At 32.7% G+C, this 129897-nt stretch overlaps 1 protein-coding gene and 3 long non-coding RNA genes across 5 annotated transcripts; 2 read left to right on the plus strand and 2 right to left on the minus strand.

Moving 5' to 3' along the window:
- Positions 1–13426: 13426 nt before the first annotated feature.
- On the minus strand, positions 13427–19966 carry LOC143045572 (uncharacterized). Its single transcript, XR_012968981.1, has 3 exons — positions 19713–19966; positions 17375–17446; positions 13427–13909 (listed from the first exon to the last, which is right to left on the minus strand). It is a non-coding gene; the product is annotated as an uncharacterized LOC143045572 (long non-coding RNA).
- Positions 19967–35108: 15142 nt separating this feature from the next.
- On the plus strand, positions 35109–44129 carry LOC143085135 (uncharacterized). The gene is made up of 5 exons (XR_012981253.1): positions 35109–35357; positions 36442–37006; positions 39167–39336; positions 40737–40954; positions 43583–44129. It is a non-coding gene; the product is annotated as an uncharacterized LOC143085135 (long non-coding RNA).
- A 5119-nt stretch (positions 44130–49248) lies between these two features.
- LOC143085119 (uncharacterized) lies at positions 49249–62601 on the plus strand. 2 transcript variants are annotated; one of them, XM_076261306.1, is made up of 6 exons: positions 49249–49334; positions 52948–53195; positions 54241–54805; positions 56215–56384; positions 58135–58352; positions 61213–62601. In XM_076261306.1, the coding sequence occupies exons 2-6, from the start codon at positions 52983–52985 to the stop codon at positions 61391–61393; spliced, it is 1347 nt and encodes a 448-aa protein (XP_076117421.1). In that variant the 5' UTR covers positions 49249–49334; positions 52948–52982; the 3' UTR covers positions 61394–62601. The 2 variants fall into 2 exon arrangements, with proteins under 2 accessions (XP_076117421.1, XP_076117427.1); XM_076261312.1 differs by having other exon boundaries at positions 58135–58237.
- A 5173-nt stretch (positions 62602–67774) lies between these two features.
- LOC143085142 (uncharacterized) lies at positions 67775–88408 on the minus strand. The gene is made up of 4 exons (XR_012981254.1): positions 88282–88408; positions 70942–71116; positions 68418–68630; positions 67775–67878 (listed from the first exon to the last, which is right to left on the minus strand). It is a non-coding gene; the product is annotated as an uncharacterized LOC143085142 (long non-coding RNA).
- Between the last annotated feature and the right edge of the window lie 41489 nt (positions 88409–129897).

Here is a 129897-nt window from a genome sequence, read left to right on the forward strand (position 1 = left end):
CAAAAGCTTAAAATGTTCCCATATTTAAAAGTTAGAAAACAATTTTGTTAGAAGTTATTGATTGCAAAACGTTTGAATTAATGATTGTAGACATTATTATTTTGAACATACATCAGACCGTAAGGTTTCTTGTTTGAAATGTTTTACGTTTGTCATTTCAGGGCATTCTGACTATGTGATAAAGTTGTTAGTTTCTTTGTCATTTGGTCTCTTGTGGGGAGTTGTCTCAATAGAAATCATACCACATCTAATTTTAAAGAAATAGTTTATTGTCTTCGTGTAGTTATGCATGCTATAAATGGTACAACATTCTGAGACTTAACTAAATATCTTCTCAGAACAATTTAGAATTTAGAAATTAGGTACGTCTCTTTTTGTGACTAGATCCCCAAAACTCAAAACTCAAATGTAAAAGTTGGAAATTAAAAGCGGTTACCAGGAGACAGGAATCACAAGACATCGATTTTTAGCTCAAGAATCTTTCCATTTAAAACACATAATTACCTGGGATCGACTATGTTTGGGTCTAAAGTTCTGTGCACAGAGATTAGATCAGATACGTATAGATTCATACGGTGTTTCTTTATACCTTCGTCGTATATCTTTTTATCCTTTGGTGATAACAATGTTAAATTTATTCTGACTCCATTCCCCATCTCACCTGAAACAATACAGGAAACATATGATCTCAATGTAAACATTTCAATGATCAATCTATGTTGTTGTTCAATAAGGTCATTAAAGTGTAAAAGAATTTATCATTTTAACGAAAAATCTATTATTAATCAATATTCTATAAGCATTTAAGCAGCATATACGCAGCATACAAGCAGCACCCAAATACAATTAAAGTTCCAAATATGTACTGGCTTTCAAAGCTGCACAAAACTCCTTACAAATATAGATTTCTTCAAGCTATTGTTCCACTACTAAACTATCTATTCTTCTTACTTATACACTTGGTGCAACAACAAAAATTGTAAAAAATTGTCCAAATAAATCCTTTGAAAATAGCGAAATCAACTACTTTTGGAGTGTCAAAAATGCGTTCGAATTTATTGATACATTGCATGGCGATATTGGTGATTTCGAATCTGTTGAAAGTTTAGATTTTTTTACCCTATATACCACTTTGCCTTATACATGTTATAATCTTATTAAGAAAACAGTCGGAATGCGAATTTATATGTTCACACTTTTTTAATTAATTTTTTTTAGTAACAACAAACAACAAACAACTATGTCAGTTGAATCTGCTTTATTTCTATAACTACCCTTGCATTTTTATTAGATAACATTTTTGTTCGCTTTGGAGATTCCGTATATCGTCAGGTAATCGGAATTTCCGTGGGGAATAACTGTGCACCACTTATTACAGACTTATTTCTGTAGTGTTTGAGTTACAATTATGACTAAAATCCGCAAAGACAAAGCGAAACAACATCTGACTCAATAATTTAATAACACTTTAAGATATCAAGACGATTTATTGGCTCCCAATAATAACGACTTTAGTATGTACACTTAAGAGATTTATCCTGCCGAACTGACTTTAAATAAAGCTAATACTAACAATTAACAAAGATGCCCTTTCCTGGATCTTGATATCTATATCTTAAACGGGTAGCTTAAAATCAAAATTTATATGATAAAGGAGATGATTTTTTTTATTTTCTATTGTTAATTATTCATTTGTAGATGGTGACGTTACCTTGTCTCGATCTTATGGTGTTTATATATCTCAACTTGTTCGTGTTCGATTTGCCCGTGTATGTAACAACGTATTTGATTGCAAGAAAAGAAATCTTTGTATACTGAAACATTATTATACCAGGGATATCACACACTAGTCTACACTTTTACTAAATTTTATCATCGGTACAAGGAAATCATTCGTAAATATAATTCAACATGCAGACATCTCATACGTTGAGGTATTTTACATCCAATATTTTATGTATTTTATTTTACAAAGCACAAAAATGTCTTCACTTACCTCAAAAGCCAACGAAACCTTTAAACTTACTTATTCGGAAAGGATATAGTTACGATACTGGTGTCAAATGATTAAGGATTGCATATTTTGATATAAATATTGATTCACTCATATGGTCTTTGTGCAGGAAATAAACACATTTATTCTAAAACCAGTTGTTGGCATGATACGGGTTATGATTTTCTCATATATTTTATATTACCTCAATTTTAGTTTGTAACCCGGATTTGTTTTCTCTTAATCGATTTATGACTTTTGAACAGTGGTATACTACTGTTGCTATTATTTATGATGGTATGATACTAAACTCCTAATGGGGATATATTAAGGCATAATTATCCCAGTACAGGTGTGTTTTACTGGTTAAAAGAAAACCCTGTTTTTCTCAAACTAATCTTAATTAGTAGAAAATTTCTATTAATTTCTTAAATTGTTTTATCTCCTTAGGATATATGTATAAATACATATGCCAAATTATAATAAGTATAGACTTATTTAAGATATAAAGTTAAGAATTTCAGTGATTGTGTTGGCTCATGTAAACCTCAATTAATAGATAGTTATACAACTGTTGTATGTTCAAACACCTATAAGTACTTTTTTGTTTTAAAAAAACATCATGCCATACAAAAAGGTGTTATTAACCTCAATACAGGTAACGTTTTCAGATAAACAGGACTCAGACTTAAAAATTAGACAAAACTTTCTCGGTTTGATAAATCTGATAATCATGTTAGGATGTAAAAGTCTGTTTTTATGTATCTTTACTTTATTGAAGCCGTTGTCATGTTAGCTATAAAAAAAGTCTTTCAAACAGTTAAAATTAAACAAAGGAGATGTTATTCGGTCAAGTATGGTTCAGACTGAAACAAAATAGTTCTAGTAAAGGTCGAGAATTGTTAATTAGATATAGGAATATGTGGTATGAGAGCCAATGAGACAACTCTCAATCTAAATAACAATTTATAAAAGTAAACCATTATAGGTCAATGTACGGCCTTCAACACGGAGCCTTGGCTAACACCGAACAACAAGCTGTAAAGGGCCCCAAAATTACTAATGTAAACCCATTCAAACGGGAAAACCAACGTTTTTTTCTTTATAAAAAAACGAGAAAAGAAAAACAATTACATAAACAAACGACAACTTCTGTACATCTGATAAGACTGTGTCAGACTTATCGAGTTATAGTTCTGACTATTTTTAATGGCAAAGATAAGGGTCAATTAAGAACAAATCAGTACAGTTGAGTACGGTTAAGATTTGGGTCGATTAATATCGAGTAAAATTTAGACCAAATTCAGACTTGTTGAATGAAAATCAGTACAGTCGATAACAGATATATGCCATTTCAGACTATTACTTGTTTGTGGTTAAATTGCTACAAAGATTTCGTAAAATAAATTTACAATGAACTGCAATGACCGATTTGGAATGAAAGTATACTTAAGTTTCAAACCTTTTGCAGTTTTAAGGAGTTTAAAAGTCTTTAGATAAGGACTATTTAAGCAGACTGTTGAATTATAGATAGAGCAAGAGTTTCGTTTGATTGAAACTGGAATCGAACATAACAAGAAAATTCAAACGTTCTTTTATCTAGCACACAAACTTAGCATTCATTTTTGCACAGTATTGACACGTCTCTGTAATTCTATGCTTACCTAAGCCAATCTGTTTTTTATGTTGTTGTTAAAGCTTCATTCTGCCAAACAAATAATATATATATATATATATATTTTATGCTTAGTACAACTTGTACTAAGTATTTAATATTTTTCTCTCACTGTTTCGTACCTTTTCTTTATGCAGTTTAAAATAGGGGTTTTATATATTATATCAATATATTTGATTGCTTTGATACTTTTTGTTGCAGAGAAACAATGAGAAAGTGGAAAGACTTCTAAAGGTAAACACATGGGCTAAATTATACAAGAGGTGACATATTGAACTGTGTATCGACTAGATACTAAAATAATCAACATCAATACACCATTGTAGATAACAAGATTGACATTTTGTGTTTGCGCCAAACGCGTGTTTAGTCTACAAAAGACTTACCAGTGACGCGTTTATAAAAAAGAAGAGTTAAAACGGCAAAATAAATAACAAAGTGGAAGAGCATTGAGGACAAACAAATCCAAGAATTTTTGAAAAATACAGCTCAGGTAATCTATTTCTGAGGTAGAAAAGCCTATTTATTAAACAAGTTTAATTCAGAGATATGTTAACAGTTAATTTAAAATTATTACCGTATCAATGATAACTCATGTCAACACAGAAATACTGGCTACTGGGCTGGTGATACCCTTTGGAAATAAAACATTCCACCAGCAGTGGTATTTACCAAGTGGTTGTAAATAAACTCACCATATATACCAGGATTGAAATTTGGTATTTGCTACAGACGCGCGTTTCAACTTCTAATTTTCAACTTCTCTTTCATTTAAATAAATGAACAGCTAAATCAATACACCATAACAATTCATTTTAGGGAATTTAAACATTTTTCAAACAAAGACGACGACTTGGTTAGATGTTATATAACTTAATAGACATGCAACCTGGTCAATGAACAGTTATGATAAACCCGGCCGTTAAGGTAATGAAAGAACATTAATTCAACGTAAATATCTAAGTATATATATATACAAAATATATTCTCTTCGACCTTATTATCACTTTTATGGATCCGAAAATATTCATTACATTATTCAATACAAAAATGCTGTAAGAAAACCTTATAAAAGACCTCGATTGTCATCATTTCATGCAAGTGTCTCAATGAAAAATAAGTTTAACAAAAATAAGAAACTGCAAGGTTAATTAAGTGAAGGCAAGTCTAAAAAACTAAATCTGACAAAATCAAATGCTATTAATCGACAGAACACATGACAAAGAAATACCATATTTCTGACTTGTTATAGACATTTTCCATAACAAAATTGTAGATTAAACCTGGTTTTATAGCTAGCCAAACCTACAACGTATATGACATTTGTTTATAGTTACGTTATATTGACAATATCGGATGATTGACAAAGACAGACATAGTAGGTAAATATGACCATAAGACACAGCCGTTAAAACTGTGTAAACATACATCACAGGCATGCATCAAATAAAGGAGCAAACTTAAACTCTTTATAATAAAAGATAAGTAACTGTAATTTACAACTACACATTACGTCAAACGTCCATATACATGACGTATTCTGTGAAATCTATCCTTTGTTCAGCCAACAACAAAACAAAAGATGCACATAATTCATACCTGGTCCATATGGTCGTATCATCTCCTTGGGAACATGGTTGTCTATTGTCTTTCTTTTACGATAATCTAGCTGATTTCCTAATCCAGAAATGTTACTACTCCTCTCTATATTTATGTCTAATTGTTTGATGTGACATTTCTTGCTATCTACATACCTCTGTAACTGTAATATGTATACAGTTTGTACTAATGATAGCACAATTAGCCATACAAGGAAAAGTTTCCAAGTCAAATATTTATATGTCATGGCAATACCTAAACACATTTTCATTCTTATATATTGATACTTATTGTTTAAAATTAAGCAAAGTCATATATTCGTAATTCGAAAAACATGAATATTGACCTGTAACAGATTGAACTAGTTAAAACATTTATATTGATTCTATCAAAGTATTTGTACATAAAAAGATTGTATTTTTTTCATTTTTGTAATTTTTATATATAACTATGTATTTTGTCTTTGATAATATTGTAACACTCTGCGTACCTTACACATTGAAGTTACTTTAATGTTGGTAATAGGATGAACTTCAAACAGTATGACATAGAAGTGTAAAGGTCAAAAGAGTTTGCTTTACATTGGCATTTCTACTGGCCAAACAGTTACGGTAGAGGTCAACAGGGCTTGCTCTGCCTAATTTTGTTATTTACACTAATGTTTTGAGTTGAATGATATGTTATTTTTCTGAATTTTTCGTTTTGTCATAAAAAGTAGTCTCCAAGGATGTCTCGGGTGGCGGTCTCCCCAACTCAGGGACTTGGGGATCATGGCGGTATTTATTTTTGTAATTGTTGTCATTTATTCAGTTTTGTTTGATGACATAATTGTCCATCACTGTCAGTTATATAATGCTTTATGATATTCTGAATAAATGACCTTTTTCACAAATCTTGAGTTAGATATTCTGCAAATGAACTCGCATTCTTGGTTTCCATTTTCGTGTCTTTATTTGGACAAGAAGAAAAGTTTAGTTGACTAAAAGAGCTGTCTTTTCGATAGACGAATAAGGAGATTATTATCCTTGTATACTTGTGTGTTGGTTAAATTGTTGATATATTTTTACAGTATTTTCACCTTTATTTACTTCATGGTTTAATGCCATGGTCTAAACAGTCAGACCACATATATATTGCTTCTTCTTCCCTTCATGACAAGATCTCTATTTTAAAACTCATTAAAGTCATTCGAAGTAAACATTCACAACTAACTTTGCAGTTAGTATACTAAGTGATGTGAACAAAAATAAGAAGTAGTGAATGAAAGTTACTAGACTATTATCATTATTTGCAAAATTTAAATGTGTGATGGTGTAAAGTAGAACAAAGAAACTCTGAATTATATTTTGATTTGTCAATACATGTAGTAGGACAATCAAATTCAACATAAAGATTCTGGGTTGTGTTTGACAATAAGAACAGATATGGATATGGAATAGAGAGCAATAAACATGTACTATTATTTACCATTTGATGACTTTGACTTTGCACCTAGGACTATTATACTTACTGGATAACAGTCTCATAATATTTTTTGCTTTATGCCTTATTTCCTGTCTCCATGAGATGAAAGGAGACTTGCGGGATTATGATGTCAACGGCTAGTTAAATAACGGCATAAGTCCAAACGATTGTTGAAAACGTTTTTTCGTTAAGTATTAAACAAAATACAATTTGTCATTTAGAATGACACAAAACAGAGAGATTTTCATGTTGTCAAGTGATTTTTAAAAAGTGTTGTAATTTATAGCCACCAAGACCGCCTTGGTTATTTATTACCTCTTGTTTCCTCAATATAGTGAAGTTTTACTGAAGAAAAAAACAAGTACCTTTACTCAGTATCAAATTTATAATAATTGAAAGGACCCATCATAAGCTATATATATATATGTAGGACTCAGAACCGCGATGGTCACGCTGAGCTGAAATGGTTTGACGCTGAATGCGATGGTGGCATAGTGACGCTATCTTGTTGATAGTAACTCCGAGGTGCGATGGTGGTCACTCTGAAGTGCGATGGTTCATCGTTTTAAAAGACCCAATAAATTCAAAAGTATCATTTACCAACACCTTTAGAAGCACAACCATCCTTTTAAATATTTAGCAGTTCAACCTTTAGAAGTAGTTAATAAGCAGCCTGGTGAATCTCATTCAAAGTTTGTACGATCACGGAAAATAATTGAATTAAATAGACCACTTTCGAGTTCATCCGTCACCGGCAAAAACTCGTCAATTATACACGCCTTTATGACGTCATTTACCAGATAGAGGGGCTCGCCTGTATCCCTGCACTATTTACGTTCATCAAGCGTCTTAGTGATCGTCTTTGTGCAGGATAAACTAGAAATAATGGTTGCTCTGTAGGTACTTACTGACATTTCCCTAATGACAGCAGTGTTGATTGTCAATTTTGAGAATTCAATTTGCCGAATAATTCGTACAATATAGAATTATAGTTTTCCAACCACTCGCTCAACATTGGAAGGAAGTGACGACGCCCCCAAACGCACAAATGACGATGATAAAGGCGCGTATAATTGACGAGTTTTTTCCGGTGACGGATGAACTCGAAAGTGGTCTATTGGATTAAAAAATTACAGACAGTCTACCCTCTCGGTCTTAATGATAATATCATGGGAATTGGTAATATATCTGTAACACTCAGAAACGTGTCCTTCCCCCCAAACGTGTCCGATTCCCCCAAACATGTCTAGTTGAAAACTGCGCCAAAGCGTGTCATTTGTATAAACGCCCAAACGTGTCCATTTCTCAACTAGCCCCCAAACGTGTCCAATCCCAAAAACGTGTCCATATCAAGCGTTATTTGGTTATTGCTATTTCATTAACGTATACTAATTTTACCATTTCATTAAAAATATACATTAGCACGTTAGTACTTTTTCAAAACGGAAGAATTAAACTGGCTTAAAGTGGGGGCGTCATTTCGGCTATTTCGTTTGTAAATTGTAAGCAAACATGTTGAGTTAAACAGTACAGTTCACGGGTCAAAGTGTCCCTTTCTCTGCGCGTTAAAACTTTAATGTTCTCTCTAATTATGCATGAAATACTGACAACTGGACAATTCGCAATCAACAGTCTAAAGTTAATTTATTCAGTAGAACTGAAAAAAACATTAAATAAAACTGAGAATGGAAATGGGGAATGTGCCAAAGAGACAACAACCCGACCATAGAAAAAAAACAACAGCAGAAGGTCACCAACAGGTCTTCAATGTAGCGAAAAATTTCCCGCACCCGGAGGCGTCCTTCAGCTGGCCCCTAAACAAATATATACTAGTTCAGTGATAATGAACGCCAAACTTGTATGTTTTCTCTAATTTACATGAAATACTTGCAACTGGACAATATGCAATCAGCAGCCTAGAGTTTATCTTAACAAAAGAACAGTAAAAACATTAAAACATGTATGTTAAAATGTAAAAAAAAAAAAAAAAAAAAAAAAAAACAGGTAGTCTATGTTCTCTCTAAATAGAACTGCAAAAACATTAAAACTTGTATGTTCTCTCTAAATATGCATGACATACTTGCAACTGGACAATACGCGATCATCAGTTTAAAGTTTAGTGTAAAATTAATGTGTACAGTACAACTGTAAAAACATTAAAACTTGCAAAACTATTGTGCACTCTAAATATGCATAAAGTACTTGCAACTGGACAATACGTAATCAACATTCTTAAGTTTATTTATACACTACAAAATAAATTTGCATTTAAAACCGGCGTTGATCACATAACAGTAATATTCATAAAAAAAAAAGAATCTATAAAACTTATGCATGAAATATTTGGCACTGGACGTTATGTTTCTTATCGTGTGTCTTTAGTGATGGTGGAAACCTAAAATTTATTGAAAACCCGGATAACAAGTTTATAATTTGATGAGCTTTTGAAATACACACAAACTATTGACAAAAGTAAAAAAAAATACTGTAAAAACCCCGCCATGCAATATTCGGATAAATATAAAAGGCATCATCGGAGTTTATAATTACAAAATAGTTAACAAAGTTAACGATTAATTCAACTCCAGAACTATGTGTATGTTCGCTCTAAACGAATATGAAATACTTGCAACTGGACAATAAACAACTGCAGTCAAAGTTACTTAATAATAACAGATTAATTTTGCAATTAGTATAATCATTAAAAACCTACATCGAACTAACTTAATCTGATAAATGACATCTTCATCACGTGTGTCTCCCATCATAGAATTGCCGTAAATCAGCGATTTTATGTAAGAGATACATGTAAAAGCGCTAAAAGACGTGTAACGTTTTGGCGTTAAATATTGGACACGATTTGGCGAATAACAATTATCGGACACGTTTGGGGGTTATGAAATCGGACACGTTTGGGAAATATTGTACATTTCGGACACGTTTAGGGAGAAAAGACACGTTTGGGAGAATCGGACACGTTTGGGGGGAAGGACACGTTTGGGAGTGTTACATATCTAGAACCGATTCCGTTAACATTTTGGATATAGTTTCTAAAACTGTTCGTAAAAACCGTTCTCACGGTCGTAGAACAAATCGCAATCAAAGAAAATTTGGGACCAATCATACCAATATTTCAGACCTAATTTCTATTTCAAAAAACAACGGCAGACATTATCTGTTAACAAAACTCTGTTCATTACCGGTTAATAAGTTAAATAAAATTTTGGAGGATTGCAACACAATTTCATATAGCAGTCCTAAGTATGAAAGTGTTCAAATTATTATGGCATATTGTTATTCTAAACTATTTCCCAAAATTGATCGCCCTGAAGATCATAAAAAACATTTTATTTAAATAAATTATGTCAATATAGGTTTTGATTTTGTAAATATTGCCGGTATATTTAACGACCATTCTGTTAAAGAACAAATTCCTGGATATTTTGACAATACTGAGCTACCTTTTATTTGTTATATTTATAAGAAATCTACCCGGAAATTTGTGTTTAATTATAGTCAACTGTGTAAAGATGTTAATATCAATGAAAATACACCTACTTCATGTAATTGTAGTACCTCCGAATATATTTATGGACCCATTTCCCATGTTATAACAAGAGATCTTAACATCGTTCAAGACCGAGAGTTAAAATCATTCCTCAGTAAAGGACCTAAATATCGTCCCCCGTCAATTATTAATTGGAATGAGTGTCGTAATATCATCCACGACTCACTCCATACTTACTGTATGAAATGGATAAAACGGGAAAAAGCTGACAAAAAATCTTCCGAAGCTACACAAAACACCTTACACATATAGATTTATTTCGTGTTCAAGCCATTGTTCCACTTCTAAATTGTCTATTCTTCTTACCAGCACACTTGGTACAATTAAAAAACTGATAATAAATTGTTCAAATAAGGCCTTCGAAAATAGTGGAATTAATTACTTTTGGAGTGTCAAGAACTCGTTGGAAGTACTTGATAAATTGCATGCTTATATTGGTGATTTTGAATCTGTTCAAAGTTTTGATTTTTCTACCCTGTATACCACATTGCCTCAAATTCTCATTAAGAAAAAATTCACACACCTAATAAAATGGGCATTTAAAAAGTCTGAATGTGAATATATATGTTCAAACTCTTTTATGTCATGTTTTATAAGCAATAAACAAAAAAACTATGTCAATTGGACATGCTTTGATACTATATATGCCCTTGAATTTTTACTAGATAACATTTTTGCTCGCTTTGGGGATTCCGTATATCGTCAGATTATCGGAATTTCAATGGGGACTAACTGTGCACCACTTATTGCGGACCTGTTTTTGTATTGCTATGAGTTACAATTTATGACAAAAATAAGCAAAGACCCACCGAAACAACATCTGATAAACAAATTTAATAATACTTTTAGATATTTGGATGATATTTTGGCTCTCAATAATGACGACTACAGTATGTATATTAAAGAAATTTATCCTGTTGAACTTACTTTAAATAAAGCTAATATATACTAACAATGACCACTGCCCTTTCCTCGATCTTGATATCAATATCATTATCGGAAAGCTGAATACTAAAATTTATGATAAAAGAGATGATTTTCATTTCCTATCGTTAATTATCCATTTTTAGATGGTGACGTTCCCTTGTCACCATCTTACGGTGTTTATATATCTCAACTTGTACGATTCGCTCGTGTATGTAACAATGTTTTAGATTTTAACGAGAGAAATTTATGTATTACTGAAAAATTATTACACCAGGGTTTTCGATATCACAAACTAGTCAAAACATTTACTAAATTTTATCATCGGTATAAGGACATCATTCGTAAATATAGCTCAACATGCAGACTTCTTATACGTTCAGGTATTTCACATCCAATTTGTTATGGAAATATTCTTTATAAAGCACAAAGGTGTCAGTATTTACCTCAAAAACCAACAAAACCTTTGAATAGACTTATTAAGAAGGGATATAGTTACGATACTGTTGTCAGGTCATTAAAGATTGCATATTTTGGCGTTAATATTGATTCACTTATAGGGTCTTTGCATCGGAACTAAACACATTTATTCAAAAACCAGTTGTTGGCATGACACGGGTTATGATCTTCTCATATATGTTATAATGGTATGATACTAAACCTCTAACGGGAAGGATTGTGCCTAATGTTCATATGATGAAATCATAATCTTTCAGTCAGTTTAATTGAAGTCTGGAGCTGGCATGTCAGTTAACTGCTAGTAGTCTGTTGTTATTTATGTATAATTGTCATTTTGTTTATTTTCTTTGGTTACATCTTCTGACATCAGACTCGGCCTTCTCTTGAACTGAATTTTAATGTGCGTATTGTTATGCGTTTACTTTTCTACATTGGCTAGAGGTATAGGGGAGGGTTGAGATCCCACAAACATGTTTAACCCCGTCGCATTTTTGCGCCTGTCCCAAGTCAGGAGCCTCTGGATTTTGTTAGTCTTGTATTATTTTTAATTTTAGTTTCTTGTGTACAATTTGGAAATTAGTATGGCGTTCATTATCACTGAACTAGCATATATTTGTTTAGGGGCCAGCTGAAGGACGCCTCCGGGTGCGGGAATTTCTCGCTACATTGAAGACCTGTTGGTGATCTTCTGCTGTTGTTTTTTTCTATGGTCGGGTTGTTGTCTCTTTGGCATATTCCCCATTTCCATTCTCAATTTTATACAAACTACATTTTCAATGCTTTTCATTTGTCGATGTAGAAGACAATTTGTATGTAAAAAGCAGTTTCCAGTTGATTGGTAAGGGGGGCTTACAACATTTAATTACAACAGCAAACGGGGAGGATTGGTGGAAAGTTAACCTTCTGTAGCGATTTTTTTTAATCTACAAAAGGTTCCTTATTACGTATACGGTGGATCATGATATTCTTTAAATGCATACGGATTAGCAGACATACTCTCCGTATTATAATATTACGGTATTATAAAACGACGATCTTATAAGAGTCTACAAAAAAATCATGTAGAAAATCAAAGTAGACGATCTCTCATGATTAGTAGTTTAAACATATTTAATTATAGTGGATTGGAAAACAAGTTTTGCAACTTATATTAATCCCTTTCCACTTTGCGGGTGCGAGTGCTGCCTTGTAGAGGCATTAGCCTGCTCTTTTTCGAAATCATTAGTATGCAACTGTAATTAAGGACAGACATAGTAAATAATGAATGCAGATTTATAAACAGTTACTAACTATTAATAAAAGTTCATCTACATGTACTTCTCAAAATAATCTGTATAATTTTAAATTCGTAATCATACATTTGATAGACCATCGCACATCAGCGTACGGACCATCACACTTCGGCGTAGACCATATCACCTCAGCGTGACCATCGCACTTCAGCGTCCACATTGCACCTCCGAGTCCTACATATATATTATTTCGTTTATTAATTTAAAGAAGAACATTTAATATGTATAATATTCTCAAGTATTTTAATGTATAAATCTATATAAATAGGCACTGTAGACCTGTTGAACCAAATGTTTGTAATCATAGGACAAATCCTTTGCTACTGAGTATGAATGTTTAGCTGGCAAGAATATTTCGATGCTTTGTTTGTACGTGAGTTTTATTGAACCGTATAGAAAAACTTCGTCTGACAAGAATGGCATGATTCTGATGAAATAAGAAGTATAATAAGTAAATTCTAATTTTTATTTAGAACAAACAACACAGTTGACCAAAAGATTGTTACCATATGGAGGACAAGGTAATGAACCGCATTTTGCAGTTGTTGCATAAATCAAGTTTCCATTGTTGTTCCTCTCGCCACCTTGTAAATACTCTGGGTCGCTGTCAACACAAATATAAGATGATGCTTTATAGGGATAAGCATTCGAGCCCAATATACCATGATATTCAGTCTTCCAGCCGCTGTAACATGTCTGTCTACCGGGAATCATCACTGTTGTCGACGTATTTTGACTTCGGCAAAGGGAACACGGGACATCTTCATCCTGGGCACCCTTTTTGAAGATGTCACCATTTTCATATTCTGTGCCATACAGTAAACTTGATCCAGGTCCCGTTCTGTTACTAAGTTCAGGGTTATTTGGAAGACATAGATAATTTGCAGGTCCACCATAATGGCCTCCATTTTGAAATTCTTGTCCAGAAGCAAACCCTAAAATCACAATGAAAAGTTATTCGTAGTTTAATGATGAGTCTTATGTAGACAAAACGCGCGTCAGGCGTACTAAATTAGAATCCTGGTACCTTTGATAACTATTTACACCACTGGGTCGATGCCACTGCTGGTGGACGTTTCGTCCCCGAGGGTATCACCAGCCCAGTAATCAACACTTCGGTGTTAACATGAATATCAATAATGTGGTCATTTTAATAAATTTCCGGTTACAAAAGTTTGAATTCTTCGAAAAACTAAGGATTTTCTTATCCCAGTGTCAAGTATTAGCCGCTGTACATTTACTAAGTAACTAACGTCACTAACGTTACCTATTGTTTACGTTGCCTATTGTTTACGTTACGTTGCCTTGAACATAACTTGAATACAATTTGATATGAACACAACGCCTTTCATTACTAACCCTAAAGCGAAGTACTAACCACAAGAAACACGATACATGATATTGGTGCCGTGACCCATGGAGAAATTAAAAGCAATTCGTGGTGGTCACCGTAGTGCAGTTACAAGATTAATTAATAGAACAAAGGAAAGAATTTCGCAAGATAATATTGGACATGAAGAACTTTCGGCTGCCGCAGACAACCTTACAAAGAAGAGGAACCTGCTTGAATCTTTAGACTCACAGATCTTAGATGGAACCGAATTAGAAGACATGGAACAAGAAATTCTTGACGCGGACGATTATGCAATGAATATGGAAGTCGCCATTCGCCGATTCAAGGACATAGTTTCTGGAAACAAAACAACCCCATTTCAGCAAACGGTGAGTGAAACAACTTATGTTCCAATAGCCAATACACTTGATTCATCAAATTTTCCTTCAACAAGTATTGCAAATCATAATTCAAACCATTCAGAAAATGTATATACCGTAGATAATAGCTCCGTTTATACGAATGCAAACCCAACAACAGCAACAAACTTCTATCACAAACTACCTAAGCTTGATTTACCGAACTTTACGGGAGATATATTAACATGGCAGACATTTTGGGAATCGTTTGAGACAACCATTCATCACAATCCCTCTTTGACAAATATACAAAAGTTCAGCTATCTCAAATCTCAGGTTCACAGTGAAGCCGCACAATGCATATCCGGTTTATCTCTATCAAACGCCAACTATGAACACGCAATCATATTGTTAAAGGAGAGGTATGGACAGACACAAACCATTATAAACGCATACATGCAGAATCTACTTGAACTTACGCATCCGTCACTTACGCCGCACAGCATAAGAGTATTTTACGATAAAATGGAATCGTGCATAAGGGGATTAGAGTCGCTCGGACAATCGCAAGACACATTCGGATCACTTTTAGTACCAATCATATTTGGAAAGTTGCCCGACGAAATGAAAAAACTCATGACCAGAGAACACGGAAAACGGAATTGGGATATAAGGTATCTTAGAGAAGCAATCGGCAAAGAGATGTACGTACAGGAAACTGGTAATTCAGATAAATTAGACAGTTTCACACCCACAGCGTCATTTCACACAACAGTTGAACCCAAAATCACTACAAGACCTCAATATGTAATAAATCAGTTCAAACCCAAAACCTGTATTTATTGCAAACAATCGCATTCGTCAGTCGAATGTACCAGTGTTGTAGACAGAGAGAGCCGCTTAGCTATCATTGAACAGAAAAAAGTATGTTACAGTTGCTTTGGAAGTCATAAAGTTTCAGAATGCCGCTCGCGTTTTAGATGCAGAAAATGTGATAACAAGCACCACACTAGTCTTTGTGACAGTAATAAGAATCAAGAAAAGGAAAGCGTAAGTACAGCAAAATCTTTACCGCAAAATAACATAGTAAGTACAGTAGAGAGCGAAAATGATGCATTAGCATGTTACACGTCGACATTGAACATTAAACCAAGGACAGACGTTTTATTAAAGACAGCCATTTCACCAGTTTGGGTAGATGACAGGTCAGCTACCGCTAATATTCTTTTAGATGAAGGATCTCAGAAGTCGTTTATTAGCGAGGAATTAGCCGCTGAATTGCAATTAAAACCGAATGGAACCTCGACAGTTAGCCTAGCAGCATTTGGAGATGAAAACAGAAATATACGATATTTGGACATTGCCGTAATAGATTTACAAACTCAGAATGGGAAGAAAATACCAATGGAAGTATTTATTGTCCCTACTATCGCAGCCCCATGACACAATCGCATGCCATACAATGCTGCTAAACTGCCTTACCTCAGTGGACTTACATTAGCGCACCCTGTGAGCGACATGGATAAATTCAGGATTTCATTTTTAATAGGTTCGGATTACTACTGGGATATCGTAGAAGACACAGTTATCCGAGGACAAGGTCCGACCGCAGTAGAATCAAAACTCGGATACCTACTTTCTGGACCAATGAAAGACTCAGCTGGACCCACATCCTCATCTTTCATGTTACAACACAAGACAGAAGAAGTCGATTTGAAATGTTTTGGGAAAATCGAATCAATGGGAGAAGTATCTGACAATTCAATGAAATTTAACAAAGACTTTTTTGAGACGTATCATTCAAAAAGCAACACAATGAAGAACAATGGTAGGATTCACACATTTAGCAGGGAACCAGGAATAATGAAAATCCACGGAGACAGAGCACCGAGTAAAACTGAAGCCAAGCTAAAGATTCAAACATGGACTTAATACTTTCATGACAATATACTTACTGGTATCAAGTGCGCCGTAATTTTGATAATGATCATAGTGAATAGACAGTTTAAAAATTTCTATTTATTTACATGGACTTTAAATAGTTAATTATCATTTCACACTTTGTATGTTAATTTCTTTTTCATAATTTTAGATTAATTTTCACTTTTCGGCGCCCCCAGTGTCAAGTATTAGCCGCTGTACATTTACTAAGTAACTAACGTCACTAACGTTACCTATTGTTTACGTTGCCTATTGTTTACGTAACGTTGCCTTGAACATAACTTGAATACAATTTGATATGAACACAACGCCTTTCATTACTAACCCTAAAGCGAAGTACTAACCACAAGAAACACGATACACGATACCCAGGCATAGATTACCTTAGCCGTATTTGGCACAACTTTTTGGAATTTTGGATCCTCAATGCTCTTCAATTTTGTACTTGTTTGGCTTTATAAATATTTTGATATGAGCGTCACTGATGAGTCCTATGTAGAAGAAACCCGCGTCTGTCGTACTAAATTATAATCCTGGTACCTTTGATAACTATTTACACCACTAGGTCGATGCCACTGCTGGTGGACGTTTCGTCCCCGATGGTATCACCAGCCCAGTAGTCAACACTTCGGTGTTGACATGAATATCAATAATGTGGTCATTTTAATAAATTTCATGTTACAAAAGTACAAGTACCAAGGTTTAAACATTCCTGGTTTATTCGGGCATATAAAGTTTTAAAATCAATGCATTAGAATTAAAAGTACCTGTGTATACTAATTCAGTGTTTAAGGCAGAACACTGCTGTCTTCCCCATCTCACATATACAGATCCTTGATCTGAAAGAAACAGATCATCTTTCTGATATGACGATTAAATATCTGCATCTATATAATGTACTACTTATTCACAACGTAAGACAAGGGCAATTCCTTGATAGTTTTCTTTTTCAGTGTCATCTTCTTGTTGATGTATTTCGCAGTATTTTTTTATATAAAATTGAGAAGGGGAATGGGTAATGTGTCAAAGAGACAACAACACGACTAAAAAGCGGAAAACAGCCGAAGGCCACCGATGGGTCTGCAATACAGCGAGAATATCCCGCATCTGGAGGCCTGCTTCAGCTTGCCCATAAACAAAAATGTGTAATAATTGACGTCTTATTACACTCCGAAATATATATAAAAAAACTAAAATAAAGAATTATACAAGACTACAAAAGCCAGAAACTCCTCACTTGGGACAAGCGCAAAAATGCGGCGGGGTTTAACATATTTGTTTTAGATCTCAACCCTGTACCCTATACCTCTAGCCAATGTAGAAAAGAAAAAAAACCACACACGACAATACGCACAATAGAACTCATTTTAAAGAAGTCCGAGTCCCAATGTTAGAATATGCATCTAAAGAAATTACACAAATTGAAAAATGATACATAAATTAACAAAGAACTGCCAGCAGTTACTGACATGCCAATGCCAGACCTCAATTAAACTGATTGAAAGATAATGTCTTTATCATATGAATATCAAGCACAATCCCTCTTATTATGGGTTTAGTATCATACCATCATAAATATATGAGAAGATAAACCGACATAAGTTTTTTTGTCACTTCGGTTGTTTTTAATATAGAAATAAATGTATATATGGTAATGTGATTGTACCAATTTTGGAAAACGTCAGAGGACAGTGTTTGCTGATATCTTTATGACTTTGTACTTCAAGACATGTGATCGATCCAGAGTCTACTTCTCATGTTATAAGCTCACCTATTGCACATAACGTTACCATAAATTTTCCATATCAAATTCAGAAATAATAAATAATGATCTTGAGTTATGTTCTATAATTTCTAGGTACTGACATTGTTTATCATCTTACGTGTATAGTGTTGGTTAATTTGTCTAAAGTTTGTAAATTATTAACCTTTACTGTTTAGTTGATTTTTGAAAATGAAAATCGAATAAGGAAATAGAAACCGAATAAGGAAAAAGAAATCGAATGAGGAAATAGAAACCGAATAAGGAAATGAAAATCGAATAAAGAAACAAAACCGAATAAGGAAATCGAATAAGGAAAATGAAAGCGAATAAGGAAATGAAAATTGAACAAAGAAATAGAAACTGAATAAGGAAACGGAAAAAAAAATGAGGTGAAAAAAAAATTTGAGGTGAAAAAAAAATTGAAGAAAAATCTTTTGAGGAAAAAAAAAATTTGAGGGAGAAAATTTTTTTTTGGGAAAAACAAATTTTGAGGAAAATAAAAGAATTTATGTTTCAGTTTGGACTTGCAATATTTTTCAAAATTTGAATATCGAAAAAGGAAAAAGGAAACAATATGTGTCTGGCATTATCCCTTTGGCGGGGCGCGGTATTTATTCATCCAGCCATAATTATGTAATTGTGCTATTGTGATTTTTGTATTCTTGTCATTCATTTTGGCTTTGGCACTTTGTCCATATGCCATTTTATTTTATTTTTGTTGACATACTTGTTTCTTGTATAGTGATTAAGACAAGGATTTGTTTAGTAATACTATACAAATCCTTGATTAAGGTTATAACGAAATGTTGACTTGAAATTTTTTCCTATTATGTCTGTTTGTTTTAATCACACATTGTTGACAATATAATATGTAATAGAATTTCAGTTAGAGGTTAAGCTAGCAAAAAACAGGTTAATTCCACAATATTCTACACACGAAAATATCTGTACGAAAAAAGGAATATGACAGTTGTTTTCCATTCGTTTGATGTGTTCAGGCTTTTGCGGTTAGATAATGGACTTTCGTTCCGAAACTTCCTTGAAGTTGAATTGTTTCTTATTTTCGTCCGATAAATATTCACAACAGAATATGTTTTTAAAATCCAACCAGTATGCAAGGTGATATAATTGGTTGAAGCAATCGAAGTGATAATAAAGATTAGAATAAAATAACACGAAACCAGGATGCGCGAATTTAAAGAGTGTATGCATGTTATTTTTTACAGAAACAAGAGGGATTGATTAAAAAAATTATATGCAAGATATAAAGCCAAAGTTACTTAATCCTTTCATCGTGAAAAAATGTGTAATGTATAACATCTTATACGTATAATGTTTACCTTTCGTTACATGGGTAAGAGCCGTTTGCAACTGAGAGATAGTAGCCTTCATTTGAGCTTTTTCCTGTCCAAATTCTGCTTTCATCTCTTGTATGGATTTCTCTAAATTTGATAATCTGGAGCCAATAACATCAGGGTCGTTCAACAAAAGCCGCTTTGTCTTTTGAGTATTCACCAAGGAAACGATACACAGGGACAAAACAAAAACGTTTGCCATTGTATTTATTATCTTCAAATGAAATAGAAATAGTAATACATTGTACATGTAATGAGAAATTAACTTAAAGATAAGACAGACATGTAACGTTATCTATGATGTTGTCAAAAAGATTCGTGTGTACACGCTTGGTAATTAAGTTGTTTTATACATACACCAAAAGGGTTGACTGGATCACAGGCGTCAGATCGGAGTGAGGGTGCGGGGAGCAAGATGTCGAGTAGTAGTAGTGGTTGGACAACTATTTGTCGCACATGTTTGTCACTAACATATAATTGGCTCTATATCCCCCAACACTTTTGAGTCTGCGGCCACCACTCAGTGATAGCACCGACAACCAAAACTAAAAAGGTTATCTTTTTAAAATTGATTGATTTTATAATTTGATAAGTTGAGTTTTATGGTAATTATACAGAAAAATATACCGATGTCAAGCAGTTATGCAATATAGATTCATCTTCAGTCTTGTGAATGAAAAAGTACAGGGGCGTCACATTGGTCTAAGTTAAAGATTGTATTAGTTCAAACATTAGCCAAAGAAAATTTAGGTAAACTATAAAACATTTAGTTAACACATTGGAGTATAAAAAGGGACATGATCGTCTTTACCATAAGACCTTGGGTTGGTTTATAATTGTAAAGGTATGAGTTGAAAATAATCAATTCTTTAATAAATAATGTAAGCATACAGCAGAAGGCTAGCAACATCTATTTTTTCATAAAACTACTGGTATTTATACGTATAGTTTATGTAGTTTTACTTTGTTGCGACATATGCAAGTTCATTATGTACATGATGAATGGTGTTGTATTTATCGTTTATGAAAATTAAAGTTTCTATAGTATCTGTTTCTATTATCTTTCAATTGTCCCGTGCATATGTACTTTATCTTTTAAACAATTAAATAAAGAAGTGGTGATATGTAATTTCACATCTCTCTACAGTTCGTGTTAGAAGTCGTAATACGCTTACAAAAATTTATATCAGTAGTTATGATCATGCACCGATAAATGAAAAGTTGTCGGACATGGATAAAGTTATTGACGTTTTGAATCCCTATCTATTATTTTGTTTAATTCTAAAATAAAGTTCATTCGTGATATTTTATCCCATATTGATTCAAAGAGGAAAATTAAGGAACAGAAACAGAAAAACATCAGTGCCAAACGTAATGCAACTACTTAGGTCCCTTTGGCTCAAATTATGCCAATAGTATTGACGTTGAGTACGATGTTTATACTAGTGCGCGTAACACGATGTTCCCTATGATAGAAGGATTTTGACGGTGTGCCTAAGAAAGTTTCGAGCATTGAAGCTTATATTAGATGAGAGATTTTGTTTATTTGATTTCGGTTTTCTAGAGAGAAAAAATGTATAGGTTGTATTAATGAGATTTCAAGTAGTTATTGTTTTGTTTTTGAAAAGATGTTCATTTAGAGACATTTTTAGCCGTTCAGTTCCATGTTATAAAAGTATCATTAATCCAGCTGAATGCATATAGTTATTAAATAAGTTTCCAAATTTATACAGATATGTTATTTATATAAGTCAGATATTGAATTGACTATTAATTTCTTCTACATTTTGAAAAGATACAAAATACTCCTTATTTTTAAATGTTTTAGTTTTTTTTTAACGTTTCGCGATGATGCCTTCTTTGTCGCAAATTATCTAGGATAGTGAACTATTCGCGGGAGAATTAGTTTTTATATTTCCACATTTGTGGAATAATGCATGTCTTAAAGACTTTTGTTTGTATAATGTAGCAATGAGTTTTATCTATTTTTTATTTATATTTTGTAATAACAAATAAATCATTTTTCTTTTTCTTTTGTCGATTTAAAACCTGCAGCTAAACAACGATCCTTAATGACAAACAAAATATACTCTAAAACAATGATCCCGATATTTTGTTTTTAATCTTATTTGATCAATATTTGCTCTTCGGCAAAAAAAAATCTATTCTTATACGTGGGCTACATATAAAAAAGAAGATGTGGTAGATTGCAAATGAGACAACTGTTCACAAGAGACGAAAATGACACAGAAATTAACAACTATAGGTCACCGTACGGCCTTTAACAATGAGAAAAGCCCATACCGCATAGTCCGCTATAAAAGCCCCGAAATGACAATGTAAAACAATTCAAACGAGAAAACTAACGGCCTTATTTATATAAAAAAAAAAATGAACGAAAAACAAATGTGTAACACACAAACAAACGACAACCACTGAATTACAGGCTCCTGACTTGGGACAGGCACATACATACATAATGCGGAGGGGTTAAACATGTTAGCGGGATCCCAATCATCCCCCTAACCTAGGACAGTGGTATAACAGTACAACATAAGAACGAACTATAAAAATCAGTTGAAAAAGGCTTAACTCATCAGACGTTGCCGCGTACTTCTACATCCCAACTGTTGAACAAAAAGACACTAGGAACAGATCTGAGAGTACTCGCAGTTATCTGACAGCTAGTTACAAGGATCATTTCTAAATTTTGGAATGTAAATTCTAAATATACATGTATATTATAATTTATCTTTCATACTTTCATTTGTACAAAACGTTAAACAAATAACTATAACATAAAGTAAAACACAAGCATGACATCAATTACGTTTTTCTGACGTTTTGTCATAATAGAATAGAAAAAAAGTTAATACGATTATCACCAATTTCTATTTTCAATGATCCAGTCATGCTGCTTGATGTACAGCCTGTCATAGACTCAATTGTAAAAAAATGTACCGTTTTCCGGCCAATTGTACCAGAAGGCTATACTTTTTTTACTAAATTACAAGACAAAATGTTAACATTAAATTGCTATGGGAAACGTCATAATATCCAGTTTCAACAAACAAATAATAAGGTTTGTCTACACAGTCGTATAAATAATCATTCTCTAAGTTGTATGTTAGAAATGGACAAAAAGATTCAAGGTAAAATAACAAGCTATTTGGATTTAATATCCTCACTTTGCACTAGTGTTTCAACAAGTTAAACTTGTATAAATTTCGGATTATTCTTATTTGACGCTAGAATTGTTAAAATTGGTTTGGATATCAATCATTTGAGTCTAAAATTTCATCGAACTTTTTTTTTTTATTCAGGCGCCTTTCTTTAGATTTCAAGATAACACGCAATACGTACACTGGGATCCTATAGTTGCATTATATCATTGAGAATACAAGAACTTAAGTTAAGGGTCATTACTTCTAAGCAGCTCAATTTGTATTTTATTTCATATCAGTTCAGTTAAAATAATATATTTAATATCGTCAATCTAAAATTGTAAACAGTGTCAATTTCATTTGTCATAGAAAGTTCACGTCATGAATAAAAAAAACTTCACATGTGCGTTCCTTCAGGTCTGTCAAGTTACTTGAGAGTAATTGTGTCAAAAGGGTTATTCAAACATATATATTTAAGGAATGACTGTAATATTTTTTCTGTCTATGAAGAAATAACATAAAAAATGTGGTGCACACTGAATAACGCGCGTAGCGGGTTATTTAACAGTGTGCACCACATTTTTTATGTTATTTCGAATAGACAGAAAAAATATTACAGTCATTTCTTATAATTTAATTCTAAATTCCATTTTAAACCGTAGAAAACCATAAAAAACGTTGATGACGTCACGGTCACATGACTAAATTATGTCTATGGGCCCATAACAAAATAACGTCAGCCAATCAGAAGACGCGTTACATCCAAAATTAAATTATTCTTTTATATAACGTATCTAAAGATCAACTGACTTTTATATATATCATATAAAAATAAAATGTGTTATAATAACCAATTGGACAACTCTCTATAAGAAACAAAAAGACGTTAAAATTAACAATTATATAGACCACCATACGTAAATCTAGTACCGCAAAGTAAATTGTTAAAAGCACAGAAAAAACAAATGTAAAGCAATTCAAACGAGGAAAGTCACGGCTTGATTTATATACAGCAACATATAACAACAATTGATTAGAGGCTTCTGTCTTTGGGAGAGGCACATACAGAATATGTCGGTTTTAAACATATTTTATTGTGCCAAACCCTTCATCTGTCCTAAACTAGGAAAGTTGTGTAAATGTAACAGTTCGTAAGTTCATTAAAGAAATTGACATAAATATGAAAAGAAAAGATAAATGAAAAAACGAAAAAAAAAATATATATCAATAGATAGAACACATAGAAATGGGCAACACCGACACAGCAACAAAACGGGATGACCTAAGTTGGTCCGGAAAGGTAAGCACAACCTTAAGAATTAGTGGTATCCTGTCTTGTTATTCACGATAAGAACATTTCGGTAATGAGACTCATTCTGTCATTCCGATATATTACATCAAGGAATAGAGAAGGGGGTTGTAGTTACTACAATTGAAACATAACCTTGATCCATAGTGACACAGATATTTCATAATTTTTAACAATTCGTCCGTATACTTTTCGATTCTTCCACTTGGAACATTTGGTTCGGTAGCTTACTGCTGAGCAGCAATCCTCTATTAATGAAATCATCTTGCTCTTGAATGTTGTGAGAATTGACTCACGTTTTTTTGATACATTTCTATCCTCGTATATATCAGTATGTTCGGCAAGACAGAAAACTTGCAGTGTTATACTTTCTGTTTATTCAGTACTGTTTATTATTATACGAAAACGGTACATTTACTAATTCTATAAATTCAGTACTGATTTTGACATATATTTTGGGAGATATATTCTCCATATGAAGATGGTGCTGCAAAGCTGCTGCATAGAAATGGAAATTTTCACAACCAAATAAAGTACAAAGTTGAAGAGCATTGAGATCCAAAATTCCTAAAAGTGTTGCCAAATACAGCTAAGGTAATCTATGCCTGAGGTAGAAAAGCCTTAGTATTTCAAAAAATTCAAAATTTTGTAAACAGTTAATTTATAAATATAACAATATCAATGATAATTCATGTCAGCACAAAAAGTGCTGACTACTGGGCTTGTGATACCCTTGGGGAAATAAATCTCCACCAGCAGTGGCATCGACCCAGTGGTTGTAAGTAAACTCATCATAGATACCAGGACTAAATTTTATATATAGGCCATACGCTCATGTGTGAAGTATTCTTTGTATAAATAATGTCGACTAGAATTGGAACACAGTTGGTATCCATAGTATAAAATGCCGATTCTTTATTATATGCACGTTCTCAACCGTTACAAAGAAATTGTCAATAAGGCAAATACTTCAGAGAATATTTTGGACACATATTGGTGTTTTTTTTAACAAAGTATGCTTTATCCCTCCATAAAAGAAAATATGTGGATCTATGTTGAACGTGATTTTTTTTTAAAATGAAACGAAATATGACTACTAATTATATTAATAAATCATTCTTTCTATCTGACTTTTTTATAAAGTTAAATAAACCTCGAACGATTACACTAAGTGGGGTTTCTGCTAATGGTACCTTTTCACCTGTTTTTATCTCAAGCAGCTGTTTGTCATCCGGATGTGCATATTTTTAGTAAAAATAATATTTACATTTGCATTTTTTCTACAGAAAATTCTAATATGACGTACTTCTTTCGCTAAACCCATGCTCTAAATCCAATAAAATGTGTTTGCACATGCGTATATTGACTACTGCAGAATAATGAGTTTTATCAAATTGTCATGCATTTTATATATCATTAATTTAAAACTCTTAAATGATGCACATGTTGTTACTTATTCATTTATTATGACTGTAATGTGTTGCATTTGGAAATTGACATATTTGACCGAGATACGACAACCTTTCATGTTGGCTGTTCAAACTCCTCCCTCTGAAAAATCACATTGCCAGTCGTTTGCTTGTTTATCAACGAAAAAGGGAGGTTCATGGAAGAGCCTTTACAAACGGGCTACACCTATACACATCAGATATAGAAATAACCTTAATAGCCCTAATCAGAATCGAAATAATTGATGCAAGCTACTACTTTATTGTAGTTTTAACATGAGTAGGCATTATATTCGTGTTATCTTAGACCTCATTATCGCTCGGGCAAAAATAATCACGAATATAATGCCGTCCCATGTTAAAACTACAATAAAGCATGGCTTGCATCAATTATTTCTTAATTAAAACATGCTTGCATGATCAGAGTTGCTAGCAGTTGTACATTTTAACAATCTCATTCCGTATCGTAATTCCATTAACTTCCTCCACAAACAAATATATTTTCTAACAAAGCGATAATTGATTAACTATGCAAAATATGTGATTTCTGAAATACAGGTAAAACCTGGTCTTTACAAAACTTAATAAAAGATTATCAAATAACATCTCTATCTTTATCACGGATACTACTATTTGTTGTAAGTTAAATTTATAATTTTTAATTCTTTTACTATATATTTTATTAACCATTGTGCAATCAGAAGAACACTTTGTTAAAATTGGGTATTTCCTATTTCCTTTATCAGTTGTTTTATTTAAGACATGTTTTTATAGATGCTACTCTTATATAGGTTCTTTGTTTATATTTTTTTTCATATTTGTTGTTTTTCGTGCAATGTACCGTTCTTTGAGTTTAACCAATTGTAACATATTTCCACAATTTATTCTTTTTTTTTGTGCTTTTAAACCATCACGTTCACATCCACAAATAATGTTTAACCCGCCACATTCTTTAAATCCCTATCCCAAAATCCGGAGCCTGTATTTCAGTTTCATATGTTTGTCATTTTTCATGTCGTAATTTTCTCGTTTGAAATATCTAACAATTTGTCATGTCGGAAGGAACTTTGGTGGATAGTAATCTAATTGGCCCTCATACCACATCTCCTGATTTTGTATAAATTGTATAATGTCATATGAATGTTACATGTAAAATGAAATGAAAATATTGTTATTTATCATTTTAAAGTCCCAGTCCCACTAGACCACGATTGCGCCACGCTCACCGCGATCTAAAATAAAACAAAACCTTGAGAGATTTAATATATTTTATGTGAAAATGACATTGAGAATGATGGTCGTAGTATGAACGTTTTCAGGTCGTAAGAAGAGCGTGATGAGGACTACTTGGGCGTGCTAGAATCGTACTATGGTCTTAAACAGCGTGGTGGAAACGTGGTATAGTCGTAATGTAAGCATGTTAGGGTCGCGGTGATAACGTGAAGGTCTTAATAACATCGCTATGAGATCGTATACGTAGCACAGTTTCTCTGAATAGAATCACGCTTTCGCTACGCTCTCGCACCCATGATATAGCAACATTTGCGATCTTACCACGACCTTAGTGTGCTCTCACTACGCTTCTACTACGACCTGATTTCGCCATGACCACATCACGATTGTTTTAAACATGTTCAAAGTTGGCCTCGCTCATCACGATGTTGAAGACCTCAGCACACGACCGTGATACGACCTTACTGCGATCTACATGATCGCACTACGATCGTCAAATTTTACATGTTTTTTACAGATCGTAGTGCGATCGTGGCCAAGTGGGACTGCGGTATATTAACGACTCAAAAACTTTGTGAAACATTACCAAAATAGTTCAGTAGAATGTGGAGAGTCGTAGTGTAGTGTTTAGCGCATCGGATTTCTGACACAAAATTTCCTGATTCGATCACCGTTCCGGGGAGAAAATTTCTAGGACTGAAATTTCGTCTTTCCCTTGACACCATTTGCGAGTATGGTGATTGTCCTTCGGAAGGGGACAATAAATGTTAAGAGAGAGTGGGCAAAATATCATTTAACAATTTCAATAATATTATTATAAAGTGGTATTGTTCACACACACACATGACCCCCTTAAAATTTGGAACAAAATGTGAATTAAAAGGTTATTATTTAAAAGCTTGTAGAGTTGTATTGGAGATATCTTAACGGTATTAAACTGTTTTGTTTATACTCTAATATCATTTAATTATATTTATAGAAAACTTATTAAAGAAAAAGGGAGAAAAAAGAAATGTACTAGTCGTACAAATTGACTAGGAATATTAAATAATGGCATCAACAAGGAGATGTGGTATAATTGTCAATGAGAAAATATCTACTAAAGTTCAATTGAAGTGGATTTCGGCAGCTAAAGGCATCCGTACGGCCTTCAACAACGAGAAACAACCCATACCGTATAGTCGGTTATAATAGGCCATGACATGCAAAATTAGAAACTTGTCTATTGAGAATATTGTATTGTTGATGTTATACACTGGTAATTGTCAAGGTTGCATTGACTGAAATACCTAGCTGCGTGTTTATGAACAGGTATCTTTAATTTACAAGTTAAAAAGCGCATCATTACTGTTAAATTTTATACCAATATAATTACATTAGATGTATCTTTCATTACTATACGTTATTCTGATTGGCTAACGGCACATCATGTGTTATTCCTTAAGCAGTTGTATCACTCATTAAAACTTCTCATTCATGGTGACACGAGGTCCCACAATAAAGTGCACAGGTAAATGAAATAAAAACTTGACAAAAGGCGTGTTTTCATGATCTTATAGGTAAAAATGTAATTATAAGTATTGAATGCTTTTTTTTGTAACTTTATAGGGTTGTAAAAGCGTTGACCGTGCGCACATTTTAAGTATGAAGCGCTTCCGCGCTTCATACAAAATGAACTTCGGTCAACGCTTTTACACCCCAATAAATTTACAAAAAAGAGCATTCAATTCTTAATTATAATCGGAAGTTAGAGGTGAAATCGTGAATTCATTGCCCTAATCGGCAAAATGATAAAGTGCTTCTACGAGCTAGATTTCCAAATTAAGAGTAAACAGATATCCCGTCCGACATTGTACACTATATCGTGAACAATTCTTTTCAGAAAAAGAGCGTGGTTTCAAATTATGCTTTACATTTTCTGAAAAGGTTAATACAATAATTGGCAGTGTCAAAATAAAGACGGTGTCCGAGGTGTTTAAGTCCCCAACTACTGTATCACTAGCAAATCAACACTGGAGTTGTGTGTTAGAATACTGCACTGGGCAAGTGCACTCTGCACAAACTGTATTGACTAGGATTGCATTTTTTTTATACCAAATATCAGTGGTTCTCTCCGGCCACTTCGTCTTCCTCTACCAATAAAAACTGTCCGCCACGAAATGGCACAATTGTGTTGAGAGTGACATTTAACATCAATCAATCAATCAATCAATCAAAACAAACACAACGTTATAGGGATGTCTAGTTTTTTTGGGTAAGAAAAGAATTGGGAATTATTCAGCGCCCTAAACAATAAAGGTGTTTTCAATTGAACCTTAAATGTGTTTATTGTTTAGATTTTTATTGATGTTAACTAACATTTCCGTTTCACAGACAAACAGAAAATAATCCATATATTTCGCATGTTTCTCTTTCGTAATATTTTTCCCAAGATATATATTTAGCGAATTTGTTTGGTATATTTCTCATTTTTACAATTATTCTTATCAGGGACTGGGTTATTGACGTGTGTCTTCATTGTTCTCATTGAACAAAACATAGATAATTGTATATCTGTGGGAACAGATATATTACATAAGAAGTATGTGTAATTTTTAGTTTTGTCAATAAGACGAAACTGTTTACTACTTAAAACATCCCTTTAGATTTAAACAATGAACACTTTTAACCAAATACAAATAGCCGTCCTTCAAATAGTTAACGACGTTTTACTTGGATAATGAAAAAAAAAAAAAAACTATTATAAAAAATGAGAACAACACGTTTACTATTTCTTGCTTAATAACTGTTCCAACGACCTCATTTTGAATTTTTTACTTGGATAACACATGATTGTGATACAACCTTAAGGTGCATATGTTAACCGAAACAAACATGGATTGTTTTATTTAATATTACTTGTACAAGGATTATCTTATTTATTTAATATTACAAGGATTATCTGTAATCAAGTTTATTTTTTTTGTCAAGTATGTTAAAGGAATTTATACAGGGTTCACATGTACTTTAAATGCCATTACAAATACAGCACTGTATAAAAAGTTATCAATCAGTTCATTTCTTACTCATATGTATTCAGTAATTGTATAAAATTGAGAAAGGAAATGGGGAATGTGTCAAAGCGACAAAAACCCGACCATAGAACAGACAACAGCCGAAGGTCATTAATGGGTCTTCAATGTATCGAAAAACTCCCGCACCCGTAGGCGTCCTTCAGCTGGCCCCTTAAAAAATATGTATACTAGTACAGTGATAATGGACATCATACTCAACTCCGAATTATACACAAGAAACAAAAATTAAAAATCATACAAGACTAACAAAGGCCAGAGGCTCCTGACTTGGGACAGGCGGTATATGTATGTTTTCAGTAATGGAGAGAAAAAAGTTTTCCGTATTGAAATTTCAGTCGTTTTTCGTTCTGAATATTTGTTTGTTTTGAGATTGTGACACAATGATGACTACTGTACCCATATGTTGGCTATTTTACCTAATATGTATGTTTTGTTCACTCATCGTTGTAAATATAACGGAATTTGACGCGACTGTCATACAAGGTTTAGCGCTATAAAACCAGGTTCAATCCACCATTTTCTACATTTGAAAATGCCTGTTCCAAGTCAAGAGTATCACAAATGTTGTCGATTCGTTTGATGTGTTTTATCATTTGATTTTGCTATTTGATTAGGGACTTTTCGTTTTGAATTTTTCTCGGAGTTCAGTATTTTTGTGATTTTACTTTTCAGTCGTTTTTCAGTACTGACTATTTCTAAATAGCATACGCTACTAATATAAAAAAAAAGATGTAGTATGATTGCCAATAAGACAACTTCCACAATAGACCAAACGACAATGAACTAAACAGCTATAGGCCACCGTACGGCCTTCAACTATGAGCGAAACCCATACCGCATAATTAGCTATAAAAGGTCCCGAAATGATAAATGTTAAACAATTCAAACGAGAAAACTAACAGTCTAATTCGTTTTGGTTATATGCCTTGATATTAGTGTGAGATCCATTACGGTGGTAGCATTCAAGCAAGCTAGAGACCTCAGAGGATTTATGTAAAAAAAAAAACCCGGAAAACAAATATGTAACAAATCAACAAACGAAAACCACTGAATTACAGGCTCCTGAATTGCGACAGGCACATACATACAAAATGGGGCGGGGTTATACATGTTAGCGGGATTCCAAAACCGAGTTCTAATAAAGGTTAATTTTGAAAGGATACATGACAACTGAAAAAATCAAACGTAATCAATCAACTGATGGAGGGAAAAACAATTGTTATATTCCTGATAATAGAGACAATATTCAATTCACCAGTAAAAAGTGCTTCTATACTGACATGATTTATAACATGCTTTTTCTTAGATTATTTATTGATACATGTACAAATGTATTTTCTTTTAAATTCTATGTAATTTTGATTTAAATTATTTCTCCATGTAGTGCATTATGGTATGAAAAATTCTTATGTATTTATTTTTTCCGATATATAAGTGTGTGTCTTAATTTTTACTTCGCTGACTACACGTGAACATTTTGGTAAACACGTGTTTTGTTCATTTGAGTTATAAATATAAAATCATCGAAGTTACTACCCTTGAATATGCTCATTCATAAAATTTAGAAATTCTCCAAAAATAAAGCATTTTATATTTAATTAAACAGAAAAATTGAATAGAAGGATCAAATACCAAAATAAAAAAAATAAAAAAATAACAATGCCATCCTTTTTAAAATTTTAAATGCAAGGAATAATTTTTTTAGATACCACATGGTATATTACTTCTTTTGAAATAAAAATGTTTGACTGCAATGAATGATATTTGTGTTGTGTTCAATCCTAATGAAGTATACTGAAGGATTGAGTGCCGCCTTTTCCAGATATTGGTAGGCGTGGTGTCCTCTTCGTTGGATTGTGTTTTACATAGCCCTGACGTTGTAGAAGTCATTGCCGTAGCCATGCACTTAAGAAATGGTGTATTTTCTATGTTGGCTTTACTTTACAGAGCCAACCAGAGAAATATATCTGAAAAGGGACTTTCTCTCTTTCTCTTTCTCTCCTATATTTCGGTCATTACTACTAACATTTTTTTCCTAACCCTCACTCTCTCCAAGTCTCTTTCTTTCACTGTCACCTTTCCTTCCTTTTTTAACTTCTTCCTACTCCTTTCCTTCCCTGTGGTAGCGAGAGAGAGTGTGAGAGTGAGAGTGACAGTGAAAGTGTGAGCGAGAAAGAGAGTGACAGTGAACGTGTGAGCGAGAAAGAGAGTGAGAGCGTGAGTGAGAGTGAAAGTGAGAATGAGAGCGAGAAAGAGAGAGAGAGAGAGAGAAAGAAAGAAAGAGAGAGAGTGAGAGTGAGAAAGAGAAGAGCGAGAAAGTGAGAGAATGAGAGTGCGAGCAAAGAAGAGAGAGAGAATGAGAGTGCGATCGAAGAAGAGAGAGAAAGAGTGAGGAAGAGAGAGAGAGTGAGAGTGATAGCAAGTGAGAGAGATAGTGTGAGATAGATACTGTGTGAGAGCGAGAGAGATAGTGCAGGAGAGGGAGAGCGAGAAAGGGAGTGTATGAGCGAGAGTGAGAAAGATAATAATAATAATAATAATAATAATAATAATAATAATATCTTTATTTAAAGAGAGTAGCTCATTTGGATTAAACCAATTTTCAATAAGGCTCTCTACATATACAATGTTAACAATATGAATAAAAAAATAAATAATCTACTATTACACACATGTAAACAATAGACGTATATAAAGTAATATAACAACAACAACAAAAACAACTATGGTATACATTGTGGCTTAACTTATAAATTCAACACTTTTAAAAATAAAATGACTTGTAAGAGTTTTTGAATGCAGATATACTTTTTGATTTTTTAATTTCACTGGACAGTGAATTCCACACTTTTGGACCACTAAAAGAAAAACTTGATTTGTATAATTCTGTATTTGATTTAGGGACAATAAAATTGTCCGATGATGAAAGCCGAGTATTGTACGATTGTTTACTGTTTGTGATAGTGTGTGAGAGAGAGACTGTAAGAGTGTAAGACTGTGAGAGTGTGAATGTGAGAGACTGTTTTGAGTAAGTGGGATTTTGAGCGAAAGAGAGGTTGTGTTTGAGCTAGAGCGATGCTGTGAGATTGAGAGGCAGTATGTGAGGGAGTAAGAACGATGTGTGTGAGAGTTGAGAGACTGTGATGAGCTAAAGTTTGAGCTAAATCGAGGATGTCATCGAGTATTTGAGCTAGAGTGAGAGTTGGAATGATGTAATAGAGTGAATGATGAGAAGTGGTATGATTACTTTCGAATTTTAGAAATTTGTTATATAAGACGCGAGCTAATAATATATAAATATAAATACAAAAGAGAACATTATTACTTCAATTCAGAAGACAGAACATCATATAATACATGAATACTGCAACCAACTACAGAACTAACACCTAAAAGTGAAGACACGGGTATCTACTTACGGAGTTCCTAAACTTGTAAAGAAACACAAAAGTATGCTTATGTTAAACTACTTTTTACGAATGATTCTTTATATTTTTATATCAACAGACAAAATAATTGTGCAGAAATAGATAAAATAGAAATCCCTTCTATAAAAACAACTCAACTTTATTATAAACATTAAGGAAACGGCTAATTCTATTACATCGAGACATTGAACACTAAATGAATATATATATAAAAAGTAATCCCTTGAATAAAAATTAGGGAGAATTTTGTGTGATGACAAACTATGCATGTAAAAAAATTGATTTGAAAACAAAGGAAATATTTTAACAAATGCGACGCGTTATAACTTTTAAACAACACATTGCAATACCAAGCGTAAACATGATAAATGAAAAGCGTCAAAATCGCTTATATTTTCCTTGAGAAAAACAAAACTAGACAATTCACACAGAACAATTCTCAATATCTTGTAATGTGTGATGAGTTTTTGCAACATACTATTAAAATGTCCAAAAACTATACGAAAAAAGTGTAAGTAACTGTCTCAAATATATTATTTGTAATGCTCTCTATGATTTTATGAATCAATTTGTATTGGAACAGTCAGACATGATTCCAGGATTTTGATAAAAATGAGAGCCATACTATGATACGTTTGGGATGGGTCAGGTAAATAGACAATGCATTTACCATATATGAAACTCCATAGGGTAGGGGTCTGCGACCTCTGCCCCCTAAATTCGCCTCTGATATGATGAGCGACAAATTTTAAAATCAATTTTCTAACCCTTCCGGAACACATGAGATCATCAACGGTTTTGGGATTGGGTTCTTGTTGGAAAATTTTGTGTTTACGTGCTGAGTTTACATATCTTTTGGTAGTGTTCTTTTTCGCCGAATGCTATATGTTTTGAATGCTTATCACTTTGTTAAGATTTTAGTATGAAAGATAATTGTGTTCCGTCCATAAAACAAGTTTGTTTTTGTAGAATAATTGGTACAAATATTTTACTTGGTAAACCCTTTAATCCATGATAGATAGATAACAAAGAACCTTTTCATCTTCATATTTTGGTTAAAACTGTCTAAATTTCTGGCACATGCATTATTTTGGTAGATGTGTTTTTACATTGTAAATTCATTTTCATACAAAGTACTACCTGATAGTTTGTCGCCATATTTTACTTTTATTTTATAATTATGTGGGCTTTATCTTAATTATTGTGTTGGCTTTACATATGAATTTAATAAAGAATATGTTCACCTTCTGTACGTTGTCTTTTCACATATGGTAGTACACATTCGTAGTCGAATAAGTTTACATAATGTTATTTATATAATATTAACTCATTTTTTTGTTACTCATTCTTGTATTTCTTTATAATTACATTATATGTATGTTTCATTATAATATTTTATTCTGATTGGCTAACTGCACATCACGTGTTATTCCGTAAGCAGTTGCATTGCTCAATACAACTTTTCATTCATGATAACACGTGCTCCAACAATAAAGTGCACAGGTTCGTGTTTTCATGATCATAGCTAAAAAATGTAATTATAAGAATTGAAAGCTTCTTTTTGTAACTTTATAGGGTTGTAAAAGCGTTGACCGTGCGTACATTTTTAGAATGAAGCGCTTCCGCGCTTCATACAAAATGTACTTCGGTCAACGCTTTTACACCCCAATAAATTTACAAAAAGAAGCATTCAATTCTTGAATAATTTTATATTTTCAGAGACCAGACTGCTTTTATAATTCAACTGTGAACCAAATGATGAGTCCCAGATATTCAAAATATAGAAAAGTTCTATTGCTGTCGATGTTTATATTTCTTTTCTTTATAATAAAACAAACAACAATAATGAACGATAATAAACAACAAGTGAATCATATGAACGAAATAGAAAAGATCCAAATTATGTGTGGCGAGCTCTGCAAGACATCACGTGTTGGACATTCAGGACTATTTTTTCACAAAACAACAGGAAAGGTAAATTGCAAGTTATTATTCAGAACGAGTATGTTGATTCGAACCATGGACCTCACATGCTCCTAGAAATATGCTCAAAATTTGAATAAAAGATTTATTACGGAAACAGTAGGATTCACTGAAATATTTTTGAATTAGTCATGTCTAGGAAATATGGCAAAACCCAAAACAAGTATGGATTGAATGTTCGAATTTATCATATTTTCAACACTTTGTTCAATTAACAAAGGAAGCCAAAAGTGCAAGAGAGAACCTCTAACTTTCGGGCAAATACATATACGTATATCACATGTTTCGGATATCTGCTTCAACTTGTACACTGAATAGATGGTTATGTAACATTTTACACTTATTTATACCAATACTTTCGTACTTTATATCCCAATGAATTATGTGCAATAAACGGTTGTGTTTCTTTATAAGCAAATGTTTAAACATTATTTGTTGCGTCCATGTAGATCAAATTAAAAAGTAAAAAAGCAAGTAATTACTAAAACATGTTCAACATTTTTAATTTATATTTGTTCTCACATACCATTTTCTAATCCACAGTCGACATTTCGTTGCTAAGGAGCCACAATTTTGGCTTGCTGAATTCAGTAAATGTGCGAATAATACATTAGAATAAAAAAAAATAAACAACACCTACCTAAGAACTCATTGTCAATGCAATTTTATCCGAATTCACAGGGTTCGCATTACCGAATAACCTGCATCTTTAGTGTTTTCTTTCGTTGACGTCATGTTTGGAATGACCTTAATGCACCAACAGCATTTTTCGTTGAATTTCAATTCATTCTATTTTGACTTTGAAATGTATTAGTTCGTTTGGTATGCATCAGAATAGAAATAAAGGCTCTGGAGGATGTTTTTCATTGCAATTTTAACACAGTGAAAGCGGAATAGTGATTGCACATAGGTTACGGTACATATAGATTTACATGAGAGGTATATTGTAACAGTCAATAGACAAGATAAGAATTTTGGAAGTTTATAATTGTTTAACTGCACCAGTATCATAACCCGTCTTATAATTATTTATTAAAATATATATCTTTGTAATAATCTTATTGTTTCTTTTCAGAATATTGAATCTTGCTCGGAAAATGTGCATATCATTTCTGCTGTAGCACAAGCAAAAAGAGATTTGAGTAAGATAGAATTTGTAGTTCTAAATGTCCTCGATGGTTCCAAACGTACTAATTTCGACTGCTGTATTTATGGAGATGAGAAATTATCAGTTTATCGCATTAAAGCTGTTGTGAAAGAAACATACCGTGAAAACAGAAAATTTGCCGATCTGAAAGCAAGGCAGTATCAATGTTTTGTACAGAACATAAAATTCCAGATGAAGTATATTCAATTGGTAGGAAAAAAGGAATTTTGTAATTCTTCACATATTCGTCAGCCGGTGTCATACGCACTAGTGAAGGAAAACAAATTTGCAATATGTGCTAAAATAGCTTATAACTATTTGAATCCACTGCATATTATTGAATGGTTCGAATATCAGAAAATGATGGGTGTAGATACAGTACTGATAGCGCTACAACAAATAAATGAAGATGCATATGCAGTATTTAAATATTATGAGAGAGAAGGCATTGCCATACTTATTTCATTTCCATGTAAATTGCCTGGCAATATTGGTATGTATTTAAAATTGAAAAATTATACACATTAGTCACATATAAATCACTGATCAAAAACCTTACTCGTAAAAAAGGAGATTCCAAAGAGACTATAAAAATTCATAGTCCGAAGCGAAACAAGATCACAAAAATAACCCTCTATAAGGACAAACAAAAAATCTAAATTATATAAAACACAATCAATAATGTAATGACAACTACAAAGAAACTTTAAACTACTGAGTGATATAACCGTCAAATAAACGACGGTGATTATTAGTGCTTCTGAATGTTAAACAGATCCTTAATACGCTTTTGCAAACATTATTTCATTTTAAAAAAAAATTATAAATATTTATGACATTCCACAGATATTTTCCGAAGCAGATGTTGAACTGGATCTTGTTAAAAAGCTAGCTCCCAATTGAATGACTATTGTTTATAGTTTAACTATATTGACAAAACTGAGTTAAAAACCCAAAAAGACATAACAGGTTAATATGACAATAGTTTGAATCTATATATCACATACAAAAATTTTGATCAAACAATTTAAACAAACATGCAAATAAATTCAACACATCCAAGACGGCAATACAACAGTTTTTGTAATTGTACATTTAACGATTCTGTTTTTTTAGAAATGTATACATCCCTATTTTGATAAACAACAACCCTTATAGCTTCGTATACAAATACAAAATCTTGTACAAACTAGTTTCAGTCGTTACATTAATCAATAGTATAGACAATAAGACTGCTTAAAAATTAGCCTTTGAAGTTTCTTATGATCCCTATGGTCATAACATAACGTATACTCCAACATATTTCAAGATCAATTCCAAACGGGTCTATTTCACATGTACATGTATGTCGTTATGTTAATAAAACCACTCTTTTGACCTTTTGTACAAAATGATGTTAACGGTTAAAAGCTGATGAAAAATCTGACTTTAATTGCAAACAGGTATAAATCGCAATTATAAGACGGTGCTTAAACGCCCATGTCAAGGAAAATCCACGTCGAGGACTTGTGGTTTGCGTGATAACGATCGACAGAGCTGCCAATAATGTAGTGGTTGAAAAACGTTATTTTGAGTAATGTAGATTTTTCTTTTAAATTGTCATAATAAGTAGTTAAAGCTATGCATTTATCACGCAGGAAGTCACACTTTAACAACATTCGTTCATGCATGTTTACAAAGACACATTATTAATCTAAGGTTGAATATTTCAAGCAGTTGATAACAAATAAAAAATAAGGTAACAAAATATTCATGAACTAAAACGTATCTAATTAATGCTGCAATAAATTCGCGTTCATACTAATGATCTATTAATATTTCTTTTTATATTTTGTTGCTTTTATAGCTTGCAAAGAATAACATGAATAAAAAAAAGCATTGAAAGCAAGTATGCGTGTACTTAGTATTAGCTTTATCTAGATGAATACAAAAAGTGTTCTTAATGCACCATTATTGCAGCCACCTGTTACAGGAAATATATTCTTTTATCATAACGTACTATATAGTTAGTCTTTTTATCTACAAATACATGTGTACACAATTCCACTCGTTAGGGGCTGTTTTAAATTTGCAGTGAGGTAAAATTGTGTTTTTTTGTGCTTCGTGTTGAAGACCCCACTGTAACTTTCAGATAATGAACAGCAACTAAAGTGCTATTCCTTTGCTTTTTGTGTGTATTTGTGCTGAGCATGGACTGGTTTTGTGTCATGACTTGATACCATATATCCTTTGTTTTTCTAGTACAGTAAAACTTTGGATGAATTCAATGGCATAATAAGCGGTGTATATAAGACTTTTCTTTTCAAATAATAATATAAAATAATAAGATACCATGTATCAGAATATCTGAATGATTGCATAGTACTAGTGTTTTGATCAAAGTTTTTAAGGGTCTTTTTCGCCATTTATGTATGGTAACTACAAACAGAGCGGAAGGGAAGTACTGACTACAGTATCGGCAATATTTACACTGATATTATTAAATTGTCGTGTGGGGAATCAGGTTTATGATTGCATGGTCTCAATATGACATACATTTCTGACAGTTGACGTATATTGTTGATGTACGTGTTATAAAATATTTCCTATTCAAACACAATATGTTTAACAAATATTATGGCCATCAATTCGACGAGGTTTCAATCTTTTTTAGACCGCAGTTTCGCACCAGATAAATGGCATTACCACCAAAGTACCCACGATGAACAGGTCGCAGTGTATTCATGCAAAGAAATTTTACAAGGATTCGGTTTTGTGGCTGTTGTAGATTTAGACGAGTACATTGTCAATGTAAATTTCTCAAAATACACAGACATTCTTAAGGTACTTAACCTTTAATTCCACACATGCTGTAGGTAAGAACTCTTATGCTTACCGTTCAATAGGTAAAACTCCATGTTAAATCCGCCCGCCTGTCATTTTCAATAAAATCAAACGATAAAATATAATTATTATAAATACATTAATGAGAACACAGTACATGTAAAGTCGTGCAGTGTTCATTTGATAAAAATAATTAAAAAAAAACCAGTTAACAGTACGCAGCGTGTGGTTTTATAAAGGTTTTTTCTTCTATAATCCGTCTTAAAACATTACGAAATTATAAAGAAAATAAGATTTCAAAACTGACAGAAAAGTTGACCGTAGCGAAATTTGATTTTTCTTTGTTTAATCCCTATCTGACAAATGGCTTCTCATCTTTAATTGTCTTCATCTGTTAGAAATAACAGGAAGAACATTTTATTTACTAGAAAGGAAATAGTCCTGCGGCTATCTTTATCCATATAAAGTGTTTTATAGTTGAATTTTCGAATTTATCCAATTAAAAAAACTCGTCATAGATACAAGGATTGAAATTTTGTATCTGCGCCAGACGCGCGTTTCGTCTACAATAGACTCATCAGTGACGCTAGTAAATAAAGTTAAAAAGACCAAATAAAGTATTAATATCGCGGTAAATACCCATCTCTAGCGTTAAATAGTGTGGTAAGCAGTGGTCGCTTAAAACGTACTTATATTTAAACAAAATATTAATATTTGCGACATTTAGAATCACATTAAACATGATAAATCACTGTAAGATAGAAAAATGTCTTACTCTACAAGTATACTGATCAAGTTATTTAGAATAAGTACTCATATTCTATAATGACTATGACGGTACATTTATTTAGACAACGATTTGACATTAACACCGAAAATGTTCGACTTTTGATAACTATTTACACCACGTGGTCGATGCCACTGCTGGTGGACGTTTTGTCCCCGAGGGTATCACCAGCCCAGTAGTCAGCACGTTGGTGTTGACATGAATATCAATTATATGGTCATTTTTATAAATTTTCTGTTTACAAAACTTTGAATTTTTCGAAAAACTAAGGATTTTCTTACCCCAGGAGTAGATTACCTTAGCCGTATTTGGCACAACTTTTTGGAATTTGGGTCCTCAATGCTCTTCAACTTTGTATTTGTTTGGCTTTTTAACTATTTGGATCTGAGCGTCACTGATGAGTCTTATGTAGACGAAACGCGCGTCTGGCGTATAAAATTATAATCCTGGTACTTTTGATAACTATTCAATGCGCCACACAAAACATGTTCACATTTCTATAGATATTTGATCTAATTTCTGAAAACAAAGCAATAATAGCAAGATTCTTAATTTCGACCACTGTCAGTAATTTATTGTCATTCTTGTTATCTCAATATATAATTGTCTTTAGTCAGAGTTGTTACCAGCTTTTCCAAATGCTGCTGCTTTTACCCTGAGAGTATCATTCTTCATAACAGATTGGGGAGTTTCAGGAGTCGAACCTCTTATAACCAGTAAATACATAAGAAGATCAAAGCCAATTTTCAGTCGATATAAAAATATATATTTGCCTAACAGAAGTGCTACCATGGATACACATCTGGTGTGGCCAATGAAAGGATATCGAAGGTATTTATCATTTTACAGTAAAGTTTTGTTTTTGGAATATAGAACGTAAACGCATTGTTGAGAGCTGTGAGAGATACAATAGTTGTATATGTCCTTGTATAGTTGGTCTGTGATAGCTAATTATGTCCATGGCAATCTATCACATATCACGAATGTTGTGTCCATAAGGGTAGCACTATTATATATGTCAGGATATTTGTATCGGAACTACATCTCAGTGATATATGCATTTTTTATGCGGAAGGTTAAACTGGATTTGCATTTCATTAAATGAGAGTAAGGTTTCAAAGGGACATTCAAAATCAGGAGTCGAACTCCATGGATAAAACAGAATGGGACCAACAGAAAGACACAGTACACAAAACACAACATAGAGAACAAAAAACTGATCAAAACTTGAACATATCATTTGGTTTTAAGTGGTTAGCGTAGTATTCAGTATATAATTATTATTTTAATTTGTGAATATAAATTGAAGGGTAAATTTCTGAGCTTCATATCAATATGTTATCACAACTACTGAAATGCTGTTTAATGATTATTTTCGAATGATATCAGCGATGAATACTAAGATTAATACCAATATCGTCTTTTATATGGCACTTTAAGTTCTAGAAAATGTGTTTTATTGAAACTCATACTCGATACAATGATTATTTATAAGTGCAGTGAAAGGAAAAGAAGTAGAGATGTTGTGTCAGATATTCATCGACAAAAGATAAATTGATAAATGAGTACACGACAATTCAACATAAGGCATTTGCCGATGAACATCCCCCAAACGTATAGTAAAGCATTTCAGTGGAGTTCTTTTTTTTTTTTTTTTTTTTTTTAACTTTTTTGCTCTGAAACCATCGCATCAACAACATGCAAATAATATGGAATCAAGTTAACTTGCAGCCTTACTTAGATTAATTTCATTAAACAACAAAACAAATAATGAAAAGCTGCATCCGATGATACATACCAAATCATTATGATAAACTAACCCCATATTAAAGGCTGAATTAATCTTTAGCTTCCCAAAACGGGATTTTATTGTACTTCATATAAGCTATATAGCTTCTAAATTCGATAAAATAAGATACTACGCACATAACTGCGGTGTATTACCAAAGACTGAGCAACACAAATCCCAGCAAATCTAGAAATGATAGCTGGTGCTCCGTGTAGGTAGGTAGATCCTGCTCCTCGTGTGGTGCCCGTCGTGTTTCCCATGTATTTACATACAAGGTAATAAGTCATATTATGTAGGTAACATACGGAAAAAAGGAGTCCAGCATTTTGGTAGCTTCGATTGGTATATATCCGTCGCCCTCTTTGAAACAAATATTTCGTAACAATCGACCAACTGGTAATGGAGTCCGTAAGATATTTAAAAGGATGATTACAGGTAGCATGACCTTCAAAAAATCAAACAATGCAGAGGGAAGATTAGACGGCAGCAAACATATTCAACCCGCCATATTCTGTATATGCCTGTCCGTAGTCATAAGTCAGTAATCCAATTGTAGTTGTTGATTCATGTCTGTTATATTTGTTTTTCGTAATTTGATAATATGATTTGTTATAAGTTAGGTCGTTAGCACTCAATTAAATGTGTTCCTTTTATTTATATATATATATATAAGGGTCTTATAGACGACTATACGGTATTGGTTATTACCTTAGCTTTGGTAAAACTTTTAGGAATTTGTTGTCCTCAATGCTCTTCAACTTCGTACTTTATTTGTCCCTTTAAACATTTTGTAATTCAAGCGTCACTGATGAATCTGTTGTAGACTAAACGCGCGTCGGCGTAAATATAAAATTTGAATCCTGGTTCCTCTATTTTTTGTGCTATTTTCACATTTCCTGACCGGTTTGAGAAAAATATTTCTCCTCACTAGTGAAAAATATGTTCTCAGCAAATGGTTAAAATTAATTGTGACGTTGAATTTTCTTGTTTTCTTCTGAATTTTCTTATTGTGACGTCGTGAAAAAGGCGACCATGTCTGATGACGTCACATCAAAAGTACACAACTTTCTTTTAAAAGGAAGGATAAACATCATTATAGAAACAGATTCCACCACTGTAACTCGTGCATTACGATATTTCTCCACTCTCGACAGTTAAATTTTAATTATTTAAAAAGCTCGGCAAGCCTCGCGCTTTAAATATTAAAATTTTACTGTCTCAAGTGGAGAAATATCGTAATATACTTGTTGCAGTTGTGGAAACTATATATCTATGATGAGTTTATTTTTCTTATTGTTGAAGCCCGTACGGTTGTTTATATTTACTTTCAATTGGTGGATGGTTGTTTCATTGGCAATCAAACCACTTCTACAATATATATTAGATTTACTTGAAATGAAATTTGACGAATTTAATGATATTTATAACTCTTGCTGAATAATTGCATTGCTACACGTTCATAACAATATGGAATGTACCTTAATTATGCAGAATTTTCTCTGGTGGTATATAAACTTCTAGTTTTGAAGGTTTTTGTGTAGTTTTTTTTACTGTACTATTTGTTTTTGTGCTGTTTACCCACGCACTTTAATCTTCTGTCATACAATTTCCATTACAACTGTTCATTCAACTTTCTTTTGTAATTTAGAACAATTTTTTTTCTGTTACAGGATTATGCTTCGATCACACAATATCATATTGTATCACTACAGAAAATGTAAGAACTCAGACAATACTACGGATGTTTGTATGTCATTTTCCAAACATAGTGATACTAAAATGATGAAGGTAATGTTTGAATTATATGATAAAGTAGTTGCCGTTAAAAGAAGATGTGGAATATCTGCTTGATAAATAACATATTCGTGACTTGAACTGAATTACAAGTTTTTGAGGTAAAACAAAAATAAAGATTTTATGAAAAACTGTAATGTATACACGAAAAGAATTGGAGATTAAAGTTTATGCTGCATGTGTTCTAAAACAACAACTTATTATGAAACTTATATATGGACGATACGCAGGTTGTTGTTTACGCAGGTCTGAAAACATTGAAGGAAGTGGAATATTCGACTTCATGAATCTTTAATTTTGATATCGTTTTTTTGAGGATTTATTTATTGACCGGGTTGTGAGTACCCCAAAAACCTTAAAGAGTGAAGTTTTTTCGTTTGAAAAATATAGATATTGTATTAATAAAACCGCTATGAATATTAATCCATGGATTACAGCTATATAGTTTCCATATTTGACACGTAATAATAAGAATTGAAAGTAATTTTATGCATGTATGACGCTGCCCCTAAAGCAGTATGACTCCTTGCAAAGGTATGTAGATAAACTACTTTGAAAACTAAATTTGAGTCAAAACGTCTCTTCATTTTCTTAGAGACCCTATTCTTTAAGATTATTTGTGATATAAAATCATGTGCAATACTGATGACGTTGCACTGTTGCTTTTCGGACAGGGCCAATCCCGAAAAAATCATATTCACATTCAGTTTTAATTGTTGGACGTCTAAGCTAACATAATTTTGGACATATCGTTATGCATACAATACATTTGTATCTTATTTTCTTACTTAATATGATGAAAATTTTAAATGATGTTCAGCGTTTTGAAACTTCTAGAAAAGGAAATCTTTCACATAAAAAAGAAGATGTGGTATGATTGCCAATGAGACAACTGTCCACAAGTGACCAAAATGACACATAAATTAACAGCTATAGCTCACCGTACGGCCTTCAACAATGAGCAAAGCCCATACCGCATAATCAGCTATAAAAGGCCCCGATATGACAATGTAAAACAATTCAAACAAGAAAACTAACGGCCTTATTTATATAAAAAAAAAATGAACGAAAAAAAATATGTAACACATAAACAAACGACAACCACTGAATTACAGCCTTTTCGAGTACAACTTTCACATGTTTTAATTAATTTTACTGATTCATTAACGTTGAATAATTGAGACAACTCTTCAAATGCGACCAAATAACACAGAAATTAACAACTATAAGTTACCATACGGCCTTCAACAATGAGCAAAAAACTAGTAGAATCTAAGAAAAGGTTACTTTAAAATGAGAAATGATATACAGTATACCAGATTATATATTCCGGTTTTTTTTTTATACTTCTTTGGTAGATATTTGTTACCCGGATTTCACATGTCACAGTATAAACAAACCAAAAAGTACTCGCGTGAATTGAAAGCAAAAACCGTACATCTGCAGCAATCCTTTGGAATTGACAATCTGCTGCTTCAGTACGAAGACGGAATATAGTTTCGGTTTGGCATCCAAATCTTATTTACCTCACAACATCATATGTATTGCAAAATACTAATGAGAATCTGTTGCAATTTATCCCCCCCCCCCCCATTAAATTGTTAAATCACTTTACTAGTATTCAAATTCCTCTGTTTATACAACGATTCAAAAAGCAACCGAGGAAAGCAGTCTTTTGGAGCCCACATTATATTCTACATTTCAAACAGTATCAAATGGCATATTTCAATGATAACAAAATTCAAAATATTACAAATTAAATTATACTTTATTTCTTCATCTTATTTAAATACAATTGAAATAGATACATAATCAATTCATTCAATTTAAATGCATCCATCTACACTTAATAACTCAAACGTAAATCATACCAGATCAGTATTACAAAGCACGCTGTTTAATGGATTACTAGCACGTGTATCATTTTTTTCTTATTTTTTCTTTCTCTCTAATATGATTAATTCTAAAAAGATGGATTGATACAAATATTCAAGGACACAAGGATAGAACGAGTGCGATGCCGCCGAATTCAAAACTTTAAAATAAATAAATAATATGAATTTGCCGTTAGTGGGAAGTATTTATATAAAGATTATAGACATAATATAATCGTTAACTGGGTAAGTGGTTTATACAGTATGGTTGATTTCTAGTACAAAAATCAATATTACATTAACATCACGGCCGACACTCGGCTAACCGAGAGATTGGTCGGTTAATCTATATTGAGTATGCGGCTATATCGGCGGTTGGTCTGTTAATCGGGTTGGCTAAAGTCTGTTAATCAGGTGTTATCGAGAAAATCATTGAAAACTCAGCATGTTTCATTGTATAACCTTTTAAATATATGTTTATCATAAAAATTTTTTTATGTCTAACAAAACTATTCAATGTACTGAATCCAGATGTGTAATTATTATTTTTCTGGCTTCTATGTACGACCTATAAAATGAAAAGGCAAGTTACTCATCAATAAATTTATACACATTTTACACACACAAAATGTACACAAAATGACACTTGTGTTGAATTTACTTGCATGCAATATTTTGAACATCGAAAAAAGACAGGCATTATGTGTGTTAACCAAATTGATATCATTGTGTGAAAAATCTACACGAAAATCCGTATTTTGGTGACATAAATCAATCTTTTTTTAAAACATGGTCTGTTAATGGGTCGGATGTATAAAACCCGGTCTGTTAATTGGTCTGTTAAGAGTTATGAATGACAATAAAAGTATAATTTTATTACTATATAGTGTGTTAACTTGGTAGGCTCAAGACGAGCGGCTAAAATATACGGAAACAACACTTGAGCAATGGAACATAAAATATATACGGAAACAAAACATGAGCAATGGAATATAAAATATACGGAAACAAAACACATGAACAATTAACAATTTAGGTAATGAATATTGAAAATTGATAAAAGTGGTTTCAAAAAGTGTTAAATTAGAGTAAAATTAATTTTATCCGAGAATGGTCGCATATATTCTGTGGATTCTGTTTTATTGTCATGAATGACACCAATTTGTCATCTACATTGGTGACCAGTATATAAATCAGAGATTAACGTCGTAATGTAACTAAACATCAGTAAGTAAAATATATTGGGATGCCTAAATATAAAGAATAGAGAAAGAATAATTAATGAGTAAAATAAATAAAATGTATAGAAAAGTAACATAACAATTTAAAGAATACAGAAATAATCAACACCCCAATCCGGACCCTCATGGTATACACGAGAATCTGGATGGAGATACAGAATATAAATAAAAGATGAGGACAGTAGAGAGTGATGCATTGCTAAAAAAGAGAGAAAAAAAAAACAATTATTGTTTAAGAATAATTTAGACATGAAACCACCCTGGGTGTTGAAACAGTAACGGATTGCGATGTACTCATATTGGTAACAAATGCTTGAAGTTTACATGTGGACAACTGCAGTTCTCCACTGCACATATGTAGAAAAGGAACTAAACGGAATAACATGAATTTAAACTTAATACAACCAAATGTAGCTGCATTCGCTCCTTTCCATTTACTTCTTTAGAATGATTTATAAACAACAGATGATTAAGTAATAGAAGAAAAGAACCAATTGGATGATGCTGACGAATTTGGGTTAAACGTCCAGTGACAAATATCATGTGCATATGAAAACGACAACACGTTATAAGTACCCTGTGTTGTATTAGAAAGACACGTTCAGTCGGATTTGAGAACCTACTTTTTGCAGACACAAAAATTAAGGCTGATTGAAATCGTTAATAATAAATTCATGCATATTCCAGCGGCCAACCCAGATCACGCTATATTGAAGTGACACACTCTTCAATAAAATGCAAAGAAAGTAAAAACAAAAATGCGTTTACTGGAAGGATAGTGCTGCACCGTGTTATCATTTTTTTTTACTCAAGAATCTCTTTTTCTTAACTTTTTCAATGAGAAAATATAAAGGTAGCAAAACTATTTTCGTGGCTAAATAACTCTTAACTGACACAATTTCATTTGTCCAACCCATTAACAGACTTTATAACCCATAATTTTCACTAAAACGTGGTATTACTCACGTTATATTACAATTATGAAATATTTACTAATGTCGATTTATATGCAAGAACCAAAGTAGTAGTTTGTGTCTTTTAAATGATATCTAAAATTGTTTGTTTCGCCTTTTATTAAAAAAATTGCTATGCGTGTAGTCATAAATACTACATACTTGCGCGACGCCTTTTACTTTTACTGAAAACTGCGTAGACTATGAAATGTTTTTAAAGGTGGAAAATGTTCTATGATAGATATCATTTTGTCAGACACTTTTCTTTTTTTGATTTGATTCTTATAATATGCTAAAAATCTGTATATTTGATAGAAATTAACATTAAATTGTGCGTTTTACTCTTAACAGACGGATAGCCAACCCGATTAACAGACCAATCTCCCATATAGCCGCATACTCAATATAGATTAACCGACCAATCTCTCGGTTAGCCGAGTGTCGGCCGTGAACATGTGTTAACTAATTAATCAATCAAGGCAACAGTAGTATACCGCTGTTCGAAACTCATAAATCGATAGAGAAAGGAACAAATTGGAGTTACAAACTAAAACTGAGGGAAACGCATCAAATATAAGAGGAGAACAACGACACAACAGAAACACAACATTAAAATGTAACACAAACAGAAACGAACTATAATATAACAGTGACCATTTTCCTGACTTGGTACAGGACATTTTAAGAAAAAAAAATGGTTGGTTGAACCTGGTTTTGTGGCATGTTAAATATAACATTAAAATTACAACATTACATGACAAGACTACAATACAAATAAATTGGAGAACATATAGGACAGAGAAACACACGAATAATAGATAATAAAGGGTACCAGGTTTAAAATTTAATACGCCAGACGTGCGTTTCGTCCACACAAGACCAACCAGTGACGCTCGGACGAAAACAGTTCGATAGCCAAAACAAATACAAAGTTGAAGAGCACGGAGGACCAAAAGTTCAAAAAAGATGGCTAGGGGTTTCAGCCTGGGATAAGAACATCCTTATTATTAAGAATAATTCATACTTTTGAGTGCCATCTTATAAGTAACTAGAAAGCAAATAAAATATTATATATTGGATATATAAAGTAACGCCCTGAAATTGTTTTTAAAAATCACTTTTCTGTAAAATAACAGTTTTTTTAGGCATATAATTTGATAGATTTCAGTACATCCCTTACAAATATGTTTCACAATCTTTTGTTTTGTCGTGTTTTTTTTTTTGTACCGTAGAAAGTTGGTGTCTTTCCATAATAAAAGGATACCAACGATACATTCAAACTAATAAGTCGAGAAAAATCTGACAACGCCATGGCTAAAACAGAAAAACAAACTGACCATAAGAAAGTGAAAAATGCGGGACACATTAAGCTAAAAATTGCGCAATACGATGTTATTTCGCCTGAAATTGGTTATGAATATGTTTTGAAAAAACCGAACACGAGGCCAATTTATTCTACAATATTTTGTCATGATATACATCCTGTCAAGACCTTGTTAAATATAATTATCGATAGCGAAATATGTCACGTGATGACTGTGAAAGTTGCATAATGACTGGGTAAGTTATTTCCATAACAAAATATTATATATCTAGATAAGTTATGTTTTTGTCTATCATTCCTTTCATATCTAGAACTATCAATGTCATTTTATTTATCTATCTTTGAATGTACTTTAAATGAACTGATGCTTTCTAGTGCTGACAACTTTTTCGTGATTTTGATTGCTGAAAACATTTCTTTTAGCATAACATATATGTTTTCAGCGTTTGTATACGTCTCAAGTATGAATGAAGAGAGTCAGTATGACCTCCAAAATAAATAAATACAGAGAAATTCAGTCCGAGACGCAATTTTTTTTTTTTTTTTAATTGTTTGAATTAACATTTATAAACAAGATTTAGATGACCCATAAGGCATAAATTTAATATAATAAACCTTGTTTGAAATTTTTGTCGTTTATAATCTTTCCAACCCACTGTGTATGATGAAAGTAACAAGAATAAAACATTATAGTGATAAATGCAGACTCGTTATATTTAGACTAAAATTAGACATTCCACATATTATCACTTAGTGTACACATATACTTTATCATCGATAGTGCAATTCAATGGTTAAATATTCAATTCATTCAAATATTCGTGGGTTTTAAAACACAAAGACTTTCGTAAATGGACATAATTGGTTTCTTTGTGAATCGTTGAATTCGATATTTTCACCTTGACAAAATTGAAGATGACATGTCCATTTAAAAGTAATTTGATATAAAACTCACAAATAAGGACAAAAAGATTGTATTATTCCACAGAAATATATAACACTTAAATAGTATAATCTCAAGGTATTAAAAAAATTGGTGCGTTTAGCTTCGAAAATCAAAAGGTAAATATTATACTGTTTCAATTCTTTTATCCCAAACTATCTATCCGTTGTATTATGTTACTAGTAATTAACGGGTTCGACGACTTACAGAAAAGAGCGACGATTTACAGAAAAGACCTAAAAATGACCGAAAAGGACCAAAAAGAACCGAAAAGGACCGAAAAGGACCAAAAAGAACCGAAAAGGACCGAAAAGAACCGGAAATCGATTTTTTTTATATATCGAAGGAAATTAGCAAATTGAAAAAGATTTAAAAAAGGGGAGAAGTTCTATATTATAATTATAATATTTATTTGAAAATTTGTACAATTCACTAGTCGAGCTGGTTTGAACTGGTCACAAGTACTTTAAAAAAAAAGTTTTTCTTATTATGGTCAATTTATAAAACTATTTAGTAAATAAAAAAAAACTGTTATGAAACAGACACACATCTATCTATGATTCTAGATACCAAATAAATACCGAAGGTCGGCCTCTGATGAGGGTTTACTTGGGAATACTCCCGAAAGAACCCGACACATTGCATATTAAATTCTTAAGAATTAAGCAATAAAAAGTACGTAGTGTCAGGTCAGATATATTGATACCATACCATGAATAAGTGGGTTTATGGTCAATTTATAAACCTTTTTATTTTTTTTTTCATTTGCTATTTTCTTTTACGCCAATACAGTGTTTAGAATATCCTAGTAAGATGATCCTCAGATAGCTTCGATGTGCATGTTGAGACATGTTGTAAGTCTGTTGGAAGTTTATCAAAATGTCTGTCCTAAGACTGGATATCTTTTAGGACCGATCTTAGGACAGTTTCGATAAACAGGCTCCAGTTATCATAATGTTATTATGTAACAAATATATTTTTTATTTAAATGAATAAATGACTTTTATTTACGCTCATTTATATTTTAGGCATTAAGCTTAATGCCTGCATACATTTTTCAGGATTTAAGCTTAAATAACATCATTTAGGCAATAGACTTGCTTCCTAGGCGTTAGCTTATATTGACTAGGATTTAAGCTTAATGCCTAATTTCACTTATTGTCGCTAACATATACATTGTTTTAACTTTATATAATAAATATATGTATACTCTTTTCGGTTCTTTTCGGTCCTTTTCGGTTCTTTTCGGTTCTTTTCTGTAAAGCGTCGCTCTTTTCTGTAAATCGTTGGACCGCTAATTAAGTATTATTATGTATGCAAACTAACTTTTAAGTCTTGTGGTTGACATTTGTAAATATTTCTATATGCATTTAAGTAGATAATACATCGAACGAATTGTGAAACAGCTGCTGTATTACTTCGTATATGCATTTCCTTATGTAGAACATAGAGAGAGAAACCTCTCACTAGTAAGACAGTTGCATAGAAATCCTGACAACCATGGGTGAGCAAAACAAACAGACACAATAGATACAAATTTTAAAAATTGGGTTTTATCAGTATATTCGAGATATTTCAAAACTTTTGAATTATACACAAATATCCATAAAACAGTCGACTATGGTAGGTACAAATACAAATGGGTCTTATAAGTGCGTACGTATAAATTCCGCCAACAACAATCTACAGAAAGATACAAAATTTTTAAAAGCATCAATTTGCACCGCTGACCCGGCATCTTTATTTGCGAAACAAAAAACATAAAAATGGCCAATAATTTCACAGAAAAGAGAAAGTTGCGTGCACCTTAGTTTGTTGATGGGATTGAGTTGACTATTCTGCTTTGGAAAGGTTTAAAGCAAAACTATTTGAGACAACATCTCGTTTCAAATTCTATCATTTTTATATACTAAAGCTACATAACGATTTGAAATTACAATTCACAATTGTACAGTACTAAAATATGAAATATATGGGCCAAGTCATAACAATAAAGTAAAGAGTGCTTGAATAATAAATAAATTTTATAAAAATGGATAATGAAAATATACAATAATTTGCATTGTTGTCGGAATGTTTACTGAGCGATGTTCATATAATTTTTGATAATCAAATTTCTCACTGACACTTTATATAACAAAATCATAGCATGTTGAATGCACTTACGTATGTCTTACATTCCTTCATATAAATACATATCCTAATGTTTTGCAAATGCAAGTGAATCAACTACACTTATGAACTTAATGAAAAATAAAATCTATTCTTATCTTAGATGCAAAACATACTTGGCTTTTCCATTGAAAGTAATCCTGCAAAGACAATAACAATTAAAACCAAGGAGTAAACAAAGACTCACAAAACAAAAGGACATTTACATCAACAGTTATAAATAATAATTAAGAACCAACACGAACTCCACTGAAAACCGGGAGTGAAATCAGGTGCTCCGGAAGGGTAAGCATTTCCTGCAAAAACACAATGTCATGCACAGTTAAATATATACAGAACACTAACCGTGTTTAGTCACTATATATCCCTTTATTGTTTTATGTGCTTGATCCAACGAGTTTACAGTAAATAATATTGACGTGTACTTTGTGTACATTGGCATGTGAAATATGGTTGTACATATTCTTAGTCGGACATGATTTATAATGCTATGTATGCAATATTGTATAATTATTTGTAAAATTGAGAATGGAATTGGGAAATATTTAACAGAAACAACAACCCGACCAGAGAGCAGACATCATCTAAAGGCCACCGATGGGTCTTAAACGCTGCGAGAAAATCCCACAGCCGGTAGTGGTTCTCAGATAACCCCTAAATAAAATTGTGTTCTTAATGTAGAATGAAAAAACCAGAGCAATACGCATAGTAAATTATCTATATTTATTTTTCAGAGAACAAGCTGCTATTCAAATATAACTAGAACCAAATGAAGACCAGATATTCAAAATATAGAAAAGTGATTTTGCTATTGATGTTTATATCTCTTCTTTTTATCCTAAAAACGAACACATTTATGAACAAAACTAAACAAAAACTGAATCCTATGAACGAAATAGAAAGGGTACAAACTATGTGTGGTGAGCTCTGCAAGACTTCACGTGTTGGACATCCAGGACTATTTTTTCAAAAACCACCAAAGGTATATTACAAGACATTATCTATAACGAGCACGTTGATTATTCACATTCGATCCGAAGACTCCCTGAAGTATACTCAAAATTTCAAACAAAAGATTCTACTATGGGCGGAAAAGTAGGATTTAATTACTGTCCCTCTGTTATTTTTCACTCATCTCTTTTTATGAAATATGTTCTCAATCATTCATATCTATAAAATAAGGTATAACCAAATAAAAAACCCGATTGTTAGTATTTTTCCCGCTTTTTCTGTATTGGCCCTGTTTTTTCCGTTTCAAAACTTTAAAACGTTACAAAACATTGCACATCATTAAACCTGTTTTTTTATGATTTTAATTTTAAAATATTATACAAATGTTTTTATGCATAACGATACTTCCAAAGTTAAGTAATGCCGTAAGAAAATTGAAAACCGGAAGTGAACGTCCTGTATTAGCCCTAGGGCTAATACGGCTTTTCCCCCGCTTATTTCTGTATTGGCCCTGTTTCCCCCCGTATTGGCCCTGTTCAAAGAGAGATATTAAATCTTGATTTATATCCACAGTGGAACGTTTTCAGTCTTGCACATGCTGATTTATCCGTATAAGGGCTTACTTGCTCATATCATTTAATAATACCGTGTAAGTAGAAAATAGATTAGTAAGACTGGTTGAGTATCTTTTCTGGTTGACAATTTGCACATCTAAAAACTACGTGAAAAAAACTTCAAAACCGTCAAGAACAGCTCTTTGCCAACGATGGTCGTCAGGTAAAATAATTGTGAATTGAGAATAAAAAACATGGCATTGATTTATTTGCGTAATTATATAACTCTTATTTACCTATAGAATAAGAATGTAGCGTTATTCTAATTATTATTTGGTTGTCTGTAAGCATTCAGAAAGAGACTTTTGAATCGATGTATCCAGGAAAAATATTAGTAAAAGTAATAGCAAAAATATGCAGTCAGGTGTTTTAAATTGGTAAATTAGAGCTGTTTTATCATATTTCTATAAATTATGTACTATAATATTTGTTTTTGTAAAAGCCTTCTCATTTCTTTTACAGAATATCGATTCTTGTTCTGAAGCTGTGCATATCATTTCTGCTGTAGCACAAGCGAAAAGAGATTCGGATCTGATAGAATTTGTAGTTCTAAATGTTCTAGACGGTTCTGTGCGTTCCAATTTCGACTGCTGTATTTACGGAGATGCGAAATTGTCATTTCATCGTGTAAAGGCTGTTGTGAAAGAAACGTACCCTCAAAAGAGAAGGGTTGTCAGTCTTAAAGCAAGACAGTATCAATGTTTTGTACATAATATAAGTTTCCTCATGAAACATATTCAATTGGTAGGAAAAAAAGAATTTTGCAATTCTTCTCATATTCGTCAGCCGGTGTTATACGCACCGGTCAAGGAAAACAAATTTGCAATATGTGCTAAAATAGCTTATAACTATTTAAATCCACTGCATATTATTGAATGGTTCGAATATCAGAAAATGATGGGTGTAGATACAGTACTGATAGCGCTACAACAAGTAAATGAAGATGCATATGCAGTATTAAAATATTATGAGAGAGAAGGCATTGCCATACTTATTTCATTTCCATGTAAATTGCCTGGTAATATTGGTATGTAACTTAAAGTAACGTATATAATTTAATCACAGATCAAGTTCAAAAGAGGTAAAGAAAAAAAAACTATCTATGTCTAACTTCACACCAAAACAAGTGCGGGAGATGTCAAAAATACAATCAGCATAGGTTAAAGCCAAACACGATGACTAGAACACTCTTAAAAGACAATCCATTAGCAACAAAACCTACACAGAAACCTAAATACTGTGCAATATGGACATCATATAAGCAATGGTGATCAAGAGTGTTTTGGAATAATATGCAGATCATAACATCCTTAAAGTACAAAATGGAAAACATTATTTATCATTATTTCATTTAAAAAAAAGTAATTTCAATACTTAGTTTTAGTTTTACATGAAAAAAAGTATCAAATATTTATCAAAACTGTCCTTTAGGCATTTCAGTTTGAAAACGCTCAACCTTTACGACCAAAGCGATGATTCTTTTTTACCAATCATTGCTGTTTTTTTATTAGAAGACGTGCATATGTCCCCATCTTACGGTATTGATATATACCAATGCGTTCGCTAATAGTTTTGCACTTTGTACTTGTTTTGGCTTTCTAAATCTTCGTCTTTTTTACCAATCATTGCTGGGTTTTTTATTAGAAGAAGTGCATATGTCCCCATCTTACGGTATTGATATATACCAATGCGTTCGCTAATAGTTTTGCACTTTGTACTTGTTTTGGCTTTCTAAATCTTTTGATCTAAATGTCACTGATGAGTCTCATGTAGACGAAACGCGCGTATTGCGTATCTTATTATAAGTCTGGTATCTTTGATAACTATTAAAATCAAATTCCATTTACTTCGAGCACTTCAAAATGGTATCTTATGTCTTTTTCAAACATCGAGAAAACCCCATAAATCTCCGGAGGGGATCATCAGCTGGCCCCTTAACAAAAATTTGTACTACCTCAGTGAAAATGGACGCCATACTAAACTCCTAAACATATAAAAGAACTAAAATTAAAAAATCATAAAAAGACTCTCAAATACAAGAGGCTCCTGACTTGGGACAGACTAAATATACCCCTATACTTGTAGCCAATGTAATAAAGACAAACACCGAGCAATACATGCAATACGCTTAGGAATACTAACAATCCCTCTCGTTAGAAGGAATTCTTTTTCTCCATTTAGATTTCATTTAATAAATGTTGATTTTCAATACAAATAGAACTAATTAAGGGGAGTACTGACTACACTGATAATATCATGATAATCACACTAATAATATCTAATTGTCAGGGAAATATCAAGCTTTTGAGTACTTGGCATTTCCGACAATTGACTGATAGTGCTGGTATGCGTAATATGATATCTTTATCATTCAAACACAATGTGTTTGACATATATTTCTAGCGTGTAAAAAGATAAGGTTTCAATCTTTTTTAGATCGCAATTTTGAACCACATAAATGGAATTACCATCAAAGTACCCACGATGAACAGGTCGCAGTGTATTCATGCAAAGAAATTTTGAAAGGATTCGGTTTTGTGGCTGTTGTAGATTTAGACGAGTACATTGTCCATAAAAACTTCTCAAGATACACAGAAATGTTTAAGGTAAAGAATTTTAAATTGGTATAGATATATGCAAAATACCATACATAAGGCGTTTAAAAAAACATAGCCTTGTATAGGCTGTAGTTTTCCTACTCTGTTTAAATGGCTTTCGTTTCTTCTGTTCTGATGCCTGAACCTTTTATTTTATTCCCAGCATGTACTCCGACTGTATATAAGTGTACATATGTTACCTTTAGCTTTTAACATTTGATATTCAGAGACTTTGAATACAAGTGCCTTTATGTTGTGTATTGTTATTTTTCTCAAATATTATTGAAATGGATGTATGTTCTAATTTTTTGGAGTTTTTCGTGTTCCACTACGTATACATGTTGCTCCTGATTAGCAAAATATCCAGTGGTAAGTCATGTTGTTTTTAGATTTAATTTTTACACAATTTTTATAAGGGTATGCCTTGAACAAAAAGTAGGTCAGATTTCAATATATGAATTCCCCAAAAAGCTGTGGATGAAATATTTTTTTAAGAAAGTAAAGCAGTAACTGATCTACAAGTGGTAGCCGTAATGCTTCATTGATATTGCAGTAACACACATCTCTAGTGTAAAGGGTTGTGGATTTGATCAGTGGCCGGATGAAATAAAAAGTAAAATCACAAAAATACTGAACTCCTAGGAAAATTCAAAACGGAAAGACCTGAATCAAATGACAAAATCAAAAGGTCAAACACAGAAAATGAATGGATAACAACTATATTATTAGCAAATACTGATATATAAGATTGCTTTATTAAGGTAGCACAATACAGAGCTTTTGAGACTTCCAATCTCAAACCTTTAAAATGCTGATACTTTCTTAAGACTGCATATAAATTGATAAAAGAGATATATGTAGATAGATAAAAAATTAATCTTTTAAATGAATGCGTTATGTTTGTTATGCAATCATTGTGTAATCAATTATTATGCAATTAATGGAAAAATCTTGGTCAGTTCACTTGAATGAATTTAGCTCTTTCATCTCTATAACTATACAAGAAATGTTAATGAAATCTTAATTGACACAGCAGGAGCTTCAAAAGAGTGTCTCAAATTATCGTTATCGTATTCCATTATCTCATGAATCTCTAATTAGTGTAAACATCCTTACCACATACAAGTAGATAATATTTGATTAGATGTAAAATTTGATCTATACATTCTATCCAAAATCTGAGACACCCTTTTGTAGGTAATGGCTCTAAAAACAACATATAATAAAATCAACTCTCTCGGGATATCCATGAAGAAGCTAATTTTAATTGGAAGTGGCAATTTCTTGTAACATTTTGTAGACACAGTTAACATTATAATTGATTACATAATTGGTGTATAATACTAACATTGCATTAATTTGAAGGAATAATCTGTTAGCTATCCATAAATACCACTTTTATAACCATTATAAAGAACGTTACAGCATTTTGAAACTGGGGAATTGGAGGTATAAAATCTTTGTATTGTGCTATCTTAAGACATTAAGACGGAGAGCTAGTATGGTTGATTCGCATTTAAAATGATTATCGTAGTAAGATACAAAAATGTCTTACCCTGAAAATAAATCCATCAATTAATTGTTGAAATAATACGACCCGGAAATGGTTGATGCGCTACACTTGTTAATATTTTCATAGATATTTGATTCAGTTTTTGAAAATGAAATATGAATAACATCGACAACGAAAAGGCTATTCATTTCAAGCGATATTGGAACTAATTGTCATTTTTTAAATTTAATATATATTTGTCTTTAGTCAGAGTTGTTACCAGCTTTTCCAGATGCTGCTGCTTTCACCCTGAGAGTTTCATTCTTCATAACAGATTGGGGAGTTTCAGGAGTCGAACCTCTACTAACAAGTAAATATATTCGAGGATCAAAGCCAATTTTCAATCGATTCAAGACGATTTATATGCCTAATAGAACTGCAACCGTGGATACCCATGTGGTGTGGCCAATTAAAGGATATCGAAGGTTTCTATGATTACACTTTCATTGATATGTTCATGGTCTGTATATCTTCTGTTTCTAAATTACTCGATACACTAAGGTTTTTCTTTTCCCCAGGCATATATTGCTTTTTCTGTATTTGGCACGTTTCCGGAATTTCGAATAAAGTTTCCCTTTCAACTGATTTGAATCGAGCAGATAAAGGGCATCTGGTGTTTTAAATTAAAAATCCTGATATATTTGATGAGTTTGTATTTGTGTTAAATTATATTTGCTTTTCGTTTAGTTTGTTTGGTATATAAGTGCACTGTGTAATATATAATAGTTTTACATCTTAAATAGGTGTTTTATTGAAACTCATATGATAAATGCAGTGAATGGGAAAAACGTAGAGATGTTGTATGAGAAATATATCTGTTCCGGACCATATGAGTAATTGGACCATACGCGTATGGTCATGACCAAATGGATATAATAATACTCATATGGTCGGGGTAATTTACACTCTGTTACAGTTTACTTTTAATACTTCTAAACTCTTATGAAATGACCGTTTATCAAAAAGACGCTATCATATAGGTAATTCTATTATCATATTATAATAAAATGATTAGCTAAATAAAAATTAGAAGTTTCACAAAGTTAATTTTACTTACTTGTCAGAACTATAATATAACATTTTAGACCGATGGCCATTACCGATGGTCATAACCGATTTGTTATTACGAGTGAATGGCAATATGTCGACTTAAAAAATTTCCAAAAATTTCTTAATGAACTGTTACACAAGAAGTCACTGGAACATAGTTTAGTTGTAATGTGAATATGGTGTTTTGCAGTCATATAACGATATTTGAGATCTAGAGCTTCTGAAAAACACCTTAGACATATCGGAATGGCACAAGACCTCGGTATTACTGTACGCAACTGCAAAAAGGCTAGCTCGAAAACAAAAAGTGTAAATGAAAAGGATCGTGCACAACCAAAACTTGCAAATGCAAAAGCTATGCTACCGTGTGGAAGTAAATGTCACCCCAAGCCTACATGCAAGAATGTAATTAGCGATGAAAACTAACTATGGCGTCAATATTTATTTTTTACGCAGTATTTGAATTATAAAAATAATACATTGTCATGTAACCATGATTGTTTTATTATTGATAATGTTTTTGTATTTTTTAAACTTTTATAATGTAATTTAAGAAAAATATACCTATATGGTCCAAATATTCATATGGTCCGGCCCGTTAATAACCAAACGAGTTTTATACTCATACGGTCCGACCATACGCGTATGGTCCAAATACTCATATGGTCCGGAACATATCCAATAAAGACAATATAACAAAGTATGTAAACAACAAGTCAACGTAAGTTATTCGAAAATGAAATACCCTCAAACGTAAAGTATGATATAAATACCCTCCCATCAACGATAATTTCATCAAAATGATGGACATATGTTTTACAACAAATTTGTTGAGTTTGGTGGGTTGACTGTTTAACAGATCGCCGGTATTCAATTTAGTACCAATTGTAAATTCTTACTGCTGATCAATTCGTTATTGGACTCATATAAGGCATAATTCTTATAGAACCATAAATAATGAAAAACAAAAAACAAAATATTTCAGAAAGATGATTTCTCATTAAGATAAAATAATGACGTCCTCACTCAAAAACCACCATTTTCTGTCTTGTTGTTCTTCTTTGTGCCATCAATTTGAAGTGAAGAATATTTCCGAAATCAAAATGTCTGCTCCATGTACTTAATGCTATTAAGATTTGGCCTTTATTTATTCGAGCGTCACTTCTCAGTCTTTATTGGTCTGATCAGACTCTCAATATTGCGGGAAGAGGTAAAAGAGTGGCAATAGATGCTTAAGGGACATTAAAAATCATACATAAATATAAACTGATTACCGCATTGCAAAAAATGAGAAAGATCAAATTACAATCAACTCTAAACAAATCACATCATAGAACCATTAAAGTATCACAGGTAGAAAATATGTTTAAAAGGGTTCAATCATCTTCTTTTCATACCTTTCATAGATAATTGTTTATGTCATACATGTCCATATGCATGTAGTCAGTATCTTATAATGTTTTGAATTTCAACGGTTAAAACGGTGAAACATTATTTTTTTTTGTATCCATGTCTACCATAAAATATTACAAACCGGGGCATGACAATGTTCCTATTCCCACTAAAACTTGGTTTAAACTGGACTTTCAGCGGTGTCTTTTTGAAACTATTATGTTACTTGTTCGTTAAATTGAATCACAGAGTTATTTCGATAAAGAGGTTGAAAAAAAACCTATGATAATTTCTGGTGTGAATATTAATATTCGGACTGTGAAACAGAAATCAGTCCACAAAACAAACATTACCCAATTGTGGCGTTTTTTTCTCCTAAAAATAACCCAACTTTGAAGGCTTTTCAGTCTTTAGCTTTTTTAAAAAGGATTAAATTGCACTCTGGCTTTCATATATAACCACATCCATCGTCATCTATGAAAGATATATTATGGTACGGTCGACAAATCGTGATGGCGTCCTTAAATTTTCAAAGGGATGGTTTCAGGGAGTCTGAGAAGAGCATGACTATCAAACAGACAAAAACACAAACAAATCCGAACGATTTGATATTTTAGATTGAATGTTAATTATCAAAATACAAAATGAAATGACTTGTTTATTATATCTATTGTCAATAAGCCTATACATATTGTAGAAAAAAAAATCGTATATCACATCTAGTTTTCATTGTCTTTGTGTCGTTTTGTTGCCCTTAAAATTAAAATTGAAAATACAATTTCCATTAATTACAATTATTCATTCGCATTTCTCTAAACTGTAAGAATTTTTTTTCTGTTACAGGATTATGCTTCGATCACACAATGTCATACTGTATCACTACAGAAAATGTAAGAACTCAGGAAATACTACGGATGTATGTATGACATTTGCCAAACATGGTGATACTAAAATGATGAATATAATGTTTGAATTATATGACAAAGTAGTTGCCGTTAAAAGAAGATGTGGAATATCAGCTTGATTAATAACATTTTTATGAATTGAACTGAAACTGTATTGATATCAAACAACAATAATTGTTATGAACATAATGTGGACAATATTCTTTTTTATTTACCATCGTTATATCAAAATTCAATAATTTTGAATTGAATTTGGCAGATCGAAAAAAAGCACAGAGATAACAGAATATGCGAACAATGTGATTCAAAGTACATTTGCGATTAATTCCCTTCTGCAATGATGTTACGTGTATGGCAATAGAAATAAAAAAAAATCACAACTGAATGTCAGGAGGTAATGAATACGATAAAAAAAATAATAATATGTATTTAAAAACACATGATATCGTTTCCGTTTTTAAATAAGGAAACAATCTCGGGCTGGATTTTTCCTGGTTGATTTATAAATTATCACTAGACAATAACAATCAAAACCAAGGAGTAAACTTAGGCCGTGTTCACATTGACCTAAACTCGGTGTTGTGTTAGTGTAACTCACACTTAAACTAAACATAATTACGTCCCCATTGATAAAACTCAATGTTTACATGTAGTTTAAATCATGTTTTGTCTACATGCAGTCGATAGTCGATGTAGGTCTTGTGTAGGTTAAGTGGTCACAAAACTAGGCATTCAGAACTTTAATTTGCCATGTATATTTAAAAAAGAAACGATTTTTATATAAAATTGATACTCATGACACTTATTAATAAAGTTCTTTACAGAGATAGTTGCCTTAACTTGATATATTTATTTGTTATAAAAGTACTTTACGTAGCTTTATTAACCCCTTATCAAGACTCATCCATCATTATTGCCGAACACATAATTCATTTGAAAAGGTCTCCCCGAATCGACTGGACGTACACACTGACAGAAATATTTGCCATTGGTCTTTACTCAAACAACGATTCACTCATAAATGCATAACTGAAAAAGGGTGAGGTTAATTGTTTGTGTGTGTAATATATCAGATCCGTTAAAATACAATTAGAAATAAAAAATAAAAAACATTACCCTTCCCTTTGCCAAATACTCCTTGGAGAAAAAATACCATTTGAAATAAACAGAAAAGATAGACATGTAGTGATCGTTAACATCGCAATTCTTTCTCTTCGTCTGTAAGCACGCTGATGCAGCCTACGTTTTTACTGCGTAATCGAGACATCTTTAAACTACTGCAAATCATCCAAATTGACTTTATTAAGGGAGCAACTACTTTACTTAAAAAAAAGGGGGGAGTGGGGTTCTTAGTCAGAATTTTTTCTCGTGCGAAAGTTTATATTTAGTTTTTTGTTCGATGGTACCAATTCAATATTTAACACTATAATGTATGCAGAAACGTTTTTTGTTCATTCTAATCATCTGTATGACCCGATTTTTTTTCAATCAAATTTTGAAAAAATCCATCCCCCCTTTTTTTTTAAAAGTCGAATGGTCGTTCCCTAACTGTTAGAAAAGTTGTTCGAAAATTTGAATTCGGTTCAACGTAATGAACATTCAAATGACATATAGTTTACAAGTGTGAACAAATCTAATGTACAGGTAGCTAAACAAGATGTATAGATGTGGACAAATTTAATGTGAAACTAGTGTACATTCCATTAAACCAAATGTAAACATGTTTACTGTACACGGCGTTTGGTGTGAACACTGCCAAAGACTCACAAAACCAAAGAACATTTACATCAACAGTTATAAATAATAATCAAGAAACAACTAGATTTTAAAGTAGGTTATTTTTTTACACGTTCTTTATTATTTTCATAATAACAAAAGGATGAACATGATTTCTGTATATGGCAGTTATGTTATTTGTTCTTTATCACCGGGTTTGTTTTAGCATGGTTAAAACGACGGGTGCCACATGTGAAGCACGAATTGCTAACCTGGGCACTGAAGATTCCACTAGTGTAGGTTTAGAATATGACTTAGGCCGTGTTCTCATTGACCTAAACTCAGTGTTGTGTTAGTGTAACTCACACGTAAACTAAACATAATTACGTTCCCATCGATAAAACTCAATGTTTACATGTAGTTTAAATCATGTTTTGTCTACATGCAGTCGATAGTCAATGCAGGCCTTGTGTAGGTTAAATGTACACAAAACTAGGCATTCAGAACTTCAATTTTCCCATGTATATTTAAAAAAGAAACGATTTTTATATAAAATTGATACTTATTACACTTATTAATAAAGTTCTTTACAGAAATATTTGTCTAAACTTGATATATTTATTTGTTATAAAAACACTTTACGTAGCCTTATTAGCCCACTTATCAAGACAGACAAGACTCATCCATCATCATTGCCGAACACATAATTCATTTGAAAAGGTCTTCCCGAATCGACTGAACGTACACACTGACAGAAATATTTGTCACTGGTCTTTACTCACACAACGATTTACTCATAAATGCATTACTGAAAAAGGGCGAGGTTAATTGTGTGTGTGTGTAGTATCTCAGATTCGTTAAAATACAGTTAGAAATAATAATAAAAAAAACCCAATTGTTCTACATCTGTAAGCACGCTGATGCAGCCTACGTTTTTACTGCGTAATCGAGACATCTTTAAACTACTGCAAATCATACAAAATGACTTTCTTAAAGGACCAACCACTTTACTCCAAAAAAGGGGGGGGGTTCTGAGTCTGAGTTCTCGCGCGAAGGTTTATATCTTCTTTTTTTTTTCGATGGTATTAATTTAATATTTGACACTATAATGTATGGGGAAACATGGATTCAGGATATTTGTTCATTCTAATCATCTGTATGACCCGATTTTTTTTTTATCAAATTGTGGAAAAATCAACCCCCCCTTTTTTTTTAAAGTCAAATGTTCGTTCCCTAACTGTTAGAAAAGTTGTTCGAAAATTTGAAGTCTGTTCTACGTAATAAACATTTAAATGACATATAGTTTACAAGTGTGAACAAAACTTATGTACAGGTAGCTAAACAAGGTGTATAGATGTGAACAAATTTAATGTGAAACTGATGTATATTACATTAAACCAAATGTAAACATGTTTACTGTACACATCGTTTGGTGTGAACACGGCCTTAGTCTTCTAACTTGTGTTTTGTTTACCGCTGTATGTCTTTTAGACGTTTCTCATTGTTTGCCCTGCAAGGGCATTGTTAGTTTGTTTTCGACTTAAAGAGTTTGAACATCCATTTGGTATCTTTCGCCATTCTTTTATAAATAAGAAAAGAGATTATCTTAAAGAAGATCTACTCCACTCACAGACAATATCATAAGAATTTCAATATCTGAAAAGATAACAAATCAAATGAAAAAATAAATGCGAAAATACATAAATGTTTTACAACACAACACAAGTAAGCTAAACTAGACTGATACAGGGTTCGGTTTATGTTTTCATATACATGTAAAATTGTAAAATGAGATCAACTCAAAACTGATGTAACTGTAATAAACGTGTAGGACGGTACAATTGCATCGAACAACTCCCAAACAGTTAAAATAAAGAAATAACTGCTTTTATAAATTGTGAGTTGGATTGAGAGTTGTCTCATTTGCACTCATACCACATCTTCTTATATCTATACAATTAATTAGTTTACTCTTTTACATATCGATTATAGGATCGGAACGCATCTCAAACTATTTTACTCGTTTACTTGACGTCGAATGTTATAGCGACGTCTCTCCAACTATTTTATTTGTTTACGTGACGTCGACTTTTATAGCTACGTCTACGTTGAAAATATCTTCACGTGATATAAAACATCTCCTTATATTTGTACAACCTGAAGGAAAGATAGGGATATAGGGATAATGCTATCCCTGAACTTCTTCCTCGCACTTAGTGACTTTTATTAACTGGCTTAGGACTCCATGAGTTTTTTTTTGTCCGTTACAAAAATGCTCCCATTTAAAAGATCTGACCTACTTTGAATAGCATATTTTTTTAGAGAATTGTTTATTATTCTTTTCCTGAATAAACATCAAATAATGACAATTTATCAATTCATTTGATATTTATTTACTTTTTACTCTTATCATTCTCCTTTGTATAAATTGTTTAAAATAATTTTACTCACCATTAAATTTAAAAAAAGTTATTCGCCGTGTGATTTCCCATCGATTATGTAAATTATATAGCTACTCAGAGTAAATAGGAGGAAACAGAAGAGAACTGAAAACAACTACATACACATTAACATGATGTCTTAAGTCAAATGTTGCTAGGAAAGTCAACTATTACAATCAATGTGTTGAATGTGTGTTTTATGTTAAATTATTACACTTCTCGCTCAGGTTAGAGGGAAGGTTGGCGCTTGTAAAACGTTTTAACCTACTGAATTTTTATGCACCTGTCCTAATTCAGGATCATGTTGTTCAGTGTTTGTCATTTGTTGTTGTGGCTCATGATTTTTTCTCGTTTCTCGTTTATAATATAGATTAGATGTTTGAATTTGAATGATTTTACATTAGTTATTTGAGTCTCTCTATAGCTTCCAGTTCGGTGTGAACCAACGCTCCGTGTTAAAGGCCGTACTTTGACCTATAGTTATTCTAATGTATTATTAGAATGATAGCTTTAAATGAATTTTAAAATTCGTTTAAAAATGTATTCTGTATTTATCTCACTAGATAAAAATACAAATTTCATAAAGCATCCATTTATTACAGTAAAATGTATACGTTTATGATATAAAAGAAAAAGATATATAAAGAATAGCCATTACCGAGTTCATTGATTAGTTACCGTCACTATGATATACATTAGCATACGGTTAGTTTGATTAATAGTGTGTGTTGTAATACAAATTGATGAGAATGGTACATGTTTACCGTTTGACATAGTCTTAGTATGTCTGTATGTCTGTAAAACCTTAACCACCCAAATTTAAAAAAATAAAACATCGTCACGGTTATATATAATGAATCTTTAAATCATTAGGTAACGAGTTTCAGTTTCTGGTCAAACATGTAAAACCTCAACAACTTTGCAATTGGTTAGTTTTAGTTATCGAAAACCAGAAAGAAACAGCAGTACAAATACATTTAACAAAAGAAAGACAAAAATTATATTACAAGACAGAATCATAATCACTATGTCTAATACACGCCTATATTCAAATAAGAAAACATCAACCATCTAATAGTTTTACTTCTTGTGTTTCAAATCACTTGGTTAATGCAAAGTTATAATCTTTTGTGAAGTATTCGAATAGACAGTGTACATTGTTTCACATGTTTGATGTCGGGGCCGTTTTATAGCCGATTATATGGTATGAGGATTACTCTGTTGAAAGTCCTAGAGTGGTCATGAATGTTTGCTTCCACTTTTTTAAATCATACCACACCTTACCAGTTTTTATATCATACAATCTAATTGTGTTATTTTTTCGATGCAAAATTAAAATTAAGTACTTTGTCCGTCCAATTTTCAATACTCTTCTTATATTTTGGCCTCTAAATTTTTTTTATTCGGGCGTCACTGATAGATATGTTGAACACGAAACGAAAATATATTCTATCGAAAATACATGACATACTATATAGCTGCTTCTAAACATAGTCCATAATTTACAAATAGTTCACATTTTGAACGGACAGTCGTGTGAAGAGGATAATTCTCTTTGATCTCGAAAGTTTGTTAGCAAAAGTAAAACGTTAAGAAACAATAAATAAATATAATGACAGATCAAGCCTGGATTATTTAAATTTAACCTTCTAAATTGATTTGATTTAGACTGTAATTCAACTTGGAATGAATACAATAAAGTTTGCTTATCCCAGTAATACCTTATAAAAAAGGTATATTGCAGTAAAAGTGGACGGGGAGAAGCTGCGACACTTTCGATTGCGTTTTCTGGGGAAACTGCTAGCATTAAATATAAATAACCCAAATATAAGAGGGTGATATTATTACCCGAAAAATTATTGCCAACTAAGGAAAAGCTGAGCTTGATAATATTCTCTCGAGATGTTTTGATCTTCTCTATCCTGCCTCTCACCTTTCAGCTTTGTGTTGATCAATTTCAATCCTTATCTTCTTTTATTTTTGGATATTAATTTGAACCTGCCTAACATACACATAGTAACGTTACAGTTATTACTAAAATAATAGAAGCAAAATGTATCTTCTATTGTGAGAGTCTATGCAAAATGTCCCAGGACAAACCATAGAACTTGAGTATTGTCTTTAATCTAATTTTAATGTAAATTGTACAATTTAGAGACTAAAATCAACCCTTTTGTCACAAAGTTTTGTTCTCAACCGAACCTCATTATTTTGTTTTTATTATTATCAAATGGTATTATTTAAAGCTCAAACACATAAAACATAGGAATCAACTTTCATAGTCCTGACTTGGTACAGGCATTTCCTTATGTAAACAATGGTGGATTTGATCTAGTTGTAAAGCAAGTTGTGGATGAACATTCGCTAATGTTTGATTGTCAGAACCATCTAATCTTGATCGTTTAATTGATTTATTAATGATATCATTTGTACTGTAATACAGCCACCTGAATTCGAAAATAACACAATAAATAGAACTTGAGCGCATAATCATAAAATAGTATGTGGTATGAATTATCCATATTGGATAATTTTTAAAGGTTTTTATAAAATTGAGAATGGAAATGGGGAATGAGTCAAAGAGACAACAACCCGACCATAGAACAAACAGCAGAATGTCACCAATAGGTCTTCAATGCAGCGAGAAATTCCCGCACCCGCAGGCGTCGTTCAGCTGGCTCTTTTTATGTATGAATAAGGTGTGAATTAAACAGCATAATTACGTGAAAACAGTGCCATTAACGTCACGTTGTTTTGCAATCTAATGTTTTTACTGAATGTCCGTTGTCTACATATATTATCAAACAGTAATATTCCTTTTTTCTCTGCATAACTGTTCGATTCAGTTTAATATATTTTTTAAGATAATGTCGTGTAGGGGTACACAATCTGCTTCTTAATAGATACAATAGTTATCAAAGGTACCAGGATTATAATTTATTACGCCAGACTCGCGTTTCGTCTATAAAGCCAAACAAGTACAAACCTTTTCCTATGATCTAATGCGAGTGCATACACTTTACCATCATTCAGTATTTCTCTTTTATTTGTACCATCAAAATCACACCGATGTATTTTCCCAGTATTCCGTTCTGTCCAATAAACATGATTGTAGACAGGATCAATGGCCACACTTATCGGGTTATCTGCATCGGTCACGTTTGTGTAGATGTTACCTGGATTTTCTGGATAACGAAATCTTCAAATAAGATTTAGTATTGATTTATCGAAAACATTTCTATAAGGATTAAGATATTTAGTAAAGAATAAAATGTCTGAAAATAAAGAATAGTTAAGTTTCTAGCATACAGGGTAAGAACTTAGAGGGAAAAGTCATAGATATATGTACCCTGGCTTCCAGATACAGCAAAAAAAATGATTTCAAATACCTTGATAAGATCTACGTGGTGATGATTTGAAAATAACTACGCCCCTTAGAAAGCGAAGAATAGTAACACCACATTTTATTTCAAAGTACTTGAATCAAACGCCAACCTTCGATTTCAATGATAAAGTTCAATTTGTGAATGGCTTTTATTTTACATTTAAACAGTTCATTTTATCTGAAAAAAATGAATCTTAAACATGATAACTTTACAAGAGGGACTAAAGGTCCCAGAGGGTACCTTTAACTCATAGCTTGAAAATATACTGACAACGCCCTGGCTCAAAATAAAAAGACAAACAGACAAATAATAGTACAGAAGACACAACATAGAAAACTAAAGACTAAGCAACACGAACCCCACTAAAAACTGGGGATGACATCAGGTGCCCCGGAAGAGTAAAAGATATGCTAAGACTGTAACTCTAATATTTTTTTTTAGATATTTCGCGTTGTTAATTTAGTACTATTTGTCTTGCAGTCGATTCAATACTATTCAGCAACATTTCATACAATTTTGTATGTTATTATGTTTACAGTCCTTGGATGGTGAAAACTGCCAATTAAAAAGTGAATGGCCTTATAATGTATGGTGTAATTGTCTAATGAAGTTCGGTGAAGGTGTATGATGCATGGTGTATGAAATCGAGAATGATTATACGCATTTTATTGGATATAATGTTGATTCTTTCAATGTAAATGAATCGTACACAAAGAAAATTGAAATAATAAGAGGCGAATTATTTTCAATTCGAAAAAATAAATATCTTTTTACAAGAGTTTCATTTATTGTTTACCACACCATTGGTGGGGAAAAAAACACGTTGAATTCTACCATTTTTTATTACAAAAATATACTTTTTCAAATAATCAACCTGGAATATAGTATGAACAAACTATGATTTTCATTTTATGTTTCGGAACAATATAAGGTCTGGGTAATTTGATAAATTGATAAATGTAAAATAAGAATTCATTATAAGGAAGATGGAAATTTAAAGCGATTGTAAATCAATGACAGAAAGCTGAAGACTACAAAAAAGATAAACGACAGTGTTTAAATACAACATAGAAAACTAATGTCAGAGCAACATAAATCCTACAATAAAATAAACTACAAAAATTACAGGTGGTCTGACAGGTTGGCAGATCATGCACCCACTGTGGTCCCTTCGTATTACTCGTGTGAGTACAAATAATAAGTCTTATTTGTTGTTGTCATATTCGAAGAAAAACCTCGAGATTTAGAATTGGAAAAGTACTTCGTTACATGTGATAGATACACTATATAACGGTCAGCCAACTCATGATGGCGTCCGTAAATTTCTTAGTGAGATGATATCATTTATCTGGAAAGAGTTTCGTTTAAATGATTATGTGATATATTTTCATTCTTTTTATGGAGTCCCTGTACGAAGTTTGCAATATATGATTAACGAAACAAGTCGGGAAAAAGAGGAGCACAGTTGATTCCTTTTGGAATGCCATTTGTTCGTTGAAAAATATGCTCTCCAATCGTAAGGCATTTGTTGTCAATCAAGCATCTTTGATAATGATAGTGGTTTCTTCTTTAATTTAATTATTGGTCTTTATATTTGTATCGATGTAGACACAATACGACCAACTCTTTTAATTTGTCTTTAAGTTTTGGAAAGAATATACTATACAAATACATGGGATATATTTTGTTCCAAATGAATTACTTATATCTAATTATTCCTTTATCAAGCAGCTGATGTAATATGACCTATAGCTACACACACACGATGTTGTTTTGGCTTTATCTGCGTAAATATCAACATATCAGTGAGGTAGGACATGCTTCTTAGCAACATTTGGGTCTTAAAAGGTCGGTGTTACTTATGTATCCAAAGATTGGTTGAGTTTTTTTCCGAAATCATATCAGCGACCTCAAATTATTTGGAATAGTTTAAGAGAGGCGAAAGATACCAGAAGGTAATTCAAACCCAGCAGTCGAACATAGACTGACAACGACAAGACTAGAAAGAGGGAAAAGACTCAAAGACAAACAATAGTATATACAAAATACATTATAGATAACTAAAGACTGAGCAACACGAACCCAACTGACTTCAATGACAAAATCTTAGATCTGTAGACATACCTTGATATGTCGTCTTTATCTTCTCTAGCAAAATACATATATTTATTTGTATAATCGTAATCCATAGAATGCACGTTACTCTCTATATCAGTCAAAATATCTGATATTTCTTCAGTGTCAAGGTTTATTTCCTTAATTGCACTCGTGATCGAAAATATAAGCTTGTTTGGGAATGCTGGAATGTAAAATAAATTGAAAGATTCAAGATATTGATTTTCAAGTGGTCTTCACTCTTTGTTTTTTTTTTTATTAACAAACTGTTCCTATTTTACGCAATAAAAATAATGGCAGATTTAGTCAAAGTTTTTTCTTTACGATAGCTCATTACTTTATTATTCAACTACAAATATTTACCACATACCCTAGATATAAATTAACACATGTACAAAATATCTGGTTATCTTGGTTTTTGTTTTACATTAATACAACTATAAACGTTGATATTTTATCATTCACATTATCAACTTGCCGTGTCACTGCATGTATTATACCAGACACATATATACGTCTCTGATTATACATAAAATTTTCTTTTTTAAGAAACTGAGTACATCACTGCTGAACAATCACATATTCTAGGTGTATGCAAGGCGTTACGATGATTGCTATGATTGTCACATCAAAATTCAAGTTTTCTATAAATTGTTTACAATTATTTTGATAGTTACTGTAGCGAGTGTAGTAGTAAATATTTCTAATAAAATGACATTACTCGACATAACCGACCTATCTGACCGTATCTCGGCCTATTGGAGTGAAGGAAGACGTAGGGGAGCATAGACTGCATGAAGTTTTGGCTACTTGAATACATACTTTGTTGGAATAGATGTTGTTTAAGAATTAACACAAACTTCTATTTTAATTCTAAAATATTTTGTTATCAAATTTGAGATGATTTCATTGACAACAACCTTAAAGGGATCAACTACACTGTGGTAAAGCTGATGACCGTAACTGCATTCACGGTCATCCCAAGATGTCGGATGAAAAATTAGGTCAGTTTCTGTATTGTCTGTTAAAGTGTTTCTATATCATTTTCTTTACAAATCATACATTGAAACGATGTAAATTTATAAAAGAATCACTCGGAAATCACTAATTACTTCTGAGAAATGTGCATGAAACGGGAAATTCGATTTGAAAAAATCGCCAAGATGACCGTAAATCACAATCGAGATGACCGTAACAGAATCAGCGATTCATAACAAGGCTGACCGTAACTGCTTTTAAGACCAGACACAAGTTGGTTCCTTTTTCCTTTTTCCTTTTTCGATATTCAAATTTTGAAAATATTACAAGTCCAAACTGAATTTTTTTTTCCTTCAAAATTTTTTTTCCTCAAATTTTTTTTTTCCTCAAATTTTTTTTTCCTCAAATTTTTTTTTTCCTCAAAATTTTTTTTTCCTCAATTTTTTTTTTCCTCAATTTTTATTTCCTCAAATTTTTTTTTCCTCAAAATATTTTTCTTCAAATTTTTTTGTCATTTCCTTATTCGTTTTCTTTTCCTTTTTCGATTATCATCCTTATTTGATTTCCATTTCCTTATTCGATTTTCATTTCCTTATTCGATTTGCTTTTCCTTATTCGGTTTCTTCTTCCTTTTTCAATATTCATTTCCTTTTTCGGTTCCTATTTCCTTATTCGGTTTCTATTTCCTTATTGGATTTTCATTTCCTTATTCGATTTCCATTTCCTTATTCAATTTTCATTTCCTTATTCGGTTTCTTTTTCCTTTTTCAATATTCATTTCCTTATTCGGTTTCTATTTCCTTATTCAGTTTCTATTTCCTTATTGGATTTTCATTTCCTTATTGGATTTTCATTTCCTTATTCGATTTCCATTTCCTTATTCGATTTTCATTTCCTTATTCGGTTTCTTTTTCCTTTTTCAATATTCATTTCCTTTTTCGGTTTCTATTTCCTCATTCGGGCTCTATTTCCTAATTGGATTTTCGTTTCCTTATTCGATTTCCATTTCCTTATTCGATTTTCATTTCCTAATTCGGTTTCTTTTTCCTTTTTCAATATTCATTTCCTTTTTCGGTTTCTAGTTCCTTATTCGGTTTCTATTTCCTTATTGGATTTTCATTTCCTTATTCAATTTCCATTTCCTTATTCGGTTTCTTTTTCCTTATTCGGTTTCTTTTTCCTTATTCGGTTTCTTTTTCTTTTTTCAATTTTCATTTCCTTTTTCGGTTTCTATTTCCTTATTCGGTTTCTATAACCTTTTTCGATTTTCATTTCCTTATTCGGTTTCCATTTCCTTTTTCGATATTCAAATTTTGAAAAATATTACAAGTCCAAACTGATTTTTTTTTTCCTTCAAATTTTTTTTTCCTCAAAATTTTTTTTTCCTCAAAATTTTTTTTTCCTCAAATTTTTTTTTTTCCTCAAAATTTTTTTGGCTCAAAATTTTTTTTCCTCATTTTTTTTCCCTCAAATTTTTTTTTTCTCAAATATTTTTTTTTCCTCAAAATATTTTTCCTCAAAAAGTTTTTCTTCTAATTTTTTTTTCATTTCCTTATTCGTTTTCTTTTTCCTTTTTCGATTATCATCCTTATTCGATTTCCATTTCCTTAGTCGATTTTCACTTCCTTATTTGATTTTCTTTTCCCTATTCGGTTTCTTCTTCCTTTTTCAATATTCATTTCCTTTTTCGGTTTCTATTTCCTTATTCGGTTTCTATTTCCTTATTGGATTTTCATTTCCTTATTCGATTTCCATTTCCTTATTCAATTTTCATTTCCTTATTTGGTTTCTTTTTCCTTTTTCAATATTCATTTCCTTATTCGGTTTCTATTTCCTTATTCAGTTTCTATTTCCTTATTGGATTTTCATTTCCTTATTCGATTTCCATTTCCTTATTCGATTTTCATTTCCTTATTCGGTTTCTTTTTCCTTATTCGGTTTCTATTTCCTAATTGGATTTTTCGTTTCCTTATTTGATTTCCATTTCCTTATTCGATTTTCATTTCCTAATTCGGTTTCTTTTTCCTTTTTCAATATTCATTTCCTTTTTCGGTTTCTAGTTCCTTATTCAGTTTCTATTTCCTTATTGGATTTTCATTTCCTTATTCAATTTCAATTTCCATATTCGGTTTCATTTTCCTTATTCGGTTTCTTTTTCCTTATTCGGTTTCTTTTTCCTTATGCGGTTTCTTTTTCCTTTTTCAATATTCATTTCCTTTTTCGATTTCTAGTTCCTTATTCAGTTTCTATTTCCTTATTGGATTTTCATTTCCTTATTCAATTTCAATTTCCTTATTCGGTTTCTTTTTCCTTATTCGGTTTCTTTTTCCTTATTCATTTTCTTTTTCCTTTTTCAATATTCATTTCCTTTTTCGGTTTCTGTTTCCTTATTCGGTTTCTATTTCCTTATTTGGTTTCTATTTCCTTATTTGGTTTCTATTTCATTATTGGATTTTCGTTTCCTTATTCGATTTTCATTTCCTTCAAGTCCAAACTGATTTTTTTTTTCTCCTTCAAAATTTTGTTTCCTCAAAAAAAATTTTCCTCAATTTTTTTTTTTCCTCAAATTTTTTTTTCCTCAAATTTTTTTTTCCTCAATTTTTTTTTCCTCAAATTTTTTTTTCCTCAAAATTTTTTTTCCTCAATTTTTTTTCCCTCAAATTTTTTTTTCCTCAAAATATTTTTCCTCAAAAAGTTTTTTTCGTTTCCTTATTCGTTTTCTTCTTCCTTTTTCGATTATTTATAGTATAACTAATCGCCGTATTTGTATATCAAAAATAAGACAACGCGTGACCGAACGACGCATGGATTAAACGAGCTGATATTGATGTCTCGGGATGATACGAAATATGATACGGATTTTGCCATGTATTATACGCTTTATCATATGTTTCAACAGAAGAGTATTATATGAACTGTTTTCTGTTCCATAGCACTGGGTTACCTTCAGTTCTACTTCTGTCTTGTTTCAAAGGCCTTAAAAGAACTGCTCAATTACTAATCCGAAGCACCTTGGTTACCTTACAATTTGCGTGCTGTTGTTTTAAAAATACTTTGTTTATTTTTGTATTTTTTATAGTTGCATTTAGTGTGCCAAAAATATGAAAACTTGACGTTCGTGACGTCACATACAATATGAAAACGACGTTCGTGACGTCACATACCAAACAATGACGTCATTAAACAAAATTTTGAGGAAAATTTTTCATAAGCAAAAAAAAAATCCAAAACTGACTTTATGTAAAAAAAAAAAAAAAAAAAGTAGGGGTGTGATAAAGGGTATGCGATGAAGGGTAAGGGTGTGATAAAGGGTATGCGATAAAGGGTGCGCACCAAAGTTGCGCGATACGGATTAAACAGCAGGCTATTTATCAAACATGCAAAACTACTGTATATACTACTAAACATATGATAAAAGGATATATTGACCTGAAAGAAGTATATTGACTGAGAACGTAGTCCGAGGTCGATATACTTCTTTGGGTCGATATATCCTGTATTGACCTCATACAAAGGCTATATTTGTTATATTATTAATTTCCGACCATATTTGTATCAAAATCGTCATTTGATTTTTTGTTGGAATTTTATAGATATCATATTGTCTCCTTAACAATACAAAATATTAGTTGTTATTTCAATTGCTTTTTTTTTTGTTTGTTTGTCATCTTAAGTATTTGAAGATTTTTTCCGTCAAATAATCGATCACAGATATCATCTGTTTCAAAACGTTAAGATCGTTTAACAATATCCTGAAATTCAATACATGACGTCACAAAGTTTATCGGTTTTATATTTTCTAAAAATAACCGTGCAATATGCTTTTTGCCGTACAATATGCTTTTTGCGATATCCGCCGTTTTCTCTCTACCTTCGAAAATATAGTTTAACATGTGACTATCCCTAAACGAATCAAATTTGTTAAAATATACAAATTAATAATATTATTCCGTATCATGTTTTTGTGACGTCAAATAAGTTGACCCGGCCTTAATAACTTTGACCCTGACATATCAGCGACGTCATAATGTTTGAACCGACGTTAATAACTTTGACCCGAACTTATCAAGCCATCTTTTGTGTGCTGGTGAAACAAAGAAAACACTTCCGAAACACGCAAATATAGCCCGATAAATCGATTATCAGATTATCTGCATATTGATATTGTAAAATATCAGCTGCTTGACATTATATGAAGGCTAGTTGATCTCGTTCGCTACGCTCACTTGACAAAAAGCTTCATATTATGTCTCGCAGCTGATATTTTACGATATCAACATGCAGATAACCTGATAATCGGTACTTATTGTATGACGTCAGAGAGTGAAATAACCACGTTTATTTCACATGTGAAATTATCGGTTTTTATTTAACTGGGAAATCAATGTAATTCATTGCAACCAATGTAATAACATTCCTTATTCGGTTTCTTTTTCCTTATTCGATTTTCATTTCCTTATTCGGTAACTTTTTACTTATTCGGTTTCTATTTTCTTATTTGGTGTCTATTTCCTTATTCAATTTTCATTTCCTTATTCGGTTTCTATTTCCTAATTCAATTTTCATTTTCTTATTCGGTAACTTTTTCCTTATTCGATTTTCATTCCTTGTTCGGTTTCTATTTCCCCATTGGGTTTTTATTTCATTGTTATAATATTAGATTTCCATTTCCTTATTGGGTTTCTATTTCTTTATTCAGTTTCTATTTCCTTATTCAATTTTCATTTCCTTATTACTCTTTATCGTTAAAAAAGGGTTCACCAATTCAGACAAAAATGAGATCTTTCTAGTATACAATGAAAAACGAACTGGAAAGTCTATATGAGACATCAAAATGTTGTAACAGTGGCGGATCCAGAAGGGGGTTTCGGGGGCTGGAACCTCCCTTTTTCGGCCGATCAATGCATTTGAATAGGGACATATAGTTGGAACCCGCTCCCTTTTTAAAATGGCTGGATCTGCCCCTATATAAGATGTGCATTTATAAGCTGTTTCGTAAGAACAAATGTCCCTACGTAACAATACATGATAGATTATGAAATGCCAGCGTATTCCCGAGTTTGATATTACATGCCCCGTTTTTTACTCCTTTTACAGAAGCGACAAATGACAACCTAAGTAGCCAGGTCAATAATTTTCTATATATAGATCGGAATTCCTTCTGGTTATTTAAAAGACTCTGATTAATATCGGTTAGGGAAATATTTTCCGGAACTTTATATAAATAAAAAAAGAATAGGATATCGTGACTAAGTGATGAAAACATCGGGTTATTCAATGAAATATGACTTATAGTGGAGGGGGCATTAAGTTTTTTCAGCTTTGTCTGTGTGTATGTCCGTACGTCAAAAAATTAGTTTTTGTTCTTTTATCTTGAGTTTGCCTCAACAAAATGTTAAGAAACTTATACACAATCCGTATTACAACAAAATACAGATCACATTTGAATTTTGGTGGCGTCATTTATACCATTCTAGGGTTATGCGCCTTAACAAATTAAAAAAAAAAAATACTGATTTTTGTGTTTCCGTTTTCTTTCATAAGTTTGCCCGACATCAAAATCAAGACATATACACAATACATTTGCAGTAAAGAAACAGCGTCTTTATTGCTGTTCTCTTGACAAATACATTGAGATCTTTTACACAGAGAAATCATGCTCGTTTCAATGAAAGTTGAAAGACAGTCCCTAGCACCGGTTTGAGCAGAATTGTTTGCTAAAGTCAATATCGTCACAGTTGTATGTGGCATAGAAGACACACATATGCGAGGCAATATGAACAATTTAATATGAACAGCTGGCAAAGGCTACTTGGCAAAATCTGTCATGGATTGCCCGACTATTTCACTTATACATTAGTATAAAACGAGACACATTTAAAGTGAAATACAGGGTAAGTTACTAGAGGTTGTATGTATATATATAATCCCTCAAAAATGAAGTTTTAGGTGGTATGTACATATGATTAACTAAGAGTGTTCCGTCCTGCCTGTCGGTTTGTCCATAGATCTGGGAAGTACTAGAACACTACATTATGTAGGTGGTCTTTTTACCGGGCACAGAAAAAAATCCATCATACTTGTCATTTTTACCGCGCTGAAGTACGTCCATTATTCATTATTCATTATTCAAAATTCAATAATGAATAATGAACTAGTTCACTATTCACTATTCAATGTTAAGTAATGAATGATGAAATAGTTTAGGTTTCATTATTCAAGTTGGAGCGGTGAATAGTGAAATAAAAATAACTGACACTAGCTAAATTCCGTATTTTTAAATTCGTCATTTTAGTGTTATCAAACGATCATTCAAATTATTATAAAAAAACACTCTGTAAATCTTTAATTTCATTTATTTATTTAGTTTCGGAGGATATAAACTTATGGCTTTTTCTTAACTATTTTTAAAAGAAATTCCATGTATGAACAACCTGAATACCAAAACATATATATATATATATATCAAAATTAAAATACTCTACGTTGTCTTTTTTTATTTTCTTTGGACCTTTGCTATTCTTCATCCTCTGATTAAAGATATAACAAGTTGATTGTGCAGCAATGACCATTAGAGGGGTCACGGAGGACCTAAATGACAAAACACGCGTGAAAATTAAAGAATAGACAATTTTGAATAATGAAATGGATATTTTGAATAATTGAATGGACTGCTGTTACCCTTCAGCCCCGAATAATAGATAAACCTTATAACTCATTCGTAAGCTTATTAAGAGAGGAGCAAAAGGTATATAGTCAATATGTTCCGCAACGCATATAAGAGGAGTACCGACGGACTTAATATCGAAATACGCGTGAACATTGAGAAATAGCTTATTTTGTATAATGGAACGGACTGCTGCAACCCGTCAACTCCTAATTACGATAAAAATTATACACCAATAAAAAGCTTATTGATAGAGAAATACACTGATAATAAACAATATGTGCGGCAATGACCATTAGAGGGGTTACGGAGGACCTAAATGCCAAAACACGCGTGAAAATTAGAAAATAGCCAATTTTGAATAATGAAATGGATATTTTGAATAATTGAATGGACTGCTGTGACACTTCAGCCCGTATTTACAGATAAACTTTATACCTCATTCGAAAGCGTATTAAGAGAGGAACAAAAGGTATATAATCAATATATTTCGCAACGTTCATAACAAACGACATTGTGTGTACTCGATTATGCTTTCAAACAACCGTTGCAAGTAGTAACCGTTGCAACGAACGGTTTGTGATTAAGATTTATTTCCCTTGAAATTGCACAGACATAAACAAGCTAAAAATAAAATATTTTCATATTTTTTTTCAAATAATCGCCTGTTATACAGATACAACAGTTTAAATTGAATAAGTTGGCAATTTTTTGAAGTAGACTTTCAAAACCATGATAGAATAAGAGCTATTTTAACATATAAAATCGGCCTTATTGAAAATGTATATTATGATAAACATAAATACAAAACCTTTTTTAATACAAATATGTAACAAGGACTGTGAAGGTCTTATAACTTCACAATTCTAATACAACAATTGGATGTTTTAATAGCCAGTCAAGGTCGTTGAAAACTTCTAGTTGTTGTATTACAACTGTGAAACAAGGACTGTGAAGGTCTATTAAATTAACCAATTGTGAGTTTCCACTTAAACATAGTACAACATATGCGTACTGCATACGCGAAAGCTGAAACTATGCATTTTATTAGAAACAAATACATATTTAAGATAGATTAAGTCCGATGCCTCGTGTTAAGAGAAAGTCATGCTCTTTGTACGTTAAGAACCCTTACAACAACTCTTTGAGGGGTTCGTAGGTTACCTGATGCAAGGCAAAATTCATGTCCCTATCCAATATACCCTCATCTTCCTGTGGCAGTCAAAATTTCCCTGATCATCATCCCGGATGGCCTCAATTATTACGAGACCTACCTATTGTATTTATTGTTAAATTGTTCTCGTCCTGAATATTCATGAAATATTTGCCACTGAACGTTGAGAAACCAACAATCAATCAATCAATATATTTTCAGCATTTTCAAAATAAATCGTAATACACACGTATGCGATATTTAACCAATAAAGGTGGAAGGAAAGCTTCAATTAAAAGATCGTTTATAAGATATTTAAAGAATACAATGTCAGTACAATTTAATTAATAATTATTCTAGTCTTTTTAATTCTATGATGATTAATTATTTAGTCTAGGATGCATGATTTCGTTTATTATTTGTTTTTGGCTTTGAACTAGCTGTTAAATAACTGGAAAAACTCTCAGATATGTACCAGGCCACGTACACTCTGTGTTTTAGCAAGGTGTATTTCTATTTGTATCTCATGATCTGAGTTAAGTCAGGCTTAAGTCTTTTTCAACTGATTTTTATAGTTCGCTCTTATGTTGTACTGTTACACCAATGTCAAAGTTACATGTTTAACGCCGCCACATTATGTATGTATATGTGCCTATCCCAAGTCAGGAAACTGTAAATTAATTCAGTGGTTCTTGTTTGTTGCTGTGTTACATATTTGTTTTTCGTTCATATTTTGTACATAAATTAGGCCGTCAGTTTTCTTGTTTGAAATTTGTTAGCACTTGACATTTCGGAGACTTTTAAAGCGGACTATGCGGGATGGGCTTTGTTCAATGTTGAAGGCCGTACGGTGGTCTATTATAGTTGTTTATTTCTGTGTCATTTGGTCTCATGTTGAGAACACATGCACTTGCCTCAGACAAGTGCCTGTGGTGGAGAGTTGTCTCATTGGCAATTATGTCATATCTTCCTTTTTATATTGGTGTTTTTCATCGACGACAGAATAGGCAAATATGTCTTATTTATCAATAAATTGTCAGTTACTTTTATTTGGAATGCATTTCAAGAAAAAAGTCTCAAGTTGTTGATAAAATAAAAACATGAGAAGAGTGTCCTTTTCTCACTGAGTCAATGCAAAATCTCAAGTTTCCAATCATCAAAACAAAATCTTTTGATGAAACGACCGAAATTTATTGTTTAATATTTAATGTCTAATTTCAAAATCATGCAAGAAATAATTATACAATGAAATTAACACAAATTTGACACGTTAACGAATATAGATAAGAAACAAAAGAATAATACCAATACCAATCACAAACGCAAATCTATATTTAGAATATTAAAGTCCTGTCAACTCAGTTCGTTTAAGGTCTGTTTGATTCATTCTCTTATGTACCACTAAATAATTTCATAGGGAATCATAAACAAAGTGTTCTAGAAACGTTGAAATCGTTATCAAATAAAACGTGAAGCTAGTTTTTTTGCTGATATGCATTTCAATTCTTTTGATGTTATCATGATGAATGAAATGACCTCATTCATTAAATGATTTCTCCAAAACAGCACCAACCGTTGAGTTACGTACCAACCGTACCAGATACGTAGCAAATCGGGAAACCTCTAGTAGAAGAGTACCGACGGACTTAAATATCAAAATACGCATGAACTTTGAGAAATGGCTTATTTTGAATAATTGAACGGACTGCCTTAACCCATCTGCTCATATTATACACCAAATTAAAGCCTATTAGCAGCCGATCAAAATAGCAGCCACTTCAGTTTTTCAAAATTTGAATATCGAAAAAGGAAATCGAAACCGAATAAGGAAATGAAAATCGAAAAAGGAAAAAGAAAACGAATAAGGAAACTAAAAAAAGTCTTCTGAAAAAAATTTTGAGAAAAAAAAAATTTTGAAAGAAAAAAATATTCAGTTTGGAATTGTAATATTTTTTTAAAATTTGAATATCGAAAAAGGAAATGGAAACTGAATAAGGAAATAGAAACCGAATAAGGAAATGAAAATCGAATAAGGAAAAAGAAACCGAATAAGGAATGATAATCGAAAATGGAAAAAGAAAACGAATAAGGAAACAAATGTTGAAGGAAAAAAAAATTCAGTTTGGACTTGTAATATTTTTCAAAATTTGAATATCGAGGGAAAAAAAATTTGAGGAAAAATATTTTGAGGGAAAAAAAATTTTGAGGAAAAAAAAATTGAGAAAAAAAAATTTTGAGGAAAAAAAAATTTGAGGAAAAAAAATTTTGAGGAAAAAAAAATTTGAGGAAAAAAATTTTGAAGGTAAAAAAAATTCAGTTTGGACTTGTAATATTTTTCAAAATTTGAATATCGAAAAAGGAAATGGAAACCGAATAAGGAAATGAAAATCGAAAAAGGAAATAGAAACCGAATAAGGAAATAGAAACCGAAAAAGGTAATGAATATTGAAAAAGGAAAAAGAAACCGAATAAGGAAAAAGGAACCGAATAAGGAAAAAGAAACCAAATAAGGAAATGGAAATTGAATAAGGAAATGAAAATCCAATAAGGAAATAGAAACCGAATAAGGAACTAGAAACCGAAAAAGGAAATGAATATTGAAAAAGGAAAAAGAAACCGAATTAGGAAATGAAAATTGAATAAGGAAATGGAAATCGAATGAGGAAACGAAAATCCAATTAGGAAATAGAAACTGAATAAGGAAATGGAAATCGAATAAGGAAATGAAAATCCAATAAGGAAATAGAAACTGAATAAGGAAATAGAAACCGAATAAGGAAATGAATATTGAAAAAGGAAAAAGAAACCGAATAAGGAAATGAAAATTGAATAAGGAAATGAAAATCCAATAAGGAAATAGAAACCGAATAAGGAAATAGAAACCGAAAAAGGAAATGAATATTGAAAAAGGAAGAAGAAACCGAATAAGGAAAAGAAAATCGAATAAGGAAATGAAAATCGAATAAGGAAATGGAAATCGAATAAGGATGATAATCGAAAAAGGAAAAAGAAAACGAATAAGGAAATGAAAAAAAAATTAGAAGAAAAACTTTTTGAGGAAAAATATTTTGAGGAAAAAAAAAATTTGAGGAAAAAAAATTTTGAGGGAAAAAAAAATTGAGGAAAAAAAAATTTTGAGGAAAAAAAAATTTTGAGGAAAAAAAAAAATTTAAGGAAAAAAAATTTTGAGGAAAAAATTTTTTTGAGGAAAAACAATTTATAGCAAAAAAAAAATTCAGTTTGGACTTGTAATATTTTTCAAAATTTGAATATCGAAAAAGGAAATGGAAACCGAATAAGGAAATGAAAATCGAAAAAGGAAATAGAAACCGAATAAGGAAATAGAAACCGAAAAAGGTAATGAATATTGAAAAAGGAAAAAGAAACCGAATAAGGAAAAAGGAACCGAATAAGGAAAAAGAAACCGAATAAGGAAATGGAAAATGAATAAGGAAATGAAAATCCAATAAGGAAATAGAAACCGAATAAGGAACTAGAAACCAAAAAAGGAAATGAATATTGAAAAAGGAAAAAGAAACCGAATTAGGAAATGAAAATCGAATAAGGAAATGGAAATCGAATAAGGAAACGAAAATCCAATTAGGAAATAGAAACTGAATAAGGAAATAGAAATCGAAAAAGGAAATGAATATTGAAAAAGGAAAAAGAAACCGAATAAGGAAATGAAAATTGAATAAGGAAATGGAAATCGAATAAGAAAATGAAAATCCAATAAGGAAATAGAAACTGAATAAGGAAATAGAAACCGAATAAGGAAATGAATATTGAAAAAGGAAAAAGAAACCGAATAAGGAAATGAAAATTGAATAAGGAAATGAAAATCCAATAAGGAAATGAAAATCCAATAAGGAAATAGAAACCGAATAAGGAAATAGAAACCGAAAAAGGAAATGAATATTGAAAAAGGAAGAAGAAACCGAATAAGGAAAAGAAAATCGAATAAGGAAATGAAAATCGAATAAGGAAATGGAAATCGAATAAGGATGATAATCGAAAAAGGAAAAAGAAAACGAATAAGGAAATGAAAAAAAAATTAGAAGAAAACTTTTTGAGGAAAAAAAAAATTGAGGAAACAAAATTTTGAGGAAAAAAAAAATTTGAGGAAAAAAAATTTTGAGGGAAAAAACATTTTTTAGGAAAAAAAATTTTGAAGGAAAAAAAATTTTGAAGGAAAAAAAAATTCAGTTTGGACTTGTAATATTTTTCAAAATTTGAATATCGAAAAAGGAAAAAGGAAAAAGGAACCAACTTGTGTCTGGTGCTTTTAAGATGACCGTAATTTGTAAATGATGACCGTAACTTTTAAAGGATGACCCTCAATTCTAAGAAATATCCGTAATTATACAACTATCTTTTTGTATGAAATGATTGCCAAAAGACATGCAAATGAACAGGAAAGGAAAACATGCCACAAAAGCGCGATAAAATGACACCTTACAAGCATTATAAAAAAAATGGGGTGCACAGCCTTCAACTGCTCGACAAAAGATTTTTGTTTGTTTCTGGGATTCCTTTTAATGACATATAATAAATACACATTTTTAAAAATGCCAAAAAATTGCATGTACACCCATTGATATTATATCGTCTTTCATTTTGTCGTGCAAATAAAATAACAGAAACATTTTGAAAATATCATTCGAATAAACCAGTGAAGGTGAGCTCCAGCAAAGTAGATCCTTAAAATAGTATTGTACGAAAAGCGTATCACAAGGCGGAACGTTGTCAATTTGTGTATATACAGAAATGTTATTCATACAGTCAGGATTCTACTTCTTCAAAATTATCTCCCCATTACGCCAGTTCATGCCCACAATCGTAGAAATGGAAGCCATTGTAGGGATGACGCTCTGCCAATTTTGCTCTTGAAAACTGATAAATTTATCCACATAGCACCATTACGATCGATCGTTATATGTCAGTTATATTTTAAAAGAAAAATGTATCTACTAGCTAATGAGCATTAGTTAATGATCTTGTCTGCATTGATTCAACTTAAAAATATTGTCTGTTCGGATGTCAGATGGAATTTTTGAAAATTCTTAAGCATTTAAAAAAATTCTAATTAAATATTTCGTGGAAGGGCAGACTAAACATTTTCAGTGGTTGAAGATTATAAACCCTAGTTATCACACACAAGAAAATCTTATTTTTTCGAAGATATCCATTTTCATCATCCAAATTAAAAGACTGTCGTCAAGTACTTTTAGAAAAAATAGTTATTCGAACACACCTACTCTGTTTTTGTGATTCATTAGATAGGTATCTCACTTGACCCATATATTTCATCTTTTCGTACTGTCATTTTTTTACGTTATAAAGTCAACCTGTAGCTTTGATATATAATAATGATAGAATCTGAAGCGAGATGATATATAAAATACTCTTGCTTTGTACGTTTTAAAGACAAAATATACACCCCAAACATGCCCTAACATAAAAAGGTGCACTCGATTTTTCTCTTTTCGATTCAATCGTTACCTGTTTTGGGGAATTTTTTCTTGATTCACATAATGGAAGGGCAGACACGAAAATTTCTGAACTAAAGATTGATATGTTCTCCGTCCGTGATGAAAAAAATCGGAGGTTCTGCATTTTCTACATCCAACTTTAGATACTATATATAAAAAAGAAGATGTGGTATTATTGCCAATGAGACAACTATCCAGAAAAGACCAAAATGACACAAACATTAACAACTATAGGTAACCATAAGGCCTTCAACAATGAGCAAAGCCCATACCGCATAGTCAGCTATAAAAGGCCCCGATAAGAACCATGTCGTCGACTTTATATCTTATTGTTTTGCATTACTATGTAATAGATACATTGAAAACTTATGCAAATGGTGTTTTTAAAATAAGAAAATTGTCGTTTTATTTGTTTCTATTAACTTTTTAAAATTTTGTTACTATATCAAACATTATAGTTAACATTTATCGCTTTCTTGATAAACACAGAGCTTCGATTCTTTTGTTCTATTTCAAAAGTGTTTCCGCCTGTATATATCAAGACAAATTAAGATTTTAATCTGCTTCATCTGGAACCATACACATGGGCTCGATTACCAAATATTCGTATGTATTATTAATGTTTTTAATGCTCCGGATCCATTTATTGGCATTATGTTTTTCTGGTCTGTGCGTACGTTCGTCCTTTCGTCTGTTTGTTTGTCCGTTTGTCCAGCTTCAAGTTAAATAAAATTGAAACTTAGTACACATTTTCCCTATGGTATGATCTTTTTAATTCTAAAGCCAAATTACAGTTTTATCCCATTTTCATAGTCCACTAAACATAGAAAATGATAGTGTAGATGAGGCATCTGTGTACTAGGGACACATTCATGTTTCTTCAAATTTTCGTCGTATCGCTGTCAATTTGTGTTAAAATTTTAACGTCGATATCAATAAATATTTCTTGGTTTACGAAATATGCAATTTACTATCATTGTTATAAATCCTAAATATGTCTAATTATATTATAGTTCAAAACAAGAGGCTGTCACAACGACAGCAAACCGGATTTATTAATATTTATTTGTGTCCTGGCAATATCACAAGAACCATTACTGATGAATGGTGAAAGTGAAAATCGTCAATATCAAATTTGACCTCCATTTTGTCATAAGTATCAACATCTTAAAATTTGAAAAGCTTAGATTGAATGGTTCATGAGTAAATGCAACAACGTGAATGGAAACGCCATTTCACAATCTTTCAAGAACCATAACTCCTGAACTGTAAAAGTCAAAATCGTCATTATTGAACTTGACCTCTAATTTGCCATCAGTAACAACATATAAAAATTTCAAAAGCTTTGGTTGAATGGTTCATGAGAAAATGCACGGACACGACTGGAAACACCATTTTTCAATCTTTCAAGAACCATAACTCCTGAACGGTAAAAGTAAAAAGCGTCATTATTGAACTTGACCTCCATTTTGTCATCAGTAACAACATATTAAAATTTCAAAAGCTTAGGTAGAACATTTCATGCGTAAATGCACGGAAACGACTGGAAACTCCATTTTTCAATCTTTCAAGAACCATAACTCCTGAACGGTAAAAGTCAAAATCGCCACTATTAAACTTGACCTCCATTTTGTCATCAGTAACAACATATTAAAATTTGGGAAGCTTAAGTAGAACAGTGCATGAGTAAATGCACGGACACGACTGGAAACTCCATTTTTCAATCTTTCAAGAACCATAACTCCTGAACGGTAAAAGTCAAAATCGCCATTATTGAACTTGAACATTTAGTTGTTAGTAACAACATATTAAAATTTTAAAAGCTTTGGTTGAACGGTTCATGAGTTAATGCACGGACAACATTTGATTGCCGCCCGAAACCGCCGCGCCCGCCCGCCCGTCCGCCATACATCCTCAAATCAATAACCGACATTTTTGTCACAAAAATCCGGTTAAAAAGAAATTGATGAAACATATTTATATCCGCTAACCGAGCCCTTATTGAGATCGACAAACTCAACAAAAAAGCTTTGAATACAATACGGATATTTCTTAGAATTGATGGTCATCCTATAAAAGTTACGGTCGTCCTATATAAATTACAGTCAGTCTTTACAAATTACGGTCATCCTTTACAAGTTACGGTCATCTTTTTACCAATCACGGTCATCCTTGTTTTATGTTACGGTCATCTTGAAAATATTTTGATTATGATTTACGGTCATCTTAACGATTTTTTCAAATCGAATTTCCCGTTTCATGCACATTTCTCAGAAGTAATTAGTGATTTTCGTGTGATTCTTTTATAAATTTACATCGTTTCAATGTATGATTTGTAAAGAAAATGATATAGAAACACTTTAACAGACAATACAGAAACTGACCTAATTTTTCATCCGACATCTTGGGATGACCGTGAATGCAGTTACGGTCATCAGCCTTACCCCAGTGAACTAGTTCAGTTACCGGTAATCAAATACACCGATCATTACTTCGTCATTTCACTTGGACCATATATTTATCTCTCAAACGATGAGTTCTTAAATCTTATAAATCAAAATTAAGATTGAACAAATAAAAATAGTTGAATCTGAAGCGTAACATTATGCATATTCGCATTTGTAAGTTATAAGATTAAGAAAAGAATTTCAAACACACCGGAATGTGAAAGGTGTACACGACTTGTCATTAGTTTTTTCTTTTATCATACTTCTTTAATTTATTTCAAGATACTTTTGAGGAAACATATGATTACACTTTACCGAAGCAGTTACGTGATCTTATGTCAGTAAAAAAAAGGCGTGAATCTGGAAATCCACGTGATAACTAAAAATGCAATATTTCTATCATTTTTCCTCATGAAAAAAATATTTCATATTGACAAAATTCCAGTGTGTGATTTTAAAAGTCTTGAAATACTTTGTTCAAACTTCAGCGACGTATTCAATGAAAGTTGATGGTTAGCTATAACCCGTCCCATTACGTCCGTGTCATTTTATTGGAAATCTCTATTAAAAGCGTTATTAATGATTTATTAAATTGTAATGTACATTTCTCACCTTCATTTATAAGGCAGACAATAATCATCAATTCATTCAAAATTATCTTATACCATTTCATGTTGGTGATCATTGGAAATACATTTACTCGCCAAATTAACCTATCTTTCTTTGAAGTGAAAACATCTGGAATATAATAAAAACATGTACTTGTTGATATAAGCAAACTGCATTTGTATCAAATATATGTTAAAAGTAACACTACAATAAAAAGTATTATCATATACTTAGACTAAATAACATATGATTTTTACTGGATGATAATAGCATTTAATTAATGTAAATTCCATATTTTTCGAATTGGTGCTTAACAGGGTGATATTAAAAGTTTAACACATGCTTCGATTGTTATCACATGCCTTTCCGTAACGTTATCACATGGCATTCCGTTGTTACTCGGCAAATTCCGGAAAATACACCTCAATGCTACGTTTTCAGGGAAAAACATTACGAAATAGTGTACAAAACAATTATTTAGATACTGAAAAGTATATTGTGTAAAACATTGTAAAATAATAAAAAAAAAAAAATAAAAAAAAAAACAAACAAATTATTAAATAAATGCATTCTTTATAAGTTTCAAACATAATTTAGAAAATTACTTTGAAAAGGTTGACTTTTCCAAACAGTGTTCATTATGTATATTTTTGGGGTTTTTTTTATTTGTCGAGTCGTCCATATTAAAAATGTTTTCTCCTCTATTGAGGCATATGGTAGGAAGATTTGATATCGAATGTACTAAATTTGGGTCCGACGTCCGTAAATTTTTCAATCTTTGAACTTCTATTTGGAAACCACGTAAAAGGATCAATATATGAATCTGTTATTTTTCTCCATTGTTGAAGCATAGGATAAAAAGATAATAACATGTCTTTTTTCATATCGCATGTATTATCAGCCCTCGGTCAATATCAGCCCTCGAGCCATGCGGCTGATAATACATGCTATATGAAAAATGCCATGTAATAATCTGATATTATTGCATTTTGTATAGCAATATAATATTTCCCACAGAAAGTAACCAAAGTAAGCGTGCAATAAATCTTCACAATTCATGACGTCATCAACGACAAAATCTTAGTTTAAACCAATTTTTACTTTCAAATATTATATTGCTATACAATAAAAGGGTTATTGCATGAATATTGGGGAATATTGTCCCTCGTAGAACATATATTGCATTCGCAAGCTCGTGCAATATATAATTCTACTCGGGACAATATTCCCCAATATTCATGCAATAACCCTATAATACAACACATAACACCGAACTCGGAAGGAAACTGAAAACGAAGAGTCCCTAATCAAAACACAAAATGTATTACACCTTGAGACTTTACAATTCAAATATTATTGGACAATGTTTCTTTGCAAACAGATAAAAAATGTGTATCATTGTTTGCAACTTGAATTCTGTATCAAATAACTTTTAAAAAGAAGTTTTACCTTCATTTTTGTCAATATAAAATTGAATTCTATGATTTACAATGAACTTTTTACGCATGCCTTAGTATTTTTTAAACCATCACCTTAATACGAATGAATGGATGAATTGACTGTCTAGTGACATGATAATTACATTGGTTCATTGTACATGTTGTAGTTGATGTAAATGTTAAACCAAGTGACAATACTTGGAATGTATAATATTTGACTCTGATTACAACCAGTATCTAAATTTATCATAATTAATATTTTTTTGAACCAAAGGCGGAGAGTTGGGAAAAAGGCCAAAATAAGACAAAAAGTTTATTAAATTCAATTCATACGATTGAATTAGCATGTAATATGGTTATCGTCAAAATTTGATGTGATAAATATCAGGTTTAACTGTTTATACCATATTATGTGTAGTATATGTGTTTCAAATTCACCAACGTACAAGAACACCAAACGAAATAACTAGGATACTAGACAATGAAGAATGCTTAATGAATTCGTTTCATGGTGGATCTAGGTTCAAAAGTCAAACAATGGGTTGATCTACATTTTGCAAACTAAATCAACAAATGTTATTTCTGATAATAAAACATGGATTCTGCATGTCGTTAAGCGTGGTGTTAGAGGGAGGTGCCATACTGATTCCCTTCATTTATACTAAATTACATATATAAAGAATGAAACCATTATGCTTTAAGTTAGTTTCCTTAATCAAAATCGATAGAGAAAAAATGTATCAATTTTTCAACAGGTGAAACCATCAGTACGTTAAAAATGTTTCCCATTCCTCTTATTCAACATTTTAACTGAAATATAACATTTAAAGACAGATAAAGAAAATGATATTGACAGTGCTTGATATGGAATGAATGACAGACAAAAAAATAACTGGGTTAAATCTAACCAAAATATATCTTTATATGTATATTACTTACCGATACTTTATGCAACTTAAGTACTCATCTCGTGAAATATTTCACTATTGATAATAATAGGTTTTAAAACTAGGTCTTGACAGGATGTATTATATGACAAACAATGATACACTTCAGTAATTTGCCATGGATTTTCTTTCGCACAGTTTTAATAGACCTGAAACTGTCATTGGCCTGCATAAATATCTACATAAGTTACACAACATATTCATGTTTAAATGTTTAGTTGGGTTTTTTTAGTTTTTTTTTCATGTTGTGTTTATTCGACAGGAAAGTTAATCTCAGTATGTTAGTAAGACTTGTAATTTTCCTTTGTGTTATGAGACGTAAGTGTTTTACATGATGTATTTAAGAAGTAGCGAATTCCTCAACAATAATCAACGAACAACGTGAGACTCATGTTGATTACTTATACCATTTCCGAATCCACTATTCTTATAAATTTGCATGCTAAACCCATTTCTGGTAAACATAAAACATCCACAAATGTCTATTTAACGTTTAGATTATAAATCAACGGAATTTCATACAGAGAATTTCATATTGTGACTTTTTTTATTCTTAAATAGTTGGAAACAGTCATGCTCACAGGGTTACGTCGATCGTAAGTAAATGAAAGTTAGATATAACTAAAAATTTAAACATCTGTTGTATCAACAGCCCAGGAGTCAGCACTTTTGTGTTGACTTGAGTTATCATTAATATGTTCATAATAAAATATTAGCTGTTAACAACACTTTGAATTTTTAAAATACTAAGGGTTTTCAATAATAATAATCCTGTGTTGCTAGATTCAAGTTCATTTATCAAATTGTAAATAAAGATAAGATATAACTTGGCAGACAAGACAAGACTATTTTATTCTTTAAAACCACTTTATACACATTGGTACAAAGAATGAAATAAAGAAATAATAATGATAGAATCAAATGCATAACAGTGTGGTCGACGATAGAAAGTTTATTTAATTGAACTGAAAATTTTACCTATAACTTGTTTGTCATTGGCGATGAATTTATGCTCACTCAGTTTATCGGAGACCTTCTAGTGGGGATTCAAATAATCACTTGTTAAACATTTCGATACATAAAATTAAAATATCTGTTCACAAAGCTTTTAAGGAATTTGTTTTAAATAATTTTTATACCATCACATACAACAGTTTCATTTTTAGGTAAATATTGTTTATAGCTGATATCATTAAATAATAACAAAATAAGTGTTTCCATATATATATATTCTTGCGATTTATTCTTTTTTTTGAAGAATGAATTTTGGCCAATTTTTTGGCGATCATAAAATATACGAAGTCGTCCATAACTATGTAAGTTGGCTCGATTAAAATAAGTTGATATAAAAAAAAGAAGTGGTATGATTGCCAAAGAGACAACTCATAAAGATTTCTTTTGCCAAAAGTTTTTCACAAGTATAGTAGTGAACAGAACATTTCAAGTTTCCTATATACACCAAATTATACATTTTGTGTATGTATGAAATAACGTAAATGCAAATTTCAGAAGGTTTGATCCAAATACCTTTTTTACTATCCAATAACTTGCAAGTACGAAAAAGACATAGCAGAAGTATATTTTGTCTATATCATATGTTTTGATTTTGTAAACTTTTGGAGGTTGATCATGCATTCTTTCTAAAATAAAATTTCAGACCAGATAAGAGTTAAAAAGATGACATAATTCGGCAACCGCAATTGATAAATCCTTCCAACGTCCGAAAAAAGATAATTATCCGGCAACACATGCATTATAATTTTTAAAGTTAGTTAAAAAAGATAATCTCTGAAAGTAAACGCAATATCATATTAATAGATTATCAAAACATAACAAATAGTTATGAAAGGTACCAGGATTATACTTTTGTACGCCAGACGTACGTTTCGTCTATATAAGACTCATAAGTGACGCTCATATCAAAATAGTTATAAAGCCAAACAAATACAAAGTTGAAGAGCATTGAGGATCCAAAATTCCAAAAAGTTGTGCCAAATACGGCTAAGGTAATCTATGCCTGGGACAAGAAAATCCTTAGTTTTTCGAATAATTCAAAGTTTTGTAAACAGGAAATTTATAAAAATGACCACATTATTGATATTCATGTCAACACCGAAGGTTGATACCCTCGGGGCCGAAACATCCACCAGCAGTGCCATCGACCCAGTGGTGTAAATAGTTTTCAAAGGTACAAGGATTATAATTTAGTACGCTAGTGAAGGTTTGTTTTTAGATGTTCGATATTATAAATCAAAATGGATTTTTTTGGAAAAAATAGTTTGTATCCAGTTTTGGGAGAGAGAAAAAAATTGTTATTTACCCTAAGAAAAAAAAAATGTTTGTTACACCCTCAGATGCCTATGTAATGCTAAAACCGAAAGAAAAAATTATTTTCGACTTGTCGCAAAAAAAAATAGATGTCCGGAAAAAAAATTAGCGACCCCCCAGAAAATCAAATGGTTGCTGCCTTAGTCGTTCGAATTATTTTATTTAGGCGTGGAGAAACCTTGGTGAGCCCACCGTTTAAATGTCTACCGTAGGTACGTCGTGAACACTGGTCGTTACAAACAAACGTTCACCTAAATTGTCCCAGTCAATGGATGAATTTAATGCATCAATCAATGTCATTATGACCACAGCTACACTGTTATGATTTCATTCTACATAGTATACAAAATAAATTGTGCACATGACAAAGCAGTGCCTTGACGTACACCACGGTTCAGCTTGAACCATGTAGAAAATTTTCCACCAGATAGAAAACAGAAAGAATCTGTGTACATGTTATCTAATAATATCCATAATTTGCCGGTGGCACCATATTCAAAACGTTTAATACGTAATCCATCAGGAGGAATTGTGTCAAATGCTTTAGTGCTGTCAAATAAAATAACTATAACTGTTCTGTTCTTTTCTGTGTGATGAAACGTTGCTTTATTAAGGTTGAATGAAGCATTTAAACATTTAGACAGGAGTTTTTGGTTAGCTACATTTTGAACATTCGAAAAGTCAGTACCCAATATAGTGGGAGATATTGTGCAAATCGTGATACAAGCATGAAATTTGGTATAGAGGTTGAATAAACGATAATTAAAAAAAAAACAGCTGCTGGCCATAAAAAATTTCACCGCTCATTTTTAAACTGGCGTCATATCCAATTCGCTACATTTCGTAAATCCTTTGAAAGGTGTGTTTTAGGTATAATCCAAAGACAATTTTGATAAAACGTAAATTAAACAGTTCCTAAAGTACGAGAAAACAATACATAAATGATGAAAAAGTAACTTCCGGTTAAAAAATGGCGGCAATTACGTTAAAAATGGCTACATTTCGTAAATCCTTTAAAAGCTGTGTTTTTGGTACATGTATAATCCAAAGTAAGGTTTGATAAAACGAAAATAACAGTTCCTAAAGTACGATGAAACAATATTTAAAACATGAAAAAGTTACTTCCGGTTCCAAAATGGTGGCAAAAACGTTAAAAATGGCTACATTTCGTGAGTCCCTTGAAAGCTGTGTTGTAGGTGTAATGCAATGCAAGTTTTAATAAAACGTAAATTACTGATCCTAAAGTACGATTACACAATACATCTACGACGGAAAAATAACTTTCGGTTCTAAAATGGCGACAAAAACGTTTAAATGTCATTATTTTTTTTCCTTTTCTTCTAATTTAAAAGAGATATCACTTAATTTGTTAATTTGTTAAGTTCCAATACCTAGTTTGGTTAGAAAAGGCAGTTTGCATTCCGTATAATTATCTGACAGTTGCCAACACAAACGCTTACGAGGTAGGCCAGAACGGAATCGTTTACAGTTATCAACAACGCTGCATTTTTTGCATCCGCTTATCAAAAGTTTCTGATACGATGGTGCAAATGCAGCCAAAGAAGTGCATTTTGGTTTCCAACTGTCAGTGTTTGTTTTTCTTTCATCCAAACCCAGTGTTCAAGACTTGATATGCTTCTCTTTCGATGTGCTCCGTACGAGAACCTCTTGTAGGCGGGTAGCATCATAAGGGCGCTGCTTCCTGACAAATGATTCAAATCATGCCTTGTTAACAGCAAATGTTGATATTGCCGTACATGATGCAAGCAAATGCTTCTATGATGTCCATGGGTGTGTCTTCATACAAAACTAAAGCGAGCAACAACATCCATTACATCTGGAAATAATTTCAATGTCTGCCAAGCTGACCTATTTACTTTCCCACCAAATGCAGACAGTGTCACATTCACAGAATGCATGGAAGGAAATAATAGCAGTTGCACGAGGACCAAGCACATTTGATGTCATATACATGAAGCCATCGAAAGTCTTTATTCCCTCAAAAACCTATCCACACTTTGTCCATAGCTAATACTGCAAGAGCTGCAATCCTAATACTACTACATCTGTATCAGTACTACTTAAAATTGCTTTTATCAACCATTTTCAGCAGCAAGCTTATCATGGACAAACATACGAGTATCTGCTTGTTCTTGGTTATAAAGGGATAGCTGGGAAGTATCCTTATTGAAATTGCATAGAATGTTTCACCCTGAGTAACATAAACATTTTTATAAGTCTCTAAAGAAGCAATTCTGTCGGCAACAAACTTGAATCATTCCGTTTTGTTGTTATCTTCACAAAGAAAATGACTCCAAATCCTTTGCGTTCTATCAGACCCAACAACTTTCCGTCAAGCACCAGCAACTTGCCTTTTTTACGGTCGAGCCTTTAAATTATTCATTTAGTAAACATCAAATACAATGTGTACTCTTCAATACATATCGGTGCAATATTTTATGTGAGGCAGTATGACATCGATTGCATAATCATCAAATAGTTTTGCACGTGGTGGCTTGGAATTGACCATTGCTGGACCCCAAACGGTAAATGCGTCAGAATTTGGATCAGTTGATGGCAAATCGCAAAATGTTTCAAGTATACCCATTTGCAGCGATTTAATAACAATGCTTAAAGTGACATCCTTAGACAAAAACAGAGAAGTCATTTTGTTTTCATGGATAAAAAAAACCTTCCAAGTCAAACTGTCTACTTTGACAGGAAATGAAAAGTGTTTTCATGTTCTTCAGCTTTGGTTTTTGACATAGACATTTCCAGTTTCATTTTACGGCTACAATAGGAAATTGTTCTTTTTTATCTGGTTATTATACAAAAGCAGATTTTCCTTCGTGTTGCATTTACTTTTAAAGATCTTCGAATTGTTCGGACCTAATATCTTGGAGTTAATATACATATCTCACCTGCCTCCGGGTCAATAATTTCCTTAAAAAAATCAATTTTGTACAAATCTTACGACTATTCTAGAAAAAAGTAAAATCAGAAGATGGATTTCAAAACTCGGTCATCACTTTAGAAAGCCTTTGACTCTTTTCAGAAAAATCCTTTTGTGCTTTCGTAGAGTCTTCATGGTGTCGTCCATCTGTTTTAGAATTACTAAAACCACCATTTCGTTCAAATTCATCTACCAGTCTACTGACATTCATCCATCCATCCATCGTCTCAAGGGGATCTTCGGTGGCACCAACATCGCCCTTCACAATTGCATTATTCTGTGTTTGTGCCTGATCAATTGTGATATTAGAAAAAAAAACTTGCTGGTCTTACTTACAGTGAAATTACCATTGGAACATTGTTGGTGATGCTCGCGAAGGGAAGTCATATCTCGAAGATGCATCCGTAACCGTCGAACATAATTTTCATGATCTGGCCAAGAAAAATACGGTATCATGCTTGATATGGACTGTTTGTGATGTATGATATCTGACTCATAAAATGGGCGTACGCCGAAAGAACAAAAATTCTTAATTCCTAATTGAACAACAGATATTAAACTTTAGCTGTGGTCATCTCGACTCTCTTTCCTTGCACCAGTCAATCAAATAATCGAACTACACAGAGTCATGATATATATTTTCTGCGTTTAGACATTAATGGTTCAAGCAAAACGCACGCAGTTATCTGATTCGCATGTCTAGACCAAGGTTCATTTGAATATATATACATGAAAATAATATGACGTTCTAGGTGTTGCAATGTCGGCTTCTGTGAGGGCACAAGTCCATCCACTTTCAGGTAATATATCTCCGTGAATTTTAAAACAAGCATTTCAATGTACTTTCCACCAAACATAACGATAAACTTATCTTCTCTGTACAAATCTGGCCATTCATACAGAACTTACTTACCCAATACAAAAAGTGGTTGATTTGCAGCTATAATTGATGTTTGGCCGGGATTTTGAAAGTTTAACCACTTTTTTCACCTATCCATCGTATGATTGACCAATTCAACTGAATGGGCGTGTTTTCAAACAGTGGCATCATAGAAGTTACAGTTACTTGAATAGAAGAGTATACTTTTTAGAGGAATGAAATGACGACCAAGATATGTTTACGAAATTCAAATCCTCCCCTGTTACATGAATTATGATTTACATCAGTGTGCCCTGGTAGTGGGTGCAAATCGCTTTGTATGTCTATAAATAGTTTACGCATGCGCAAAATTGATAAACGCATTTGTTTCATAACATTAAATAATTTTATCAAACCAATTCATAATATCATTAAAAATTCAAAAGCACCAAGTAAATAGTAAATAGTTCAAATGTTTATGTGTGAGTTTTGTCACATTTTCGCGCATGCACCAACCATGAAGAGTCAAATATTTATTTCTATTAAATACGTCAAATTCCAGGAATATCGCCACCAAACCATTTGATATTTTTCACTAAAAGAAGGTCAAGGAACAAGTTTTGTAGAAAAAATTAGTATTTTTGAACTCGAAAAAACAGCCATTTTTGAAAAAGGCCGTGGCCATCTTGAAAAAATGATTTTTTTTCATGGCCAGCAGTTTTTTCTTAAAAAGTATATAATAATGATGCTTCGTGCTAATTTTCATGCTTGTATCATCATTTGCACAATTCCCTCGATTTTGCTTGCTAATATCTTCCACTAATAAGGTAAGTAGCAAATCAACCATCTTCTCGAAGAATTTGTGATTTTCGGCACTAATAAGATGCCTCTGTATGAGTTCGTATCTGTTTTTGGCTTGTTACCACCTTACTAAAGAAGTATATCATAATTTTTCTCCAGTCTTTCGGAATGAATACGCATTTGATACACAAGTTGAAAAGGTGATGTAAGTATTTTATAATCGTATGTGTTCATTAAACAAGCTGTCGTGGCCATACGCTTTGTTGTTCCTCTATTTTAAAGAATACATCTAGGAAATGAGACGGCTAAATGTCGTCGATCGTTTAAGGATCAGTATATGTCATGCCTTCTTTCACTAACGTATTACAAGTAGTTGATTTCTTTCCCCGGTTATTTATTATTGTCCAAACCGTTTTCTGATCAATATCAAGGTTACTGTCAATAGTTTTTGCTAAATTGATTACTTTCATCTTCAAGAAATGCTTTTCTTAAAGCTGTTTGAAATCTCTGTTAATTGCAGACTGGTATTTATGAAAATACTCACAGTGTGTATCATGACAGTGACAGTTGTTTATCTATTTATTTCGAATACTACGCATCGAGTCTTGTAAAACTGTAGGTTTTGATTCCAATACGGTTTCGAGTGGCAATTGAACTTTTTATACAGTAAAGTCTCTTTTTCAGCTTTCTTTATAGCACTACTTATGCAAGAATGAATTTTACCGTACATAGATTTGATGATACTGGAAAAGGGTAATCCTCTATACAGTTTTTTTTTCTTGCGCGTTCACAAGATACAGTTGAGTCATTGGTCTCTTGATTATGAAGATGAGATTCTGTTTCTAAGGTTAATAATATTGGGTGATGATCGGACGTGCTGAATGAATGATTGTCAATTACCTAAGCTTGTTTAACGTGTTTCAATTTTGAACGGTTAATTAAGATGTGATTAGTACAAGTCGTAGGACTAACTTCCTAAGATTGAAACGTATTAACAGGTCCATTACACATTCATTCCATATTTACTGAACAAAGGTTGTGAGTTGATATCAAAGTTTAACAAAGTTTACTTCTTTGGTCGTTTTTTATTTTTAACCTCGGACCGCCAGTTTTCGAATTGAAGTCTTTCATTTAAAATATACAGAATCAAATTCTACTGAGACGGACGACAATTTGAACAGCATATCTACTTCTTCAATGAAATACTTGTACGGTTGAGTTACTGCAGGTAAGTATAGAGAGAACACATGATATCTTTAACTGTTTGGTATATTTACTTCAATACCGATAATTCTGTCGCTTTTATCCTTAATTAAAGATGTAGACGGCTTAATGTCTTTGGATATGATAAATGGTATTCCAGTTAAGTTATCCAGGATTATTCTCAACAGTTCCCTTTGCAATGGAGATATAATCAAAATATTAGTTATCTTGGTGTATTCAGGGGAGTACAGAATTTTACACCGTTGTTGAAAATTCATACACCTTGAGGCGCAGCCGGTGTAAAATTCCGTACACCCCTGATCACACCAAGATAACGAATTTATTTTCCTTTACTCATTTTTCAACCAGGATGTAAAATTGAAAAATGATAATGAAAAAGTTCCAGTGTAACATTTTTTCAATGTCGATGTTACTGCGCATTGTCGAATACTTTTTTTCTTTTGGCAAAATTCAGAAAAATTTTGTGTTCTTTTGAATTTCCGGGGGGGGGGGAATAAATTATTTTTTTCATTTATCCCGGGTGAACAAGGGTGGGGTGTTATTTACACCGGGGTTATTAACCAATCAGATTGCAGTATTTTTGCTGCATAAGAAATAATCAATCGAATCAAGATCATGTACGTAGCTAATTTTCAGATAAGGGGAGAATAATTACATTAACATTATACATCCCAAGACATTCAGAAGTACGGTATACACAAAAAAAAACACCTCTACAATTCCAACATATGAAATTAAGTTGAGTTTATAGAATATTCACTGGCACGTTGTTCCAATGGTAACTTTGGTTACTATTATATGTAAATACCATGGGACCAAAATTCTGGATAAGGTATCAGATGTTCATCATCTGCTACAATACTGAGTTGAGCGGCGGCAATACGTTTTGATGGTCTATTGAAATATCTTTAAAATGTGACACGTATATTCTGCTCGGAAAGAAAATATCGTAAAGCATCTTCAGTACTACGAGATTTATCGATCCCACAAATATAAAATCGACTAAAATGTCTACTTTTGCGATTGAAACCCTAACATCCGAGGTTTTGGTGTTACATACTGATCTCGGAAAATGTAACGAAATATATTTTGTATCATTTGCTTGAATGTTTGTTGATTCCACGATGGTAAAGTTGACATATTATTGACCTGATAATTATTCGTTTTAGGTATTGTCTTAAGAGATACATGAATGCAATCTGTGCTAGTAATATCGGACATGCTGTTGACGCGCGAGGTGTCTAGGGCTTAATTGGAGAATTTAAAGGTACAGCAGATACAGAATTATCTGCTGTCTGAACTGCGGCTGCTCCATTAGTAATTACTTCACGTTTACTCGCTTTAAAGTTCTTTTCGACATTAACAACACGTCTTTGTAATTCACTTGTGGATGTCATAGATGAATTAACTTTTGTCTTAAAATCGTCCATAGCAGTTTTAACGTCCTTTACTTGATCACTTAAAAGAAGCACCTTACTTTTAAAACAACAAATTCCAATGAACGGATATCACTGGTGCTTTTTTTTGTAATGCGTGCTGCAGAATTCATCCGTGTTTTTGTTTCATTTGCCTCAACATATACTTTAAAGATTCTAGTATCGCATTAAAGAAGTGTTAATGCAGTTAAACTCTATCCATTTCACGGAGATACAAGAACATATATATTACTGATTAGAAATAATATACAAACACAAATTAGCAGTATGTTTGACAACGGTGAAATTGATTGGATAACTCTTAATTTTCTCCGTGGCTCATCCATCGAAAGAGGAATCAAGATTGGGTCGTCTTTTCTCCTTCCTAAACTTCACTAACTAAGTTATTCAATGGATATAAATACAAACGATGGCAGTAAATGAATTGTCCCCTTGCAGACCAATTATTTCTCAATGTTTCTCGATGTCACCGAAAGGGTTAGCAAATTAATTGATTACTTCTTGATACCTATAGTTAAAAGTCAGACCGGTTACATTAAAGATAGTGGGAATGCCTGATAGGAATTGCCTTTTAATCTCTTTTGACTGCACCAGGATGTATACCAACATTGAGTTCAATGCATTCATTCATTCTGTTGGACGGGCTTATTGCAGTCCAGTAAAAGAAGATTATCCGATAAAATTACCTAGCTGTGGAACAATTAAATCGTTAGTAGCCACCGTGTTGAAAAACAATTATTTTGAATTTAATGACCGATACTTTGTAAAGAAAATATGCGGCAGTATGATTGATATAAAGAGCTACATCAAATCGACTAATACAGTTCAATATTAAGATAGGATGTCTATGCATAACCTAACAGTCTTCTCTGGCTTTATAAAAATGAGAGCTATCAGCCACCACCGAAACAACAACAACACGGAGAATTTAAAAGATACAATCTGTAAATTCAAAGGCCTTCTTAAGCAAAGGGGATATAAGGTGCATGAAATACATCGCAACTGTGAATCGGCTCTCAATATCGAATGGTCACAGTTACTCCGCTTTAAACACGAATCCAACAAACAGATACCACTATCATTTATAACTAAATATCACTTTATGTTAGGAAATATAAATAAAGTTTTGCGTTAACATTATAAAAAAAATACTTCGCAATGCGAAATGTAGGGAGCTAATTCCCAAATCACCAATAGTTACGTATAGTAGACATCTGAACTTAAAAGATATACTAACTAGTTAGGTAGTCAAAACTTAGTACAACATGAAGGATTAGGTCAGGACTCCTGAAGAAGCACCCGCCCTTCATATGAGCCACGGAATATTGTAGAGTTTGTCCTATTCTCTACTGCAGAAACACGATGTGTTGGGTCCTGGAGAATAGGCAAACATAGCTGTTATGTACTTTAAGACATTCAACATGACAAAAAAAGTTCATTTATATAAAAATCATAAAATACAAAAAATACATGTTGCAAATAAAACATTTGACATCAAAGTTCATATTTAATAAGAAATGATAATACATAATTAATACGAAATTACATCAACTTATATCATATCAATTGAATAAATGACAAAGAATAGCAAAGGTGGGGGAAAAAATCTGCCCCACAAATAAACATATATACTTTTAAAGGTAACATTAAGGGAGGTATGTTCACAAAATGTTTGACAAACTATATTTTTTGGAAAAGTTTAAACGTCAAAAGTGGAATTCGTTGTACTTTCCATAATAAATTAGTTGGTTGAATATTATAGGATTAAACGCCTTTTTAAAGGAATTTATTGGTGTATAAACTGGACTAAGTCACTCACAAACATATCATAAAAGTCCATACACCAATAAATAAAGACAACAGTAGTATACCGCTGTTCAAAACTCGTAAATCTATGGACAAAAAACAAAATCGGGGTAACAAACTAAAACTGAGGGAAACGCATTAAATATAAGAGGAGAACAACGACACAACATTAAAATGTAACACGCACAGCAACGGACTAAGCATTTGAAAAAATCCGATGAGAATAATCAATATAACATCAAAACCAAATACATGAATTTGGGATAGAAAAGTACCGTGACACGTCTTATACTAATGTGAATTCACACTCAAATATAGGAGAAAACAAACGACACAACGGAAACACAACGTTGAAATGTTACACACACAGAAACCAACTATGATATAACAATGGCCATTTTCCTGACTTGGTACAGGACATTTTTAAAGAAAAAAATGGTGGGTTGAACCTGGTTTTGTGGCATGCCAAAACTCGCACTTTAATGACATTGTTAAATATAACATTAAAATGACAACATAATAATACAGGACGTCAATACAAATAAATAGGAGAACGTATTAGGCAAAGAAACACATGAATTATAGATAACAAAAGGCATCAGGTTTAAAATTCAATACGTCAAAACCGCGCCTCGTCAACACAAGACTTACCAGTGACGCCCAGATATAAAAGTTCGAAAGTCAAAAAAAAGGGTACAAAGTTGTACAGCTCTGAGGATCAAATGTTGAAAAAGGTTGCAATAAATTCCTTTAAAAAGGCCTTTAATTCTTATAATTCTTTTAAATTGGATAGAGGGAATATATTTGTTCACACTCGTTACCTCTATTACACGTAAATTGTATATTATGTCATTGAATATGACTGGCGCATGAATCTATTTGTTAATTAACGCAAAAATATGTACTCAATGAAATTTGCTATCTGATAAAAATTAAACTGCAAAAACTCTTATTATCATTCAAACGAACGTTTTTGTGTATTATTTTATTTAACGATTAACTTGCAGGGATATATATATATATATATATCCTGTGACTGTATCTTACATTTATTTGTAGGATCCTTTACTATAGATAATTTAGCTGATCTGTAACAATAACATCTTCATGCCTTATATATCATGTACTGCAGTACGCCGCTAGATTAAAACTGACGTGGAAAGGTAACACACGGCCAGCGAAAGCTCTTTTTTGAGAGCCCAGGTGGTCGTGTGGTCTAGCGGGACGGCTGCAGTGCAGGCGATTTGGTGTCACGATATCACAGAAGCATGGGTTCGAATCCCGGCGAGGGAAGAACCAAAAATTTGCAAAAGCAAATTTACAGATCTAACATTGTTGGGTTGATGTTTAGACGAGTTGTATATACATTATGTACACAGCCATGTATCACCATCATTGATGGCGATCCGATGGATACATCTGTTGTAGGGTTGTCACTGACTCAGACGTACTTATAAATATAATTATTTTCTGTGACTGTATATTACATTAATTTGTAGGATCCTTTACTATAGATAATTTAGCTGATCTGTAACAATAACATCTTCATGCCTTATATATCATGTACTGTAGTACGCCGCTAGATTAAAACTGACGAGGAAAGGTAACACACGGCCAGCGAAAGCTCTTTTTTTGAGAGCCCAGGTGGTCGTGTGGTCTAGCGGGACGGCTGCAGTGCAGGCGATTTGGTGTCACGATATCACAGTAGCATGGGTTCGAATCCCGGCGAGGGAAGAACCAAAAATTTGCGAAAGCAAATTTACAGATCTAACATTGTTGGGTTGATGTTTAGACGAGTTGTATATATATATATATATATATATATATAGATTTCAACGTCGTTGTTATTATCGCCGCCATCTGGTTTATATTGGTTACGAAAAGAAGTTCGGTCAACGTCGTCTATCGAAAAATAACCAACGTGACGTCAAGATCAACTACCGGAAGTCCTCTCGACCAAACATATCAACGTATTCCCTAATATGTAAATCCTATAAAAATTATTCAAATAAAACAAAATTTTGTGACTTGCAGTGATGACACACCTGTCATCTAATACATGTTAAAGTCACTCAGGCTGTGTATCTTTCTTTTAACATACATTTATATAAGTAATAAAAGTATAAATCAGAGACGTTGTTGAGGCTGCACATAATCATAGTTACTTAAGATAAGTTCTGTCATAACCAAAAACTCTGTCATCATTTAAAAATTAATTAAAAATCAAATCCTGGCTCTTTGTATTATTGTAAAATGTTAAGAGTTTGGGTTTTTGTTAGTTTGTAGCATGTGGTTGGTATATATAAAATTGAGAATGTAAATGGGGAATATGCCAAAGAGACAACAACCCGACCATAGAGCAGACAACAGCATATGTTTACTAGATGTGATCCAATTCTTAACTTTTTCATTCCATGCTCAAATCCTTTTTAAAAGTCGTTCTGTGAAAGAAGATATATCGGACAATTTTCCAACCATCATTTGTTTATATAAATATTCCGGAGCTCTTAGCTGCTTGCTCCGTTGTCCGCCTGTCTTTAAGCCATTTATTGGATCATGCAATATTGTTCTGTTAATACCTTGGATGAATTGTAATATCTTTTCCCAATAAGTACACGCTGATTTTTCGCTCCAAAAAATATCAATTGGTAATTTGAAACAACAATTGTGTACTTTCCGTTTTGTTTTAATTGTCTTGCAATATGTCTGTTTATTCTCAATACAAGTATTGTCTGATAATGTTAACTGATCTTTTAGTGTTTGATTTGTTGACCGAATATCGGACAGATGCCGAGTCCGTGGTAAGCAATTTCGATTGAATGACTCCTTCGTTGTTCGCATGATTGATTGACCCTGTGACCATAGTAACAATGTTCGGTTATAGTGCTCTTTGGGAAACTTCTTTATCACAAGATAAATCCCTGTTATTGTCATGGCTATTGATAATGCCCGCGTCACACTGTCCCGATTTTTACGCCGATGGCAACACGATAATGGAAATTTTCAATATCGGGACTGATTGTATCCAGATCGGGCTATTCGTAGTGCCATCTTTAACCATCGTAGAACCATCGGCCACTTTTTCTAGCCTTCGGGGACAACTTCGGGAAGGGTTCTAAATTTTTTAACATGTTAAAAAATCCCCGAAGGTGCGTCCGATGTTGAGGGTTCGTATTGAGTTTGTATCACCATCCTCACCATCGTAATGTCACCGGGAATGCATCTTTGCACATCGTATTGCATTCGTGTTTCCATCGCTTCAATCGGGCAGTTTTGACATTACGATGTCTACACGAATAAATCACGAAGATACCAGAAGGTCTTACGATGGCAACACGACTTCGTGAAGACCTCGTAATCCCGTTGTGTTGCCATCGAATAAAAGTACGAAGGCGACAAGATGGAACTACGACGGCAATAAATCCAGCTAAATGTAAGTTAATTTTCGCGCTAAAATATATTTAAAGTGCTATGCACAATATGCACTGGTCAGTCTAATACGACAGTTAAGAAAGACGTTCACAAAACATGGAGCTCATATCATATGATTATATGAGAACAAGAAAGGCGACAGCGTTGTTTCTATTAATTGAAATGGAACAAAAAGAGCAGCTATTACAGGCTCAGGATTTACTTTTACAAGTAAAATATTATTTTTTGTCAATTTTTTTATATCAAGTAACATAATGAAAATCATAAACGCGCCTCGTACACCAACACTGCAGGTACATGTATATAGGGAAACCAACTTTTTCTTCATTATTCTGATTTTTTATGTATCGTCTGAGTTGTTGTCACACGAATGTTTACTCCATAACCATTTTGTTTTCTATATGTCATATTTTGCCGCATTTGTTGCTTTCCCCACATCCTTACTTTTGTCTATATTATTATGATATTATCCTGGAAAACGCTCTTTTTGAATAAAAGGGATCAACGAACCCATCACCTTACCTTTAAGATAGATCAGTAAACATGGGCATAATTATGGGTGATTATTCAAACTAGTGCACACATTTTACAGTTCAAACAAGGCAATGCCGAGCGTGGCATCCCCTCGTATGTAACATATTGGGGACAAATAGGGACACTATATTTACATATGACACATGCAGAAAATGGTAAATTGAATATGGATATTTGATACATAAACTATTTTTTTTTAGAAATCAACCAAAACATTCAGTACCTGGAAATACCTTTAATATTGTCTTTTGAACCAGCAGGTAAAAAAATGAGCAACCAATTTCCTGTGTATTATGCTATATCAAGGAGAAAAAACAAGTCCATCTGCATGACCTTGACTTTTGGCCTTGAACGTAAAAAATGTCAGATCATTACAAGGAGGAACAATATACCAAATGTGGTTAAAATCTTTTGAAGCATATTGGTTTTAGAGTGTCCACAAGAGTGATATTGCCTTGTATTACAACTGCCACTGTGACCTTGACCTTTGAACTTTAAAGTCAATAGCGCTTAAGATATTCTTAACGAGCAACACCAAACCAAGTTTTGAGCATTTTGGTTCTAGAGTGTCCATAACAATTTTATCTACACGCAACTTACATGTAGTAGGCGAGGGGATAATAAACTAAGTTTTATAAGAATTAGACAAAAAGATCGATTTCCCGCCATGCATGGCAGACTTGTACAGAAACGATATGTTGTCGAAATTCTGTTCGTATCTTTTAGACATCGTATGGCCATCGCGCCATCATCGTAATCCATCGTGTAGCCTTCGTAATCCATCGTGTAGCCTTCGTGATCCATCGTGTATGCTTCGGCTGAGATATGAAGCTTAAATAACCGTCTTCGGTTAACCTTCGTTTGTCCATCTTTTGCTATCGTATAGAATTTCGGCACCATCGTATAGACTTCGTTATTCATCGTACTTGCTTCGGTCACTTTTTGGTATTTTAACTAGATTGGGACCAACTTCGTACGAACTTACAATTTTCGCATTCGGGTGTCCATCGTATATAAAAATCGGGACAGTGTGACGCGGGCACAACACCTTTCCAGTTCTCCAACCCATTACTTTATCCGTTTTTTTTTAAATTTAGTTCCAATACTAAAACCCTGTTCCTGATCTGAACAGATCTCATGGAATAGTTTTACCGCTTCTAACTTTTAATGGCGTCAGATGTTGATCAGTGGTTGCCAGTTTCTCAATGATTCCCTAGAAAAAGTTATAAAATATAGAATGAACATTTTATCAATTAAAACATTATATATAAAACACTCTTAAAAAAAAGGAAGTTTATTTTTTTATTTATACATATGCATCATGAATAAACAAACTGTTAAAATGCGTTAAACTGTGTTAACTGTTGACTAAAATTAAAATTAAAATAATCAAAATTTCATCCTCAGTTTTAGTGGGGTTCGTGTTGCTCAGTCTTTAGTTTTCTCTGTTGTGTGCTGTGTACTATTGTTTTTCTGTTGGTCTTATTTTTTTAAATTTTTTTTAGCAATAGTCAGTTTAATTTCAACTTATTAGTTTTTAGTTCCTTTGGTATCTTGGCCTCTCTTTTGTCTAGTCTTCTCGTTGAATTTTTTTTGGTGGGAACATTTAAACGTTAAATTTATATATTGATAAAGTTTTCTGACAGAAATTTGAATTTGCTATGGCCAAATAGGATGATTTCAGGAACTCACTTTCATCATAATCCTCAAGTGAGAACAACGACGTCATCCAGATAGTATTCATTTATAAACATCCTTTCTAAGAGTTTTCTATTAGTAGCAAACAATATAAAAAAAAATAAGATGTGGTATGATTATCATTGCCGATGTGACAACTCTCCACAAGAGACCAAAATGACACAGCAATTAACAACTATATGTCACCGTACGGCCTTCAACAATGTACAAAGCCCATACCGCATAGTTAGCTCTAAAAGGCCCCGGAATGACAATGCAAAACAATTCTAACGAGAAAAAATACGGCCTTATCAATGTACAATAAATGAACAAAAAACAAATATGTAACACATAAACAAACGACAACCACTGCATTTTATTTCAATGATGTCCAACATTTAAGAGAATTTATATTTTAAAAGTTAAATTAAGCTGTATTTGCACGACATCAATAAAAATGACATTTAGATATATTTATTTTTACATCCATAGTGATGATTAGAGATAAAAACAGGTATTTATGCCCTGAGCAAAATTCTTTCCTAGAAATTATTCTGTAGAACTTGTTTTCAACTGAAATACTCCAAGTATTTTCTACCAGAGAGACATGAAGAACAAATAATTTCCTGGTCTCTACATGTACATAATTTAACATCAATTCAAATGAAGCTACTTTTTTCCTCTTAAGTCATGGTCATCATAAGAGTTGAACATTTTTATGAAAATTTCAGTGTTTTCTTCCACTCTTTTGGCATGGTTCTTGTACTGACTCGTGGTAAACATTAGTGTGAAATAAGTTTTTAGGATTCATATGCAGGTTGAATTCCATTTGTGACCCTAAAAAATTGTGTTTAGGGTTTCCTCCTTTTTGAAAAATAGGGTTCCTCATTTTCATTCTCAAATGTATTATGGTAGGTAAATAAGATTTTACCTTATTAAGAGGCAAATATAGCAAAGTCTTCTAATAGTGTATTCCTACCACCTGTGTATTTTGCCAGTTCCGAAAAAAATGCTACGCTAGGTTACTTTTTCAATCATCCTTTGTTCATTTGTATGTCACCGGGGAAACTGGGTGACTTTTAGGTTATGTAACAAGAGCCTGACTGAATGGTCTCTCGTTACTGAAGCTGTGATGCACCTGATCACACAACGAACGAATGCTCTGAATAGCAAGGATAACTCTTAGACTTAAACTACTGGTGGAAACTAACTACTGAGACTCTGGAACTAGCGATGAATAAACCAATAATTCAGCATGGAATACTAATACTTTTATTAACTTGTATATCAAAGCATGTTGATATTAATGCCTGGATATGAAATGTATATATAAATGAAAATATAAAAATAAATAAAACACTGAAAATTAAAGTCTTATTATCAAAATTGAGAATTTCATATCGAAGTCCAAAATAATAAACTGACGCTGCTTTTTCCCGGGTCACATGTGTATCCGAAACACTCGTCAAATATCTTTAAAGAGTGACTATAAAAAAATGGACATGAGTGTTTACATTATTTTAAAAAATTAATTAGATTCATTCCTTATAATTAAATCACACGAAATCGTACAATTTCATTGGAGGAAAGTGAAAGCTTACCTTTATTCCGGCGTGTAGATTTTCTTAAGAGAAATCATGTAAATGGAAGTGAAACATATCGAACACAAGAGGTAAATTTTGTTTATTATAAATTACTTTTTTTAAGCACTGGGTATTTTTTTCCCATTTGGTGAACGTCATTCTTTTCTATCCTTGAAAAATAACTTTAGCCAAATGCAGATTACAGAAATTATCCTTTTTTATTTGTATATAATTTTACCAAGATAAATTACAATTGTGAAAAAATTTGTACATGAACATTTGTTTTTAAATGCTGATTTTGATATTTTTTTAAACTTTTTTTTACAACCCAAAACACTCATGTCCATTTTTATAGTCCTTCTTTAAAGATATTTGACGAGTGTTTCGGATACACATGTGACCCGGGGAAAAGCAGCGTCAGTTTATTATCTTGGACTTCGATATGAAATTCTCAATTTTGATATTAAGACTTTAATTTTCAGTGTCTTTTATTTACTTTATACTTTCGTTTCTATATACATTTCATATCAAGGACTTTATATCAACATGAGTCTCAGTAGTTAGTTTCCACCAGTAGTTTAAATCTAAGAGTTATCCTTGCTATTCAGAGCATTCGTTCGTTGTGTGATCAGGTGCATCAGAGTTTCAGTAACGAGAGGCCATTCAGTCAGGCTCTTGTTACATAACCTAAAAGTCACCCAGTTTCCCCGGTGACACACAAATGAACAAAGGATGATTTTCACTAAGCATTGAAAAAGTAACCTAGCGTAGCGTTTTTTTTCGGAACTGGCAAAATACACAGGTGGTAGAAATACACTATTAGAACACTTTTCTATATTTGCCTCTTAATAAGTTAAAATCTTATTTACCTACCATAATACATTTGAGAGTGAAAATGGGGAACCCTATTGTTAAAAAAGGAGGAAACCCTATACACATTTTTTTTGGGTCACAAATGAAATTCAACCTGCATAAGAATCCTAAAAACTTATTTCACACTAATGTTTACCACGAGTCAGTACAGGAACCATGCGAAATAAAGGCAACAGTAGTATACCGCTGTTCAAAACTCATAAATCCATGGACAAAAAACAAAATCGGGGTAACAAACCAAAACCGAGCGAAACGCATTAAATATAAGAGGAGAACAACGACACAACATCGAAATGCAACACACACAGAAACAGACCAATCATCAGACAAAACACCACGAGAATAACAAATGTAACATGAAAACCAAATACATGAATTTGGGATAGACAAGTACCGTGCCACGTCTTATCTCAATATCTCAAAAATAAGAGAAAACACAAACGACTCAACGTGAAAAGAGTGGAAGAAAACACTAAAATTTTCATAAAAACGTTCAACTCTTATGATGACCATGACTTAAGAGGAAAAAAGTAGCTTCAGTTGAATTGATGTTAAATTATGTACATGTAGAGACCAGGGAATTATTTGTTCTTCGTGTCTTTCTGATAGAAAATTCTTGCAGTACTACAGTTGAAAACAAGTTCTACAGAATAATTTCTTGGAAAGAATTTTGCTCAGAGCAGAAATACCTGTTATAATTTTTATCTCTAATCACTATGAATGTAAAAATAAATATATTTAATGTCATTTTTATTGATGTCGTGCAAATATAGCTTAATTTAACTTTTAAAATATAAATTCTCTTAAATGTTGACATCATTTAAATAAAATGCAGTGGTTGTCGTTTGTTTATGTGTTACATATTTGTTTTTTGTTCATTTTTTGTACATACATAAGGCCGTATTTTTTCTCGTTAGAATTGTTTTGCATTGTCATTTCGGGGCCTTTAATAGCTAACTATGCGGTATGGGCTTTGCACATTGTTGAAGGCCGTACGGTGACATATAGTTGTTAATTGCTGTGTCATCTTGGTCTCTTGTGGAGAGTTGTCACATCGGCAATGATATTCATACCACATCTTATTTTTTTTATATTGTTTGCTGCTAATAGAAAACTTTTAGAAAGGACGTTTATAAATGAATACTATCTGGATGACGTTGTTGTTCTCACTTGAGGATTATTACGAAAGTGAGTTCCTGAAATCATCCTATTTGGCCATAGCAAATTCAAATTTCTGTCAGAAAACTTTATCAATATATGAATTTATCATTTTAATGTTCTCACCAAATAAAAATTCAACGAGAAGACTAGACAAAAGAGAGGCCAAGATACCAAAGGAACTAAAAACTAATAAGTTGAAATTAAGGGCATACGATACAGTTTTGATCCTGTATTTACAAGTTCGTGAAAATTTGCATACAGGCCATTTTATACCTGATTAAATCAAATATGTAATAAAAAATATACCTTCATGTGCTACTTTTTGAGTAAAATGAGGTCGAAATTTTGTATATTTGCTCAAAATTCAGATTTGTGGTCGTAATTTCTTTTTCGAAAGAAAGACATAACTTTTTTGTTATAAAAGATAAACACAAATTGTTTTTTGTTAAATAATCGGTAATTTCTGTATTTTATAAGTATCCTAAAAAAATATGCATTTTTTATTAAGAAATAACTCATATTTATCAAATGTTCATGAATTGAGGAAAATACGTCATTTTTTACTGCATGTTTATCAAAATTAAAAAAAATCCTCTATTTACAGTTTTATAAAATTTTGGTCACATAATCTCCCTTCAAAATGAAACAAATTGCTGTTTTGAAAAATAGGGGTCCATGAACTCGTTTTCAAATTAAATCAGTTTGAATGATAAAAATCAGTCGAAAAATGCATCTTTTCCCGATATGTCACAGTTTGACGTCGCGAAAATAACATTTTACGTTAGCAACGTCATTACCTCCCCTGTAACTATCGTATGCCCTTAAACTGACTATTGCAACAAAAATATAAAAAATAAGACCAACAGATAAACAATAGTACACAGCACACAACAGAGAAAACTAAAGACTGAGCAACACGAACCCCAATAAAACTGAGGATGAAATGTTGATTATTTTAATTTTAATTTTGTTCAACAGATTTACACATTTTAACGCATGTAAACAACTTGTTTATTCATGGTGCATATGTATAAATAAAAAAATTAACTTCCCTTTTTTATATAATGTTTTAATTGATAAAATATTCATTCTATATTTTATAACTTTTTCTAGGAAATCATTGAGAACCTGGCAACCACTGATCAACATCTGACTCCATTAAAAGTTAGAAACGGTAAAACTATTCCATGAGATCTGTTCATATCAGGGTTTTAGTATTGGAACCACAGTAAAAAAAAATCCGGATAACAGTAATGGGTTGGAGAATAGGAAAGGTGTTAACAATAGCCATGACAATAACAGGGCTTTATCTTGTGATAGAAAAGTTCTCCAAAGAGCGCTATAACCGACCATTGTTACTATGGTCACAGGGTCAATCAGTCATGCGAACAACGAAGGAGTTATTCAATCGAAATTTCTTACCACAGACGCGACATCTGTCCGATATTCGGCCAACAAATCAAACACTAAACGATCAGTTAACACTATCAGACAATACTTGTATTGAGAATAAGCTAAACAGACATATTGCAAGACAATTAAAACAAAACGGAAAGTACGCAATTGTTGTTTCAAAATACAAATTGATATTTTTTTGGAGCGAAAAATCAGCGTGTACTTATTGGAAAAGGATATTACAATTCATCCAAGGTATTAACAGAACAATATTGCACGATCCCAGAAGTGGACTAAAGACTTTAGACATGTTTAGTAATTGTAAAATAATGGAAATAATGAGTAACGAGCAATGGGTGAAAGCTGCTTTTGTGAGAGAGCCTAGAGAACGAATATTATCGTCATATTTAGACAAAGGTCAACACAGACATGTGATGAACGAAGTGTGTAAAATTAATCGTTCATTGTCATTTAATGAGTTTCTAGAAATTATAAAGCATTGTAATAACGGACACTGGAGCAAGCAGTTAAGAGCTCCGGAGTGTTTTTATAAACAAATGATGGTTGGAAAATTCTGCGACATAGCTTCTTTCACAGAAAAACTTTTAAAAAGGATTGGAGCTTGGAATGAAAAAGTTGAGAATTGGATCACGTCAAGTAAACATATATACCAACCACATGCTACAAACTCAAAAAATAAACTCTTAACATATTACAACAATACAAAGAGTCAGGATTTGATTTTTAATTTATTTTCTGATGATTACAGAGTTTTTGGTTATGACAGAACTTATCTCAAGTAACTATGATTGCATGCAGCCTCAACAAAGTCTCTCATTTATACTTGTATTACTTGTATTAAGTGACTTGTTGATTTATATATATAAAAAAAACACAAGTTAAAGATAATTGTGTATACATACGCAGCCTGAATGACTTTTATATGCATTAGATTAGATGTGGTTATGCCTGCATGTCACAAATTTACGTTTTATTTAAATATTCAAACAAATAATTCATTATTGTAAATTGATATAAAGAATCACATGTTTGACGTAAATAAAGATTGCCAAAAAAATATATTGTCCTGGTTTGTTTTAATAGTATGCGGGACTCAACTTGTACTTGACTCACGTCAGTGAGACAATTTGGACAAGTATTTCTCTTTCCGTAATGAAAGCTATTCAGCTTATTGAATATATCGTTATGATCAAAATTTAAAATATAAATATTATTGAGAATGGAAATGTGGAATGTGTCAAAGAGACAACAACCCGACCAAAGTCAAGTCTTTCTCTTTCCGTAATGAAAGCTATTCAATTTATTGAATATATCGTTGTAATCAAAATTTTAAATATAAATATTATTGAGAATGGAAATGTGGAATGTGTCAAAGAGACAACAACCCGACTAACGTTCAGCCGGACACACACCATTGGTACGAAAAACACATAAACGTTAGAAAATATTGCATGGGGCGTCAACCAGGCCTCCCCGAAAATGACTGTCAAAAAGCTCTTGAATGGATGATGCAGGAATCAGTATTGCTGACGTCGCGGCTCGATTTAATGTGCATAAGTCAACAGTTTAGACTAACAAACAGATATCGACAAATTGCAACTGCACATGATAGGTCGAGATCTGGTAGATCCCCAAAAAACTAACATCAAGGGAGGAGCGATTCCTGCGCTTTACGTCAACACGTGTCAAGTTCATTCTGGTCACAAGAGTAGTGCAGTGACTAAGGACAGCTACTAAAGTGCTTGCCAATCCGTCATTGATGCACGTTGAGCATGGACGAAATTTTTTTTTTATAACACTATACTAAATTCCGCATTTTGACCCTACTGCTCACCATACAAGTAAATTCTTTGTGAATGTGAGTGACAAACATGAATGTTGCTTCTGACATGTCATAATTCCATTTCATTATTATCAAAATTATAAGTTGTTATGATTTGAATTGTAATTATATAAAATTTTATAATTTTGTTGCAAAACTTTTTTGGCTCAGTATATGTTTTGTGAACACTATAAATATTGCAGATCATTCTAATTTCTAAATATTATCCTCATGTACGTTAAACAAAACAAAAATGAACTTGGAGATAACTCAACACTCATATTATCTGGTTAGGCGTATTCGGTTAGCAAGAAGTTGAGTTTTAGGAGCAGAGAACACATTATTTTGATTTTCACTCTCCGACTACGAACACAAAGATTTCTGGTTCGAATCACTGTCCGGGGAGAACATTTCAGAGACTGTAATTTCGGCTCTTCTTTGACACCATTTGAGAGTATCATCGGGTCTTTAGAAACTTGTTGTGGTGATTAAAGATAACAAATATTGAATGTTAAAGTAGAATAAGAAAATACTAAGTTGAAAACTAGACACTTCCATTTATTTATTTAAAAAGTCGAGTAACTGGTAGTCTTTTTAAATTATTTTACACGAAAACAAATACAAGCATATGCGGTGATTAATCATATACCACTTTGAATCTAAAATTTGACTAAATTCTATGTAATCGTGAAGTAATCCATATTTATACCGGGACACAACAGTGCCACTCGAATTAAAAATAAATAGATAAAAAGGTCAAATAAGGTACGAAGTCAGTGAGCAAATAATGAATCTGAACAAATAATTGTTCAACGCTTTTCCTACACGTACTTAAAACCGACAGCATGATAATATTAAACATGCAGTTATAGATTAAATGGGTTGAATATGTTATACTAACAAAGAGTTAACTACAAACAAAAAAGACAAACAAGAACGTGTCCATAGTAAAGGTACGTCCCATTCGCACTATAAATAAACACAACAGTAGTATATCGCTGTTCGTAAGTCATAAGTCGATTGAGAGAAAACAAATCCGGGTTACAAACTAAAACTGAGGTAAACATATCAACTATAAGAGGAAAACAACTATCATTTTCTACGTTCAGAGGACTGTGAAAAAACCGTCAAAACTCTAACTTGGCATTACAATTAACTGGACTTCAAATTCATCAAATAGCATGACCAAAAACTTTACCATGAGGCGCTTCGAACGAAAGCACAGACCGAAAACAGATATTACTAGCATACAACCGAACAAATTCTAAACTAAAACAATGTTTAATAATCATTTATTGTTTTCTATATGGGGACAAAGGCGGATGCTACCAAGTTGAAATAGAAATGACCACACCATGGCAAAAGTAATAGACGACAAAAATACAAACAATTCAACAAAACATTTTATAAAAAACACAAAAGATTTGACAAAACGCACTCAACAATCAGAAACATTATCAGATCCTGCTCCATTGTAAGTACATGTCCTACTGATGGTGGTTAGTACAATTCCTTCATAAGTCCCAATCGGTGGTGTCACATTAAATAGTTATCAAAGGTACCAGGATTATAATTTAAATAAACAGTGTTAAAGGGGGAAAGGATAGACAACTTTCTAGTTCGGTGTATTTCCGTCAAAAACTCTGGTTTTAGTGAACATCTTTTGTGCGTTTAGGGGCTTTGTCATTTTCGTTCCAATGTTGAGCAAGTGGTTGGGGAAACTATAATGCTGCTTTGCACGAATTATTCGGTAAATTAAATTCTCAAAATTGACAATCAGCACTGCTGCCATTAGGGAATTGTGATTAAGTACTTACAAATCAAAAACTATTTCTAGTTTATCCTGTACAATGACGATCGCTAAGACGCTTGATGAACGTTACTAGTGCAGGAATACAGGCGAAAGGGCAAAGGGTGCCACATGTGGAGCAGGATCTGCCTACTCGTCTGGAGCATCCGCGACCACACACCCAACCCCAGGTGTTGTTGTGGGGTTCCTTTTGCTTAGTCTTTATTTTTCTATGTTGTGTTTTCTGTACTTTTGTTGGCTGTTTCTATTTTTCTTTATTAACTATAACTTTTTCAGTTTATTTTCGATTTATGAGTTTGAATGTCCCTCTTGTATCTTTCGTCCCTCTTTTAGCAGAAGGTTGAGTTGACAAGCAATGGACGTGCAAATGGTAAACAAATACTATTTAAAAAATGTATATCTGAAGCATTCAGATGTGAGAATTATAGATTGATAATCTGTTTATTGCTGTTTTACCTATGACGACATTGTTAGTGTCATTGACAACGAACACGTGCACCCTCAGCGATAATTTGTCATATCACTCGACTCCACTGAGAAAGAAAATTATCAGTCAGCAAGATCAATAGAAAATTTCGTAAAATAGAGATAATAGAGTTTATCTTTATCAGGTTTTTTTTAACATAGGTAAACACAATTGCGTTCAATTTCTCTACAAAACGCTGACGATCCAAAAGCTGAGGATACGTGCTTTTCTTTAAAAAAAATAAAAAAAGCTGCATGGCACCTCATCAAACCTACAGCTCTGAAATAGACATACAAATAAGATATTAGTAGTGTACAATCTGCAATGAATAACAAGCTTGAAACAGATTAGATCCATGACGAAATGTCATTTATAAATTCATGTAAAGAAAAACTTTCAATTCACAATTAGGGATACAGAACTGTGTTTTAACAAGGTTTTAACGTTGATTTATATTAGAACTGTGTTTTATTAAGATTTTAACATTACAAGCATGGTTTTATCAAGGTTTCAACATTATTTGTACTAGTATGATTTTATGGACGTCAAGTTGGTTACTTATTCCCTATTCGTTACCTATTCCCTATTCCCTATTCGTTACCTATTCCTTATTCCCTATTCGTTACCTATTCCCTATTCGTTACCTATTCCCTATTCCCTATTCGTTACCTATTCCCTATTCCCAATTCGTTACCTATTCGTTACCTATTCCCTATTCGTTACCTATTCGTTACGTATTCCCTATTCCCTATCGTTACCTATTCGTTACTTATTCCCTATTCCTTATTCGTTACTTATTCGATTTTTAATATCCTTCCCCCTTTTTAATTGTTTATACTCTTATATCTGGTAATAGTTCTAAATTTGTTGAGGTAAAATGATCTTTTTATGACCTATTTATATGTGTTTGTGATCAACCGATCCTTTTACTTTATGTTCGATACTCATTTGTTCCTTATTTGATTTTTATACGTTCTACCTTTTAACTGCTTTATGTCCGTATGTTTGAAGATGGATCTTGGTTCGAAGGGATGAAATCACCGTGTTAGCGCTTGCATAAAAAAAAGATGTGGTATGATTGCCAATGAGACAACACCCCACAATAGACTAAAATGACACAGAGATTATCAACTATAGGTCACTGTACGGCCTTCAACAATGAGCATAGCCCAAACCGTGTAGTCACCTATAAAAGGACCAGACATGACAATCTCAAACAATTCAAACAACAAAACTAACGGCCGTATTTCATATACAAAAAAATAAACGGAAAACAAATATGTAACACAAAAACAAACGATAACTACTTAATTTCAGGCTCTTGTCTAGGGACAGGCACATACTAACATAATGTGGTGGGGTTAAACATGTTAGCAGGGTGTACATCGTTTCGGAGCATGAAATTACCTTGTTTAATTTGTTCCATCACTCGCTTATAATTCGCTTATAATACGTGTATCATACGTTGCACCTTTTAAAACATGATTTTCAATTGTTTTGTTGTCTCTGGTGGTAGATTTGGGTTCTTAGAGGTGATATAACTCTATAAGCGCATATGTATCCGTTCCAGCGCTCGGATAATACCCTGTTAAATATTCGTTACTTATTCGCTTTTAATACGTTTTTTGTACGTTGCACCTTTTAGAAAAGGATTTTCAATTGTGTTCATATCTCTGGTGGTAGTAATGTGTTCTTATAAATGAAATACCCCTATTAGCGCGTATGTACCCGTTCCAGCGCTCGGATAATACCCTGTTACTTATTCGTTCCTTATTCGCTTTTAATGCGCGGGGTAAGTATATGTTGCACCTTGAAATAAATCGTTTTTTAATTGTGTTCATGTCTCTGGTGGTAACAATGTGTTCTTAAAGATGAAATGACCCTATTAGAGCACATGTACCCGTTCCAGCGCTCGGTTAATACCCTGTTACCTATTCGTTACCTATTCACTTATAATACGTTTGTTGTACGTTGCACCTTTTAGAAAAGGATTTTCAATTGTGTCCATGTCTCTGGTGGTAACAATGTGTTCTTAGAGATTAAATGACCCTATTAACGTGCATGTACCCGTTCCAGCGCTCGGTTAATACCCTGTTACCTATTCGTTACCTATTCGTTACTTATTCGCTTTTAATATGTTTGTTGTACGTTGCACCTTTTAGAAAAGGATTTTCAATTGTGTTCATATCTCTGGTGGTAATAATGTGTTCTTATAGATGAAATACCCCTATTAGCGCATATGTACCCGTTCCAGCGCTCGGATAATACCCGGTTACTTATTCGTTCCTTATTCGCTTTTAATGCGCAGGGTATACGTTGCACCTTGAAATACATCGTTTTTTAATTGTTTTCATGTCTCTGGTGGTAACAATGTGTTCTTAGTGATGAAATGACCCTATTAGCGCGCATGTACCCGTTCCAGCGCTCGGTTAATACCCTGTTACTTATTCGTTGCTTATTCGCCTGTAATACGTTTGTTGTACGTTGCACCTTTTAGAAAAGGATTTTCAATTGTGTCCATGTCTCTGGTGGTAACAATGTGTTCTTAGAGATGAAATGACTCTATTAGCGTGCATGTACCCGTTCCAGCGCTCGGTTAATACCCTGTTACTTACTCGTTACTTATTCGCTTTTAATACGTTTGTTGTACGTTGCACCTTTTAGAAAAGGATTTTCAATTGTGTTCATATCTCTGGTGGTAATAATGTGTTCTTATAGATGAGATACCCCTATTAGAGCGTTTGTACCCGTTCCAGTGCTCGGATATTACCCTGTTACCTATTTGTTACTTATTCGCTTTTAATGCGCAGGGTATACGTTGTACCTTGAAATAAATTGTTTTAAAATTGTGTTCATGTCTCTGGTGGTAACAATGTGTTCTTAGAGATGAAATGACCCTATTAGCGCGCATGTACCCGTTCCAGCGCTCGGTTAATACCCTGTTACCTGTTCGTTACCTATTCGTTACTTATTCGCTTATAATACGTTTGTTGTACGTTGCACCTTTCAGAAAAAGATTTTCATTTGTGTTCATGTCTCTGGTGGTAATAATGTGTTCTTAGAGATGAAATAATCCTTTTAGCGCGTATGTACCCGTTCCAGCGCTCGGCTAATACCTTGTAACTTTTTCGTTACTTCTTATTTCAAGGTGCAACGCATAGCACGCGTATTTAAAGCGAATAAGGAACGAATAAGTAACAGGGTATCAGTCGAGCGCTGAAACGGGTACATATGTTCGATTAAGGTTATTTCACCTCTAAGAACTGACAGTTACCACCAGAGACACAAAAATATTTCTTTTTAAAGTGCAACGCATAACACACGTTTTAAAAACGAATAAGGAACAAATAAGTAACAGGGTATCAGTGTAGCGGTGAAATGGGTACATATGCGCTAATAGGGTTTTTTCAACTCAGAGAACACATAATTACCACCAGAGACGTGAAAGCAATCGATAATCGATTTATTTTAAGGTGCAACGTATACCACGCGTATTAAAAGCGAATAAGGAACGAATAAGTAACAGGGTATCAGTCGAGCGCTGAAACGGGTACATATGTTCTATTAGGGTTATTTCACCTCTAAAAACCGACAGTTACCACCAGAGACACAAACATATTTCTTTTTTTAAAGTGCAACGCATAACACACGTTTTATTTTTAAATTTAAACATATTTATTTATAGTGGGTTGGGAAACAAGTTTTGCAACTTATATTTATCCCTTTCCACTTTGCGGGTGCGAGTGCTGCCTTGTAGCGGCATCAGCCTACTCTTTTTCGAAATCTACAAGGGTGTCTTTAACGTGCAAGAGATATGGCTCTCTCTTAACACGGGTCAGCCATTTATTGTCCCCTTCCGACGGACTATCATCGTTTACTCGCAAATGGTGTCAAGGGAGAGCCGAAAATTGAGTTCCTGAAATTTTCATCCCGAACGGGAATTGAACCAGGAACCATTGTGTTAGAAGTCCGATGCACTAACCACTACAATACGATTTATAAGCGAATAAGAAACGAATAAGTAACAGGGTATCAGTGTTGCGCTGAAACGGGTACATATGCGCTAATAGGGTTTTTTTCTCTTCAGAGAAGACACAATTACCGCCAGAGACATGAAAGCAATAGATAATCGATTTATTCCAAGGTACAACGTATAGCTCGCGTATTAAAAGCGAATAAGGAACGAATAAGTAACAGGGTATCAGTCGAGCGCTGAAACGGGTACATATGTTCTATTAGGGTTATTTCACCTCTAAGAACCGACAGTTACCACCAGAGACACAAAAATATTTCTTTTTTTAAAGTGCAACGCATAAAACACGTTATAAAAGCGAATAAGGAACGAATAAGTAACAGGGTATCAGTGTAGCGGTGAAATGGGTCCATATGTGCTAATAGGTTTTTTTCAACTCAGAGAACACATAATTACCACCAGAGACATGAAAGCAGTCGATATATAACCGTTTTATTTCAAGGTGCAACGTATACCACGCGTATTAAAAGCGATTAAGGAACGAATAAGTTACAGGGTATAAACCGAGCGCTGGAACGGGTACATACACGCTAATAGGGTTATTTCATCTCTAAGAACACATAGTTACCGTCAGAAACAAGAACACAATTGCAAATCATTTTCTAAAATGTTCATTTTTTTACAAGCGCTAAAAGGTGATTTCACCTCTTCGAACCAAGAACCAGATCTTCAAACATACGAATATAAAACATTTAAAAGGTAGAACGTATAAAAATCAAATAATAAACAAATAAGTATCTAACATAAAGCAACAGGATCGGTTGAGCACAAACACATATAAATAGGTCATAAAAAGGTCATTTTACCTCAACAAATTTAGATCTATAACCAGAGATAAGAATATAAACAAGAGTGCACACGCTGAAATGTCTCGCCTTCTTTACTAATCATAAATATTATGTTGATAGTCTTAAGTATAAAGCTTTATAACAACTGTCACATAACTTAACATTAACCAGGATAAAAAATACCAATGAACCATGAAAATGAGGTCAAGGTCAGATGAAACATGCCAGACAGACATGTACAGCTAACAATGCTTTCATACAACAAATATAGTTGACCTCTTACTTATAGTTTAAGAAAAATAGACCAAAACACAAAAACTTAACACTGAGCAATGAACCGTGAAAATGAGGTCGAGGTCAAATAAAACCTGCGCGACTGACATACATATCATATAATATTTCCATACACCAAATATAGTTGACGTATAGCATATACAAATGTAGTATTAGATAAAAAGACCAAAACTCAAAAATTTAACTTTGACCACTCAACCATGAAAATGAGGTCAAGGTCAGATGACATCTGCACGCTAGACATGTACACCTTACAATCATTCCATACAACAAATATTGTAGATCTGTTGTGTAAAGTATAAGAAAAAGAGACCAAAAACACAAAAACTTAACTATAACCACTGAACCATGAAAATGAGGTCAAGGTCAGATGACACCTGCAAGTTGGACATGGACACCTTACAGTTCTTCCATACACCGAATATACTTGCCCTATTGCTTATAGTATCTGAGATATGGACTTGACCACCAAAACTTAACCTTGTTCACTGATCCATGACATGAGGTCGAGGTGAAGTGAAAACTATCTGACGGGCATGAGGACGTTACAAGGTACGCACATACCAAATATAACTATCCTATTACTTAAAATAAGAGAGAATTCAACATTACAAAAAATCTTAACTTTTTTTTAAGTGGTCACTGAACCATGAAAATGAGGTCAAGGACATTTGACATGTGACTGACAGAAACTTCGTAGCATGAGGCATCCATATACAAAGTATGAAGCATCCAGTTCTTCCACCTTCTAAAATATAAAGTTTTTAAAAAGTTAGCTAACGCCGCCGTAGCCGCCGTAGCCGCCGCCGGATCACTATCCCTATGTCAAGCTTTCTGCAACAAAAGTTGCAGGCTCGCCAAATAATTAAAAAGGGTGAGGGTATCAAAAATCGAATAAGTAACGAATAAGGAATAAGTACCGAATAGGTAACGAATAGGGAATAGAGAATAAATAACGAATAGGTAACTCATAGGGAATAGGGAATAAGTAACGAATAGGTAACAAATAGGGAATAGCGAATAAGTTACGAATATGTAACGCATAGGGAATAGGGACAGGGTATTAACCGAGCGCTGGAACGGGTACATGCACGCTAATAGGGTCATTTTATCTCTAAACACATAGTTATCACCAGAAACATAAACACAATTGAAAATCCTTTTCTAAAAGATGCAACGTACAACAAACGTTTTGTAAGTGAATAGGTAACGAATAGGTAACAGGGTAGTAATCGAGCGCTGGAACGGGTACATGCACGCTCATAGGGTCATTTCATCTCTAAGAACACATTGTTACCACCAGAGACATGGACACAATTGAAAATCCTTTTCTAAAAGGTGCAACGTACAACAAACGTATTATAAGTGAATAGGAAACGAATAGGTAACGAATAGGTATCAACGTATTAACCGAGCGCTGGAACGAGTACATGCGCGCTAATAGGGTCATTTCATCTCTAAGAACACAGTGTTACCACCAGAGACATGGACACAATTGAAAATCTTTTTCTTAAAGGTGCAACGTACAACAAACGTATTAAAAGCGAATAAGTAACGAATTGATAACGAATAGGTAACAGGGTATTAAATGAGCGCTGGAACGGGTACATGCGCGCTTATAGGATCATTTCATCTCTAAGAACACATTGTTACCACCAGAGACATGAACACAATTGAAAATCCTTTTCTAAAAGGTGCAACGTAGAACAAATGTTTTATAAGTCAATAGGTAACGAATAGGTAACAGGGTATTAACCGAGCGCTGGAACGGGTACATGCACGCTAATAGGGTCATTTCATCTCTAAGAACACAGTGTTACTACCAGAGACATGGACACAATTGAATAACGATTTATTTCAAGGTGCAACGTATACCCTGCGCATTAAAAGCGAATAAGGAACGAATAAGTAACAGGGTATTATCCGAGCTTTGGAACGGGTACATACGCGCTAATAGGGGTATTTCATCTATAAGCAGTGGCGGATCCAGAAATTTTCATAAGTGGGGGCCAACTGACTAACCTAAGAGGGGGCCCGCTTCAGTCACGCTTCAGTGATTCCCTAAATAAGCAACCAATTTTTTTCCCAAAAAGGGGGGGGGCGGGTCCCCTGGACCCCCCTAAATCCGCCTATGAATAGAACACATTATTACCACAAGAGATATGAACACAATTGAAAATACGTTTCTAAAAGGTGCAACGTACAAAAAACGTATTAAAAGCGAATAAGTAACGAATAGGTAACGAATAGGTGACAGGGTATTAACCGAGCGCTGGAACGGGTACATGCGCGCTACTAGGGTCATTTCATCTCTAAGAACACATTGTTACCACCAGAGACATGAACACAATTGAAAATCCTTTTCTAAAAGGTGCAACGTACAACAAACGTATTATAAGTGAATAGGTAACGAATAGGTAACGAATAGGTAACGATTAGGTAACGAATAGGTAACAGGGCATTAACCGAGCGCTTGAACGGGTACATGCGCTTCTTATAGGGTCATTTTATCTCTAAGAACACATTGTTACCACCACAGACATGGACACAATTGAAAATCCTTTTCTAAAAGGTGCAACGTACAACAAACGTATTATCAGTGAATAGGTAACGAATAGGTAACGAATAGGTTACAGGGTATTAACCGAGCGCTGGAACGGGTACATGCGCGTTAAGAGGGTCATTTCATCTCTAAGAACACATTGTTACCACCAGAGACATGAACACAATTGAAAATCCTTTTCTAAAAGGTGCAACGTACAACAAACGTATAATAAGTGAATAGGTAACGAATAGGTAACGAATAGGTAACGATTAGGTAACGAATAGGTAACAGGGCATTAACCAAGCGCTTGAACGGGTACATGCGCTTCTTATAGGGTCATTTCATCTCTAAGAACACATTGTTACCACCAGAGACATGGACACAATTGAAAATCCTTTTCTAAAAGGTGCAACGTACAACAAACGTATTATAAGTGAATAGGTAACGAATAGGTAACGAATAGGTTACAGGGTATTAACCGAGCGCTGGAACGGGTACATGCGCGCTAATAGGGTCATTTCATCTCTAAGAACATATTGTTACCACCAGAGACATGGACACAATTGAAAATCCTTTTCTAAAACGTGCAACGTACAACAAATGTATCATAAGTGAATAGGTAACGAATAGGTAACAGGGTATTAACCGAGCGCTGGAACGGGTACATGCGCGCTAATAAGGTCATTTCATCTCTAAGAACACATTGTTACCACCAGAGACATGAACACAATTAAAAATCCTTTTCTAAAAGGTGCAACGTACAACAAACGTATTATAAGTGAATAGGTAACGAATATGTAACGAATAGATGACAGGGTATTAACCGAGCGCTGGAACGGGTGCATGCGCGCTAATAGGGTCATTTCATCTCTAAGAACACATTGTTACCACCAGAGACATGGCCACAATTGAAAATCCTTTTCTAAAAGGTGCAACGTACAACAAACGTATCATAAGTGAATAGGTAACGAATAGGTAATAGGGTATTAACCGAGCGGTGGAACGGGTACATGCGCGCTAATAGGGTTTTTTCATCTCTTAGAACACATTGTTACCACCAGAGTCATGGACACAATTGAAAATCCTTTTCTAAAAGGTGCAACGTACAACAAACGTATCATAAGTGAATAGGTAACGAATAGGTAACGAATAGGTAACAGGGTATTAACCGAACGCTGGAACGGGTACATGCGCGCTAATAGGGTCATTTCATCTCTAAGAAGACATTGTGACCACCAGAGACATAAACACAATTAAAAAACGATTTATTTCGAGGTGCAATGTATACCCCGCGCATTAAAAGCGAATAAGGAACGAATAAGTAACAGGGTATTATCCGAGCGCTGGAACGAGTACATACGCGCTAATAGAGGTTTCCAGATTTGCTACCGTACCAACCGTAGTACGAAGTGGGAGCCGTCACTTAACTTTTGAAAATTATTGATGCATACACTTTATATCAACACATGTTTTAGGAATCATATGCATAACTGTTTTGAGAATTTTTAGCTGTAATTTGGGACTAATTTCATGTGGTTTCTTCTTGTATTCGTAGGAAACAATAGTGTGTGCACTCGATGAACTCGATGTGTGCTTTCAAGCAACCGTTGCAAGTAACCGTTGGTACGAAAGGTTAAAAGTTAAGAGTTATTTCCCCGTGAAACTACGTAGATACAAAGAAGCTTAATTACAAAACAAATTTAAAACTTTATAAATTTTGTTTGTAATAACTTTATGTATCATTGTAAAATGTTAAAGTTTTGTATTTATTTTGGTAAGTTTTTAGAAAACATGATCAAATAAAATGAATTTGAACAACATAAATTGACCTTAATAACAAAAGAAAAATGACAAAACTAATATAAAACCAAATCGTTGTTCAATCTGTACGCGTAAGGTCTAAAACCCTTGTCAATGGATATTGAATCAAGAATAAAAAAAAGTCCAGGGAGACTTACTTTATAAAAATTAATACTCTGTTACAAAAAACCGAAGGTGTCAAAACGATTGATTTCTAATTACCGCACTGATTATGTATGTCATTATACTTTTAAATAACATTGCCTTGTGATAATTTTGTGTTATATGTAATATATCTGCTGTATATATATGTTGAAGAATTAAATAAAGATAAAAAAAAGTCAGACGTCCGGAAAGAAATTATAAAAAATACAAGGTCGTTTACATCTTCAATTTGAACAATTATGCATAGAGATATGGCTGATATCGTATTTACTTGACATCCTTCCTTTTTGGACAATTATCTTTACCGTCGGGCTTACAGTTTTTCTTTATAGAAAACCCCTCATAAAATCAGTATGCTCTATAAATTTTAGAAACACGCCCTTTTTATTAACACAACTGTTCATATATCTTTTTCGCAGTAAGCCGAGAGAGAAAACTCAGAAAAACTGGAGTTAACTATTTTAAGTAGTATCGTATTCATGATACTAGTACATATAAACCTGAACAAATTACATAGAAACATTTACCAACCGATGAAAATGATCCTTAATTTTGAGTCCATAAATCAGTTGTAAATGGTGCAAAAGAATTTATATAGCAACATAGTATTTTCCGTACAACATTACGAAGAGTTAGAAAGACATATTCATATAGCATTAGACTAAGTGTAAATATAGCGTCAAATTATTGCCGTTATCAGTGAACAAAATACGCTGTGTTGTATGAAGTTTTTTGGCAATGCTGTACGACAAAAGGATTAATGGATGGATATTGGTTTAACATTACCCCTCGTAGATTATATTATACTACTCCCAGACACGTGCAATACACAATTTTACTCGCGACAATATTTACAAATATTAATGTAATAACAATATCTAGTGACATAATAATAATAAGCGAACACGATGAAGTAACATCGTGATGATAAATATTTCGACACAAAAAATGGTTTTCGTTAGTGTCATAAAATTTATTTTTATTCTTAAAGTAATTAATATAATCAACAATTTTATTAAAATGTTCAGTGACAAAATATAAGGAAAAAGATAGATCGATGGTTTTACAATGTGTGTTGCGTTTTATGAAAAAATGTTGCTCCAATGATCGAAAAGATAGCTTAATTAATAAAAATTTATTTTAATGAGAAATCAACACAGTTTGGAACTCATTTTTGCCATAAGCACGTGTACTAGTTTAGTAACGCATCCAGAATTTTTCATAAAAAGGGGGGGGGGGAGGGGGGTCCATCCATGTTTCAGTGATTCCCTATATAATCAACCAAATTTTTGCCACGAAAAAGGGGGGCGGGCCCAAGCCCCCTCCCCCTGGATCCGTCTATGTAGTCATTAACGACACCAGTAAGATACAAGTAAGATATTATTACTAAGTAATTTCTAATTATTCCAATTTATATTTGAGTATTAGAAAACATTCTTTATCCTAATCCTTTAATATATACAGAAAACAAAAAACATAGCCATACAGAAACGCAAATCTATTTTTAGAATATAAAGGTCGAGGCAACTCAGTTCCAGTAAGGACTGTTTGATTCATTCTCTTGTGCACAAAATAAATTTTATCGTATAAAATCACGTGCAAGGTTTTCTAGAAGCAGAGAAATCGTAATAAAATAAAAGATTAAGGTTTTTGTCACTGATATGCAATTTTGTTTCTTTATTTTCATCATGATACATACAATAATCTCATGCATTAAATGAAACCTCCCAAACAGCACCAACGGTTGTGTTACGTACCAACCGTACCTGATACGTAGCAAATCTGGAAACCTCTAATAGGGGTGTTTCATCTATAAGAACACATTATTACCACCAGAGATATGAACACAATTGAAAATCCTTTACTAAAAGGTGCAACGTACAACAAACGTATTATAAGTGAATAGGTAACGAATAGGTAACAGGGCATTAACCGAGCGCTGGAACGGGTACATGCGCGCTAATAGGGTCATTTCATCTATAAGAACACATTATTACCACCAGAGACATGGACACAATTGAAAATCCTTTTCTAAAAGGTGCAAACGTAGAACAAACGTAATATAAGTGAATAGGAAACGAATAAGTAACAGGGTATTAACCGAGCGCTGGAACGGGTACATGCGCGCTAATAGGGTCATTTCATTACTAAGAACACATTGTTACCACCAGAGACATGAACACAATTAAAAAACGATGTATTTCAAGGTGCAACGTATACCATGCGCATTAATAGCGAATAAGGAACGAATAAGTAACCGGGTATTATCCGAGCGCTGGAACTGGTACATATGCGCTAATAGGGGTATTTCATCTATAAGAACACATTATTACCACCAGAGACATAAACACAATTGAAAATCCTTTTCTAAAAGGTGCAACGTACAAAAAACATATTAAAAGCGAATAAGTAACGAATAGGTAACGAATAGGTAACAGGGTATTAACCGAGCGCTGGAACGGGTACATGCACGCTGATAGGGTCATTTAATCTCTAAGAACACATTGTTACCACCAGAGACATGGACACAATTGGAAATCCTTTTCTAAAAGGTGCAACGTACAACAAATGTATTATAAGTGAATAGGTAACGAATAGGTAACAGGGTATTAACCGAGCGCTGGAACGGGTACATGCGCTCTAATAGGGTCATTTCATCTTTAAGAACACATTGTTACCACCAGAGACATGAACACAATCAAAAAACGATTTATTTCAAGGTGCAACATATACTTACCCCGCGCATTAAAAGCGAATAAGGAACGAATAAGTAACAGGGTATTATCCGAGCGCTGGAACGGGTACATACGCGCTAATAGGGATATTTCATCTATAAGAACACATTATTACCACCAGAGATATGAACACAATTAAAAATCCTTTTCTAAAAGGAGCAACGTACAAAAAACGTATTAAAAGCGAATAAGTAACGAATATTTAACAGGGTATTATCCGAGCGCTGGAACGGGTACATATGCGCTTATAGAGTTATAATACCTCTAAGAACCCAAATCTACCACCAGAGACAACAAAACAATTGAAAATCATGTTTTAAAAGGTGCAACGTATGATACACGTATTATAAGCGAATTATAAGCGAGTGATGAAACGAATTAAACAAGGTAATATAGCATGCTCCGAAACGATGTACACCCTGCTAACATGGTTAACCCCACCACATTATGTTAGTATGTGCCTGTCCCTAGACAAGAGCCCGAAATTAAGTAGTTATCGTTTGTTTTTGTGTTACATATTTGTTTTCCGTTTATTTTTTTGTATATGAAATACGGCCGTTAGTTTTGTTGTTTGAATTGTTTGAGATTGTCATGTCTGGTCCTTTTATAGGTGACTACACGGTTTGGGCTATGCTCATTGTTGAAGGTCGTACAGTGACCTATAGTTGATAATCTCTGTGTCATTTTAGTCT

This window comes from Mytilus galloprovincialis, chromosome 1 (genome assembly GCF_965363235.1).
Source record: "Mytilus galloprovincialis chromosome 1, xbMytGall1.hap1.1, whole genome shotgun sequence".
NCBI classification, from domain to species: domain Eukaryota; kingdom Metazoa; phylum Mollusca; class Bivalvia; order Mytilida; family Mytilidae; genus Mytilus; species Mytilus galloprovincialis.

Excerpts from the sequence above, each read along its gene's own strand:
- LOC143085119 (XM_076261306.1), top strand. The coding sequence starts at position 52,983 with ATGAAGACCAGATATTCAAAATATAGAAAAGTGATTTTGCTATTGATG. Across the intron at positions 54,806-56,214 it reads TAAATTGCCTGGTAATATTG|ATCGCAATTTTGAACCACAT; the intron begins GTATGTAACTTA and ends AATCTTTTTTAG. Across the intron at positions 56,385-58,134 it reads GATACACAGAAATGTTTAAG|TCAGAGTTGTTACCAGCTTT; the intron begins GTAAAGAATTTT and ends ATTTGTCTTTAG.